The following is a 144,179-nucleotide window of genomic DNA, read 5'->3' as shown; positions in this document are numbered from 1 at the left end:
CCCCGGCCTTGACAGGTGTTTTACCGGCTACGCTGGTAAAATACCGGCTGGGTGGCAACCCTATTTGGGATGCCAACCCTTCCCTTATCTTTACATCGCAGGAGGGGGTTCAGGAAGCCCCATCACAAGCGCAGAGAGCTCAGTTGCACTCTCTGCACTAGAAGATCCAAAGTTCTGGTTTAATAACCAGAAATTCCTTTTTGTCTTCCCTTGTAAGTTGTTGTTCACAGCTGCCTGAGGCAAGGTTCTCACCTTGTCTCATGGCAGAAACACCTCTGACAGCTCTGTTTTTTTCCCCTTGGCTGGTGCTATTCCTAAAAGGAGCCATAGACAATACCGAGAATGGTCTCTGCTAAAACACACATAGGGACCTATTTATCATGCTGTATAAAAAGTGGAGTAAAGCATTACTGGTGATGTTGCCCAGAGCAACCAATCAGCAATTAGATTTCAACAGTTAGAAAACAAAAGCAAAGTTCTGATTGGTTGCTATGAGCAACATGACTGATAATGTTTCACTCCACTTATTACACAGCATGATAAATAGACCCCATAGTGTCTTAGCAAAGCCAAATATCACTATTGTCTATATTGTAGCAGTGACAAGTAGCTGCTACTAGTAGATCTGTGTGCCTTCACCCTTGGTAACAAAAAAAATCAATAATCTACTCCACTGATGTTCTCCCTGCAGGAAACCACCTATGATTGAACAGCTGGAGGTAGTGTACTTCTTTATATATTTACTTCTAAAGTTTGGTCTGGCAGGGCCATCCCCTTTCCCTGTCAACGTTATTAACATGATTAAGACGGTCCTTCTTCCTAAATTCTCATATAGGTTCCATAATTCTCCTCCACCCTGCCTTTCTAATAATACAGCATCTGTTGTGGAAGGAGGACGAGTTCCTCTGGTCTGGGAAGAGACCTGGACTGGACATGAAATCCTTACAGGTTCTTATTACTAGTGGAGATTTCACACTACCCATTTCTAAGCTACATTTTCTTCCCAGACAATTAGTATAGTTCTATGTACACTGTTGGGTGTCCTCTATTGCAATCACCCTTAGATATGTTGCCAGTCTCCCTTGAATCTGTTGTCAGCTTGTTGTATCCCCTCTTTACATAACCGTGTATTTGCCCTTTAATAACTCTTTAAATATAACTCACAATAATCAGCTAGTGTGGTCAAAATGGAACCCCCCCATAAGGGTAATAAAAATCTTTCACAATTAGGGTCTGAGCTTGAGGTCAACGCACGGGTGGGGGACAGGGGAAAAAAAAGCTTCGAACATTGCCTCTGATGGAGCTTGTTAACAAGAGGACACATTCAAGAATAGTTTCACTTCTTTACTTGAATGATCTTTAGATTCCTCCAATTGAAGCATGTTTTCATTTCTCCATTTTCCAAAAAGCCAACTGAGAAGTTATCACACAAAAGGGGTCATTTACAAGTGCAGTGTGTAAAGTGCATTTTCAGAAACAAATCGCAATGTTTTTGTTACCCACAATGTTTTTTCCCACTATTCCAGTTTCACTGTGGCCGTGTGCAGGGTCCCTTCTGCGGTTGTGTAGGAAGCCTCAAAACAGACGCAATACAAACTGGGAGCAAGTTTCATCTACCATTTCCAGGGTAAAGATTGCTTCACTTCCAGAGTGCACATTTATTAGTTTCCACAGTTTAAGTCTGCTGCACCTACCAGCAGTTTCAGGGTTGTATCTTTGGTTCCCTGTGGAGCAGTAGTGGAGCGAAGATATTCCAGAGACAGTTTTATATAAAAGGAGGCCCTGGATATGACAGCTGACAAAGTCCACTAGAGATATAATATGTTTAAATTCATTAACAGGGTATACCTCACCCCATATATACATATTTAAGGCGTTTCTGGTCTTTGCCCATAATTTCTCAGATTCAGAGGTTCTAGAGAGAGCTTTTGAAGTATACTTAAGATGTCCTTGTGTCTTCTGGGCATCATTGCAGTAAAGTCAGCACCACCTGAACAACAAACTGAGTTTTTGAAAGAAAAAACAAATGACTCCTTTATGATACCATATGTAATATCTGGTTGAACACTCAAGAACTGGCCTGGGACAAGGCTCTAATAACTAATGCCCCAGTTGCAAATTACTTCTCACCTTCCAACTTATTGCCAACTCTAACTCCTGTTTTCTCCTCTCTTTGTTTATTGAAAAATTCAGTAAACAATGATTGGATGACCTAGCAGGAGAGGTAGCATAAATCAATGGGAAGCACTGAGGGTGGTCCTGTGCCTTAAATTCCAACTGGACATACAAGGCAAATTTTTATGTTTATAATTGAGTTTTGTTGAAACTACCTGCAAGTATCAGATGCTTCAAGTAATGGTTATCCTTCCTACACAAGGTGCTGTCTTTCAGATTTACTTCCCAGTTGTCATACCAAATACAGCAGTTCCTACTGCCAAAGGTTGCTGGGTGGGGCTTTTAGAAGATTTTTATTGTGTGGACCAGGCCTTTCTGCATTGCCCCCTTATGCAGGTTGGCTAAAGCTGGTGTAACATAGATGGCGGTTGTTTCATTTAGAATTATTAGTTAGTGCCAGCTATAGTAGGGTTCATATTTAGCATGAATCCCACTGAGGAATAGATAAAATATTCATTAGGCAGCAGGCTATATTTTCTTAACATGCATGTAATTGAATCATTCGCTTTATCATCTGTTCTTGATTAAAATTAAATTATATATGTTAGGATTCATTGGAAGAAGGATTTGCTGGAAAAAAAGTTCATTAATGGCTTCTAAGCTTCTTGGAGTAGTGGGAAGGTTAGCGAGTAGGAGGGGCAAGCAGGCTGGCAGAAATACATTCCTACCCCCCCTGATATATATATATTTATATATACTTGCCCCTCCTCTTGTTACGCACAGAGCTTCCCTAGGGTCTGGAAACAGCTGGAATGATGTCATGTGAGGAATGCAGGGTATGGTAACTGTTTGACTGCCTGCCTTTCTTTATAGCCTGAGGTACAGCAAATTCTTAGATGTAGATTATCAAAGAATCTGTGCTACCATGTTAGCCAGTTAAAGATTAACACTTTTGAAATAAAATGATGTAAAGCTGTAGGGGGTAAATGATTGTAGGGGAAAATTATGAATATCCATCACAAAAATGGTCATAGACAGATATAGCACTCTGAATGTTTCCAAACCACAACTCCCAGTATGTTGGATCAGAAAAGCTGGTTGTAGTTCTGCTATATCAAGGCAGTAATTCCCTGTACTTGGGCTGTTGCAAATGTGCAACCAATAAATATGAGACCCTGGAACCCAGAAACCAAGAAAGACTGCAATAAGTCATTGAACCCATGTCCCAGGTGGCTTTTTATATTGAATATGGCACTGAAATCAATGCCGCAGAGTGATGACACAAGACAAGTGTGATGACAACAGTGCCTGCACAAGCACATTAATGTTGCAGGGTCTTACAATGTTGTGCTGTTTCATTTTTGCTGAGACTAAGAGACTAAGCATAGGCTATCCAAGGCATTCTGTAGCCTGAGGCAGAACTTTTTGGCCATAGTCTACGGTATAATGTGAACAAATGTCCAAAGTACATAATTTTGCAGTGATATGTATACAGAAAAGTCCATTGGCTGCCAGATTCACATAGCGTGACATTGTCATGAAGGAATGTGGTCTACAGTTCAGCAAACATTACTGTAAGGACTTACTGACTGTTTTGGATTAGGATGGATAAAAGGCTGATCGTCAGCCAAATGGATTTTTTAATATGTCTGAATCATGCAGATTCAGATTTGAATTCAGGTCACTTGGACCCCTGCATACAGACAGATGGCAGCCAGTTTGGGTGAAACTGAATTTTTCCATTGAAGAAAAAAGAACATTTTTTAAATGTTTTGCTGCTGATGCCTTTGAAATGCTTTCTGTGCTCTAGTTTTGAAAAGTCACATGAAATCTTTCAGTGACAAAGAATTTTGCAAGAATCTGCTTCATAATATTCTTTTTGGAGATGTAAATTGTAGCTTACAAAGCTCCCGCCACTTTAGCCAAAGGAATAGGCACTAGGTAAGCCAGGGTAAACATCAAACAACCATACACATGTTCACTGGGGTTCGAATACCTTAAAGGAGAACTAAAGCTTAACTAGAAGTAGGCTAGAAATGTTGATTATGTTTTGGGCTGCTGTACCAGCCCAAGGCAACCACAGCCCTTTAGCAGTAAAGATCTGTGTCTCCAAAGATGCCCCAATAGCTCCCCATCTTTTTTTCTGCTGATTCACTGCACATGCTCTTTGCTGCTGTCACTTACTGAGCTTAGGGACCAACAATATACAGTAGATATAGAATAGAAATGTCACAATATAAGGCTGATTAGTAATTAATACAGATAATTACTACATGGTAGCACAGAAACCAGTGTAATTAGCATCAGAATTTAATAATCAGTCCTGTAGCATCAGCTAATATTACAGTCCAACCTCATTTTCTGTTTGATAATTTGTGATTTTTGCAGTTTTGCAAGTTCTTGGGGAAGTGAAATGGGCTAGATTCGCCCATCGCTGCATACTAGCAACAGGGCAGCCACAGCAATTGGTAACATCTGCCCATATCTGTGCCATACTCAACAGAACTACAAAAAAATGTTTTCTGGGTTCCCACAATGCAGCATTTCTCCCAGAATTATGACATCATTGCAATCGCAAAGAGATGACGTTGTTGACACAATTGTGGGCACGGGCAATAGCGCTCACTGCACTGGTGATGCGCCCCCCCTAGACCTGCAACAACACTACAAGTTGAAAGCGTGGAGCAGCATCAGGGCAGCTGCAGCATCGGGGCTGCTGCAGCCCCTGAAACACTGCTGACTGCAGCAATTGACACAGAACACTGCAGAAACTCTGGGGCTATTGCCTGGTCCAGAAGTGGTGGTCGCTCCAGGTTTTCCCTACCTCAATAGTGTTCAATTGTAATGGATGACAGAAATGAGTGTCTGCCTTGTGCAATTATATGAAAGTGCAAGGAACACATTTTGACTCACGTACCTTTAATAAAAGATGATTTACCCACAACTGACTTCAGCAAATCACACTTGCAGATGTAGAGGAGCCCTCACCTTTTTCTAGAGGGGCACGGACATAAGCAATAGCAATATCAATATATGTAAAAAAATTCTTCAATGGACCCTAAAATGATGTTGCTCTGAAGCAATGTGTAGTTATGCAGAGAATCTGCCATTATTATTTTTAAAAGTTTATTTTTAATTTACGCTAACATACTGTGCAGCACTACAACATTACAATTACCTACAGATACAGAGAGCCTGATGGTTAGAACTTAACTTTACATTAACTTTTCCTGGTCATAATGGATGCTCATGATCATAACTCATATATATGGAGTAACTTTATGAAGTGTGAAGTTACATAGTTAAATCAGGATGAAAAAAACAAGTCCAACCCCTCCAAATGAAAACCCAGCATCCATACACACATCCCTCCATACTTTCACATAAATTATATATACCCATACCTATACTAACTATAGAGTTTAGTATCACAATGGCCTTTGATATTATGTCTGTCCAAAAAATCATCCAAGCCATTCTTAAAGGCATTAACACAAGTGACGGCTCTTTCTCCTCCATAGAATGATGTGCAACTGTAACAATTTGACCATGTTAAATTTGGCTCAGAAGCCTATAACCCCCTCTACTGGTAGAAAAGATAGGATAGACTTGTTGTTCAGTACAGTATTTGAGTGCACGGGATAAGCTGCAGTGAAAATATTAACGAGGGAATGGAATAAAATGGAGAAATATACACAATGCAAAAATGTATGCCACTGTGCAAACACATTCTCAAAAAATGTAACAGAGCTTTTGTGAACCTGGAAAATGTTTTGCGAACACTTCTGACAGTGGAAGTAAGGTTGCAAATGTTATCATTTGTGCCAGCGCGCCATGTTTTTAATAAAACTTCTTCTACTGTAAAAGTTATGTTTCCTCCAAAAGATTACACCACCTTCAAGCATGCCTTAAAGTACATAATGAACAACTACTATTTGTAATGCAATAACAGTCTAATGAAGAATATTACCTACATTGTAAAGTTCATTATTTTTGTTACAGATCTCCCTAAGTGATTGCTATTATGTGTCCTTTCCCTGAGCATGGGGTTCAGGCAACATACACTCATACAACATAGAAAGTGCTATTTGTGTGTGAACACAGAAACCTTAAAAGGGATTTTGTTCACCTTTGAGTCATCTTTTAGAATGATGTAGAGATTGATATTCTGAGACAATTTGCACATTTTATTAATTTAAAAAGAGAAAAGAAAAGTAAAACCTTGTATGTCTTTATATTCTAGAATCACTTAAAAGAGTTTACACTTCTGCCAATAATTAACTAAAAACCTCTAAATTGCCTGTGCTTATCTATATGAAGCTCACCAAAGTGCTATGTGCTAAATTATATTATACGGTCAAATTAATAAAACTGCAATTCATTAAACATTCTAATACATCAATTTTAATTAATAGTGATACTTTATAAAAAACACCAATTGAATTCAATTAATAAGACCAATAATAAATTATTACCTATGTGATTAATTCGGTTCTCCTATGGCCTGTTGTAATACAAGGTATTAAAGATAGAGACAACCTCTAAAGTGCATTAGTGCTAATTAATTAACCACCATAATTACCCCCAGGGGATTTAATTAACAAAAATAAATAATTGAATAAATTGTAAGTTGCTGAGAATATACAACCTTTTGACAATTTGCACATTGCAATTTCAGCAATCTGGTTGCTAGGTTCTAAATTACCCTAGCACCTGCCTAAAGAAAGAAGAAAAAGTAAGCTGATTTCTCCGTGGTGCTCACTGGAAGAACCCCCGAACCGGTGCAGTTTTCTCCTGATAGGAGCACTGGCCCAGGGTGTCAACTAAGTATATACAATCACTTGGGGTGCCTAAATTTTGGCACCCCAAAATAAATACCGCTTTTCCTTCTCCTTTCACTTATAATTTTAATGACAAACATTGTCCTTCATTATACTGCAAACAAAGCACTAAACTTAACTTGCAAAAGGCTGTATACATATATATGCAGGTATATAGTTTGCCCCTCTATTCAGGGATTGAGCTGTCCTTTGTAGTCACACATTAGCTCATAATCAAGTCTTAAAATACATGTATACATACATTTTCAGATACATAAAGATGTAGCTTTTTTCACAGAAGATGTATCTTGGATGCTGCATATTTAAAGCAGATATTTTCTGACTTTTTGGGTTCAAGCCCCCACTGTAATCCCATATTTGAAAAAGCCTCTCCTAAGCTCATCACAAGCTGGCAGCTATACGACAACCCATGCTTAATTGTCATCCTGCGATCATTCTGTAAATGATTCAAGACAGCAAAAAAGGAATTCGCCCAAAATATTTCCCTAATTTGCCTTCAGCCACATCTTCCCTAGGGAAGCCAGGCTGACAGTTTGGGAACACCAGCTTTAAAGGGGTACTTCCCCTTCCAAACACTGTTTTTTAGTTCTAATTTTTTCAAACAGTAAAGTGGAAATAATGACCTGTATTTTTATTTTTAACCTGTTTTCTAAGATTGAAGTTTAAACGTTCATCTTTTCATATTCCCCTGGGCAGTTCAGTGAGGGCTCTAAACTTTTAACGTACAGTAAATGTACAGTAAATTGGGTGATGCCAATATGTTAGCCCAACCCCCCATGTATTAATTTTTTTCCCAGGCCAGTGCTCCTGTGCAGAAAAAAACTGCATCAGTTTTAGCTATGTGACTTGTCACCATGCTATTAGTATGCTCCTTTGTGAAAATACAATTATATTAACATCAAAGAATGTTACTTGTTTGCAAGTTACACATTTGCAAGTCTATAGAATGTGCATGAGAATTTTTAATTCCAACTGAATTTCTGCTTATTTTAGTCTCCCTGTGTGATGTAAATTATTTTCAAATAATATATTTGAAATATAAATATATGAAATTTGTTCTTCAGCTCTGTGATAACCCAGTGCAGAGTGTTGTGGAACCAAAAGAATGCACACAGAAATGCCAGACTGCAGGGTAGAAGTCAGCTTTATTCCTGGCTGCTCTATCCACACTTTTTGCTCCTCCCCTTCACTTCCCCTTCCTGTGTCCATAACCTTTCTCATTACTCCACCCAGTGCTAAAATGCTAATTCAGATTAAAATTAACATTTAACATCTAGGGAATGGATGGAACAACATTACATCCCTCCCCATCTTACAGAAACAACAAAATAAACTGCAACAAACTAGATGTAAGTCCTCAGAGGCAGAATGGTTTTGAAAAGTTAGTATCAAGAGCTTTACTGAAAAAGTATTTTTAGCAGTCTTCAGTTTTTTCTATGTGAATAGCGCTAAGCTATACCAGGCTGTGAATCCTCTTGTACAGTTGGTGCTTGAGTTTTTGTAGGTACTGCAGAAGACATATCCCCAGGTGTGTTTGGAGTTCAACTGGTGCTCATTTCTTCATCATTGTCACCATAAGCCTTTTGGTCTGTTCCACCAGTGTGGCCTTGAAGTTTTCTTGAAGTGGGATATTTTTCTAGTTACTTGTCCATAGCAGTGACCATGGTACCCTTGACTTGGGTAACTTGATAGGGTTCAGGATAATATGGTGAGGAAAACTTGCTGCCAGGTCTTACTCTTGACAAGAACCCAGTCACCAACCTCCATTGTTTTTATTCTGTGTCGGCCACCCTGATCAGCATATCTTTTCATCCTCTCCTTTGCAGCAGCATCATTATGTGTAATGGGTGTACTGGCTGACGTTAGAGGGAGATTTGGCAGTTTGATATGCAAACGTCTATTAAAAAGTGCCGTTGTTTGTGGTGTGCCAGTGGAAGAGTGAGGTGTTGCTCTGTACTGTCAGAGGAATTTGCATAATTCTTGTTAAAAGTTCTATGGTAGCAATCCTGAGAGTTTTGTTGATGGATTGCATGAACTGTTCAACCCCACCATTGGCCTGAGGCAAGAAAGGAGTCATTTTCAGGTGGGTAAAGCCTAGGTAAGTGTCAAAAGACTGAACATCTGTACTACTAAAAGGAGGGCCATTGTCAGTCTTTACAGTTTCTGGTATACCATATTCAGAAAAGATCTTGTCTAATTTGGGTATGACAGCTCTGGCTGAGGTTGCCGAGACAGTTTAAAATACAGGAAATCTGGAAAAATTATCTATGACGTGGCATGGAGCAGAAGTAAAAACTAGGTTGGGGTGTCATTTGCAAGGGCGCATGCTTGTAGCTACGTGTTGTTGCCTGGCAAAGTATACAAGACTGGATACGTTCCTCCACTTTTGCATCAATTCCAGGAAACCATACCTTCTCTCGTAGGAGCTGTTTAGTTTTTACCATACCTTGATGAGCCTCATGAGCAAGATCAACTACTGTGTCCTGAAGCTTTACAGGGAGGACAAGGCAATTGTCACGCAAGATTAGACTAGAGTCAGATATGGAAAGTGAGTGTCGGGCATTGAAGAAAGCTTGCAGGTAAGCACTTTGTTCTGGCCATTGGAGACGAGCCTCATTATTGAATCATTGCAAGAACTCCAGTTTTTGGACCTAATGGTTTCCATGACTAACTGAAGGTCCGGATCAGCATCTACTGCAGGATTTCAACAATTGTCATCGCTTTGGGCACAACATGCACCACTACAAAATTCACATGTTCCTCTGCTAGGATGGTTGCTGGAGTGTTGTCCTTTGCAGACTATAGAGGTGAATGTCTGGAAAAATAGTCAGCAGGATTGCCACTTCCTGCTTCATAAGGCAAATGAAAATGGTAGTTTTGTAGTCTGAGTAGCCAGCATTCTATTCGTTTGGATGATTGTTTGTTGAAGATTGGAATCAGTGGCTTGTGGTCACTTACCACAGTAAATCTGCCACCAAAAATGTAAAGGTGAAAATGCACCCCCAAACAACTGCGAGAGCTTCCCTTTCTGTCTGTGAATATTGTTGCTCTGTCTCTGTTAGTGCCTTGTTTACATAAGATATTGTATACATCTGACCAGTTTTACAGATTTGAGTAAGAATTGCACAGGCCCACTGGACTGGCATCTTATACAAGCTCTGTAGATTTCAGTGGATCAAAAAAAGACATTACAGTGTTTTGTTGCAAAGGTTCTGACACAGTAGCAAGATCAGGTATGAAACGGTCACAATATGTTACAAGGCCAAGAAAACTGCAGACCTCAGTAATATTCTGAGGCTGACCAGCTGATTTTATGGCGTCTGCTTTCTGAGGATCTGCTGATATTCCATCTTCAGAAAAAATTTAGCCAAAGAAAGTCAGAGATTTTTTATTGTACTGACATTTTGAAGCATTTCGTGTCAGGTTGTAGTCTTGTAATTGTTAAAATAATCGTTCCAGTCGCCTATCATGTTTTTGTTGGGAGGTGCCATATACAAGGATGTCATCTCTTACATTGAGACCCACCTGTGTGCTAATAATTGTAATGTACCTGGTCAAGCTTTGAAAATACTTTGGCTCCATTTAGATCTGTGATGATGTCATCAATAGTAGATGTGATGTGTCTTTCTCTTTGAATAGCCCTGTTTGCATGTCACATATCTATGCATAACCTGATTTTACCAGGCTGCTTTGGTTTAGGTGCAACAACTGTTGGAGAAACCCAGGGAGTTGGGCCTTCCACTCTTTCAATAATGTCAAATGTTTGCAGTTGCTGTAACTCTTTCTCCACCAGCTTGCGAACATGAAAAGGAATGTGTCTGTGAGGCTGAACTGAAGGTGGTATTGACTGATCAATATGAAGTTTCACCTGTAGCCCCTTTAATTTGCCAATGCCATTAAAAAGTTTTGGAACATGGGATTCATTTACGCTGCTCACTAGTGTAACAAGACACTACATAGAAAGAGTCAGTTATTGAATTGTCTTTGAATGTCAGTTCTGACTGAAATTGACCACATATAGGCAAGGCATGTGAAGAGCCATAAGGAAATATTTTCAGCTCAATATTTTGTAATGCAGGTTTGCTTGTAAAGTTGTGGTAAGTGATTTGGCTTATGCCATTGACAGATGCCCCTGTATAAGAGCTTCCACAGGGTTGCCATTTATTAGAATTATCTGCTGTGGATTAGCGATTGCATGTACATAACAAGAATCCTTTTCAGTAACTGAGAATAAGTATGTGCTGCCTGTATGTTCAGCTCCCACTGGTGTCACTGTGCTTACTCTCTTTCCTAGAGATGTCTTAGCAGGTACAGGGAACAGTTTTTGGAGCTGATCTGCATACTTTTGCAAAATGATTATGTTTTCCACAGTTATGGCAGAATAACCCTTTTGCTGGACAGTTTTCCTGGTAGGTATAAGGTCCACCACAATTATAGCAGGTTGCAGCAGATTTATGGGCTCAATGTTGTTTTGGTGTGATATTAGCTAAAGAGAATGACTGATCTAGAACACTGTAATTTTGCTCAATTATTTTAGCTTGATTCTCTGCAGCATTGTTAATGCAGTCTCTACAGTCTCTAGTAATTTAGATAATGTCATAGTGGGGTTGTCTCAGTTGAGTTGATGTGCACACCTGTATAAGATGCATGCAAATTTCCTTTCCCACATCTGCAAATTCACATGAGACAGCAAGATGTCTTAAAATCACACGATACTCATCAGTGCTTTCATTTGGTGACTGTTTTGTCTAAACTTGAAAGTCTCAAAAACTGGATTTTTATGCTGAGAAAAGTAGTTTGTTAGGGCTGTTTTCCATAAATCATAATCACTATCACCTCCTGTGCCAGGCAAAGTTATAAAGATATCATATACCTGCTCCCGGCATAATGTAATCACATGGCTTTCTTTCTGGCACTGTCAGTAATGTTTATGGCTTGGAGAAATATTTCAAATGCTTTAGTCACTTATTCCAGAGTTTGCTTGGGACTGGTGCACCTCAAAACAGGGAATGTTAGGCAGGCTGGCCATGCTGTGTGCTAGAATGCTGATAGTACTGTGGATTGTGAGTTGTTTTACAGTGATACCTGCAGATGGTATGAATCTAAGCTTCAACATGGCAGAATTCTATTTCAAAGAAAACAATGCAAAATGTAAAGATCCTAACCACTGAATGCCCTACTCTTCAAAGAAACCAGTCTGGCTTCTCCCTTGATAATAGTACAATGTGCAGACACATGGGCCGCAGTGGGTAGAATGTGGAAATGCACCTGAGATCAGTTATGTTAGATTTAGTTTAGTTCAGAATAAGAATAATGAATCATTTAGAATGGAAAGCAGGCAGACAGAAATATTTTTTTCACCAGATTGCAAGGGCATCTGCAACACATCTTGCACCTGTTAAATGGTGTGCAAGGGAATCTTGCACACCATTTAACAGTCCTTTCTATTGCTACAAACCTACTAGGCCTGTTCCCAGACAGTCAGCTCTACACAAGCCTCTCTCTCTAGGATTAATAAATTACCTTCATAGTGTAACTATGCTAACAGGCACCAAAAAAAAATTCAGAACCTTTTCTTCCTGTTAGGCATTATTCATCATCATCTTGCATCTGACTGTACCAGGCCTGGAAATCAACTTCTGGTATTCATAAGGTTGGGGGAAATTCTAGAAATGAATCCACAACCAGAAACCTAATCCCAAACCACATTATAGTTACCTGTTAATTAACAGGGATGACCACTCTTCTTTTTAAACCACACCTACTTTAAACCACACCCATATTACCACAAGAACTTAAGATCACGTCCACATTAATGGTGGTAGCACACAAAAAAACCAAATGGTTGGTGCTTACTGCAGAGATATCACTCATCACTCATATGTGAAAACTTACCCAGAACAAACCCTATGACACACACAGGGTCGCCATCAGGGGGGAACAGGGGGTACGGTGTCCCGGGTCTGGGCCTGAAGGGGGGCCCAGCAGTGCTGCACTTTCGAAAGAGCCGGGCCCCCGTTGACAGCGCCGAAGCCTGCGGCCATTTAGTGCACAGTCACAATCCACCCTTCTGTCTCTGGTATGTCAAACAGAATTTAGAACTTATTAAAGGGGAATTTTGCCCAAAACCTGTTTTTTGTGTAACACTATAGTAAACCCAAGACTCCCAAAGCCCCAAGCTTTGCTTATAATTGCCCAGGATAAAATTCTCAGGTGTGAGCCCTGGTATATGGTGAAGGCCAGGGCCGCCATCAGGGGGGGCAGAGGGTACAAGTGTCCCAGGCCTGAAGGGGGGCCGGCAGTGCTGCACTTTTGAAAGAGCCGGGCCCCCGTTGACAGCGCCGAAGCCATGCAGCCATTTCCAAAGTCCCGAACAGCCGAAATGCAGAAGTGCCGAACAGCCGAAGTCCCGAAGCGGGGAAAAGACACTAAGTCACGAAAGAAGGAGAATTCTACTGAACACCAATTTGTGTTTTTTTAATTTTTTTTAATCCCCTGGCCACCAATGTATTATTTTAATATTCTATTGGCCCCTGCCACCAATGTTTTTTTAAACAATATTGTTTGGGGCCCCAATTTTTTTTTAACTTGTAGGAGGGCCCTGACCACCAATTTTTTAAAAACTTTTAAGGGGGACCCTGGCTTCAGTGCTAAAAAAGGTAACCCCCCACACACACAAGTTATAAAAAGCTATTGATGGTCAGGGTCCCCCTTAAAAGTTTTTTAAAAATTGGTGGTCAGGGCCCCCCTTTGTCAAGCATGAATTTTTCCTTGTATTGTACTGGGAGGGTGCCGATCCCTCCATCACCGTGCACCAGGCGATCGGGTTTGTAGGCCAGGGTGTGTGAGCGGTGCCTCCGTTCTCCTATGCTCCATGTATGCCATACTCTGTCTATCCTATGCTCCCTGTGTGCAGGGTTGCCATTAGAAATCATGGGGCCCCGTACAACACAATTTTTGGGGCCCCCCTGAGCCCCAAAATACAGGAGTAGGGAAACATTCCAATTGATGACCATGGGGAAGGTAAAGCATACATGATGTACGCAATGGGAATGGTCCCAAATGAGGTTGGTGCATGCAGAATGATGTACACAAGGAGTAAGATAGTACAAATATAGGATCCTTATCTGGAAACCCGTTATCCAGAAGCTCTAAATTACAGAAAGATCATCTCCCATAGACTCCATTTTAATGAAATAATTCACATTTTTAAAAATGGTTGCCTTTTTTCTATAATAATAAACAGTATATCCCAACTAAGATATAATTAATCCTTATTGGAGGCATTTAATGTTTCAATTGTTTCTTAGTAGACTTAATGTGTTAAGATTCAAATTACAGAAAGACCCATTATCCGGAAAACCCCAGATCCAAAGCATTTCGAATAACAGATCCCATACCTGTAGAAAGAATAATGAGAAATAGGGAGTAGGTAAGCTAAGGAAAGGATACACACATAGGGGTCACATAAGTTTACATAATGATGGAGCAGAGTGCAGGGGTGTATTCACAATGATGGATAAAAGAGAGTAAGGTTGCATATGAAATAATGAACACAATGGTGTAAGAAAGCATATATTAAACTGGACACAAGACAGGGTGACTATATAAATATATAAATATGTAAAAACTGGTTAGCATACACAATGGATGCTGACTTGCTGAGGATGCTGAAGATGGTAGGACAGCATACAAAATTATGGCTTAAATGGGGTAGGGGAACATATGAAATGATGGGTAAAAGGGAGGGGTGTGTAGAATGAAAGACAAATGCAAAATGTAATGCTAAAGAAGCAAAATAATTGACACTCTGTGATTACCATTATTTATTACCCGTTCTTTATATTTATATAGTGGAAAAACATTTATTCAACACTTGAATTATTATATAGCATTCACATCAGTCCCTCCCCCAGTGGAGCTTACTATCTAAGGTTCCTATGACATTTACACACACTATGGTCAATTTAATCAAGAACCTACGTGTATGTTTTTGGAGTTTTAAAAGAAACCAGAGTACCTGGAGGAAACACACAGAAAGAACATACAAATGGTACAGATGATTCCAAGACAGAAGCGCAATCCTTGGAGCCACCATGCTGCATAATTATGGCATGTATTTTATGCTGATTATTACATGCTTCTAACAAAGGGGTTATATTTATACCGCAACATTTATCCAATTGTTTGTGTATTTTTCAATTGAATGCATTTGTGTTAGGCAGATGTAGATATATATTTCAGTTCTGTAGTACTATTTGTGCTTGTGTGTGTCCTTATCTCTGTCTGTCAGGTTGTACAGGGACCGGCAATATCTCATGGCAGCCCTACTGTGAAGTGTTTCTCACATCTATGGTAATAGAGCATAATGACCCTAAATAAAGCATTGGCTAAGCCTCCAGAGCTGTGGTACAGTAGTTATTAATGTTCTACCATCTGCACTCTGTGGGTCCTAAAAATCAATGCTGAAAACTATTTCATAGATCATTTAGGCCACACTTCCCCTTGCCATTTTGAGCCTCAGGGTTGGAAATGGATTTTTGTAAGGAGGATCTCAGTGGATATTTCTGTTTTTATATCATAGCTTATCCTTCTGTGTAAAGGGAATACATTATAAATTTGGTTGCAACATTGATGATATTGTTAATGTTTAATGAAAAATCATTCTCCTGGGAATCTTAGACAAGTTGTTAATGAGGCTGTTTCCCCCAGAGCAATGAGAGCAAACTGCTAGCAATGAGTTACTCTGTGACCTTCTTACTATGACAAAGGAACATTTATTATTATGTTACTGGTGCTAAAAAAAAAAACGGACACCAGCACATTTATAATAAGTCACCGAGAAAGACTGCCTTTAGGGGAGAACAAAGAGGACATTTTCACTTGACCCTCAGCTTTACAGGGTGCAGGAAAAATTCTTGGTAAACAAACAAATCACATAATATCCAATCCCCTACATCAGGGAAGTCATGTTTTAGCTGCTTCAGCTTGCAGTGTCCATCAAAAGTCGACTGCACCTCAGTAATTAGCTTGAACGCCACACTGTCCCTTGATACTAACCCTTCAGCATTTGACATTTATCATGAAATTGTGATAGGTTTGATAAATGGCAACAGGACTATCTACTCTGGTTTGGACATGCATTGTTTCATAGTATATAATTTATTATAAGATGACCTCACCTAATGCAAGTGGATAGAATCCCCTGATCTATAGCTCTCCATCTATTAGGGCAAGGGCAAACAGGCAGATTCGGGGAGATTTAGTCACCTGGCGACTAATCGCCTTTTCTTCTGGGCGACATTCTCCCCAAACTCCCCCTGCCTTCCTTCTGCAAAAATGAAAAATCCCTGCGACAATGCACTCACGGCATTTCGATTTCCAAAGTCGCCCTAAGTTTCCTCGTGAGCCAACTTCGGGTGACATCGGAAATCGAAGCGCCGTGAGTGCCATTGTCATTATAGCAGTCGGAAGGCAGTTCGGGGAGATTGTCGCCCCGAAGAAGAGGTGGTTAGTTGCCAGGCGACTAAATCTCCCCGAATCTGCCTGTGTCCCTGCCCTAAATACAAGTACAAACATTATACTATCAATAGTTAACCAAAAGACTGTCTTTAAAGCATGCATATGAAATCCACTAACAAAAAGGGCCAATTTAAATTAATCTTCATTAGTCCCTGGTTGATTAGACGGCTGGCACATACAATCAGTTAAAGAAATACAGCCTTATTTGAACCCTCCCCAGATGTTGTTAGGCTGCATCTACTGGCATGCTTTAAGCCCTGATTATGTTGAATCCAGAGATTTAAGGGGACCTGAGGTTAAGAAACTGGGATTTAAATGGTTAACAAACATGGGATTTAAATGGTTAACAAACATGGGATTTAAATGGTTAACAAACATAGCTGAGTTTATTATATACTTAATATTTTTAATGGCATTTTTAAAAACCCAATAAAATGGCTTTACTAGAAATATTATCACAACCACCATCATAATTGTAAAATAATATAACAAAGCAATTTAAATCCATGGGCCACATTTAAATGGAACCCATAAACATGGTATAGCGTTACAAAATAGTAAATGTAGGGCAATTTGTGGCCCCAAAACAACACTCCTATTTTTAATATTAGATAGGATCTGGTTGAAAAGTCCTTGATAGTGGAATGATCTGCTTTTCTCTTGTAGCCGGTGATCATTTCTTTATAAAGCACCAGAAAGTTATGCAGCTCTTTACATTTATTTATAAGGAACAGGGGTCTTACAATAATTTACAGAGGGTTACAGAGTAAAAAATAGCAAGAGCATACAATCTACAGGGGATAAGTTAAAGCAATTGTCTGTTGATTTAAGTGGGCCCACGAATGAAGTAGTGTTGTGCTGCAGGCTAGCAGTCAAGCGGTTAAAGAGGAAATGTTCTGCACTGTGTTTTAGGCCACTAGCAAGGGTAAGGGATTTTAGAGGAATTCCCTGCAGGCTTTAATGGGAAAAATCAATGTAAAGATGCTGTGCAAATCTCTGTGAGCCCTGGGTGTTTTGCAGGATGGGAGGGTTAATTGGTAATGGTGTGCAAGTCTCTAGCTCAGAGAATATTAACCAACATTCAGTATCACTCCCTCCCACTTCTCCACTAACCCTCCCTTCCCTCTCCTCCCTCTTAGGCTGAGCTGGGGCACATATTCAGCTCACTGTGCTTTGCAAGGGGCGACATTGGGTGACATAGCTGTGTATCCACCTCAAGAGAAATAGAAGGAAGAGGGGCGACACTTATCATAAAACAGCTTTGGAGACATAGAAGGAGAAAGGGTGAGAGAAGGAGGAATGTCGCAGAGAGCGGAAGCATCCTGCACTGATTCAACTGTGTTACAGCATCAGCACCAGAGCAGGGGCGATGAGGCCTGAACTGTGTGTGTGTTCCCATCCACCTGAGGGGAGAGAGAGACAAATGCAGAACAGAGGGGATACAGGCCCTCTAACACCGGCATGGTGAAGGTAAGCAAATTGCAAAGGAGACTTAAGATATATAGGGATTGGAAGACTAAAAGAGATGCTAATTTAAGGAAACAGAAGGGAAACAAAAATAAAGTAGATAGATAAAAATCTATGAAAACAGTAGAAAAATGAGCTCACACAGAATCAGTGTAAAGTGGCAAATGGAAAGAGAAGAGGGAATAGGGAATAGAAAAGAACAGAAGCGATGGGGCAAATTAGTGGCTGGGGGAGGGGAAGAAATGCAAGCAATAGAGGGAGAGAGAAAGCATGGGAAGAGAACAACAAGACATGAGGATGGACTGGAAGAAACAGAGGAAATAGAAATGGAAGGCAGCACAGAATGAAATATAGGAAAGTACAACATTTGTAATAATGAAGAGGTAACTCACAATTTTAAATTTTTTTTTTCCTTTTTTCCTGCATGATGTCTGGATCCAGTAACGCAGGGGAGCAGCTGTTCTATCGGAGGCCTTGTGAGGAATAGCCATCCCTATCAGTGACATGATTGCATTTACCCTTGAGGGAAAAGAAAACCAGACAAGAAGAAATTAGTATGGTCAGCCAAATAAATATAAAGGGCTCAACTGCTATTATTGCCAGGTGAGGCAAAGGGGAGGTTACCACTGAAACTTGAACTACAAGAGTCAATGGGATTGAAAATGGGAGGGAGGCAATACATGGAGTGCAGTACACCCAACCCAAAGTACCAATAACTAGACATCTAGTCAAGCAGTAGAATAATCATCTGAGAAGAACTACAGGTATTTTATTTATTCTTTTTATTTTCTTATAGTGCGAACTGCTAATTATCTTTCTAAGAACCTAACTTTACTCTTCTCAGGGATGTGCTCCATTAACATATTAGGGATAAATTGGACTACTGCATAGTCAGACAGAATTACATTAAACCTGTATAGAAGAATGTAAGGTTGAATACAGCATGCATTTTTCTGTGCAGTTTTGCATGTGGTCTGTCAAGGAAAGCTACATAAGCAAAATAAGGAACATGAGGCTTCCTAAATTTTCAAATTAACCTAATATATACACAGATATTAAAACCTTTAGATACATCTACAGTTCCTTCATTTCACAGAAGAGTCCGTTCTGCTCCTCTGTGTTATTTCATATTAATACTCTGCTTAAACAACAGACTATATATATATATATATATATATATATATATATATATATATATATATATATATATATATATATTATATATATATATATATGAATTGTAAGCTCTGGGGAGCAATGTCTCTTTGCTGCAGTGGCCTGAATTCAACGCATCTAGAATGTATTTCATTCTCTCATATGTTATTTATTGAATTAACCCTTCTGCATGTCTGTTTAATTATATTAAGTTCCTCTATGCATATGGCACATATATAAACACACATAGATGCAGGTTCACATACCCTAAATTTCAGGTGCTTTGAGTCCCTGCCCCACAGAGCACTTAATCGATTTTGCAGTGACTGTCAAATAACTGATTTGCTTTTATTCATAAAACCTTACTTGCACACTTATCCTAAAACTCTGCACAGCATTTCCCTACCATTTTCCTAGCTGCTCTATTAAATATTCTCTTTGATAATTTAAATGTACTTACTAATATCTCAATATATATATGTATTTCTATACCAATGGTGCTATATATTCCTTTTGCCCTACCTATATTATGCTATACAAAATTAAATGAGTCCATGCTTTTATATAGAAAATGAACGGCTGGATAACGGAAGCAGAAGTATGTAGTCTAAAGAGCAAAGTGGAATAAGAGAATAATTTTCAATAATTAGTATATTAAAATCTTGTAGTTCTACTTTGGCCACCTAAAATGCTTGTTATGGCATGTCTATAGGCATATGTAGGTGTCTATGAGCTCTGCTTTTCTCAATTATTACTCTCTCCATTAAAATTGTGTTGCTCTTAGTCCATCTTTGCCCCCTCTTTATAAAAATGGTCCCATATAACTAACACATCTAACTAATTGTTATGGAGCCAGCCAGTAACCCAGAACCTTTGAGCAATGTATCCTTATAACTTAACCATATCTTGCTATTTCTATTGTTTGTCCACTACAACAACTTGAAGGCCAAACATGCCAGTTCTATTTAATGAGAAGTTGGATTGCTCACAATATACTATCAATAATTAGAGCATGCATAATCCAGTAACATAAAGGGCCAATTTAAGTTCATCTTTATTAGTCCCTGGTTGATCAGATGGGTGGTGCATACAATCAGTTAAAGAAATGCAGCATTATTTGAACCCTAAGCCTTGGGTCCCCAGATGATGTTGGCCTGCATCTACCAGCATGCTTTACACGATTATGTTGAATCCAGAAATATATGTGGGGACTTGAGGTTAAGAAATTGGGACTTAAATGGTTACCAAGCATAGCTGAGTTTATTATATACTTAATATGTTTAATGGCATTTTTAAATACAATAAATTACTAGAAAAAAATAAATATAAAGCATCTATTCAACACCTTATATTATTTAAGTTTTTAAAAGAAGTAAATTTTAGCTTAATTTTAATATACTGTATGAGTGGTCATTTTGCAAAATGTCTCATTCAATAGTGAGCCTGCATTTCTGATCTATTGGTCCTGTGCATGTTACATGACAACAAGGTGACATTGTGCAAGGCATGGCCAAGCTGTTTCCCTTCAGCTGCTGATGAATTACGTTGTACAACTCCCATAATGGCTACTGCAGGACACAGAGACTTTTCTTGTCTGGAAGCTACAGTATATGTACCCATTCTCTAGGTCTCATACCCAATTCCCTGGTTGGTATGATATCTGTGGCTTTATTCATACACACACATTACTATGGACACACCCATTAATAAGCATTTAAACTGTAGAGAAGGTGCTTTAACTCTCATCATACATGAGTGTCAGAACTGTAAAATTATATTTTTCTGATCTTATAATATAGAGAATAAAGTACTTTCATTTAAAATTCATAGAGGAGTTCCAGGACTCTATAAAGGTGCAAGGCCAAAGGCTGAGGGGACTTCTAATATCTTTATGTTTCACAACAGGAAATATCGTATTATTTTAAAAGTGAGGTGTGATTCAAATGACATCACCAACCACCGATTATAACTGATGACATCACATATTTACAGAATATTCATGTTTCTCATATATTATAAAAATTTTATTTACGGGACTTTTATTATTTTTTATGTATAGGTTGTAATCCACAAATAATCCAAGATCTACTTTCCTGCCAAACAAAGACTTTCTTCACATATACAATCCACCAAAGAGGCAGAGACTGTGAGATTTTATAAAAACTTTAAATCCCTCTTAAAGAGGGCTGGGACGAGTCGGCTGCAGCTGTGAACAGGGAGGGGGTACAGGGGCATAGGGGGTGCAGACGTTAAGATGCAGATCTCCCCCCAGTGGAGAGTCGCTGCAGAGGAGGCTGGAGGCCTCTCTCTGAATCATGTGCTCTCGGGGGGTGGGGAGGACAACGGAGCAGGGGATACGCATTGGCAGAGCTGGAGAGAGGGAGAGAATCCGAGGGAGAGTCCGTGCTGTCATTGGTCAGTTAGAAGGAATCTTACGGGATCTCAAGGAAGTTGCCAAAGAGCTGAAAGAGGTAAGAATCTGGTGCAAACCCCAGCAACTTGACTGGTCGGTTGTATATTTCATAGAAGCCGATGCTACAGGTCTGACTATGAATCGGTTCTGATGTGGAATGCACTGGGTTTTTGATATTGCTATGAATAACATGAATAGGAGATAATTACTTATCAGCCGTGTATTGTGAATTCTGTATTGTATATCTACTGTATATATTTTTGGTTCTGAAGGTCAGACAACTGATAGTGGCCCAGAACATGTGTTGTTAATCAGCAGAAAAGAAGATGGGGTCTACTAGGGTCACTTTTGGAGGCACAAATCTTAAGTTTAAAATCTGCATTGGCTTTGGACTGGTTCAAAGCCCAACCATTGTTGGGATTTGGTTCCAATTTAAAAAGCAAGTAAAGGTATTACTTCATCAGGCAGCAGTACCTGCAAAGTGGTGGCCACCTCCCCTTCAGTCCTCCCATAATAAATGCAGCTATGACGTAAAAACTGCCAGAAGTGTGTTCCAGTCACCATATTACTTATCATGCTTGCACCCACATTTACCATCTTAGATGTCATTTTTATACAATAGTAAAAAAAATTGAATCACAACTTCTTATTAATGCAATCTAAGTAACAGTTAGTAACTCTTAGACTGTCACTTAAAATTCTACTTTAAACTGTATTGTTTTATTTGCTACTGGTTATGCTTTTATTTTGTCACTCCTGACCCACAGGAGATGACATACACATTATTATTCCATTAATGCAAATGCCATCATTATTATTCCACTTGAAATCACCTTCATCACAGCTAGGTTCCAAGGAAATCACATAATTAGCAACATCATTTTATTATGTCATGCTTATAATATAAGCATCTGCATTCCAGGGAATGTCCAAACTCATTATCCTCATTTTCTCATTGGATGTTCTCATTATCTTCATGTTACTGACCCCATTAAATCCTCCCTATTGACCAAATCGTTATCATCTGGTCTTCCGATTCATTTTCATCCCACTTACCCTATTATTATAATGCCATTAGTTGCTCATATATAGTATTGTGACAGTGTCCCGATTCCAAGTCCTATATTTCTCATCCCATTTCATCCCATCTCACAAAGCTTATGTATGCATGTACATTATCATTTGTTCCTATAGAAGCACCATAAAACTATAAGCTCAGGTCCATTTATGGAGACTACAATCACATCAATTAAAATACAGTATGTGCAGAGACAGTGTCGGACTGGCCCACCTGGATACCAGAAAAACTCCAGGTCAGTGGGCCTCTTGCTTCTAACCATTTGGCCTATTTCATGGTCATTTCCTATTTCTTTATGGGAACAAAGATGTTTAATAATGGAATAGAGTATAGTATGTAGAGAAAAAAAAACTAGGAGAATAAAGAGGTTGAGTGAGGAGAAGAAGTATGATCATTTGGAAACTGGGCCCTCAGCCTAAGGTTTTCTGGTGGGCCCCTGGCATCCCAGTCCGACACTGTGCAGAGATGTTACTATGCTCGTTGAGTTTAGGTATGACATTTTTAAAATAAGCGACATGACTTCTTCCCATTGACATGTAGAGCTGTGCCAGTTTTGCAAATGGTAGCTTGAAATAAACCAAATATGGGGGAATAAAACTAATTATTTATTTTTATTTCTAGTATTTTCTAAATTTTTAGGATACAGCCTTTTAGAATAATACATCCTCTCATTTTTATAGAGAATTCTATAGAAGAACGGATACTTACATGTGTTTGTTGTAGGTTGTGGAGCAGATAGACAGACTTACCTCGGACTTTGAATTTGAGCTGGACACTGATGATTGGACCCCAGGAACTGTAAGCAGTACATCTAGCAGTGAAAAGGGTGGTCCTCTCTGTGACCTGGGACCTCTGGACTTTCTCAGCTCAGACAGCTGGGAATTCTGCTCCTTCCTGGAAGCTTCAACACCCTCAGATTCTGGGGATGGATCAGATCGTCCCCCTGACTTCAGACTGCTCAATGGAGGAGTCACCCCTAATGGGCCAGATTCTTCTAGTGAGGAGATTCCTATTGCACAACAGAAACCCCCACCATCAAAAAATTCAGGCTCCAGGGACAGAGTGAGGTTCAGTGACAAAGTTTTGTACCATGCACTCTGTTGTGATGACAGTGAAGATCCTCCTTATGGTCAGGAGACTCCACGGGATCCCCCTAGGGCAACTGCTCCTTGTGCTGTGATGAAAAGCAAGCCTGGAGGGCTTACTGGAGTCAGGAAGGGAACTAGAAACTGCAGTACCCAGACTGTGTGTGACAAGAGCACTCAAACTGTTCTTCCTTATGTGCCAAAAAAAGGGAAAGATAAACTCTAGCAGAAGTTAAGTTGGGACTGAACGAAGCATAAGGTGGAGAGAGAACAGGTGAAAAAAATTATGAAATTGAGAAATTAAGGGAGATAAATGTAAGGCGTGGGAATCAAAATGGAAAAAAAGAGTAACAGATAATTCAAAAATTAGGTTTTTGAATTGTGGGTGTGAATGATTCTAGAGGAGAGGATGAAGTGATAGAAAGATATGAAATGAGCTTTAGTTAGGCACTAGACATGACTACTTTACGGGCAATACATGGTGCACTTTTTAACCTTTCTAGTGAACTGCTGAGGGGATGGAAGAGTGGGACCAATATAACCCCACTGTGAACTAACATCCCAGCACCCTGCTGTGACCTCATAACCCCTGCTGAGACCTCACATGTTTTTGTCCCCATGCCAGCAAAATACTCACTGCACATCTATATTAGTAAAAGAAAAAAAATTAAAATGTAAATATTGTTCATAAATATTTATCTATCTATATACAGGATGGTCGAGTATCTTTACCTTTACTGTTGGAAAATTAATGGCCTCTGGTAACAAGCCCTTGCAGATCCTGGGTTCTCCGTTAATATAAATATATATAGGGTGCCTTTAGCGTAATATATTCTAAATAAACAAGTGAATATTATGGGGCAAAAATAAAATAAGGCTGCTGTTTGTATGCGGTGTTCTCTGATTAGAAACTGTATTTAAGGTGCTTTGACAATGGAATGTCATTTGTCAATTCATTATTATAGGGTATGATTAGAACGGGTTTGTATTGATGTTAAAGTCTACAAAATGGGAAACACTAAGGTAGATAAACATCACTGGCTAAACTAAAAACACTACTTTATTATAGGGCAAGATCTCACATAGACAGTAAATGAATCAGAAAAAGCCAGATCCACAGACATAAAACAACCAGCCTATTAGATACAAGTTAGACAATAACCTTTAGAAAATGGTTAATTAAAAGGATTTGTATCATTGTCCGCCTCTATATCAAGAGCTACAGTATGAGTTAATAGAGCCAGGTAACGAGCAACAAATTTGAGTGATAAGACCATCAGCCTGATAATGACAACCCATTAAAAGTCCACTGACATCTATATTAAAAAATATAATATGAATTGACAAAACATTTGTATTCTGTGCAAGTAAAAAAAAATACTGCTGCAGCATTTTGGTTTTATTGCAGAGTGCTTGCTATCAATTCTAATGTGTTCTCCCATAGCCTAAAAACAAAGCCCTGCAGAGGCTACAGTTTTATAAAGGATCTCTGCCCAATAACATGTATTTCTAAACAGCTTTCCAATAAACAGTGGTTTTAAAGTTATTTGTAAATGTAATTGCAAATGAAAGCAGTATTGGTGTATCCCTTTCTGTCATGTGATTCTAACTCCAAAGTCAGATTTCTTCCAGCTTTGGTAATCAACTGGATTATGCTACTTTGTTTGAGGAGTCAGAACCAGCAACTATAAAATCACTGACAAGCTGCTGACAATGATATTTTCTTGCAATAATCATGACGTTCCAGAAAGTCGAGAAATCAAGTTTTGGGGTTGTTGCTGCAAATGTAGTATGTCATTGTGAAGGGCTAGTTGGGACAGTGTTTTGAACTCTAGTCATTTGCTGAATTGATATTTTGTAAATTATAACTACAAAAAAAAAGGAATGCTATGTGTAAAGCTCATCATGTTCAATCTCCTGGGACGAAAAATATCCAATTTTACAGAGACAATGTGTCCTAGTATGATTCATACATTATTGATTGTACTGCTCCCTCATAATTAGTAAAAGAAGGAAGGAAAAGGGTAAAAATAAATAAATTAATATGAGATATAAAGCTGAAGGGAAAGAGATGTAAGAAAACTAATAAAATCAGAACCATCGGCCAAATGCTTCATTCCAAAATAGTGTATTCAGACCATGCAACCCTAGTTTTTAGATTTTTTTTAAAGTAAGTTAAACTCCCACATAACAGGTTAAACATCCCACACCAAGGCTTGGCCTCGACCAGTTAGGATTGAGAAACTAAGAAAATATAGAATGGCTATGTTTAAAATACACCAAAATATTCACAACATGAAAAGTGTCCAGACAAATTTTATAGCAAGATTTTACAGAGATAGGAGTTTACAGGTTTATAGTAATTTCTACACTGCTTTGAACCTTATAGTAATTTCTGCCATGAGGCAAACTGAGAAATGTACCTGAGCTGGCACTTAAGCAAAGGTTAAGCAAGGAATTTCCTTTTTATAACCAGAATGTCGGCTCTTCAGAAAGCACCCTAGTTTGCAGTGCCAGATTTACATATATTTAAAGGGGAACTAAAGTCGAAAATAGAATAAGGCTAGAAATGCTGTATTTTGTATACTAAATATAAACACGAACTTACTGCACCAGAAGCCTAATTAAACAAATGATTTATGTTTTCATAGTTGGCCGCAGGGGGCTGTCATCTTGTAACTTTGTTAAACATCTTTGCAAGACCAATGCTCAGTGTGGTCTGGGCGTCTGTTGGGAGGTTAAGCTTAGGGATCGTCATAAATGTTTAAAACAGCACAAGTCAAATAATATCTGCTATAGAAGCCTATACAGCAAGACTGATCAGTAATCAAAATATGCCGACTGCACTGGGTTTACGGATGCAAATCTCTACACAGTTGTCGGCTGCTTTATAGGAAAACAAACAAAGCTGCTCGATGTCAGGGAAGTAAGGTGGGGGGGGCTCCCCACTGCCACTGGAAAGTATGATCGTTTCCCTGCAAAGCAGTTAGGGACTGTCTGAAGTTTCCTATCTGCAGCTGTCAGAGCAAGTAAAACGAAGGAGGAATTTCACTGCATACAGTCCGGTTTCTTATAAAAGCAGTACACATTTTTTAATTAAAGTATATTGGAGATAGATTCCTTTTCATTAAAAAAAGTAAAAATGGAGTTTCATTTTTTGCCTTTACATCCTCTTTAAGATTGGCGCATGAGAAATTTGAAGAACTATTAAATCTCCTGTTTCCACAGTGCTTAGGATCCAATGTGGGTGTGGCTGGGCGGCATGCCGCCCCTAAAATCCTGCCGTCCTAGGCAGGATTCCCACAAATCAGAGCCTGCCAGTTTGTGTGTTCTCCCTGATATAAGTTTGTCTTTTGATACTTACATGGTTTGTTTATCTGAGAAAAGAATACTATATACACAAATAGTATTAGCCAGCTAAAATATTGTAAAGCTAAGCAATGGCAGTAGCCAGTCTGTAGCCCAGTGGTTATGGGTCCCATATAGACAGGGTCGCACTGAAACATTGGGGCCCATCAGAGTTGCAAAATGAAGGGCCCTCCTGGCAGTCCCCAGGGGCCCCCTCCCAACCTCCAAAATGGCACCATGGACACTGCACCGCATGCATGTGCGAAAGGCGTCAGCAGGTCAAAATGGTATTTGTCACTTAGCAGCTGAATAGCTGACTGGTACAGAAGGATGTGTGGAGTAGTGGGGATGACAATCATGTATTCTGTTGTGAAATCATTACTAGATGGGACTTGCAACGGTTTTCTTGTAAATCACAATGAAAGGATGATGATGGCTAGTTTGTTTGTAACCATTTGTGCAAATTATGAGAATTCAGCATGAGTCTTGCTATGCGGCTGCCTAGTTCAAGAATTGCAGTGGGTTATTGTTTTACAAGTAATCTGGGATGATGAAAGGGTATTATTTGAAACCTAGTCATTTCCTCTGTATTGAAAACATTGGGTCTCCCTAAAGACAAACTTGTTTTTGCAAGTAGGAAGGAGACTTTAACATCCATGGAACAAGTGTGTGACGTTTGACCTCCTTAGCTAGTTAGATACCAAGGCTCCATGTGTTTCAGTGGTGCCAGCTATCATTGTTGGATATGGTTAGTTTGCATTGTCTAATCTCATTAGATGCATATTAAGCAAAGGACAACAAGGACATGAGGTTTTTCAGCACCAATTTTAATATTTATTTTGCAATGTCAAGAAGTAGATCAGGAATTTTTAAAGGCTCCTCAAGAACATTAAACTGATGCTAATCTCTGTGTTCTTAGCAGGAATATTTAGTAATATTTTATGTCACTTGGCTAGCTTGGTCCAGAATATGTTTTTTAAGGTAGCCTGTCATTTCCTTTTATGTGATTTCAAGCAATTGGGCTCTTTTACAACCTCTGTGGAGTAAAATGAGTGCAGAATTCTGCTCATTAAAATATCATACACAGTGAACTTGTGTCTACATGAGCTCAGCTATACATTTTCTACATGTGCCTATTTTGGTGCATGAGGAGAGGGTTCAGATAGCAAAAGGGAGACTTGTCCTTATCTACTGCCTTGACCTGTATAGTAACAGTGCTCCCATGGGGGCAAATTTACTTACTTACCTTCGAAGTTGCGCCAGCGTTGGCTTCGCCACACTTCGCTAGGAGATGTTTCGCCAGGGCGCCGCTAATTCACTAAAATCCGAAGTTGCGCTCAGGGGGACTAAAGGTAGCAAAGTTGCGGTAGAGTTAATTCATCAAGCAAAGTGAAGTTACGATAGCAATGCCTAATTTGCATACGGCACCAAGTTAACGTACAATGGACGTATATGTAGCAGCAAATACATTACACTACACAAGTCTGGGAAAGCTTCATAAAATAAAATAGAGTTGTTATTTTGCCCTATACATGTGCCCACTGTATAGTTTAGGTGCCATATGTTAGGAAATGTAGGGGGGAAGGAGAGTATCCCCAAAAAAATTAAGATCTTTTTCAGCCTATCAGCCTTAAAAAAGTAAAAGACGCCAGCGTTTTTTGGGACTTAGAAAAAATTTAAACTTTTTTTGAAGCAAGCCCTATCTACTCTATCCCCCTATGACTACGTGTGGAGACACATGAAACACGTTGGGTGTTATCGATGTGAAATAAAGACTTTCTTTTTTATCTTACGGTGCGTCTGAGGGTTTTTTGGAGTGCGTGCCTATGGTGGAGTCGAGTGAAGTATTTCCCCCTAAGCTACGGGTTTGGGGCGCAGCACCCAGCGTCAGACGACAAGCGGTGAGTGCTTCTGATGTTTACAGACTGTACTTGATTGCGCGATGGGTTCGGGGTAGTGACACCCGAACCACAGCGCTGGCTTGGTGAGTGCTTGAGAAATAGTGTCTAAAAATAGCTGTAACTATAACAATATGTTGTAGCAACCGAGCCATTAATAAATCAATTGAATAAGCTTGTAGCACCTGTAGATTGTTAATTAGACTATCTACTCTATTGCACTTCGTCTGGTCTGATGTGGCGTCTGTGTAACGTTCAGTAAAATGCACAAATTAGTGAATTAGCGTAGTTACGTCCCTTTGTCATAGCGCAACTTCGTAAGGGTGCTAGAGTAGGTCCATTTCGCTAGCGAATTTACGCCAGTGCCCATTAGTAAATCGGCGAAGTAAATGACATCACGCTGGCGAATTTTCGCTAGCGTTAGCCACTTCACCTTTTAGTAAATTTGCCCCTTAGTGTATTGTACCTATAGGCTCTTCATGTTGTGCCAACTGAATCACATACAATTAAAGGGTGTGTAAGAGCATTTTCTACCTACCACCTTTTCACCCATTTGTGTACAAACCTCTGTGCCTCTGTTATCTGGTACAAAAGCGAATAATCAATTCCAAATTATTTTTGGCTTTTTAACATCTTGGCAATTTCTTGGCAGGGTATTTGTGATCCTTCACCACATATCACATATATTTACCTGAGCAATATGAAGACAAACACAGATTTTCTTATATTTGTTTGCTTGGTGAGAGTTTGGGTATTGATTTAGCCATAATTTAAGATATTTTGCAGGGGTTTTAGAGGGCAGGTTTAAATACAGTGTCAGTGCACTTCATTGTACCATTGTTCCTAGCATCAGCTTGTATAGGCATGAGAGAAGAATAAGGCCAATACTCCTGTACAGACCCAGTACAACTCTCATGCACAGAAAAGGCACTGCCAACCAGTGGGCTCCCTCTGTGCCCAATTAATGTGCACATTACTGCATCATACTACAGACCTAACAAGCAGAATGTAAAAAAGGAGGTTTATGTAAATGTAACTGGGATACAGTGGGAGAATACAGTGTTTTATTATCATTGGAAAGTTCTTGAGAGCTGACAGACCAGTATGTACATGGGTAATGTATCCTAGGAACAGATGTGCAATGCAAGTGAACAAGGACACTGGCACAGGCATTAATGAAAGTGCTTTGGCATATGCACTGTGGTTGTATGAGGGGGAAACCAACAATTGTGGAGTGGGGGCTGTGTATTATAATGTGCATATAATGAATGTTATTAGCAAACAATGCATCTATGGGATGCAGTTATTTTTTAACCACACATACAAGGCAGTGAGCTCTCCGAATGCATTCTCAAATGCAATGCTGTCTATAGTACTCAGCTCTGTGTGGAACTCCAAACTGTACTAAATGCGACAAAAAAGGGGTTAAAATAAACTAGTGTGAAAAACAGGTAATGAGCAGAATACAGAATCCATCCCCCACTGCAGCACATATATACTGTATAGTACTGTACATATATATGCAATTCCCACATAATGATTCTTTCCATTTTTCTAGTCACTTAGTCACTCGCTGCTAAACATAAAATTTTAATAACTTTAATCATTTTTAAATTTCTACCTTGCAAGGGACTTATCTTAACAACCGACCAGTGCTGATTTAATCATTGCGGAAAGTCCTCCTGAAAGTACAGTTCACATGGACATGCAGGCAGTGTGAAAACAAATGGAAGGTAAACTTGTGATCAGACAAAAATGATTGCAGAGGGGCTAACGTTACACAGGTTGAAGTTGTATAGAAGTGGGCTAAGTCTCACCACAGTTATTCTCATTGTTATAATTCTGAAATATTTATTGACAGTAAAATCCAATACATCTTATAGGGGGGCTTCCTTTCCTAGCAGATATATTCAAGCTCATTCAAATAACTGATACCATTACAAACAAAATCTAATAAAATAACTACCTTTTGCACAAATCCTGCATGTAGAAAGACATGATGTCTGGTGATTTTAATAGAGTGAGCTCTAATACATTTTCTAGGCAAAATGACCCCCCTATAAGATGCCCAACTGCTGCATGAAGAGAGAATGAAGAGAAACAGATGCAGAGAGGGATAGTGAAGATAAACTTGATTATTTCAGAAATGGTACAGAATATTTAATTGACTGTATTTGTCAATTAAATAAATTAATAAAACTTCTTATTTCAGTATGCTGAAACTTATATAGAATTTAAATTTTCACCTTAGTTCCCCTTTAAAAATGTAGGTTGCAGAAGAAACCTTTGTAAATGTATCTGTTTTCTCCAAAATGTCTAAATGTTTTTACATGTCCACCATCATTGCTCAAGGTACCCACTCTAGAAATGAGCCTAAGGAATATGTGCTGTCCCCTACATGCATTAAATAACTCTGTGTAGGAGCATAAAATGAATCGGTACTTCCAGGGAGACTTTTAGCATTTATTAATTTTGCTTTGGTTCCAGCCTTCCCTTCCAAAGGGCTTATTTATGACTGCATATATACTGATATGATATATATATGATATACTGCTGACATTTGATGAAACGTTATTCATTTTTTTGTACCGGTAATTCTTTATACAAATTTAATTACATTTAAAGGAAAACTATAACCCCAAAATTAACAATTAAGCTACAGATAGTTTACATCATATTAAGTGACATATTAAAGAATCTTACCAAATTGGTCTATATATTTAAGTAAATATTGTCCTTTTACAACTCTTGCCTTGAGCCTCCATTTTGTGATGGTCTGTGTGCTGCCTCAGAGATCACCTGACCAGAAATACTGCAGTTCTAACTGTAAGAGGAAGAAGTGTTGAAGCAAAAGACAGAACTCGGTCTGCTAATTGGCTCATGTGACCTAACAAGTTTGGTTTGTTGGTATGTTTGTGTGCACAGTGAATTGTACGATCCCAGGGGACGGCCCTTATTTTTTAAAATGTCAATCTTCTATTTATGATTACCCAATCGCATACTACTAGAAAAGTATACTATTATGAAAATGGTTTATTTACATGAAGAATGGTTTTGCATATGAGCTGTTTTATGCAATATCTTTTTTATAGAGACTTACATTGTTTGAGGGGTATAGTTTTCCTTTAAATATAGAAAAGAACAGAAAAAAAAGAGAAGAATAAAGACGTAGACATTGCGTATGTAGCTATAAAACAGCAGGAAAGGAAGAACCTTATCAAAGTACAGCTTATTCTGTTTAACATCAGTTTTAGTGAGAAATATCTTGAGAACAGATATGACTATTATATCAAAAGCAAGACAATTAGCCCTGGCATAACTACAGAGGAAGCTGACCCCGCAGCCATGGGGGTGTTTGGTTTGCTTGAGTCACCCAACATCTTTTAGCATTTTTTTTGCACACACCGGGGTCACTTGCGATTTCAAGCGAAATTTGCCAGGGGGCCCAGGCCACACTGACAACTAGTGTAAGTAGAATCATAGCAACCAGGTTATTAATTTCTGGTTGGTTTTAGTAGGCATTTCATTCTTAAAAATTGTTCTTGATTGGATATACTCATGTGGTGCTTCTCCCACAACTCACCTCACCTAAACTAGGAACTGTGCTAACTTATTGAAATAAGGATTCCAGAGACAGAATGGAATAGAAACACACTGGCACATGTAATGAATGATTGGCCTCATTGGAAGAGACAGAAGGGTGTATTATGTGTTCATTCTCCTTGATCTCTCTTCTGTATTCGATGGCCTAGATCATAAAATATGAATCAGGCATTTAAAAGAATTCGGATGACTAAAGGCAGAGTTCTTAATTGGCTAAAATTCTTCCTGGTTGACAGATCACAGAAAAAGCCATCAGTGATATAATCAAATATCCAGTGTCACAATCATGTGAAGTGACACAGAGTTCTATTTCATCTACCTTCTTAGCACCAATAATGATTCCACAAGATAATACAGTCAGAGAGTATGGTCTCAGCTACAATCCCAATGCAAATTACTAACTGAATGCTTTAATGAGTTGGTATTTTAATCATTTTAAGTACCAAAGGGGAGAGCCGGTGCAGACTGGCAGATCTGTAGATTCTGGCAAAAAACACAGGGGCTATTGTAAGATCCCATAGACAGACAGTATTTTTGGGCCTATGTGGGGTTATTTAGGCTTATGTGTACTTGAAATTTTGTAGTCTGTTAATGGGTAGATGGAAGCGATGACTTTGAAAGATAATGCACTGCACAGAATAACGGGGAGGGCAGAGATAACACTTAGGCAGGGAGTCTGCAAGGCTGTAATGGTAATGTTGGTATTAACAGAGATTCATGCATTATGTATATAAACAATGTTAAAGTGAAGTAGTTGAGCAAACTTCCTGATTTAAAATGTTTATTTTAAGGTTAATAATTTCCAGCTATTTAGAAACATACCTCAAGCAAATGGGAAAAGGGGAAGAAAAATAAAATGATATGAAGTGTAGGATCAGAATTCAGTTGATGTTTGGAATCTCTTAAACAATTCTGTCCAGCTTTTTCCAAGAACTTATAATAAGTATTTGCTAAGCCATATGTCCATTAGCCAGAATATATTCAGTATCATTTCATACAAAATAGTGAGTGAGGTGAGTGCAGGCTTCAACTGGGTTTGACTGGTTTCACAGAGTTACATTGCATCCCAGTCAAGGGCATTTGCATCAGCCCTTCCTTATTTTAAATTTTTTAAATGATTTTATTGGGTAATGTTCTTCATTTGCAAAGTCCTACCACACTGCAAAATGTGTACATCCTCTTTAATAAGGTAGCAGAGTGGCAACATCCTGCATTGAACTTCTAGTTTTGCACAGTTTAGTATCATTAGCAAAACGAAGACTGTACTTACAATGCCAACATCAAGGTCAAAGGACCAAGGACTGACAACTCCACTAACACTGGTCCAATTGAAAAATGTTTCATTTGCCACCACTTTATAAACTATCCTTCAACTAGTACAATTTTTATGTTCCAGGCCAATCAGTAACCGTCTGTGTGGTAGCAAAATCTAAGTAGATCACATTCACTGCTGCCCCTAATGTCTAGGTTGCTGTTCATCTCCTCAAAAAAGGTAATTAAAGGGGGAACCATCACCCTAACATACAATTCCAAATTCTATTTTATGATGTTAGTCAAGCAAAATAAACTTCACTTACATTGTATAAATTATTTCAATCTTGCTACTTTTAGTACTGGAAATCAGGAAGGCAGCAGACTTTTTGCGGACAGTTACTGTAAATCATGCCAACATCTTATATGCCAGAAAAGGGGACCTGATGTCCATGCCCATGCACTGGCTACACAATTAGATGTTGAAGACAGAGGGGGAATGTGAGGAGTGCAGTGACTTCTAGGAAGTGCAGAATGGAAAGTGAAAGTATTTGCTTGCCCTGATTCTATGCCTAATCCATAAAGGGAGGGGCAGACAATATGTGATTGACAGCAGAGAGTTTAAAACGAGTTTATAACTGTTAATAAAAACAGAATTTGGGTTTCATGTTTAATTTAAAAAGGACTTTAATTATACAACTTGTTATCTCTGGGTGACAGGTCCCCTTTAAATTAGTATGGCGAGAGCTACTGCACTTATAACGATGCAGGCACAAAAGGTATTATGATTTGTAATGTACACAAGTATATCATCCCTAATCACGAATGTCAAACTAACAGGCCTTCTGTTTTCAGGCTTAGAGTTGAATCCCCTTTTGAATAATTGCACATTAGCAATTTACCAATCTCTCAGCATTATACCAGACATCAATGAATTCTGAAAAATTAAGTAAAGTATTTTGGCAATCACTGAGCTGGGCTCATTTAGTACCCTGGGATGAAAACCATCCAGTCCTGAATCTTACTTTCACATGTTCTAGTCTCTTTTGAATTTCCTCCTGAGTCAAACAGCCATCAATGGTTAAATTATTTAGATTGGGTCTATTAAAAATTAAGTCTTAATTTGCTGGTTCCTCAAAGAATAACAGTTTGGAATATCTGCTTTTTCCCTGTTCTCATCAGCCAAATTACCTCCCTCGTATACAATTTTTTTTCTCCTAACCACCTCTACTGAGCTCAGTTTAACCATTACGTGCTCAACCACAGCAGAACTTTTTATTAAAGTGTGTAAACCTGCATTATGCATTGCATGAACTTTACAGCATGCATGTCTTGTTTGCAGATGTCAATGTTACTGATGATGTGTCAGAGGGAAAATGGCCACTGGGTGAAAGCTGCTATTTGTTTTAGGAAAATGTGATGGTGCTGGCAAATGGAGGGGGTAAATGCAGTACAAATGATGTGACTTGGGTGGGGAAGATATACCTAACTTGTATACATGGTAGAAAAAAGTCGCCTTTACATGTCCTTTAACTGATAGAAGCGGTCTCTGCATAGAGAACCAATATAAGACTTTGATTAGTTTTTAAACCAAAGTTATATAAAAGTTGCAGTGAAAGAAAACAGCAGGGACACAAGGCAAGACAACAAAATAATCAGAGGCTAGAATAAAAACAGCAATCTTCACACACAGCCACCCACAAGGTAAAGTATAGTATTTTAGAAGGTTAAACACATATAAATATCCCCCAGCAAAAGATGTATCATCGGACACATCAAATCATCACAAGAGTTACTCCCACTCTCCCCAGCACTCAGTATCCTATAATTTTAGGTTTTCAAGGTAGAAAAGAAACTGGAATTCCATAAAGACATATACATTTCAAGCAGATTCATCAAAATGTCAAATTAGGGTTTAACACAGGAAATTCCACCTACTTTCTATGGCTATGCATTCCTATTCTGATAAATACCAACAGAAAAGTACCTGGAACAGCCACTGCCTCCTCCGATTCATAAGTGGGCACATTATTATAACTGCTGTCACACATGTCCCATTTAAAGTAAATAAATGGGAGACAACAGTAGCAGACTTGGATACTACTGGACAATATAGCAGGTATCCACAGCCCTATGGCAAATCACATACATCATTTTCTTTGCTGGTATATATACTCCAAAAGGAAACCTGTTCTGCTTAGTAGCATAGTGTAGGCTGTGCAAAAAAAAACAGTACAAGTACAATACTCTCAGGACCTATGATTCTAATTTAGTTTTTGTGAATGTACAAGCGATGCAAACATAATGCTTGTTACACACTTGTTCCAATAGTGCTGGAAGGCACTGTAGAGCCTGTAATAGCACCCTTTCACAAAAATTTCCTTCAAGGATGATGAGCCCCAGGGATACACTTGACCAAAGTACCTTGAAAGTGTTAGTATCACTTTTAAAACATTTAAACGCCCTTATTAATTCACAAAAAGAATTATAGGAATACACGATTTTAGAAATAGTGGAGATCTAACCTTACACTTAGTGGTGGTATCAGCACTGCAATAAAACAATGGAAATAACTCAAGATAACAGTAAGCAACCACCAAACAATTACCAGCTCTGAAAAAAAAATAAACTCCACAGTATTAACCCCAAATCATGAGTCTTTCTTGCATAATTGATACAAGACGAATATTGCAAAGTCTGCCATACAACCAATGGAATATGTAATATGCAGCATATAATTTTTTTTTATTGTGGGCACTTGAAAGCATCTTAGTATGGATTATTTAACCATTTAATCCAAGAGCAAGCGTAATGGAATATCAATTATAGTGATAAACATTTCTGTCTCAAGCTCATTATGTCATTTTACCAGCCTTATTCAAGAATAGTACATATTACATGCAAACCTCAACAGCCTCACACCCTTATTATAATAAGGGTAGTTATAATAAATATATCATTGGTCCTGGTGCCTTTGCACTACCGAGCCCTCTTAATTGGTAACTTTGGGTATATAGCAATTTCTTAGTACATGTATACAGTAACGCGGTCAGTTTTTATTTCAAAGTTGCATAACATTTGGTGCTTCATAAATTTGTAGTAATAATAATATCTTAAATGTAGCCCACTACCAATGATTTATGGCATTTAGATGAACTGGGACTTATGCCTTTTGAATTTCTGTTTGAAGAACTGCAAGTTAGATTAAGAAGAGTTTTGGCACAAGATGAAAGTACTTTTCAACTTGCACAGAATTCGGGAAAATATACAATGTAAATCTGACATTTCAAAATACACGGGGCTGCTCCCTTTGTTGTGGCCTATTAAAATTTTTTAAGAAAACTGGCATATCCATATCAGTAAATATTGCCCATTTACACCTTTTACCTTGTGCCACCATTTTGCAATGCTGTGTGTTGCTCACTCAGATCACCTGACTGGATATAAAGGAAGTTCTAACTGTAACAAGAAGCACTATAGGTACACACAACTCTGTCCATACATTGGCTGATGAAACCTACATTATGGGGTCTATTTATCATGCTGTGTAAAAAGTGGAGTGAAACATTACGAGGCAGACTTTAGTACTTAAAGGCATTTTGTCATGATTTGTATGATGTTTTTATTTCTAAATTAAACTGTTTACACTGCAAATAATTCACTCTACAATATACATTTCATTCCTGAACCAGCAAGTGTAGTTTTTTTTTTTAAATTGTAATATTAGTGTGTAGGCAGCCATCTTAGGTCCTTTTACCTGGTCATGTTCTTTCAGAAAGAGCCTGCACTTTAGGATGGAACTGCTTTCTGGCAGGCTGCTTTTTCTCCTACTCAATGTAACTGAATGTGTCACAGTGGGACCTGGATTTTACTATTGAGTGCTGTTCTTAGATCTACCAGGAAGCTATTATCTTGTGTTAAGGAGCTGCTATCTCGTTACCTTCCCATTGTTGTTAGACTGCTGGGGGGGAGGGAGAAGGTGTTATCACTCCAACTTGCAGTACAACAGTAAATAGTGACTTTATCAGAGCCAAGTCATATGACTGGGAGCAGCTGGGAAACTGACAGTATCTCCAGCCCCATGTCAGATTTCAAAATGAAATGTAAAAAAAAATCAGCTCTTTTGAGAAACGGATTTCAGTGCAGAATTCTGCTAGAGCAGCACTATAGACTTGTGTGTTTTGAAAAACATTTTTTTTCCTATGACAGTATCCCTTTAAAATATCAGTTTTTTTACAAGGGACCATCCAATGGTAAATACTAGAAATGTATATTTTTATTCATATGTTTTAGAGGCCTGCAATGTGAAGGGGTATAGTTTCCCTTGAAGCCCTGCTGTTTTTAAAATGTATAAACAAAAAGTAAATGCATGGACAGACATCCAGAAATGTAGTAACTTTATAGTCAGGAGTGGTGGGGTCTCGGAGTCACTGCTACGTATCCAAGAGGCACGTTGCACACTTGCCCTTTTCCACTATATGGTTGCTCTGTGCTCTATTTTACTTGTAAAGTTGGTACCCATAACTGGTACACTCCCAGCAAGGCAACAGGGATGGGATAGGTCTTTGCCGCAAGGATTAGGCATATCTGTATAACTGTTACAATGAATAAAGGCAGCCTTAGCAGTTTACAATCCAGAGCACTGCAAGGCAGATTCAGAGAATCTCAGCTACACAATTAAACATTTCTCTGGAGGATGCTCTCGCTCTCACATACATAGCTTTCTTTCCCTCCCTTTAAGAACTAAACCATAAAAATGAATATGTCTAAATATGTCATATTTTATATACTTATTGCACCAGCCTAACATTTCAGCTTCTCAATAGCAGCAATGTGCTGTATATTCTTGAGTCGGTCACTAACCACAGTAACAGAAAGCAGCACAGAGCATGTGCAGAAAAGCAGCAGAAAAGAAGATGGGGAGCTACTGAGGCATATTTGGAAGTACAGATCTTTGCTGTTAAAGGGCTGGTTGCCTTTGGCTGGTGTAGAAGCCCCAAAGATAATTTACAAGATTTCTAGCCTAATTCTTTAGTCAAGCTTTCGTTCTCCTTTAAGTCTACAATGCCCCAGCATGTGGAAATGCACTGGCAGAGTTCATTAGCCATTGCCCCTGTGGTGTCCAGCATAGAGTGCATTAGCGTCTCCGAAACAGTTTCACTACAGCGCCTAACCTCACCCTGAACTCTCCCTAACTGGCACACGATCACCTGGTGCTCTTCCCCAAATACTCCTCGTCAGGACCACAGAGTGCTCTCAGTCCTAGAGTCAGACGTTACCGCAACTCCTATCTCACTTCTAAGCATTCAAGGTACAGCCTCCCATCCAGTCTGGCTTTGCAGATGCCCGTCTTCCCACTTGATATTCTTAGGCCAGTCATGCACTGTCTTATACAGATTCCTGCAGCGATATTACCCTAGGGTTGGTGTCTCCTGCTGGCTGAAGTGAACATTGCCCAACTATTTACATTGCAAAATAAAATAGATTCACCTCCCTACTTTTTTATTCTTCTGCTCTTTCTTGCCTTCTGTATTTTTCTTCTCCAGTCTCTACTATTAACCTACCAGCCCTTAAGAGACATGTGAACTGCATCCACAAGTCATGCGTTTTACCAGCTCAGATTGGGTACTCGCCTTAAAACCGGAGGCAACATCATTTGTGCTGAAAGAGAAGAAAGAAAGGGAGGGGAGGAATCTATTTTAAAACCTTAATAACCAAAAGTCTATTTCAGCTTGTACAGTGAGGTCTGTTACACAGAAAAATCTCCCATTTATTTACTGTTAAATGACATAATGTACAACCACTTCCAGCTACATGTATTACTGTAATAAAAAAAAAAAAAAACTTTTTAATTTCACATAACCACATTTTCTAAACTTTCTGTTTCCCTGCACTCCAGCTTGTATACAAGGAGCCATGGTTTATTTCTATTTTCTACTGTAGCTAATTGGCATGTGGTGATAGGAAGAAATGTTTTATCACCATTGCATATTCTAGATGTTTATCTCTCATTTATCTTACCATTTCGAAATGAGTCCTACTGTCTTTGTCCGTTAGCAGAGAAGTCTTCATTTTGGGAATACATTAGACATTTCTTCCTACCATATCAGATAAGAAAGCAACTTGCAGCCTGGATGGGTCTTGTAGTATAGGGGGGGTCTGGTCAGTCAGGAGTGGTGGGGTCAGAGGCACGTTGCACACTTACCCTTTTCTACTATGTGATTGCTCCATGTTCTATTTTGCTTGAAAAGTCCGGATAGCTACACCTATAACCGGTACATTCCCTGTACAGCAGGGATAAGTCTTTGCTGCAAGTATTAGGCATGTTATTACACACTGAACTTTCTTAAACAATTATCATGGATTGTATAACCTAGTGTCCGTCTTATACGAAACATTCTATGTCTTCAACATTGTCTATAAATAATAGTCCTGTATATAAACTATACCATTATAGTCCATCTCTGAACCAGACAGCTTTGGAGAATACCTGCTACATTAATTTGCACCACCAACTGGGTGAGGTTTTTATTTTTTGTTAACTTGTTTTTTACTTTCCTTTGGGGGTTTAAAAGTAACACCATGCATGCCTAGAGAACTAGCTGAATTAATTTTCTTTCAAGTATGATACTACTGTGTCCAATGAACTTCTACTAAAACAGTGCCAACAAAGAGTGAAGGGTATTGGATATGTGTAATCCCATTAGATGTCATGCAAGGACCAATCATGATTAGATTCATTTTCCAGTTTAGCTCAAGATTGTTTGTGATTACAGTAATAGGCAAACAGTAAATTTACCATAAAGCATATTCATTCCCTTCACATTGGGTTTACTTCCCCTTTAAATAATGTTTGTTTGTTTTTTTAAGCAGGTCAGCCTAACAGAGCATATACCATATACAAACACATACAAATGTAACATTGCAAACACATCTACCTGTATATTCAAGTATTCATGCACAATTTTAACAAAAGAATAACTCAATAAAACATTATCTGCAGCGCTTTTAATTACTTGCATTTGTCAGAAGGTAGCAGGGATCTATATAACAATGGCATACAGAGAGGGCGAGATGGCAGCTATGTGTTGCCTTTACCAGTGTAAATAGAGTCTGCAGCAAAATAAATAAAACATTAAAAAAAAAATTCTACTAACATGAATTGTATTTTGCACCATGGTTCTTGACAGGGCAGGTTATGGATTCTACAGATTAAGGCACAAATACATTTGTGAATTCCTCCTTGTTATCTGGCCAGCAGATTTTTAGAAGGAAATAATACAATCTTTACAGTCTCATTCTTTTATATAATTAGGTAGCACAAACATCCCCTGGCTGCATTCAAGGTACTGAGAAATCAGATCAGGTCAGTTCAGATCTGCTTCATGTGTTCCTCATCTTTCAGACATTTGGCAACATCAAAATGGCTCATATTCATCCAATGATCCGCAGTCAGAATGGAAGGGGGTTGCTGAACACCTTTAACTATGCACCATTCTGAATCATAAGCAATCAATAAAAATTGCTGAAATGTTACAACAATAAATCATAAAGGTCTTCTGGAAATAAAGAGGGCTGCCACCTTCCACACAGTTCTTGGCATTCCTTCTGATGGGAAGCAGTTGCCTGTACCATTTAGCACTTTCTCATAAAATGCTTTAAGATATGCTGCTCCAGAATGTGTTTCAGGTTCCTTTAAAAACAGAGGGTACATTTACTCTGCAAATCCCCTCCTTTAAAAACAATTACATTCTTATAAAAAGCGTTAAATAAAAAAAAATACTGTAATAAATTGATTGAGAAGGTATAAAAGCAGGACACATCAGGCAGCATCCTTTGATGTAGAAAACGAGTTCAGTGAAGATCTTCAGTGAAAAACCTAAACGGTTTCCAGTGTGTTGTAGTTTTGAGCCCTTTCGTCATTTTTGAGTAATGCACATACAATAATGCCTGCAACTTCACGTTGCCTTATTCTAAATCTGGTGCATCATCATCATCATCTGAAAGACAGGGGAAAAAGTTAGACTTATCAAGTATCAGTTTCCACTGCCCATTGACATTGGATTACACCACTTTCATGTAAGGCTTTAGAACTTACTAAAAGTCATTTCAGTACAGTGACAGTACAGGAGGGCTGACAAAGTCAATTATCAATGTGGCCAGAGACTAAGGGGCATATTTATCAAAACATTCCTATGGGATTTTTAGAATTGCATTCGTTCATTGTTAAATATGCTTCTAAAAATCCCACAGAAATGAATAGAAAGTGGGGGAATTTTTTTACAGTACACTCTAATCTCACGTTTTTCTAAATCTGCCCCTAAATGAGCACGTTGGCAGTTATAGGCTCCATTATCTGAAAACCCACTATCCAGAAAGTTAAGAAATACGGTAAGGCCATCTCCCATAGAATCCATCTTAATCAAATAATTGATTCTCTCTGTAATAATAAAACATTACATTGTACTTAATTATAACGGAGATATAAATAATCGTTATTGGAGGAGAAACAATTATATTGGGAAAACCCCAGGTCCAAACAGACTGGATAAAAGGATAAGTTGTGGATCTACATGGTCCCCAGTGTAATCCACTTGTAGGCTAAAGGTGGCCATAGATGCATAGATAATATCGTACAAATGAATTTTCGTACGATATTCAGTGTGTGTATGGTGGGAAAAGAGCCGACCAATATCGGCAGAAGACTTGGATATCTGTCAGCTCGTCGATCAGGCTGGACGGAAAATTTTGACCGGGTGCCTTGACGGCACCCAAACATCGGCCATTGTTAGTGCTGAATCGTCAGATACAGGTAGAATTCTATTGTTTCTACCTGTATATCTTGACGATTCAGCTCTACACTTGTGTATTGAAACTAACTAAGAAAGATCATAATTGTTACATTTATGACAGGTAAATTTATGAGAGGTAAACAAGTTAGGGACCACTGTGTGGGTTTTACCTTGATGTGGTATGGTGGCTTATCAACTTTATGATTATAACTGTGTAACTAAAAAAAAACCCTGTCTTTGTGAACACATGCACTTGCATATATACTGAATTACTTGGACAGGGGCCCAGGGAATGTGCACTGACCAATTTGGCTATGTCGGTAGCACTTCCCCAATACTTAAATACATTTTTACTTAGCATGGGAGTGCTCCCACAACCCCCCTTTGCATTTGAAGGCACCCAAAGATCAGCCATTGTTACTGCTGAATCATTAGATACAGGTACAATTCTATTGTTTCTACCTGTATCTGACAATTCAGCTCTACACGTGTGTATTGAAACGAACAATCTTTCTTGGAAAGAACTTTTCCAAGAAATAAGCATAGATATACAAGCTCCAAAAAAGAAGCCTACAGGCAATCTTATATTAGGTTAAATGGGGCAAATTATGATAAACAAGTCTGAGATATGTGTAGCAGCACTGAAGCCAGGTGTTTTTTTTTTATACCTACACCTTCAATATGACATTGTCTTAGGGATCTTACAAAATATGGCAGAAAAACAGGAAAATATTTGGATAAGTGTGACCGAAAAGAATGAAGTAAAAGCCTCTTTTCATTAGATCTTGACTTTGTTTCTAAAGAATACTGTATAATAATTCATGTGGTGCTTATAGATCTTTGTCTAGTTTAAACCTGCCATTAGTCTTTGTTTAACATTGTGTAACAATGAAATTTAATGACGAATGTCTTGCCTAGAGGGTTTGGCACAACCGGATATTACTAAAAGCAATGCAAAAACAGAATGTAGAATGCAGGCACCAGTCATAGGAATGACAAGGCTCTAAAAAGCAAACGTTGTAAACCAAAAACTACATTTGTCAGTACTAAACACATTTGTCAGTACTAAACAAAAATTAAACAAAATATTTGAAGTTAGAATGACTGAAATGTTATGCTAGTGCTCAGTATATTTTGACTAGATTATTTTACCATAAAAAAGCAATTGTTTTATAAGCATCACAGTCTTAACATGACAGCTTTAAAGCACACATCTGCATCCTGTAACATGATCTGTGAACCTTTATAATGGAGATACTTGTTTATATAAAACACTGTGCCACAGGAAAAAGACAAAGCATGGACAGGAAGTGTTGAGGAAGTAGCCTTACCCTCTCCAGCTGAAGTCACTTTGAGAGGCTGCATGGCTGGAAAACAAGAGAACAAGGATTGGAAAGAGAATATATTAGAAGGATAGGGATCCATATAGGAAAAATAAAAATCCCCTAATTGTATAGGAAACAAAGAATACTGTATGGTGCTGGCTTTATTTAGGGTTAAAAAATATAATCTTTAAAAATGTCCCCTTCAACGGAGCTCCCTATAGATCTGCTACGGTCACTGCACGGGTTTCTATGAAGGGTCACTACCAGAAGCACAGTAGGAGGGGGAGAGACAATCAAACACACAAACAAAGTCAGGCTTCGTTTTCCTAACAGGTCCGCCTAGCTGCTGATTCCGATTCTTGTTTTTCCACACAATATGTCTCATTTAAATGGTCAACCAAGTAGGATTGCAAACTTAAGAAAGTCTAAAGCTAGCCATAGACGCAACGATCCGATGTATTGACGATCGTACGATTTTCAGTGGGAGACTGTCACAAGCTTTGTCAGACATAACTATCGTACGATTGCTGTCAGGGGCAGGACATTGGCGGATCTGTTCTTTTACTACTTTATTTGATTGGAATGGTAAGACTTTGATCTGAATGGTTAGTGGTGGGTCAGGAGATGGGAAAGTCCGATCGTACGTTGATTCGTACGATCGGATCATTGCGTCTATGGCCAGCTTAAAGCTAGGGCACATGCATACATCTTGATGTGTTAAACAGAGGTTATTTGATTAGCCTGGGCCCTTTTTGTAAAAAAAAAAAAGAAAAACAGGATGAAAATAGAGGCAGGGGGCTACTTGCATAGCTTAACACTGTAGGAAAATGTTGCCTCAGTTGCTGTGATTAAATCACCACAGTGGAAAAATAAATGTAAAGAAATGGTGCAGATGAAAAAATAGATATAAAGATTTTCAGGAAAAAGAAGCAATATATTTTTGGATACTATAGCATGGCTTTTACCCGTTTTGAGTTCTCCATTTTCCTCATGTTCTTCATTTCCTGTATGAAACAAGAGAATTTTACAAAAATGTCACAATATCTGCCACAAATCACCCAATGATTCTCTCATGTTACATCCCCAGGAGCATTGTAATATCCTCACTAGAAAAAAATGAATTACAATGCCAGCTTTATACAAGAATAACAGATGAGAGCATAGTACCTGCATCCTCCTGTTCTTCCTCACATGTTTGTTTCAGGTGTTTTCTGCATACACAAGTCAGAGCAACCAGCAGACATAGCAAACAAATAGATAGCCCCACGGTCACCCAAAGAACCACTGGAGGGAATGAAAGGTGCTGACCTTTGAAAGAAATAGGCAATTATAATACATGGCTTCCACTGTAACAAACACTTGAAAATGTGACAAAATATAGATATCCTTGCAACACAATGCTTTACAGCAGCAGGGTTCAATGGGCAAGGGTACTCTGGATAATAGGTCTGTTACAAACTTACCAGTGACAGTAAGGGATGCATGTGTCACCTCTTGTAAGACAGGATTAAATACAAGGCAGGTGTAAGTATCACTTGTCTCCAGAATGACACTTAAAGAACTCTGGACATGGAACAGACCTTTCTCATTAGCCACCTGTGAAGTTGTGACATTTTCGGTCATGTTTTGTCCATCACCATTTTGCCAGAGTATATTGGCTTCTGGGTATCCATCATAGGTATGGCACGTCACGGTCATTTGATCACCAGGTTTCAGTGCTTCACTGGGTTCCAAATGCAAAGTAGGCTTGGTGAAAGGAGCTGCATTTTGGAGGAGGAAGAACAGAGAGACCACACTAGTGCATATGTGACAATGGTTGCTGAAATATAACTGTCACAAATTCTGCTAATGGAAAAATGCTGAAAATCAGTGTAATTTACATTATATGTCTGGACAATCACACAATCCAGTTAAGTCATGTTTCCTTTGCTTAACTAAACCAAAATAACAGTTATGATGTAGAAGTCAAATTAGTCTCTGGAGTGTGAGAGCAGTGTGACAGCATCTTATTTAATTAAGCATAGCCTAGGTTCAATGACTTGGCTGACAAATGTCACTGCATGATCAAATATCTGCTTTACAAACAGTGTGTAAGTAGTCTCATTAAGTAAGGGAGAAAATACATATTACAATTCTTATACTCACCCCCAACCAGTAGGCTCACAGAAGCAGAGCTTGAATTCTGGACATTAACAAAGCAGATATAGATGCCTTCATCAGTCAGTCGGACTCGTTGGAGCAGCAGAGACATGTTGCCCTTGGACAGTTCTTCATGGAAGAGGCCAATTCGGTCCTTATATTGTGGGGATTGGTTTTCTTGTAGATCTTCTCCCAAAACAAAGCCATAGTCCTGCTGCTGGTTTGGCAACTTCCAAAACACACTAAGATTCTTGGTGGAGAAGCCTTCTGAAGGAGTGAATCCACAGGGTAAAATGACATCTTTATCCAGCAGCCCTATGACCGGTAACTCTGGTACACGCAGGTCAATGGCCTCTGAAGTAAGTTGAAATAAAAGTGACGGTTATAGGAATTTATCAGTAGCAAACACTTGCAAATTGCAACTATTAAGATCAGTTAGTGAACATACACTGTATTTTGCTGGAATAGTCTTGGTCTACTGCGTAGTAACATCAAGTGGCATGCACAGAGATGGAGCAGAGCTTAAAGGACCAGTAACATAAAAAAATTCGCAAAGCTTTTATTAAGAAATTACTTACCGAATCTCTGCATGCGCTCCTCTTCAGAACGGCGACAGGGCGACGATCCATTGTGCGGCGCTCGATTTCTCCTTCCTGGCTATCTCCTATAGAAGGCAGGGAGGAGAAATCGAGCGCTGCACAATGGAAAAAAACAAATTCTTTTAAAAAAAAAAAAATTATGTTACTGGTCTTTTAATGAAGTATCAGTCACAGCATGCCACAATGTATATACCATAGGAGCAATTGCTATTCCATGGTCACGGACTGGGGATGTCTGCTTCTACCAGGGAGTACAGGGGGTGAAATATGAAGTGGTTGTGCCTCTGCCTATACAGATTTCTGGCTGTTCATCTCACAGACTGGTATTTAATATGCCACCAAAATCCTTTAAGCAGTGCCACGATAGTTTGCCTATTTACACTTTTTATACATCTTATGGGCACATTTTACAACAGAATTCATTCAGAAACTTTCAGTACACTGTGCCACATCTTAGGCGATTAATAATAGGCCAAATTTTGGGAGAGTGCATGGTCCTGTTCTGAATATTATGCATCACTGCAACACTATACCAAATGTCTAGGAAACACATGTGCCACCCATAATGATTGTAAATTAGGAGTATTAAAATGCTTGAAAATTAGCTAGTGGGGGAAAAGCAAACAACTGTGTACAGGGGTGGTTCTCCTTTAAATTAAAATTTAATATAAGCTACATCTTGCTGAAATAAGAGATTTCTAAATATAATCAATTATTCTGTAACATAAAAGTTACCATTCACTATCCCCCTCTGAGCAACCTGTCTCTCTTCATTGTCTTCATGCAGTAGGTGGAGTCAGTTTTTGATTGACAGTTAGGTCTAATATATCCTTTTGGATGTTCATTTTTTTTTGGAGTTTGTTTTTTTTTTTAAGCTTTTTATTTGCCTTCCTTATCTACATCTTTCCAGCTTTGAAATGGGGGTCACTGACCCCAGCAGCCAGAACAATTGCTCTGTGAGTTTACAATTTTCTTATTGAGCCTTTTAATTCCTTATCTTTCTAAACAGTACATCTCCTATTGATATTCCAGTTCAGTTTCTCATTCAAACCACTGCCTGGTTGCTAAGGTAAACAAGACTCTAGCAACCAGATAGATGTGGAACAAAAAGCGAAATAACTAGGGATGCACCAAATCCACTATTTTGGAATCGGCCTTCGCAAAAGATTCGGCAGAATACCAAACCCTAATTTGCATATGCAAATGTGTATATGCAAATTAGGGGTGGGAGGGGAAAACATTTTTTTCTTCCTTGTTTTGTGACAAAAAGTCACACAATTTCCATCCCTGTCCCTAATTTGCATATGCAAATTAGATCCGTCTGAATCCTTCATCCAGGCCGAACAGAATCCTAATTTGTCCTGCTGAAAAAGGCCGAATACTGTCCGAATCCAGAATTCGATGCATCCCTAGAAATAACTGAAAAACCACGAAAAATAATAAATGAAAACATTTGCAAATTGTCACAGAATATGAATGTATGTCACAATGAAAAATAATTTGAAGGTGAACAACCCCTTTAAAAAAAAATTCTGTCTGCCGTGGGAAAAAAAAAAAAGACAAGAAATTTAGCTTGTATTGCACTTTCAGTTCCTTTGTAGTCTTTCTGGACACAATTTGTTCCTTTCAGGTGTTTCCTATCATTTCTAGTTACGCCACTGAACCCTAGCAGCCTATTTGTTGTTATGGATAACATTTGCCAATTTTGCTACATAATCATTGTTAAAAATAATATGAATAAGACACCATTACTAATTTAGCCAAGGCAGATTCATATTAACCATAATCATGCAAACTTTCATTTACCATTTCAGACAGTCTTCACTATGCTAAAAGCACTTAAAGCAGTACGAATTTGCTGCTTTTGGGTTCCTGCACTGGTGATCATATTTAAACTTTATTTATATAGCAGCAACATATTCCGCCGTGCTTTGCAGAGATCAGGACCTCGGCTTACAGCCTAGGATCCATCACATTCACTATAATTATTTTTATTACAATCTTATTAATCTACATGTATGTTTTATTGTATGTTTGGGGAGATTAACATTTGTTAAAAATTTATTTTTACATCAAAACTTTCCTGATAAAAGTGAGACTTACCAGACAAAGAGAGGAGTAGTAGCAAGCACAGTGCAGCCATGTCCTGGTATTTCTAGGATCAGGAACTGGGGAAATAAGTGATAAGTAACATCAGAAACTTGTAATTCAAGAGAAAACAGGTGGTAAAGGTGCCAACAATAATCCAGAAATGTAGAATCTATGCTACTGGCATTCAGGAAAAAACACACAAGATAGCAAAAAGCTAAAGGGTTGACATTAAATGGTTGATTCCCCTTTAAGTTAATTTTAGTATGTTATAAAATGGCTAACTCTAAGCAACTTTTCCTTTGTCCTTTCTTTTTTTTTTTTTTTTTATAGTTTTTTAACAATTTGCCTTCTTCTTCTGACTCTTTCCAGCTTTCAGAAGTGGGTGACTGACCCCCATCTAAAAGGACAAATGCTCTGTAAGGCTATAAATGTATCATTATTGCTACTTTTTATTACTCATCTCTCTATTAAAGGACCAGTAACATCAAATTTTTTTAAAAAAAAATTCGTTAGAAAACAACGAAAAAAACACCAAGACAAATTAAAATTTCAAAATTGCAAAGCCTTTATTAAGAAATAACTTACTGAAACTCCACTTCCTGTCCTCTTCTGAAACGGGGATATGGCGACCATCCATAGTGCGGTGCTGGATTTGTCCTCCCTGGCTAGCTCCCATAGGCTTCTGACAGCAGGAAGACGGTGCTGGAAAGCAGATAGCTGGATGAAGAGCTGAAGTGCCCGGTGTGTTCCCGGAACATCCTTGTGCAGAGCAGCGCGCCTCTGGGGAGATCTTGCACGGACTCAGCCTCCTACTAATCCAGCCCTGCAGCAGCAGGCAATTCTTAGCGAGTGCCCCAGGCGGGTGGCAGGGCACACAGACATCGCAGACATCCCCTCTGGGACGCATCTATCAGCACAGGAGCGTTACATCGCAGGAGCGTTACAAGCGGTGTGCGGCTGGTGCCGGCCGGTGTCTGTGTGAGGCGCAAGAGTAAGCGCACACTGACAGCCTCTATCGCTCCGACTTGGAACCGGTACAATGCCAGCAGCCTCTCTCCAGAGCGGTACTAAGGAGGCTTCCGAGCAGCGGCGCGATGCAATCCGTGCATGAGAATGGCCGAGTGCTGCTGCTGCCTGTCAAAAAAGTGTGCGGCTGTCAGTGTGCGCTCACTCTTGCGCCTCACACAGACACCGGCCCGGCACCAGCCGCACACCGCTTGTAACGCTCCTGCGATGTAATGCTCCTGTGTTGATAGATGCGTCCCAGAGGGGATGTCTGCGATGTCTGTGTGCCCTGCCACCCGCATGGGGCACTCGCTAAGAATCGCCTGCTGCTGCAGGGCCGGGTTAGTAGGAGGCTGAGTCCGTGCAAGATCTCCCCAGAGGCGCGCTGCTCTGCACAAGGATGTTCCGGGAACACACTGGACACTTCAGCTCTTCATCCAGCCGTCTGCTTTCCAGCACCGTCTTCCTGCTGTCAGAAGCCTATGGGAGCTAGCCAGGGAGGACAAATCCAGCACCGCACTATGGATGGTCGCCATATCGCCGTTTCAGAAGAGAACAGGAAGTGGAGTTTCAGTAAGTTATTTCTTAATAAAGGCTTTGCAATTTTGAAATTTTAATTTGTCTTGGTGTTTTTTTTCGTTGTTTTCTAACGAATTTTTAAAAAATTTTTTTTGATGTTACTGGTCCTTTAAGGTCCTCTCTATTCATATTCCAGTTTCTCATTGAAATCAATGCATGGTTGCTATGGTAAATTGGGCCCTAGCAACCAGGTTGCTGAAATTGAAAAAGCTGCTGAATAAATAACCTAAAAACTGCAAATAATAAAAAATGAAAACCAATTGCAAATTGTTTCAGAATATCACTCGCTACATCATACTAAAAGTCAATCTAAAGGTGAACAACCCCCTTAAAGAGATACTGACATCAGAAAATAACCTTTTTTTATTATTTTATTTTTTTATTAACATAACATTGTCTTTGAATGCTATTTATAATGTTGCCATAAAAGTATTTGCCTGATGCTTTTAAATTACCTTTCTTACCCCCATGTTCCTCTATGTGGGGCTGCCATATTTGTGCAGCAGGAGTCTGTTAGCATTAGAAACTCTAACTGACAGGTTAAGAAGGGACAGTCAGGTTTAGGACCTTTAAGTGACAATTACTTACAAAAGCAGAACTATCACTGAAAAAAGATCAACATGACCTATAGGAAACTTTTAATGTAGATTAAAAATGTCAAATCAGTATCACTTTAACATCATGTCCGCCCTGGTAATCTGGGAGTTCTGGCAAATGGTAGAGGGGATGCTGTAAGAAGCCGTAGACAGTCACTATTTATTGGGCTGTTTGGGCCTCTATGCACTAGGGCCTATTTCAGGTCTGGACTGAGAGTGAAAATAAGCCCTGGCATTCCAAGTATACAGAGGCCCAAACAGCCCAATAAATACTGATTTTTAAGGCATCTTAAGGGCTCTTACTGACGCGCGTTTTTACCTGCATTCGGCGCCTACATGTGCCTGTGTGAGTAAAGCCCCATTTGAAATAATGAAATGTGTCTATTCCTGCACTCCCCTGCGGCTGAACGCCGAAAAATGGAACGCAGGGGAGCGCAGGTAAAAACGCGCGTGAGTAAGAGCCCTAAAGCAGCCCCTCTGCTTTTGCCAGGACTCCCAGATTGCCGGTCCGGGCCTAGCCTATTTTTGACTCCCAGTCCAGACCTGTTTAAGACTACTCATCATATATTAGACAATAGACATGCATATGGCAGTCGTGGGGTAAAGATAACGGATTAATGAATCCACATTTTTGATATTAAAGATGACACTTTTTCCTCAGAAGTTGGGAATTCCCTGCCATGCTACATTTGTGCCTGCCTAAGCATGCTTCTCTGGGTGTCCCAGTGTGGGTGTAACAGTGCTGGTATATAAAGTGTCCCAGTGTGGGTGTAAGGGTGCTGGTATATAAAGTGTCCCAGTGTGGGTGTAACGGTGCTGGTATATAAAGTGTCCCAGTGTGGGTGTAACGGTGCTGGTATATAAAGTGTCTCAGACTCCCAGTGTGGGTGTAACGGTGCTGGTATATAAAGTGTCTCAGACTCCCAGTGTGGGTGTAACGGGGCTGGTATATAAAGTGTCCCAGTGTGGGTGTAACGGGGCTGGTATATAAAGTGTCCCAGTGTGGGTGTAACGGGGCTGGTATATAAAGTGTCCCAGTGTGGGTGTAACGGGGCTGGTATATAAAGTGTCCCAGTGTGGGTGTAACGGGGCTGGTATATAAAGTGTCCCAGTGTGGGTGTAACGGGGCTGGTATATAAAGTGTCCCAGACTCCCAGTGTGGGTGTAACGGGGCTGGTATATAAAGTGTCCCAGACTCCCAGTGTGGGTGTAACGGGGCTGGTATATTTTGTACATCTGCTGCCACAACCACAAACCCACTTTTTTCCCTCTCCTTCCTCTGAATCACTGGGCCACAGAGCAAATGATTAGGTGTATAAGGACAACAGTGATAATGAATCAGCGAATGAGATGCTATACACAGAATAAATGTGATGGTTCCAATAGCTGTTCGGGGCCTGGGAGATTATTTTTATTTGAGAGAAGTTTGTACTATTGTTCGAACACTCCCATATTAAGTGCCCCGGGCACAAGCCACACACCCTGGCGGCACAACAAAGAAACGCTACACAAATAGCCCCAAACAAGATCCCCTCCCATTCACCCTATACAACCATCTGACGACGTTTCTTGATAAAAAAACATACCTGGCAGGTCTGTGGGATCAAAGCGGTAACCAGCCAATACAACAGCAACTGAGCCCCATATACTGTAACTGTTCTGCAGCAGTGGCTCCCTTCCCGTCCTGCTTCTCTAATGCTTACCAGAAAATGCCTGAGTGATCCACTGCTACCAGACAGATCCTGAAGCACAGGAAACTCTCACTTCCTCCCACTCAGAGGGGACTCCATGATCGCTCTTCCCCCTCCTGTACATAGAACTGCCACTGAACACAGGCACACGGGCACTCAATTCCCATTGGCTGCTGGGAGCTGACAAAGACCAGTCAGCCTGAGTCAGTGTAGTCTGGGAAACTGGCAATTTACCCGCTGCCGCCCACGGGCAGATTGAACCGACGGCTTCCCAAACCAACAGGGTCAAACTTCTTTTAAAGCGCTAATTTATAACAACGTTACGTATCACAAAATGGTCAGCGCTAGGAACTGCACTTTTTTCCACAGAGAACGAGAGGAGGGAGAAGGGGGCGGGAACTAGTGGAAGAGAGCCTGTTAGGAAAATCAAACTCAGGACTGCACAGATATGAGTAATACATATTTTACCACATGTTGAAAGGGCAATTGGCTCTGCATTTAATGCACTGTTGTGGCCGGGGCATGATTCCTCATGTTTATACTGCATTTGTTTTACTTACATGAATTTGTGTGCCGTTTTACAATTCAAAAACAAAGTAGAATATTGCTATAATTAGCCTCCACAAACCTAAAAATCATCCTCCATCAGGACTGGACTGAGACAGACTCAAAATAGGCCAAGGCATTTGAGGTACATAGAGGCTCAAGCAGCCCACACAGAAGCCCAAACAGCTCCTCACCAGCCCAATAAATAGTAATTGTCTGTGGCAACTTACAGTAGCCCCTCTGGCATTTGCCAGAACCTACAGATTACCGACATCTATAAAAGTACAGCACACAATCAAAATTTTTTTATGTTATGCTTTGCTACTGCTGTCTCACTACTGTTATTGTATAAAGCAGTCTAAAACAGGATTGTGGGGTGGGTGAGCCAAAAAACACGAACATTTGTGAGCCAATAGCTGCAGGCAAGGAAATCAAGGTCCTGAAATGGGAACCCTACTTTTGACTTGTGCTAAATGTTATGTTTTGGGTAGCTGAGGATGAGGAGAGTATAACAGTGCTTTATTAGCAGAGTCATGCAGGCATTACACAACAGTAAGCTTTCACTTTTAAGCTACCAGGAAGTATGCACAGTATAAGTATGAGCACAGTGATTTCTACAGGCCATTTGTATAAACACCACATTTTCCCCCTATAGGAAAGAATTTTGGCAAATGTACTAAACAACAACAATGCATCTTAAAGCAATAATATACATTATTCACATCACATAGTCCTGGGTCCATGCAGGTAGTTTTCTGATTCTCTCAGTACGCCTTATAGGTTCACTTTCTGCAGGCCTATTGCAGTTGACATCAGGAGTAGGAAAATCTCCTTCATCAAATGGAGCTTCTCCAAAGTCATATCTAACAGGAGCAAGACGACTTGCATTCCATATGCGTCCATCAGACAGTTCATATGTTTATGGTCCTCGCTGGCGTCTCACTTCAAGTGGTGTAGTAAATTTAGATTGTCCTTGTCAGTATTCCTGGTTTCTTACTGCTGACTAAAGATCCAGGTTGAAAGTGTACTTCTCTTGCACCACGTTTTCTGTCAGTATAAGCCTTACATTTGGCTTGTTGACGTTTCACAATGTGGGCAGTAGATAATTTTGTAGGCACAGTATTTTGTGGAAGTTTGATGTCTGCAACATGCAAAGCTGGCCATAGATGCAAAGATCCGATCGTACGAATCATCGTACGATCGGACTTTCCCATCTCCCGACCCGCCACTAACCATTCAGATCAAAGTCTTACCAGTCAGATTAGTTAAAGAACAGATCAGCAATGTTCTGCCCCTGACAGCAATCGTACGATATCTATGTCCAACCAAAGCTAGTGACAGTCTCCCACTGAAAATCATACGATCGGCAATACACGCAGAGATATTATCGGCAGCCGACAGAAATTTTCTAACCTGTCCGATCGACCAAACGACCAATCTCCGCCGGACGAAAAATGTCGGAACTCTCCACACACGTTCCGAAAATCGTACGAATCCTCGATTCGTACGATCAGATCTTTGCGTCTATGGCCAGCTTAACTTAGTGCGCATCTGTCTGTCATGTAATAATTAAGCAGGAGATGATTGGGTTGTTGCATGGCACGTTGTGCTGTAGTTATGTAGGAACTCTGTTGTAAATACTTTCCAAGATTTCCCAGTAAGATTTTCTGTCTGTAGTGCTTCTTTCAGACTGTTGAATCGCTCAATTTCTCCATTTGCTTGTGGGTAATACACTGAAGATTTCCTATGCACAATATTCCTCTCTCCCAGAAAGAATTCAAACTCACATGAGACAAACTGTAGTCTGTTGTCTGATATTAACTCCTTTGGATTACCTTCTCTGCTGAAGATTGTAGACAGAAATGTTATTACTGTAGTTTATGTTATATGAGAAACAAATGCAATTTCAGTCCATTTACTGTAATAGTCTAGCAAGATTATAGCAAACCTACAGTCTAAAGGTGCATCTCCAAAAGGACCGACAATATCAATAGCAAGTTTTTCCAATGCTGAATCAGGAAATAGTACTGTGTTTACATCTGGTCTCAACTTAAAGGACATGTCAACCCCCCAAATGAAAATCTTATCAGTGAAAGGTCTCACTGCATTCTTGAAATACTTGCCATTCCGGTCGCTGAAGAGTAAACAGGGAAGCTGCTTCGTTTCCTTGTTCTCTCTGCATATCAGCAGCTCGCTCAAGTCCCTCTCCCCCCTCCCTTCAGAATTCTCCTTGGCGCTTGGCGTGGGGAGAATGCGCAGTTTGAGTACAGCAGACGAAAGATATGTCTGCTTAGAGAGATTATCTGATAAAGGGTCCAGTTGGGCCCGAAACGTTGCTCTTGTGTGTGTATGTATGGGCTAATAAAACACTGAAGATTTTTTCAACACTACTGGTGTGCTACTGGATTTTTTCCATTGGATGTGAAACTTGACCCAGCTTGCAGGCAAAGGTCCTCCAGTTTAGCACCTGGACCTACACAGGTGAATATAAGAGGGTAGAGCACTCCTAAATACTTGTTGCTTAGAGAGATTAGACGGGAGGAGCTATGCACACATGCGCATTAAGAAAAGGGAGAAGGAAAAAGATGACGTCAGGTCAGGGAAATGGCCACTGGGTGGAACTCTTAACGTAGTGATGAAGAAGACAGCAGTACAGGACATAGGAGTGGAATTGGGGCACGAAAATAATGCGGTTTAGGTGGGACTAAGGCACCCTTTGCTGACACCATGTAAGATGAAATAGGGTTGACATTTCCTTTAACTTTGTGTACAAAGTTCTTTGCATAGGTAGCTCCCACTAAAGTTATATGTTTTGGACTTTAATCAGATGAGGTACACAGAGGCCCAAAAAGCCCCCACAGGTCAACTACATAGTCACTGTCTATGGCAGGCCTGGATTGGTAATCTTTGAGTTCTTGCAAATGGCAGAGGGGCTGCTGAAAGATGCCATAGACAGTCACTATCTGTTGGGCCTCTGGGGGCTGTTTTGACATCCGTGTGTTTGAAATCCCAGGGCCTATTTTGAATCCCAGTCCAGACCTGGTCTATGGCATCTTACATCATCCCCTCTGGTATTTGCAGAATTCACAGATTGCCAGTCTGGGCCTGCCCTTATTGAAAGCCAAGAATAATCAGTACTGGATTACCTTAAAATCCCTCTGAGCAGTCAACCAATATATTTAATTGTTTAGGTAGCACAACTCCAAATTAGGGTTGGGAATGGTGTCCAGGGAGGACATGTTCATATGGCCAAATCCCAGGACCAAATTTGCTCAATTCACCCTGGGTAAAATACATATAAAGAAAAACTATAGTATTTATTGTATGGTTAATTTATATATTAAGTTTAAAAAAAATAAAAAAAACTTGACCCATAAAAACACATGGCCTGTGTTGGGGAGAGGCAAACATGCTGAACCCTGAAGTTAGACTCAAATCACATAGTCAAATATCTGTATAACATAACAATATATAAGCAATATCTAGTATAGGTAAATCTAAAAACAACTGGAGTTGCTGAGTAATCATTGAAGACGTTTCACTACTCGTCCGAGCAGCTTCTTCAGTTCAACTGACTGATGTGGGAAGTTTTCGGCATATAAACTCTTCCACTAATCACAATGGCACATTGTAACTCTTCAAAGAGGTGACATCTGAAAATTCACAGAGGTGTTGATTGTGTCATGCAACTTCTAGAAACAGGTGTTCCTTGTGAGAGTTGCATGAATGGATGTGTGAAGTGTTCTGAAATCGCCGGGGTACAGATGTCAGAACAGCATTGTATGTAGCAGACAGGTGGTGTCGAAGGCCCCCATCTCTGTTCAGGTATGGTTTCTCCACCTTGACATGAATCACCTCTTTCACGCCTCGTTCAAACCAGCGGTCTTCTTTATCCAAGATTTGGACCTTGCTATCTTCAAAGCAAGTACCAGTAGAGAGTGAAATGTTAAATAGGTGGGTAAGTGCAGGAGAGAGTGTATCAGAGATTGGATAGAGGAGGCGAGAGGGTATGGGATCAAGGGAGCAGGTTGTGGGTTTTGAGCAGGTTAGAAGTTTGCTAACTTCATCTAGTGTTGCAGGGGTGAAGGAATGCAAAGTGGATGTGAGTGGACTGCACGTTAGTCTGAGATTGTTGTCAGATGGTATGCTTAGCTTAATAAGATCGATTTTTTCATTAAAGAAATGAGCAAGATCTTGGGTAGTTACATTAATGGATGGAGGGGGGCATAGGAGTGAGTTAAAGGTGGCAAACAGTCACTGCTATTTACCCAGTTACTACATTTCTTTCAAGATTACATATGCCAAAAACTAAGGACATACTTTAATATGTCTTGGATATGTTTTATAATTTTACATAACCTACTACATTGAGTCTTAAAATGTGCTCTTTCCTACTCCCTTTTGGGAGTGTTCTGTGGTTTGCACAAGACTGATCACAGATGCCAGGGTCAGACTGTAGCAATGGGGGCCCACTGGGACTGCCACATGAAGGGCCCTACAGGCAGTCACCGGGACCTCCCTCCCGGCTTCCCTCTGCGCACACCTCTTGAATGCCGCACATCTGTCGATTCACATGCACATGGTGCATCGGTGCAAGAATTTTTTGTCCTGCTGGCCCAGTCTGACACTGATAGATGCACTAGGTTTTCAGAGGACCAAGGAATTTCCCAGTAACCGAAACTGCGTCAGACCAGAAAACCTTAGATCTTAGACCCACTCTCCAAATATTTTAACTCCTCTTCTTATTCAAACTCTTTATTTCAAAAGTCTTTTTTTTTAATCAGTCCTTCCATTTGTCTATGTTCTTACAGAAATAGGAAATGACCATCAAATAGGCCAGATAGGAGCAGGAGGGCCTACTGACACCTGGCCCCACTGGGAGTTTTCCTGATGTCCTGGTGGGCCGGTCTGACATTTGGCACCGATTTATGATTTCTCAAGCCTTCCAGTTTGAGCAAATCATAAAAGCTTGAGCAATCACATATTGGCCTCTTGGTCAGGGACATATTTACCATATAGACACTCAAGGGCCTGTCTAGAGCAGCAGCTTTAAGGTGGTGGCCCTCTGATGCCTATATGGTAAATAAAATTTTACTGAAAAAAAAACTTCCCCCTGCTGCCAGATGCTTTCCTATCAAATCTGGAAGCAGAGGTGGGGGATAGGGTGTCCCTCTAGTGGTGCTCAGCTGAAATGACATCGCATGCATGCGCATTGCACCATGAGAAGGGTGCTCACAGTTCCGGTGCCTAGTGCAGCATTTACTTATGAGAGCAGAGAGTCCAACCAGTGGGTAGGGTTTTAATCTGACAAGTAGTAAAACTGCCTAGCCAGTAAATCACCAGCTAAGGCCCCGGCTGGTGTTACAAACTTACCAGCAATGTACTTGCCAGTAAATGCATTATGCCCTGCCTTTCCACCCCCTGGCCACACTCGTAGGTCACATGAGAAAATCTATCCTTTTATTGAAGAAAGACTAACATTTTGTCAGGCTCAGCCTTAAACTACCAAATGTGTAACAATCACATCCCTTAAAAACAAAAGATGGTGGGAAAACACAAGGATAACCTACACGTGAAGTGATGTCATAATACGTGGACAAATAAACTACAACAAATATAAAAAAAAACTAGCCAAAGATGCAAAAGTGGTAAACATATACTTAGTTCTATATTGGTACTAATTAACAAATGTATAACTTAATGAAAACACAGAAAAACATTTAAACAAAAACACAAATATAATTAAACCCTTAGATTATATTGTGCTACTCAGAGTACCTTCCATTGGGCCATAGTGAATTATTCATTATTCAGTACTAGAGTGGCCATTTATATTTGATAAACTAATGGTCTGTCACTGCCAGATCAGATTCCCCTTATCTCACTATTCAGCTTTAAGTTACAAAAGGCAGTCGTGTGTTTGGTGAGCTATGCTCTGGACTCAGCATTAAATTTCCATTTTTGAAGAATATTATCACTATATTAAAGGGGTTGTTCACCTTTAAATTAACTTTAATATTATGAAGAGAGTGATATTCTGATGAAATTTGCAATTGGTTTTCATTTTTTATTATTGTGGTTTTTGAGTTATTTCGGTTTTTTTTGTTAACTTATATTTTTATTGTTGGTTATAAAAGGCAATAAACATTGCAAATGGAACACTCAACATTGCATAATGTCAGAATTACAAAAATTGCTGTCTCGTGGGCGTTCTGCAATCAATATGATGATGAGTGGGCTAAATTATATAAAAAAGAAACAGAGTATTAGGCAGTTGGCAGCTGGGTATTACAAATCTAGCTACAGTCATACGGTCAGACAATGCATCTCCCATAGGTCCCATATGTCCTTGTATTGCTCCAATCTATTGTGAAGAGGGGCAATGCCATGTTAGTGTTTACCTTTTAATTATTTTCGCAAGGGTAGGTGCAAGTGCAGTTTTCCATTTGCTTGCAATGGCTAATCGTGTTGATGTAAGTATCTGGTTAACCAAGCTTTGGCCACTTTTAGAGAGATTTTCCAGAGGTTTCCCCAAAAGAAATGTATCAAGGTCCAGTGGAATCTGTCGAGAAAAATTGGCTAATTGATTCCATAGGGGCTAGATAATCGGGCAGTCCCAAAAGATATGTACCAGTGTTTCTTGTGTTCCACAACCTCTCCAGCAGGTCGAGGAGTTATTTCGTTTTTATCCAGCAGCTATTCAGTGTGCAATTTTAGCAATCTGGTTGCTTGGGTCCAAAGTATTTATTGAGTTAAATTAGGGTTAGGATTGATTAAGGAAAAGAAAAGACAATCATCTCAATGTCTATTCAATTTACTTCTCATTGGAGAATAAACTTCATATTCCCAGAACCTATATGCCTTAAAAAGGTGTAGTTGATCTACAACATTGGAGAAAAATGACACCTCTCAAGATCTCTTCAATTTACTCCTCTACAAAACATGTACTAGTGCAATTTGTTGTGTTATTGCACTTATAATTACTATTTCCACCTCCTAGAATCTGTAGTGCCAAGTGCTACAGGTGAAGCTATTTTTGTGTAAATAAAAAAGGCACAAAAAATCTTTACCTATTCAGAATTATCTATTCAAATCCCAAAACCCAGATACCTTGCTATGGTATAATTGAACTATAACAAAATTGAAGAAAACAAACAAACAAACCTATCATAGTCTCCTCACTTTAGGTCTTTGAAAAAATATGCTAATGCAGAATCCACCAATGTTTATTGATTATACAACTCCAATATCATTAAATATGTTAAAGTGTAGACTGTATCTGCTGAGTTGGTTTGGTTCAATAGCCATTTGTTCGTTTGTGAGGTTTAAGTCTATTAGGTATATTAGCTCCTGTTTATTAGGTACTTCAGTGGATTTCCAGTATCTTGGAATTAGGAGTCTAGCTGCTGTAAGAACATGGAATATAAGGTGCTCGAATGTCTTTGGGTAACTGTTTAGGTTGTAATTAAATAATTATCCTCTGCCTTATCAGCCAATTTGGTTAGCCCCAGCAACAGCACTGCCACTCAAGTGGTGGATGGAAACAAAAAAATTTCGTCAGCCTGCGCCCCTTCACCAGTCAGAATGGGTAGTAATGGCGGTCAAGACGTAATGCAGATGTGCATCAGCGGAGATTGCCAGATCATCCAATTGGAAAGACCTGAAGATTTATTTCCCCACAACCATATGGGACTTAACCTCTATATGCAAATACACAATACAAGATATCCAGGACCATAGAGATTATATTAAAAAGCAATATTTATTGTCACCATGCCAAATATCTAAAATCATTTAAAATAAGCAGCGCTGCTTAGGGGGTGGGGATCCCATTTATCCTATTTTGCATATGTTATACAATACAGCACAATGTAAGAAACTGCGTGCACGCTATAGATCAAGACCTCCAATGTATATGGATTGCAACCAACTGGATAAATCCGTAATTGAGTGTTCATAGGATGAGGAGAGCGACAGTCGTCGCGGCTGTAGTATAGGTAACCATTAAAGTGCTCAATTTGATGGTAGAAAAAGTACTTGTTGGAATCAGTTATGGGATATCTGATTTAAAACGGCATGTGAGGGCGAAGCCGGTGTGGGGTTAATTCTTTAGTGCCCAGAATGATGCAGTCTTGAATGGTATAAATGTAGGCACTAGAAGAGGGAATATCCTCTATACATATCCAATGGACATTCAGATCCCGGTACTCTGGTGGTATGGCAATCGCTATATGATGGTATTTATCCCACCACTCCGCAGCAAGCCACTGTTCAAGATAGAGAAATTACTGACCGTGATGGATCACCTCGACAGCTGTTTCGCCGCTACCTGCGGCTTTGTCAAGAGACCGACAAACCGGAAATGACATCCTTTTGAGGGTAAAGTCACATGACTCCAATGGTCATAATTGCCACAACATTGTTGCATAAAGCTTTCAAATGTCACTAGTATCGATGTGATAACATCGTTAGCGTAATATACAATCTAAGGATATATTACGCTAACGATGTTATCACATCGATACTAGTGACATTTGAAAGCTTTATGCAACAATGTTGTGGCAATTATGACCATTGGAGTCATGTGACTTTACCCTCAAAAGGATGTCATTTCCGGTTTGTCGGTCTCTTGACAAAGCCGCAGGTAGCGGCGAAACAGCTGTCGAGGCACAGCGCTGCGAGGGGATTTGCGGTTTCCTGTTCTCCGTCTTGAGGATGATGCGCATCAGAAGCTCAAGTGATTGCGGGAGTCGGATGTGAGTATGGAGCGATGAGCAGCCGGTGTGAGAGGTGATCCATCACGGTCAGTAATTTCTCTATCTTGAACAGTGGCTTGCTGCGGAGTGGTGGGATAAATACCATCATATAGCGATTGCCATACCACCAGAGTACCGGGATCTGAATGTCCATGGATATGTATAGAGGATATTCCCTCTTCTAGTGCCTACATTTATACCATTCAAGACTGCATCATTCTGGGCACTAAAGAATTAACCCCACACCGGCTTCGCCCTCACATGCCGTTTTAAATCAGATATCCCATAACTGATTCCAACAAGTACTTTTTCTACCATCAAATTGAGCACTTTAATGGTTACCTATACTACAGCCGCGACGACTGTCGCTCTCCTCATCCTATGAACACTCAATTACGGATTTATCCAGTTGGTTGCAATCCATATACATTGGAGGTCTTGATCTATAGCGTGCACGCAGTTTCTTACATTGTGCTGTATTGTATAACATATGCAAAATAGGATAAATGGGATCCCCACCCCCTAAGCAGCGCTGCTTATTTTAAATGATTTTAGATATTTGGCATGGTGACAATAAATATTGCTTTTTAATATAATCTGTATGGTCCTGGATATCTTGTATTGTGTATTTGCATATAGAGGTTAAGTCCCATATGGTTGTGGGGAAATACGTCAATAATAAGTAAATGTGGACACCTCTTCTTATGCGGGCCTTAATTGGCTGCTATTAACTGTGTGCACCTTGCTTGGGTCATATGGATACTTAAGACCTGAAGATTGTTGACTTTTCAACACCTCCTTTTCAACAACCTTGGTCAGGTCGGACAATGTAACTTCGGTCAAATATTTAAACAAGTAAGGTGGGACAAGATCTAGGAGCTTGTTAGACTTGACCATCCTTATTTTCTCATGGGCTGATGGTATTGAAAGCAAAGCACATCCCAGGAATACAGTACACCGTGGCAGACAAGTTTTAAAAAATTCATTAGTATACATTAAAAAAAACCACCAAGACAAATTAAACTTTAAAATCGCAAAGTCTTTATTAAGAAATAACTTACCGAAACTCTGCTTCCGCTCCTCTTCAGAAAAGGCGACACAGTGACGATCCATGGTGCAGCACTCAATTTCTCCTCCTTGGCTATCTCCTATAAGGAAGGCAGGGAGGAGAAATCGAGTGCTGCATGATGGATCGCCCAATCGCTTTCTGAAGAGGAGCGCAAGCAGAGTTTTGGAAGTTATTTCTTAACAAAGACTTTGTGATTTTAAAGTTTCATTTGTCTTTGTGTTTTTTTAATGTATACTAACAATTTTTTTTAAAGATTTTTTGATGTTACTGGTCTTTTGAATGCATCAGAGGTCCAGATTGGATAGTTTTTACAAAAAGGGGTCAATTTTAAACTTAGTATATCCACTCTCAAAGGGCATGTAATTTCTCATTTTTAAAAACTTACTTGGGCACACAAACCTCTCATTAGGTGATTTTTTTCCAGGGATTTTTTCCAGACCACAGGTACCTCCCTGGGATCTAAGTCTGGGTTTCAATGCACCAGCAAACCATTTGAACCTATAGCTAAAATTCCAATTAAGATGCTGCTTCTTATTGGCAATTACTTAAGCAAGAAGAGTGGGTGAACTTCAGGCTCTATCTATCAGAAGGAAAACCCACCTTCTTGCAAGATATAGTCTTCTTGAAAATAGCTGACAAATTCATTCCGAAAGTGGTGTCAGACCTCCATATGGCACAGGACTTTGTTTTACCATCCTTCTTTTCAAATCCAAAGACAACAGAAGACCACAGGCCAAATCCAAAAACCACAGAAGTGATATATGTTGGACGTGGTCAGATGTCTTACTTAGGGGTAAAAGGGTAAAATCCTTCAGAAAATCAGACTTTCTCTTGGTGATTCCAGACAGTGCCGGGCCATGCTGGGCAGGCGCCCTAGGCAGGCCCGGCACTCGCGGCGCCTGTATAGTGTGTGCGCGCATTTGCGCTCGCGTGCGCATGCGCGCATTTGCGAGAAAAGTCGGTAAGAGAAGGGAACCGGACTTGGGGTAGGCGACAGAGGAGGTAGGTGCCTGGCGCCCTCCCAGCTTTGCGCCCTAGGCACTTGCCTACTCTGCCTACCCCTAGTTCCGGCCCTGATTCCAGAAGGAAATAAAGCTGGAGCTCAGCAGCCAAAATCTACGACAGTAAAATGGATAAAGGATTGCATGCAGCAGTGCCAAATAGGCTGGGCGCCCTAGGCAACCCAGCCTATTATGTTGCTCCCCTCCACATGCGTGTGCACGAACAATTGCGTAAGCACGAACAAGCATGTGCGCATGTGCGGTACCAGCACACACACCAAAGACGTGTACATGCGCATGAGAGGATAGAGTGAGCGGCCACAGTGCTGGAATTGCTGCCGCAGGTGTAGGCACAAGGGTTCGAACTAGGGGGAATCTGGCAGAAGAGGTACTGTGCCTGGTGCCCCTCCAACTTTGCGCCCTAGGCACGTGCCTCTTCTGCCTGGTTTCAGCCCTGGCATGCAGACAGCCTACACTTCAAAATCCAGCATAGTACCCTCTCATATTAAAGCACACTACTAGAGGCGTAGTGGAGTCTTGGGCATTCCAGTTCAGGGCATCTGAAGAGATTTGCAAAGCTGCTGTGCGTTCTTTGGTCCATACAATTGTCAATCATTATAAATTTGATGTGTTTGCGAGAAAATATACAGCCGTGGAAACTGAATATTGCAATCGGTGTTGGGTTTTGATGAAAATTCCCTCCCTTGCGTTTGTGTGTTGGTGCTTTTGTACATCCTGTTGTTGCCCACTGCCATGTGAAGAAAACAGGGAAAGCAAAAATCATATTATACTTACTGAGATTTGGCTTTTCCGGACTGTAACATAGCAGTGGGCATAGCTTCCCATCCTCGTTGGTGGAAGACTCCAGGAGTTCAAAGATGGAGGCCGGGGTCCCATTTGAATCCCAGGTGGGTTTACCTTGTTGTTGCCCACATATACATATACTTACTGAGGAAAATCTCAGTAAGTATATGATTTTCGCTTTTACCTCAGCATGTGCCATCTTTTTAAGCTGATTTTTGCTGTTTGAAGTAAGAACCAAGAGTGCAGAGACAAAGTGCTGCTTTTAATAACAATTAACTGCAATGCTACTAAACATTGTTTATTGAATGTTTTATATATATATATATATATATATATATATATATATATATATATATATATATATAAATATAAAGCCGTTTGGAATTACATATTTCTATTATCCAAAAAAAACAAGTGCAAAATTAACATTGGTGACGTTTTCCTTGCATTGGTAAAGTAGACCATGACAACACTAAGAGGCAGATTTATCAAGGGTCCAATTTCGAAGTGTAAAATACTTCAAAATTCGACCATCGAATTAAAATACTTCTTATTCGAATATCGAAGTCGAAGTATTTTTCACCGAATTTGGCCATCGAACAATCGAAGTAAAATCATTCGATTGAACGATTAAAGGAGCAGTAACACCAAAAAATGTAAGCATTTTAGAGTAATGAAAATATCATGTACTGTTGCCCTGCACTGGTAAAACTGATCTGTTTGCTTTAGAAACACTACTATAGTTCATATAAACAAGTTGCTGTGGAGCAATGGCGGAAATTGAAAAACGGCTATATGGCACAGGTTAACTAATGGATAACAGATAACACCATTAGCCAGACAGAGCTTATTTGCTATCTGCTGTGTAACATGGGCCTTTTCTCTTTTGAATGGCTGCCCCCATTGCTACACAGCAGCTTATTTATATAAACAATAGTAGTGTTTCTTAAGCAAACACAGCAGTTTTACCAGTGCAGGGCAACACTGCATTATATTTTCATTACTTTAAAACAATTTTATTTTTTGAAGTTACTGTTCCTTTAAATCGTTTAAATCGAACGTTTCAAACGATTTTAGCGTGCGATTGAACTATTTTACTTCGATGTGTAAAGACTTAGAAAATGGTTGTAGAAGGTCCCCAAAGGCTAACATAGCACTTCAGCAGGTTTAATTTGGCAAAGTATTGAAGTCGAAGTTTTTTTAAAGAGACAGTACTTTCGATTATCGAATGGTCGAATATTCAAACTATTTTTACTTTGAATAGAATTCGAATGAAAATTCGAAGTCGTAGTATCCTACTCAATGGTCGAAGTATCCAAAAAATTACTCGAATTTCGAATTTTTTACTTCGAAAATTCCCTCGAATTCACTTCGACCCTTAGTAGATCTGCCCCTAAGTGTTATTTATACAGTTTGTAATTATGAAGAGCTGATTGAACGTTTGAGCCCTGACATGTATTCTCAATTTAAAGACATGCACGTAGCCATTTTACTACTTCTTCCATGCGCCTAATGTGTGTTATTACATAAAGGCTCCCATACATTATGTTCAAAGCAGTGTAGGACCTCGCACACCCTGCAGAACGAAAGAGATGCCTGGTGCACAAGGGTAGAGGCTCGGCCACCTCACGTTTGGGTACAACACAACGAAATCCGATAGCACACAGGACTGAAGGAATTCTTCCAAATTTTATTTCAAAGCGGAATGCAAATGCAACGTTTCGGGGAATAAAACCCCTTTGTCAAGCATACGAATTCAGAAAAAAAAGTGCACATATATAGACAGATAAATTATTCATTTAGTGTGTCATAATTACTTGTCCAATCAAATCCAGTGAAACAACAACATGGAAAACCCACTTTTTTTAAAAACACCTTTTTTTTTTATAAAAAATTGTATAAATTACTAAAAAAATACAAAGTGTAATATGGTAATACAATAAATATCAATGCTGTGTAAGACAGTGCAATAAATTACATTAATTACACAAATTTATACAAATAAAGGAAACATATGTATATTCCCATACCCCAACTCCTAAAAATGTTTAAATTCAGTGATAAATCTACAAATTAATTAACAAGATCCATAAAGGGTAGTTATATAAATTTAATCTTACCCTATAGAGGGAAAAAAAGAGCAAGGAGTAGCTGACCCTAATATAAAAAAAAACCCACACGGTGAACATGTAGTGATCATCTGTAAAAGAAAAAAATAGAAATATTTTTGATAAAAACATCCTATCAAAAATTTCTACAAAAAGCAAGACATGTTAAAATCTTCATTAAGACCCTTCGGATCGCGGGTCTGAAGAAGCCAGATCCAATAACACTCTCTTTGGAGTAACAGCCTTTTAATGTCCAGTCCTTGCCTAGCAGTTACTTTCTCTAATATCTGCCATCTGACTTGTGACACCTGATGTCCTTGAATAAAAAAATGTTTCGCTAGCAATGTCTCTTTTTTTGTTTTGCCCTTTTCCTTAGCCTCGACCACTTTCTCTGGTTTGAAATTACGTATCACCGATTTATGTTCATTTAGACGAATTTTAATCGGTCTTGTGGTTTGGCCAACATAGGATTTACCACACGGGCATTTGATACAATATATAACATTCTGACTGTCACAAGTGCAAAAACAGTTAATCTGATGTTTGGTCCCTTGTGATGGATGCACCACCACATCTCCAGCAATAATGCCATTACAATGTCCGCATTGTCTACAGGGAAAGGTGCCCTTAGTATTGGTAGTTAAATATAGATCTACCTTTTGAGTAGGTCTTGGTTTAATAAGGTCCCCAATGTTTCTACCTCGTCGATACGAAAATACTGGGGGAAGATGAAATAAATGACCAATTTAAAACCCAGTGTTTTAAAATGAGTCTCTTACAATCAGCAGAATTCATATTAAAGGTAGAAATAAAAGGGACTCTTGTGCTGTTGGCTCCTACCTTAGAGGCTTCAAGATCAAACAACTCATCATCAGAAGTGATACGTCTTACCCTTAATAGTTGGCTATTGGGAAGACCCCTAAACACCCTGGGCGGATGATAACTAGTTGGAAGAACCAGATTATTCTTATCCGTTGGTTTGGTATATACTGATGTAACAAACCTATTGCCGTATTTTTGTATCGACGAGGTAGAAACTTTGGGGACCTTATTAAACCAAGACCTACTCAAAAGGTAGATCTACATTTAACAACCAATACTAAGGGCACCTTTCCCTGTAGACAATGCGGACATTGTAATGGCATTATTGCTGGAGATGTGGTGGTGCATCCATCACAAGGGACCAAACATCAGATTAACTGACTGCTTTTCCACATATGACAGTCAGAATGTTATATATTGTATCAAATGCCCGTGTGGTAACCACAAGACTGATTAAAATTCGTCTAAATGAACATAAATCGGTAATACTAATGTCAAACCAGAGAAAGTGGTCGAGGCTAAGGAAAAGGGCAAAACAAAAAAAGAGACATTGCTAGCGAAACATTTTTTTATTCAAGGACATCAGGTGTCACAAGTTAGATGGCAGATATTAGAGAATGTAACTGCTAGGCAAGGACAGGACATTAAAAGGTTGTTACTCCAAAGAGAGTGTTATTGGATCTGGCTTCTTCAGACCCGCGATCCGAAGGGTCTTAATGAAGATTTTAACATGTCTTGCTTTTTGTAGAGATTTTTGATAGGATGTTTTTATCAAAAATATTTCTATTGTTTTCTTTTACAGATGATCACTACATGTTCACCGTGTGGGTTTTTTTTTATATTAGGGTCAGCTACTCCTTGCTCCTTTTTTCCCTCCATAGGGTAAGATTAAATTTATATAACTACCCTTTATAGATCTTGTTAATTAGGTTGTAGATTTATCACTGAATTTAAACATTTTTAGGAGTTGGGGTATGGGAATATACCTGTTTCCTTTATTTGTATAAATTTGTGTAATTAATGTCATTTTGTCTTACACAGCATTGATATTTATTGTATTACCATATTACACTTTGTATTTTTTAACTAATTTATACAATTTTTTATAAAAAAAAAGGTGTTTTTTTTTTTAAAAAAAGTGGGTTTTCCATGTTGTTGTTTCACTGGATTTGATTGGACAAGTAATTACGACACACTAATTGAATAATTTATCTGTCTATATATGTGCACTTTTTTTCTGAATTCGTATGCTTGACAAAGGGGTTTTATTCCCTGAAACGTTGCATTTGCATTCTACTTTGAAATAAAATTTGGAAGAATTCCTTCAGTCCTGTGTGCCATGATCGGATTTCGTTGTGTTGTCCCATACATTATGCTCATTAGCTACACACAAAGAATTCTCTTTCAAGAATACGGGTGAACGTGCCCCACTAGCGAACAAGGACGAAGCACTAACGGCCGCTTCCGGCGGACACGCGCAATGGCTCCCCCTTGAGTTTTGCTAATCCCGCTGCTGCTGCAAGTGACTCTCGCGAGTTTGAGTGCTGCTTGAGGGCGGAGACGAGGAGGAGGAGCGGCGGTGGACACCGGACTCCAGGCCAGAGAGACTAGTTATTGAGGCTCGTTGGTTGGGTCTGACTCTCCGTGCGCATATGGCCCGCTCAGAGCAACCTCCCCTGTCCGCCATCCTCTTCTTGGGGCTGCTCTTGGTTTACTGCGGCCTTTTCCCGGCACCGGCTTATGCCCAGAACGGTAATGTGGGCGTGTGATGTTTGTGTTGCTTCAGGACTGTCACAAATGGCTATTGCTGCGGGAATATGCGGGGTTCCTCAGTGTAGGGAGGGTGCGCCCCGGAATACAACGATACATTGTAGTCCCTGAATTGTTGCGGAGCTGTCGCTGTGAGCTGCTCTGTGTAGTGAATGTGATGAGCGCTGAACGTTGTGTGTCCTTGTTGAAGTGCAGGTGCTAGTGAAGGAGCAGTAAGCAAGGGGCGCACATAGCTGTCACATACACACGGGACATTAGCCGCCCGCTTGGTTGGGGCTGTACATGGGCATAATGCTGAGGGAGCGAGGAGAAATGTAGTAGTGACTCCCGTTCATCCATGTTGTGTGAGATCCTTGTTTGCTTTATGCTACATTTGTGTAGGGGTTTCATGTCAGTGTTTGATGGCAGTACGTGTGTGTATATACAATGTGTGTGTGTCGTTGTACATGTTCCCTACAGACCAGCAACAAGAAGCGAGTGTGCAACTAAATGTCACAATGATGTGTTCTACAATGTTACCCGTATGTGCTGGGATGGCTGTGCTAGCTGTGTGTGTGTGTGTGTGTGTGTGTGTGTGCACTAGCCAATGTGTGCACGGGGCTCTTTTACTGCAAACATAGCAGCCTTGCTAGCTCAATTATCTTCTCTATTAATAACATCCACATTAAGGGTCATTTTTAGCAACTGGGCCAGGTGGCAACCCTGTGTGCTTCCTACTTATACACACTGAGCTGGTTTCTGTCCTTAACCATCTGCCTCCTGCGACTATAAGGGAAACAAGCTCTGTTTAATGGCTTTCACCAATCGACCGGCAGTGTTCACTTTTGGTTTGTTCAAGTGCTCTTGTGCAAATCTCTATATGTGTCTGTGAGATATTCGGATTTATTGGGATTTGGATCTCCTGCAGAGGTCAGGAGCATCTTGTTTTACCAGGCAGTTTATCTGCAGAGAAGAGTTGGTGCAGAGCAGCTCACATATCCAGAACATTGACTTTATTTTTTAGGGTATCATCCTCATTGGTAAAAAAACCATTATACAAGAAAAATCATATAAGAAAGGTTGGCTGTTAATCCATATGTGTGTATATTAGGCAGGCACCAAATCCCCTATTTGGGATTCAGTCGAATCCTTGGTGAAAGATTCGGCCAAATACCAAATCTGAATCCTAATGTGAATATGCAAATTAGGGGCAGGAAAGGAAAAAGTAGAAGAAAATCTTCTTTTGTGACGAAACGTCATGTGATCCCTACCTGCCCCTAACTTACATATGCCAATTTGGTTCAGCCAGGCACAAGGATTTGGCCGAATCTGAATCCTGCTGAAAGGCCAAATCCTGTGTGTATATGTATATATATATTGTTGTATATATGAAAAAGCAGGATCAGCACACTATGCATTGTGATGAAAAAGTGACTATATATTTAATAGGCATTTTATCTGATCTTTCGGTCCCTTCTGCTTTTATATATATATATATATATATATATATATATATATATATATATATATATATATATATATATATATATATTACTGACTGTTGCTCTTTCTATGTCAATGTTTTTGTAAATGTAAAAAAACAACAAAGTTTCAGTAAATCGACAACTGGATAGGTGCAAATAGACCAATGTCCTGCCTATGTGTTTTATATAGTGTTATTACAGGAATTCACTGAATGTGTTTTTAGTTTTGTTACGGTTGACATTTTGTATTTTAGCACGCCAGCACGTTCTATTTGGTGGCATGTTTGTTTAATGTAGGTCCCAAGCAACATGACTAAAATATTAATGTGTTTGAAAACTTGATGCTAACCAGTAATTATTTATGAAACCCATACGCCTCCTCTTTATAAGATAAAGGTGAAACCTAGATTCCCAGTAGAGAGCCAAGTGTAAGCAGAGGGGCCCTTAATTAGCATCTGTAATGGAAAAAATGACTAAGAAATTTATTACTTGCAGAAGCTGAGCTGTTAACCATTAACAGCAATCTAGTTGCTATAAACATGCTGGTAGAAAAAAACACCAATCTGCGCCATGTTACTGCAACACATAACCTGTCATCAGTGCCGGGCCTAAAGTTGCGGTTGTCCATGGCAAGCCCCCGCCTCTTTTCCTCTCGCCTCCACCCCAAAGCGTGCTAGACTTGGACAGAAGCAACAGGGGCCAAAACTAGAGGCAGGCAGAAGAGGCACAGACACTCCTTTGTTATTGTGCACACTAAGTAGATATTGTCCTGGAAGACACACACGGCAGGTGTCATACTAACTATAGCTTCAGCAACTGCACAGTATGGTCGTGTTGTGAGCAGGAAAGGATTTTTCTGGCCTGGCTTTTTTTTTTTTTTAAATTTGTGATAATGATATTGACATAGTACACTAAACAATTGCTTTGTCCAGGGACAAAGGGTGTCACAAAAACCCAACTTAAGGTGACCATGATATGAACACACACACACACACACACCACCCCTTTGCTATAAGAAGAATAATTATAAAATTCCACAGTAAAGAGGGCACACACTGACCCAAAACCTAATCACCTGGGTGTTGTGTATAGTTCTAGCATATGTGCCACAGAAACTTCCAGCACTCGTTCATCATGTTGTGTGTGTCATCTTGATAAAGGTCTGAGTGGAGACCGAATTATTGTCGATTTACCAATAAAACCTTTTTTTGTTGCTTTTTCAAAAATTCTGCGACTACTGGAATTCTCTGTGGAGCATAATTATAAAATTCTGTATTTTACAGCTTCCTAAACTCTACTGGAGTGTTCTCTCTTTCTATTTTTTTGCAGGCTGTACATGCAAAAATAGAATTGAAAAAATGAACAGTCATAGCTTGGTGATAAAGAATTAGGGCTACAGCACACAGTGATTCCTGCAGAGCTGTGGAGTCAGAAGCAATTTTGGGTACCTGGAGTCGGGAGTCGTCAAAAATGTTTACACTCCTAATAAATTTAAATACAAGCACTGAAAATAATTAGATTTAAAAGCTTCTATGAAGGAGGATAAGGCAGAAGCAATTTGGTTTCTAAGAACAATACTTTAGTTAATTTTGGCTTGTATTTAGCAGCTATTCTACAGCTACATGCCAGGTTCAGTTCATAAATAAGTTGTTTTAGGTTTTCCAATTGTTTTTGGTTTATGTAGTTTAACTTTGACTTTGGTTTAGAATTACCAAAGGATGTGGTTTTATATTTTTGAGCTTTGGCAGTGATACAATGCCTTCTATGTTGTGTACTTAACTTCTTTCTATTATAAAATTAGTATACATTAGTATATTAAAGGACCAAAAAATTAAATTGTTTTAAAGTAATTCACACAGCTTTAAGAAGGGGTTGGATAGCTTTTTAGCAAGTGAGGGAATACAGGGTTATGGGAGATAGCTCATAGTACAAGTTGATCCAGGGACTATTCCGATTGCCATTTTGGAGTCAGGAAGGAATTCCCCCCCCCCCTTTTCCCCCTCTGAGGCAAATTGGAGAGGCTTCAGATGGTTTTTTTTGCCTTCCTCTGGATCAACTGGCAGTAAGGTTGAACTTGACGGATGTGTGTCTTTTTTCAACCTTACTAACTATGTTACATATTATATATTGTTAGCATGCACTGGTGAAAGTTGTGTGTTTGCTTCAGAAACACTACTATAATTTATTTAAATAAGCTGTTATGTAGCCATGGGGGCATTTTTAACAGTGGACAGCAACAGTACATAATATTTTAATTACTTTTATACACTGTTTTTGTGGTTACTTTTACTTTAAAAACAGTACCATAAACTGAGGAGTCGAAGGATTTGCATACCGTCTCCACAGCCCTGCATTACTGGCACTTTATCACCAAATTTATATCCGTAGCATACTCCTGGGTCTCCGGATGCACTCACTGGTCAGGTGATTTTTGCTCGGATATGCTGACTGCTGCTTTTTCAAATTACAGTTGCCTGACCCAGGAGTACCCTGTAGATTCAGGCAATTGACATGGAAATCAATTGTGGCAAAATGGATGGAATCATCATAGGCTTTACATACCATGGGTAACCATTATCAAAAATAAATGGTGCCACTTCAACTGTTGCTGTCAATATGGCTTTTCTCTTACCAAGCAATGTGCTGATTTGGGGGTTTAGTCTTGTAACAGATGGTGAACTCTCTATTAATATAATTCTTCAAGCATTGTCTGTTTTTTTTGTGCTTGCAAGCTTTTGTCAGATGCAAATGGTAGTCTGCTTTCTATGCAGTGAGCAATGGTCATTTAAGGAGCCATAAACAAGTATTTTTTGACCTCCCACTGTCTTCAGAAAACGCCATCTGTCTAAATGTCCTTTCTACCTCTTACTGATTCATAAGTAAATGCGGGGAAACCCTGGTCCAAATGCACACATAGTGGTGACAGACAAGCATCTGTTCCAAAATGCTTGTGCAAAATGTTTGCCTTAATTAACATAAGTTATGATCCATCCCCCACTGTTCTAAAGAAAAATATCAAGGTGCAGAAGGTTTGGAAATATTTATAAAGGTGTGTAAAGTCAGGGCTGCAGTTGGGGGTGGAGTGACAGGTGGGGGTCCTGTCTTGAAGCCTATTCTGACTGGAGAACTCGGATGAATACTTCCCGATAGCCTGGATTTATGGATTATGAAACTGGAAGATCTGCCCCGACATATGGGGCAGAACGGGGTCAGTCTTGATCATAATGAGGCGTCTTATTTCAAATATAGGGCACACTATAGCCTTATGCATTACTTTTAGTGAAAACCAGTGAATATAAACCCACACCCCACCAATGAGGTAAGTGCAGGTGCGCTGTTGCTATGAACTTTCCGAACTATTAATGTGGCCCCAACTTGACCCACTCTGCCACATGAAAACTGGGCAAGGGAAGGTGGCACTTAGTGCCCAATCGGGTAACAGGAGGGGATAATAAGAACAATCGGTTAATTTACTACAGTGCCTATTTTTTATGCTTTGGAAAACATTGGAGTAAACCATCACTGGTGATGTTGCTCATAACAACCAATCAGCAATTAGATTTCAATAGTCACCTACAAGTTAGAAAAGAAAAGGAAATAATTGACAAGTGATGTTTTTCTCTACTGTTTTACACAGCATGATAAATAGGCCTCTGTGTTTAAAAAAGACATACCGTATCTCAAAATCACACAATGATTCATAATAGTGAGATACACCAAAATCACAATTTAGACCCATTGTTTGTCTAGAGCCGTGATCCCCAACCAGTAGCTCGTGAGCAACATGTTGCTCTCCAACCCCTTGGATGTTGCTCCCAGTAGCCTCAAAGCAGGTGCTTATTTTTGAATTCCAGACTTGGGGGCAAGTTTTGGTTGCTTAAAAAACAACTGTACTGCTAAACAGAGCCTTAATTTTGGTTGACAATCCACATAGGGGCTACAAAATGGTGCTTATTTGGCAGTCCAAGAACATTTTTCATGCATGTGTTGCTCCCCAACTCCTTTTACTACTGAATGTTGCTTGAGGATTCAAAAGGTTGGGGATCCCTGGTCTAGAGAAGCCAAAATTTTGCTTCATTCTTAAGCATAGTTAAGACGACTCTACACTGCAGCATGATTCACTGTGTACCCGTTAAGGTCCCCATAGACGCGACGATTCTTCTTTGGTGAACGACCAATTTCAGTGCAGTCCGACCAATCTGTCAAATTATCGTGCGGTTAGTGGGATTCGAACGATCGTACATCTTACGATTTGTTGGCCGACACCGAAAATTGATCGGCCAGGTTAAAAAATCTTTATCGGTCCCAGTGCAATCTATCTATGTTTGCAGGGCCAAGCAGGCAGCTACTCTTCAGTTTGCTAGTTGGCAATATCGCCTGAATTGGACTTTTTAGTTGATGGACACATCGTACATTTAAACGATCATTTCAAGATAATCGTGGTCTCACGATAACGATTGGATCTTTTAAAAATCTTTACATCTATGGCCAGCTTTACAGATAGAAAGTCAACATTTCTATCTGTAAGGAATGTTTTGACACACTTCTTTTTTTTTCAACGTGTGTTTTGAACTTATAACTTTATACACCAAAAAATATAGGTTTCTTTGAAAATATATTTCAAGAAAACAGCTCAAAACCCTGCTTCATGTAAATCATTTTCATAAAATATACTGTTTTTTTGGTAGTAGTGGTGTAAATACCTATACAGTTTTTTATTTTTTTTATGAGGCAATCTCAATTTAAGCCACTGTTTAGTAGTATGTGACATTGGGTAATAGAAAATTGTAATTTTAAGTACTAAGTGCTGCCCCTGGGATCGTTTGATTCATGATGCACACAAACAAACCAGGGGACACATAAATGTAAGGTCACATGCACCAATTAAAGCTGGCCATAGACGCAAAGATCCGATTTTCGGACAGTGTGTGTAGAGACCCGACATTTTTCATCTGGTGATTGGTCGTTGGTCGATCGAACAGGTTAAAAGATTTCTGTCGGCTGCCGATATCTCTGCATGTATTGCCGATCATACGATTTTCAGTGGGAGACTGTCACCAGCTTTGTCGGACATAACTTTCCTACAATTGCAGTCAGGGGCAGAACATCAGCTGATCTGTTCTTTTATACTTTATTTGATCTGAATGGTTAGTGGCAGGTCGGGAGATGGGGATGTCCGATTGTTCGAGGAACGATCAGATCTTTGCATCTATCGCCAGTTAATGGACAACCTTCTGTCAGACGTTCGCAAAAATGGTAGCTGAAGATAAAAGATGTAAAAGGCCAATAATTATATTCCAGTTTGGTAAGATACGTTACTATGCCACTTGATAAAAACCTTTTCTGTTTATTAATTATTCATTCTCTGTGTATCGTTTTCCTGTAAAGAATCCATTCTTTAAACCTTCTAGAAATCTAACCTACATTCTGTTAACCAAAGTTAGTACAGTGTACATGTTAATAGGCAAATTAGATTAGTGTTACAATTCATGTAGAAGGGTGAGGGTGTAGAGGAGGTAGGTTTTTCACTGCTAAATAAGAAAGTAAAATAGTTTTTTTTACTTAAATGATAGATAACGAATGAGTTTAAATTCTGATTTTATCTTGGTGGGGTGAGGGTTTATATTCCTTGTGTTTGTCGTTTTCATTTAACCTATACCATACACAGGCCAATACAAGCTACTGGCAGACTGTCGGGCAGTGTATGGGACCCTCTGTCAGGCTTCCCCCGATCGATATCTATGTCGATTGGCCAGATTTAAAAATCCCATTGGATCGAGGACCGCATCGATTCGTAATTTTTTAGTGTCAGTATCACTTTAATTAGCAGGACTCCTCCACCAGTGGGCACAAAGCAGATAGTGGGCTAATAGCACAGGCCACCTTGGGAGGGCTTAGTGCTTCTAATAGCAGCCCATTGTAAAATGATTAATGCTAAAAAAAGGTGTTAAAGGAATTTATAATGTTGCTTGCACTATTTCTAAAGGTGTGTATTTTATTTTCTGACTTAAAAAGTAGTGTAAAAATACTGTGGCGTGTAATGGTAATTTTTTTTATGTACCTTATTATTTTCAATCTTAACACCTTCTTTTACACCATACATTTACACTCCACTACAAATGTGGGTATAAATATTACACATCTTTATAAATTCACATGCTTTTACACAATAGTATTAAACTGAAAGTATTTGATGTAAGTTTTTTCCAATAGAGCTTACAATCTAATATCCCTGTTACATTTACACAGAAGACAATTAACCTGCCTTTATGTTTTTTGAGTGGAGGAGGAAAATGGAGAACCAGGAGCAAAAGCGCACACGGGGAGAGCATACAAACTCCTTAAGCTTTTTATCTAGGGCTGCAGTTTAAAGTGATGTTTTTGTTCCTTCGGGTGGCTTTGGGTGGAAAGTTGTGTTAGAATGTGAACATAAATTTAGTGCCAACAGTCTTCCAAAGTGAAATTTGAAGATGGTCATATAACTTCTTTCCATTGTCTTAGTGATGTCACAATTCCAGCAGGTGTTTTTTGTCACCAGTGGTGTTGGCCACATCAGAATAATCTGTTTGTTTAGTTTGAAAAAAGACGCACGTCCATCAAGTTCAACCTTTTAACTCTATTTTAACCTGCCTAACTGCTAGTAGACACGTGGCTGAGGGTGTTCCGAGTTGGCCTCTAATATCAGTCCACTTGTTTCCAGCTTTAAAATACAATCTTATTGCTCTCTGGTAATTCATGGGACATGTCTGGTTGATAGTTTGCTTAGCAACTGGATATCATTATCAGTGTAAAACCGTGAAGTCATGTGTATGTAAAACAACAACTGTAAATAGATAATAGAAGAACGAAAAATGGTTAATCCTGTATGTGTCATATTTTGTGTGTAAAGTTCATGAAATTATTCCCCCCCCCTCCTATTTTAATGCAGGCAGCCTGTTCTGGCTGCTGTCATGGCAACTTGTTCTCCTTATTGAACTCCAGTTGCTACAGAAATATATGAAAAGGGAAGCGTACGTTTATCACATGGATGTTTACAATGCTAGTGTGCAGGGCTCATGGTGTTACTAGGAGAAGACATGGTTTTCTTTAAAATGGCAAGTGGAAGAAATGGTTATGGTTCTTAAAGGAATTGTTCAGTGGAAAAAAAACTTGGTAAATAGTCTGTGCAAAATAAAAATTTTTTTCAATATAGTTAGCCAAAAATGTAATAAATATATATAAAAGAATGGAGTGACCTGATGTCTAATATAATAGCTAGAACACTACCTTCTTCTTTGCAGCTCTCTTGGTTTACACTGATTGGTTACCCTGGTTACCAGGCAGTAACCAGTCAGTGACTTGAGGGGGGCATATGAGTCATAACTGTTGTTATTGAATCTGAGCTAAATGCTAAGGATCAATTGCAAACTCACTGAACAAATTATGTCCCATGTGACCCCCCCCCTTAAAGTCACTGACTGACTCAGAGTTCTAAAGCTGCAAAGCAGGAAGTAGTGTTCTGGCTATTATGTGAGACGTCCAGTCACTCCAGCCTTTATACATTACATTTTTGGCTAACTAACTATATTTGCACATACTATCTATTTACCCAGTTTTTATTTTAACACTGAACTAAGGGCAAAGGTGGACTGGCAGAATACTTTTTTGTGCAGTCTCCTGCTGGTGATAAAGCACCCCTCCGCATCCATTACAAATGTTGAATATTAAACCCTTCACATGCAGAGTGACTCTAATGCATCCATTAGGGAAGGTATTTTCAGGGAGCTTTGACGCCTGGGGAAGGAGAGATTTCCCATGGGTGACAAAACCACCCTGCCTGTCTTTGCCCCATAGCACAGTGTTTTATATTTGTTAAATATTTGTTAAATGCTCTAAACAGGTTTAAATGTTTCTAATCTGCATGCATAGTTTTTACCTTGTTCGTAAAATATGCAAACTGTCTTTAGTGTAAAATCATTAGTCAGAATGGCTCCTTTCAAAAATCAATGAATATATTGACCAGTCTCTGTATTGACCATTGGTCTTTTGGTTAGAAACAAAGGGCCAGCCAATACGTAGCTAAGAAATCCAGCTTCTCACATTGTATGACACTGTTGTGTGAGACTTCAGCAATGACATCCATTGAGTGCTGGACCACTCAGCAGCTAATTCTGGGATATCTCCATCTGGGCGAACCAGGTCTCAGATGGTTGTATGTCTTCATTAATGCAGCACACACACACACACACACACACACACACACACACACACACCATTGTCTGTATATTTAAAAGGACCACATTGTCTGTATATTTAAAAGGACCACATTGTCTGTATATTTAAAAGGACCACATTGTCTGTATATTTAAAAGGACCACATTGTCTGTATATTTAAAAGGACCACATTGTCTGTATATTTAAAAGGACCAGGTTTTTGGTGATGCACCGGAACTGTAGCAAAATCAAGTGTGTGGGAGCTCTGGAAACACTCTCTAAACCAAATATATAAGATGTGCTTTTAGCCCCACAGGAATACCAAAATCAGGGTTGGGAAGGGAAAAAAGTGCCGCTAAAACATTTTTTGCTTCCTTGTTTTGTGACAAAAAGGTCACATGACTTTAAGGATTCAGATTTGGTTTGGCTGAAAAAAGCAGAATACTTGCCGAATACTGAACTGAGTCCTGGATTCTGTGCATCCCTACATAAAAGGCATTAAGTTTGTCCAGGAGTAGTAACCCATAGCAATCAGCAGGTAGCATTTACTGGTCACTTGTTAAAAGCAAACCTTTTATTGAATAGTCTTTGTTACTGCTATTGGGCAAAGTTGGTGCCTATTATTACATTTGGGGGTATCTGTTTTAGAGGGCCCTTTCCCTGCAGTTTTGCTAAATATAAGCCTATAATAAATACTTTCAAAACAAATCTTCTATGGGAATATTCTAGATATGCCACCAGCCGAAAGTGTATAATTTGTGGTTGGTCATGTGACATTCACTAGTCAGAAATTTCTGTTCTCAAACCTTAATTACTGAAAGGTTGATGAAGAACCATATGGTTGCTCACAATGCTGCCAGGCCTTATTTCAACATTTTACAGTCTATTGATTGGCTTTATAGTGTTTTATTATGCCTTTTCCCCAGAGCACTGGTCACACATCCATCATTTTTTTCTTCATCTCTAAGGAATCCATTTTGCAACAGTTATTTACTGCCAGTATTGCTCATGTTTGGAGCAAATGACAACTAGAAAACTTATGGTTGAAAAGAACTTAAATACATTTAAATAGTATTTTATGTAAATACCCGCAAATTACAAAAGAAGGCATGTCAATTGTTTGAAAGGGTGTCTTGTCAAAACTGCTTTCTCAGAGTCATACTTGAGTGATGTTACTGCTGGTTTGGCTAAATTTGTTTCTTAAAGCTTATGTAGTATGGGCCAGCTGAAAAGCACCTGTGGTCTCCTCCAGTGGTTCCCATTCACATAGATGAAAAGCACCAGGAAGTGATTTTCAGCCTGAATATGCAAGCATTTTTCGACAGAAAAGCAATTATAACTGCTTTTCCCTGGGTTTCCAATTCAAGTTAAAGGGAACCATCATGGGTGCTTTCCAGCCTGTTAAATGCAACCTGTGATATTAGTCTGCGATGTGCACGTTTTACATTTTCATTGCATATCAATATTAAAAGGGGCAAGGCATATCTTACTGGCAGAAGGTGAAATTAAATCAAATGTTGGATTTTCAGATTATTCAGCAATAAGCATATATTATAGATCTACCCTTTCTAGTCCCCTTCCCCCCTCGCTTCAAGGACAAACAAGGTGCCCACCCACTGTTCATCTGGCCCAGATTCAGAATTTTGTAAGTAAACTACAGCATTAATGTGATTATACAGCTGCTGCCAGGAATCTAACATTTTATGTTTATTGTACAATTTGTAAGACATGATTTTTCAGCAGTCCACAAAGCAAACAAAATATACATGCACTTGAATTGGATCTGGATGTCAAGCTTTCGCAGTCTTCCAATATAACTCAAGATCATAGATTCCTGGCAGCAGATAGAGGATCATGCTAATGCTTTATTTCACTTTCTAAAATCTGAATCTGGGCCAATACCTTGGATACGGTCTAGGTCTCTGTGGAACATCAGTGTGCTTTGCTTGAATAGAATTTTCTTGTCTATAAATACCTGCTGCTGCTGTGCTTCTTGATATTCTATTATTGCACCTAGGGATTTTTACATTTAGATGGAGTGTGACAATAACTTCAAATCTTTTTTTAAAAAAATTTTTTGGGGGGAGGGGGGGAAAGGGAAGTACCATAGCAGGATCACCTGTCTGATGAGGTTTCCCCAAGTTATTTTCACCTCTAAATGAAAAAATGGGAGTCGAAGAATGTGTGATCCTGTGCACCTACCCATACCAGTATTCTAGAGCATGTTGGAATTCTGAATATGTCAAAAGTAAGCGTGGGATGTAAATTTTCATTAAAAAATAACCTTAATGTCCTTTACTGTATTGATATGTGCGAATTCAGAGGATTTCTTTTTGATCTGTGTGTTAAGTGATTAACTTTTAGGCCACGCATGAAGACAAGGGCTTTGTTCCCTCTCACATGGTGAATCAGAATGGAACAGCTATTTCTCACTCATAATAATGGCTTCTGCCAAACTTATGCCAGGGTGGTATTGCATATAATTTGCTTTGGCAGGTACAGCCTAATAGAAAGGGGGAAAACTTCCTTAGAGAGCAGCTATAATCATGCAAACAGCCCACATTTTTTAAACTCAAAATGAATATATTTTTTCTGTTGCACTGAAATTGAAAAGCTACTATTTTAAGCTCTAAAATCCCTTTTCCGACATGAAAAGTTGCCAATGCTCGCACCCAAATCCAGGATACTAGTATATCAGCCATTGATGCCAAGGGACATGGGTAGGTATTTTATGTCCCATGCTTTTGTTCCCTTGGATGCTCATTGCTCTGCACTCTTTGCAACACTGTGGATTATAGGTTAACATCAAGCTGGGGAAGTCTTTTTCTCTTGGCGTTAATGCAAAATAATGGCGGTGCAGTTTAACGTGACAAGCTTCTAAGAAGGGTTGAAGATTAACAGTAGCTGGAAGGCAATAGCTTTGGCATATCTGAAAGCTTTGGTAGCAGATGGTCACCAGTCCATGCCTTATTGGCTGCTAAGATGTTTTAGTTGGAAACACAAGGGTGAAAGAAGGCTTGAGAGATTAAACTAAAACGTTTGGCTATATATGCTTCTACATACCAGGTGGCAGATATATTTTCCTATGCTAAGCATTTTTTCAGCAGTGAAATTTCATGCCATTGTATATTCAATGATGTGCTTCTCACCTTCTCGAAAATGTGGGAAACCGGGTTTTCACAATCACTTTTTATAGTCATTAGCAGAGATTCCAGTTACTTAATTGTAAATAGCAGAATCATTGAAGAATTTTTACTCCACATATACACAACAGAAAATGTAACAATTAGGCAAAACCGATACTTAAAACGGTTGCTGTAGCAACCTGGCATTTTGACACGATGATCATCTTTCATGCAGCCCACAGAAAGTTGCTAAAAATACCCCATTGCAAACAAAAAAATTAAACAGGTATGGAGGAGAAAATAATGAGGCAAAGGGCATCCATTTCTGCCGCAGTACTTTTCATGCTTTTAGGTTAATCGTAATGAACTGCTTTTTAAGGTAGCATTTTATCCATTTGCTAGCAGTTTTGTGAGATGAAAGGCGTAAATGAATTATGCTGGTGATTGTAGCTGCTGCATAGTATGTCGTTCACAATACGTTTTCCTACACCACAGCTGCCCTTTGCCAAATTTCTGCATAATGTTCCTGTCTCGTAGTTTTGCCGTTTGTGTAATTGCTGTTTTTGTTTGCAAAGGGATTTGTGCTCAGTCTAATGAATGTCTTGTACAATCACTCTCACTCTGCCACCCACTCATTAGCTGATTACTGCTCTGCAATCAAGGTGTCAGTCTATAGGAGATGAAGGCACAGAATGTATTCGCCATTTGTAGGAGATGCTGCATTGCAGCATGAACAAAGTAAAAGAAATGTGTCAGGGGAGGGACTATGATGTAGGCATCAGGGTTTAGATATACATTTGCAGAATAAAAATGCAGGAAGAGCATAGGCCAAACCTGATGCCAATACTAAATGTACTGCACTACAGCTAACAATGAGAAACTCGGATAGATCTGTATTCTCAGAGAAGTGCCACATATCGATTACTATATAGCAATTATGGTGCCGATAAATTATATATGACTATATTATGTGGACTATTCAGCTGCCTGCTTACATACAGTATAATGGTTTCCAGGGATATTATGAACTTGCACTACATTTCCCAGCATATATTGCCAAGAAGCCCCAGAAACCGAATAAAGCACACCTTATCGGCATGGAAAAAGAAAATATTATGAGCTTGATGTGCCACCTCCCAAATCCAGTTAGCGGCTGATGCAGTATCACTGTCCTTTCTGTGTCCTTGTAAAGGGTTATTTATGGAGGTTGGCACATCTTTCAGGTCTTCACATTGTTTTCACGTTGCAGAACTTCCGAAGATGAATTTGTGCATATATCACTAGGGTTTATTTAAACAAACTACTTGTACAATGACAGTGAGCCATGTTGATAACATTGTAAAGGGTTCCTGCAATTTTTTGAAGAGGTGCTATGCTTGCTTTTAGTTGTTAACACTAATTTCTTGCTGAAAAATAAAACTCTAGATAGAATTGTTCTTTTATTTAATCTTTTCTGCTATCTCCATTCTTATTTGATTTTCTTTTTCTTCCTACACCCTATTCTTTTCTTTTTTTTCCCCCCTTGCCTCTGGCTTGTAACTGCTTCTTTGCTGCCCCTACTAAACATAGCTGGGTTTGTCAAGTCACCTATGTCAGAAACTAAACTAACGGGTGATGCCTTTGAGCTGTACTGTGAAGTGGTCGGATATCCTACCCCTGAGATCCAGTGGTGGTATGCTGAAGTGAATCGGGCTGAATCTTTCAAACAGCAGTGGGATGGTACCAGAAAACGTCGGGTCACCATTAACACAGCCTATGGAGCAAATGGGGTGAGTGTGCTGAGAATAACACGACTGACTCTGGAGGATTCTGGAACATATGAGTGCCGGGCAAGCAACGATCCTCGGCGCAACGACCTGAGACAAAATCCAGCCATGACATGGATCCGAGCCCAGGCCACCGTAAGCGTCCTTCAGAGTGAGTCCTTCATTCTCCAGTATCGTAGTGGAATTGTAGTAACTAGATGAGCTCTGGTGAACCTGTGTGTGCCCCATCTCCCTCACAATCCAAAACCTGAGATCCTTGATAAACCATCCTGTTGTCTTGTTATTTTGACCCTTCGGTTATTCCACCATGCGTAGGCTCTAGAAGCTTCCTTCCACCGCTTTATTCTTTTGTCTAGGAAATGCAGAAGTAGAGGGTTTGGCCAATAACACACAAGCTCCCTCTGTTTGTGTGTGCATTTTGTGTCTTCTACAGGTTCCATTCTCCCCTGGTTTAATTCCTAATGTTTGTATTTTTGTCTTGACGTTTTGTTGATCTGACTTGTTTCTGGATCTAACCCATTTCTTTTCATCTTGAGATGCAGTTCTACCTGAGATTCTACAGTGCTGTAATCAAGCATCAACTTTCCATGTCTTGTGTTTGTAAGTGAGCAGAGTCTTTGCAGTAGTCAGGCTGCTGTTTGTCATTGTAAAAATGGTTCAGCTTCCCATTGTTAAACTGAGCTTTGTGTTAGTTTTCAAATTTTGTCTTGCTAATTTGTAGCAATCTTATTTATTCTGCCTACACCATCAGATCACTATAGGAAAAAGGGTTTTTAGATGATAGTTTACATTTTAAGGAGGCTTGTTTTGAGAATCTGTTAAACTGCTGTGTTGTGGACTTTGTTTCAAGGGTATATACACTTGTGCTAAACCTAATTACCTGCAATATATATTTGGGAGACTTTTCAAGTTAATTAATAACTTTCTTTGTGGGATTCATAGTTATGCTGGTGCTTTAATACTGAAACTGATACTGAAAAAGCACATTTTGCATGTTGAGAAGAAGGAGAGTGGCACAATAAGTCACTATATTTTTTGGCATCTCTGTGCAAGCTTGATGGCTTTTTGAAAATGTTGATTTTGTTTTTCTTTCCCCAAGTGAATTACTCAAAATGTTTTTTTTTTGCCCTCTTCATTGCATTACCCCTGGCATGTGCTGTAGAGCATCAGCCATCAAGAACATAGACAAGAATCGTCGTGTTCATATTGGAAGCTGAATGCACGTGCACCTTTCACTATGGTGTACATTAGTAACATGTCTTATACCACAGCCCAAAACCCTACTGGCCTACTTTGTCATTTATTCTTGTTATTCAAAATTACTTTAGTGGTAAAGCAGATAACGTTTGGATTCTGAAACAGAAATAACTGGATAAAACTGAAATGAGTTTTAAAATCTATTTTGTATTTAGTTGTGTCTTCTAAATGGACAACGTTTATTAAGCTAAGAATTTATCTAGAGCCTGATGTGCACTATAATGGGTCAGAAAATGCAGCAAAATAAGACAAACCATTGATCAACATTGGTCGGAAGCTATTGGAAATGGATCTTGAATCAGAGTCAAAGTACAAAGTGTTACATGCTTGCTGAAGAGATGTTACGTGACTGCAGAAGAGGATGATTGTTACATGCGTCCGAAGAGATGGGGGGATGACTGGTGGCAAATAAGATTATAGTGAAAGATGGAAGTACTGACCTTTCTTGAAGTGCACTTGAAAGTGTTGTCATCTACAAGAACGTTGGAATGAAGCAAAAGGAACACCATATAGAAGCATACAGTAAACATACAGTAAATTGCAAAGACTGGCATCCCACACTGGAAGAAGATCCAGTTTTTTCTCTGCTTCAGTAAATTAAATTTAAAATATTTTTTTCACAATTCAAAAGCAAGGGATCACAAAGTGAAAATTTAATCTAGCCTTGCTCACAACAGTAACAACATTGTGGAGTCCTGCTGTGCTTTAAAACAAAAAGCAGAATACTAATTCTGAAGGACAGCTCAATGCTTTATCTGTGTTATTAGTTCTGAATAGTTAGAAAGTTGAACTGTAGTGTATAAAACATTAAAATTGCCATTGTAGCTTCAATCCCTACATCTAGAGTCTGCTACATATTTGAGTTTTGTGACATTTGGCATTCAGCACTTTCTTACCCATGTTTTTATTATGAGTGACTGTTAGAGGTCCAGAAAATCGATCATTAGAATCTGCTTAATAAAAGTTGCAGAACTCTTATTGGCGTACTCATCGGTATTCATCCAACATTACTTGATGACCAAGTTGAGGGAAGGGTCTTTAGGTATAATTAGGCCCACCAATTTAATTTCATGTGCTAAAATACTAAAACCCTTTGATTTACTTTCTATATCCTTCCCTTCTGTATCAGGCTTTCATGTTGCTGTCTGTTGTGCATTATTTGTTCATTCCAGTTGTGTAGTTTTTCATTTTGTGTTCCTTGAAACATTTGTTTAGTGTTCACCAAAGCCTAATAATCTTTTACAATTCTCTCACCCTCTTCCAACTTATAAGAACAACAGAGGAAACGGTGATTTGTTCATAGCACTTGTAAACAAAATCTTCAAAATATTTTTAGAAGTATCAAGGTGGAATTATCGAAGCTTTTTTTTTTGTTTTGTTTTTCATTTCTGTGAGTTTTTTTTAAATTTTTTAATGGCATCTTGATTGTAAGACGCATGTAGACATGCTGCCACTGCTCTTTCTAAGACAAAGAGAGACAATATGCCTAGAATTGTCAGCAATTAAGATATCTGTGTTTAGAGTGTAACCATAATATATTAAAGGCACAATGCCTAGTAGGTTACTACACACATTTTGGGGAAAGTTTCCAGTTCAGTAGATTTCTATATAGATTGGTACAAGACAATTCCAGGCATTTTGTTAGCTATCCATATCAGCAGACTGTTGTAAAATCCTGCCAAAATGACTGGATTGCACACAATTTGCCCACACAGGCTTGTTAAAACAGCTCAAAATATCTGAATATTCGTGTCTGAAGAATCATATCAATGGGAAATGGTGAAGTTGTAAGGCTGTTGTCACTTTTTCTTAATCCGGTGATTTACATAGTTACTTCCCACATGTTTCTGTGAAGGTCATGGGCTAACAATGTTCAGTGACTCAAATGATGATCACAACATTTGTGTGGGGTTCCAGCAACGCTGCACAGGATCAGTATTATACTTTGACAAGAGTAGCGCAGGCCACAAAACAATAGACCATTTTTTTGGGCAAAGGTACATCGACTGCAGAGAGCCACTTTACACTGGCTTGTGGGCTTATGGTTGAATAATTTGGCAGTCCATTGCAATTTATTTTCTGCATTGATGGACTAGCAATATGTTCAGTCCTGTTACTAAAATGTTTTCTATTAGAATTAAATTGGCAAGAAGCCTTCACTCATTTCCCTGTACTTTTATCATTCTTCTTATCGCTTGCTGATTTTTCTCATTGCTTTATACATTTCCCTCCAATGTTATAGCTTATTTTATTCTTGCTCGCTTTTTCGTTCATGCATTTCCAGAATTACATTTCCTTTTCTTCTTCAATAGAATTCTTTGTGCCAAAAGTAAAGAAAGTTGCAGATATTTTGTGTAAGAAAGAAAGCAATGCAATCTTTGATGCCCCTTAACTGGGAAGCATTACTAACAGAAATGTTGTAGTATACAGATTACAATGTTGTTTTTCCCATGACTATTCTCTTGCAGCAGCTATGGATGATACTGACCCGGTATACAAATACCACCAGTCCTGTCAGCAGGTTCAGTATGTTTCAGCCACGAGGGCCAATAACATACTATAACCCGACTCTTGTGTTGTGCTTTTCCTTTTAGTAATGTTTTTTTGTCTACCATACATTCATTTTCATCCTTTTAAATTGTTTTATGATATGAATATTTTCTTTCATTAGTATTTATGTATATTGCCTACCTTTGCGTAATATTTGCTAGCATGAAGTGCTAAACAATGAAGTTTACAAACCCTGTAACATTCATGAAGAAAATCTTAGGCCTGCATCACATAGTTCCCAGCCTGGGTAAAAATGTGCATAAGATCTACCTGTCACTGTGTGACATTTACCTTCTCCGCTTTATTCATGCTAGTACAATAATCCTAAAACACCAATTTTAATCGGCAGACAGGTTTTCTATAGGGGAGCAGTACGGGGGGGGGGGGAGAGAGAATTGCCCACCGGGTTTGCGCGTGTGTGTGTGGTGGCAAGTTGAAATTAAAAAAAATAAAAATAAATAAATATATATATATATATATATATATATATATATATATATATATATATATATATATATATATATAGACACACACACACACACACACACACATAAATACAGATTTCTTGCGGAGTCATAATTAATTATCTGTTTGCTGCATGTCATTGGCACAGTAATAGAATCAGCTTATTTGGAGACATTTTGTTAGCTATGTGATTAAGCTGTAATGGACCTCTTAATTTCCACCTTTTAGTAAATCAACACAATTGTGTCCATTCCATCAGAGAGTAAGGCTGAATGGTGGAGAACTCAATGCTGACTATTGAAACGGGACAATGTTTTAACAATTCTCATATTTATAATACAGTATATATAATTTGTTTTTTCAGAGCCCAAGATCACTGCCACTGAGGAAATTACCATTAAAAAAGAGACCTCGCCAACACCTATTTTCTTGCAGTGTAACCTCACTACAACTCCTAACCATGTTGAACCAGATAGTGGCTTCTGGACAAAAAATGGCTTGGAGCTTCAAGACACACGCAAGACACCTTCTGACAATATCTTGGAGCTGAAGTAAGAGGCTGTTGGGTATATTGCCATACTATATACGATTGATGGCCATCCCATTTGCTAACAAATATGGTTCTGTAGCTGCAATGTTGTCCTAATTATAATCAGGATATATACAACATTTTCAAATAAATATTGTTCTAGTTAAAATCAATCCCAAAGAGTAGTAAAATTCCTAGAGCCCTTATAGTAGTACATAGGTTTTCTCTGCTTCATAATAGGTATTACTTTACTAAAGAATGTACCATCTTGTAAGAAGAACAAACATTACACTATTAGATTATCTGCTATTTGTGATTCCTTTTAAAAATGTATTGAGGTTAAAAATATATATGTGTACCCCTAACATTAGATGGCAAACAAAGGCTGAGGTACAAGAGGGGCAAATTGTAAGGTTAAAAACTAAACAACCCTGCATTAGGTATTTCATATGTGGGAAAACTTTGTATTTTCTGTTTTGTTGCATACCCTATTTATTTGGCTCATGCTAAATATTGATCTATATGATTTTATTAACCTCTTGAATCCTGTTCTTAAAAGGGTTGAAGCGTTGAAATTTACTTTTTATTATGTATATAGTAAAAAAGAAATAAAAATAAAAACACAAAAATTGAATGAAGACTAATTGGATATTGACATAGCGTTCTACTATCTACATCAGGTGAACTGCCTTTAACTTTAAGTTGATTAGATTTCTCCTTAATCATAGTCACATCACACTTATTATTTTGCTAACATAAAATTCTGTTTTCTCAAAGGATTGCAAAGCCAAAGGCAGATGACTCTGGAGAGTATATGTGTGTCTTCATCTTAAAAAATTCCCCACCAGCCAATGCTACTATTGAAGTGAAAGGTATATTAATTAAAATCAAAAGCTGTATTATGTTGCTCTAACTAATAAATGCATTGGGTGGGCCATTGTTTTGGCCTATATACTGGTAAAAAGCTGGCAAGATGGTATAGCAGCTAGTGTTGACCCAAAAATTTGGGACAGTAGCGTGTTTTCCACTGTGTTGCATCACTTCCTCTTAAGAAACTCTATAAATGTTTGGAACCGAGATGTTGTCCCCTGATTGCCTGATATAGAATTTCTGCTTAAAGAAGATGGAAAGGCTGAGTTTACTTGGGGGTGCCAAAGGTTAGGCACCCGAAGTGATTGTATATGCTTACCTGACACCCAGGGCTGGTGCCCATATCAGCAGAAAACTACACCGGTCTGGAGGTTATTTCAGCAAGCACCACGGAGTGATCGCTTCTTCTTTCTTCGCACTGGTGTGCAGTGAATCGAAAAGCCGACCTTTAACGAAAAAGTCGGCTATTTAGTTCTTCTATCTTTGCATCTACCCCCTGAAATTGGAAGAAAGAAGAAGCAACTAGCTCCATGGTGCTCAATGGAAGAACCCCCAGACAGGTGTCGTTTTCTCCTTATAGGAGCACGGGGCCAGAGTTTTCAGAAGCATTTCTGGGTCCATGCAGTGATTTCCAGAATCCTTTCTGTTTTTAAAGTACTAACCTCTTAAGAGCCTAAAGTTCATAGCCATCCAATATGAGCTAGTTGGCCTTGTCCTTCCTCTGGATTCTCTGCATCTTTAAAGCATGTGTAAACCCCGACAAAAATGTCTGTGAGCGTCTTTAAAGGAGAAGGAAAGCTCCAAGACGGTTTATTGTCAACACATTAGCCTCAATACTGCAAGCTAGAATGCTATATTTATTCTGCAGAATGCTTTACCATACCTGAGTTAACAGCTCTAGACCCTGTCTCTGTTTGTTTAGGATAGAAGCTGCCATTTAAACTTGGTGTGACATCACTTCCTGCCTGAGTCTCTTGTCACTTGTCACTTACAGCTCTGAGCTCAGATTACAGCAGGGATGGGAGGAGGGAGGGGGAGAGGAGCAAACTGAGCATGCTCAAGCCCTGCCTTGGAGGTTTATGCTGAAAACAGGAAGTCTTGATACAGAAGCCCATGTGTACACAATAAAAGGAAAGAAATGCTGTGTTTCTTTTGGCAGAGGACTCAAGAGCAACATTACTTTGAGGGTTTACTGGTGTATTTATATAGACCTTTCTGATAAAGCTTACTTAATTTTAGCCTTCTCCTTTAAATCTTTAAATGCCTGCCCCTCCAGTTATTCAAAGGTTAACAGTAAGGCAGCATTCACTTAATCACTCAAGATTTATTCTCTTCTAACCCACTTAGCCTTTGCGAATTTACTTTGGCTGTTGTGTTGGCTACTGAGCATGCTCATATATATATATATATATATATATATGTGAAAAATGGCGGCATTCACAAGATTTTCAGGCAAAATAAAGAAAAACTTTTTATTTAACTTTTTATTGAGTTAAATAAAAAGTTTTTCTTTATTTTGCCTGAAAATCCTGTGAGTGCTGCCATTCTTCACCTATACATTTACCCTGCTGGCTCGGGCACCCAGGTACTCTATCCTGTAAATGGTGTGCACCTTTGGGACTGGATATATGTCGGACTGGCCCACAGGGATACCAGGAAAAGTCCCGGTGGGCCCTCATGCTGCTAAAAATTTGGCCTATTTCATGGTCATTTCAATGAGAACTAAGTGGCTTAATAGATGGAATAATAGATTATAGTATTATATAGTATGTAAAGAAAAGAGACTAGGAGAATAGAAGTTGAGTGAGGAGAGGAAGAATAATAGTAGTGAGAGTGGGCCCGTGGCCTAAGGTTACTTGGTGGGCCCCTGGTCAAAGGTTTTTGGGTGGGACCGAAAGTCATGTTGGCTTAGCTCTTACTTTGATGTCAGGTAAGGGAATGGAAATAACTCACTGGGAGGATTACAAATAAGTTTAGCCAAGTAAAGACAAGGAGAAATGTCAAAGGTTAAAGGAAAACTATACCCCCGAACAATGTAGGTCTCTATAGAAAGATATTGCATAAAACAGCTCATATGTAAAATCCTGCTTCATGTAAATAAACCATTTTCATAATAATATACTTTTCTAGTAGTATGTGCCATTGGGTAATCATAAATAGAAAATTGCCATTTTAAAAAATAAGGGCCGCCCCCTGGGATCGTAGGATTCACTGTACTCACAAACATACCAACAAACCATACATGTTAGGTCACATGAGCCAATTAACAGACAGAGTTGTGTCTTTTGCTTCCACACTTCTTCCTGTTACAGTTAGAGTTTAAGTATTTCTGGTCAGGTGATCTCTGAGACAGCACAGAGACCATCACAAAATGGTGGCTCAAGGCAAGAGATGTAAAAGGGCAATATTTACTTAAATATAAATTCCAGTTTGGTAAGATTCTTTAATATGCCACTTAATATGATATGAACTATCTGTTGCTTAAGTGATCATTTTGGGGGTATAGTTTTCCTTTAAGTTCTGTTTAGCTTTCAGAGCCATCTGTTAATACCTGAGGCAAGTGACAGAAAAAAAAAAAAATAGATGTCTGCTCACGTGTTATAGAAGACAGGCTGCTCTTTTGAAATGTGTATATATAAGCACTAGGGAGAGAGGAATTTTTTCTCCTTGTTTCGCCTGCAGAAATGACACCCATAGACTTGTATGGCATCGTGCGCCAAAAAACAGACACGCGTCAAATTTTTTTGACGCCCATATACTTTTGATGGGCATCCACGACATTTCGGCGGCGGCGAATTATCGCCCATCCCTAATAAGCTCAAGTTGTTTTTATATAGGTGATGGAACTCTGAGGTTACTTCTAATATCCTCATATTTTACAACAAGGGGTACTTTATTTATATATTTACACAAGATTATATATATATATATATATATATATATATATATATATATATATATATATATATATATATATATATATATATATATATATATAATGTAATATCTATCTATCTAATATGTAATATTCAACAATGTCATTGAGCTGTTTTATTTGTAGAAAATGCGGAAAAATATGTTTACTATTTTGTACACCTTTACAAATGCTGTCGATGAAGTAATACAAATGTATCGAGTTCGGTCTGAACATGGAGCCAACTCAAATCAAAAACAGATCTATCTATCTATATATATATATATATATATATATATATATATATATATATATATATTATATATATATATATATATATATATATATATATATGTATATATGTATATATGTATGTATATATGTATATATGTATATCTATATATCTATATCTCCTACGTTCCCAGACCTACAAAAATCCATTTAAATCACTTTAGTCTTTGGAAACATGTTTTACTATTGCACATGCACACCGATAGCCTGAACCTTCTACCAATTCGGAGGTGCTGTTTTATGTTGTTAACACTAGTTTCCAAGGTTGGTGACTTGGCTCTAGCAGCATAGGTGAGATAATTGACAGGCTTGTACAGGTACGGGATCCATTATCCGTATACCCGTTATTCCAGAAAGCTTCGAATTACGGGAAGGCCATCTACCATAGACTTAGTTTTAAACAAATAATTCCGATTTTTAAAAATGATTCCCATTTTCTCTGTAGTAATAAAACGGTACTTTGTACTTGATCCCAGCTAAGATATATAACCCTTATTGGGGCAGAATAATCCCATTAGTTTTATTTAATGCTTATACAAATTTTTAGTAGTATGGAGATACTTTCTGAATTACAGGAAGATCCATTTTCGGGAAAGCCCCAGGTCCCGCTCATTCTGGATAACCGGTCCAATGCCTGTATATGTGCTTTTCAAAGCCCTTTATTATCAAATTGGAGCAAAAGATAAAAATCTATTGAAAAAATGCTTATATATTTGGGTAAAATACATATAAAAATCCTAAAGGTTAATCACCCTAACTCTGAATAAAATTAAACCCTGACATAGTTACGTATATACAAAATATTATAAGCACACAGTGAAATTTGAAAAATTAATTATTATGTTTTGCAAACTTATGTATAGCAGTGAATTGTGTGGAGCAAGTATGGCAAACTGATATTTAATAAACCACCCTGACACTTTTTGTTGCTCCCAGTTCAGACTACAAAACAGGTAGGAAATTACATTCGCAGCAAGAATGAGAAATGCAAATGACAGATTTTTTTTTTTTTTTAAATAGCTGTTCCAGAAATTAGTGGTCATAAAAAAAGTGAAAACAAGAATGAAGGACAAGAGGCTGTGATGTACTGCAAATGTGTTGGATACCCACCACCAGATTGGATGTGGTATAAGATAATTGATGGAGGTCTAATGGTAAGCATACAGTAAATATTTTAGATATTTTTATTTTCTTCAGGGGTACCTAATAATTATTGCAAATACTTTTACATTGGTCTCTGCTCTCCCCTCTGGCAGGGGGATCAGTGACACCACTCAGTGTAAGACATGCAAGAAGCTAAACAAGGAAGTTCAGAACTCTTTCCTCTCCTGCATCATTTGCATATCTTTTATATGATTGGCTGAATCTTGCATTTTAGTGAATATTGCTCTCAGCCTTGAATGCAGTCAGTTTAATCTCATAGTATCATGTAAAGCTATAAAACGTGAAGTCCTGTTCATTAGAGCCTGAAAAAGACCAGTTCTATGCTTTGCAGGTCGTCTTCTAACCCATTTGTTGTCCCCCCCCCCAAATATTTCCAAGTTATCATTGATGTGAGGTTTTAACTCCGCAATAGACATAATGAAAATCAGTTTTGTCTTTGAACTTAACAAGATACTGTGTTGCTTAGTTAAAATTGTTGAGGTCCTACTACAATATGCAACTTTACACAAGAGGAGCCAATAGTAGTCTCATCAAAACTAAAAGGTGGTTGGTTACTATAGGCAACTGCACTGGTGCAGTTTAGCACCTAGCTTTGTAACATAGTAAATAAGGTTGAAAAAATATACTCGTCAATCATGTTCAACCTTTTAGTTTTGCCTAACTGCTAGTTGATCCAGAGAAAGGCAAAAAAACCCATCTGAAGCCTCTACAATTTGCCTCAGAGGGGGAAAAGAATCCTTCCTGACTCCAAAATGGCAAATGGACTAGTCCCTGGATCAACTTGTACTATCAGCTATTACCTATAACCCTGTATTCCCTCACTTGCTAAAAAGTCATCCAACCCCTTCTTAAAGCTATCTAATGTATCAGCCTGTACAACTGATTCAGGGAGAGAATTCCACAACTGATTCAGGGAGAGAATTCCACATCTTCACAGCTCTCACTGTAAAAAAAACCCTTCCGAATATTTAGGCGGAACCTCTTTTCTTCTAATCGGAATGGGTGACCTTGTGTCAGCTGGAAAGACCTACTGGTAAATAAAGCATTAGAGAGATTATTATATGATCCCCTTATATATTTATACATAGTTATCACATCACCCCTTAAGTGCCTCTTCTCCAGCATGAACATCCCCAATTTCACCAGTCTTTCCTCATAGCTAAGATTTTCCATACCTTTTACCATATTAGTTGCCCTTCTCTGTACCCTCTCTAATACAATAATGTCCTGTTTGAGTGATGGAGACCAAAACTGTACGGCATTTGTAAATCAGCCCAGCACTTGGACCTAAGGGAAGCAGCAAACAGGGACATTTTGGAGCATTTTATTGTTTCATGGGTAGGGAAAAGTTCTCACTGTGGTCCCACATTCACTTAGATTGGAAATTGACTGCATCATCTGAATTCCGTTATATTTAGGTCATTATCACTTGAAATAGCTTACTGAAAAAATGCTGATAAATACTATATTTTATGGTTAAATAAAATTAACCCCAACTTTAGAATCCATAAGATTTCCCTTTTGTTCATAGGCTTTTTTGACAGATGTAAAGATGTTGCTGATTTGGTTAGGGTGCTTATTTTTCTCCTTTTATTATATTATTCTACAGGAGATTAACAATGCAACTGGACGCTTTTTTATCACAAACAAAGATAACTATACCGAGCTGAAAATCATTAACCTGGATATCAATAATGACCCCGGCACTTACCTTTGCAATGCCTCCAACACTGTTGGCTCAGACAACAGCACCACCATCTTGCGTGTACGCAGTAATTTAGCACCTCTCTGGCCCTTCTTGGGCATTGTTGCAGAGATTGTTATCCTGGCTGTTGTTATTGTGGTGTATGAAAAGCGCAAGAGGCCGGACGAGGTGCCAGACGGTAAGAGCTGGGGAAATGGGTTTATTTTTAGTTTCTAAAACTGGAAAAATCACTTGGGGTAAAGAGAATGGTCAAATGAAAACCATTGGAAGCATGGATATTCTGAGTAAAGGAACCAGCTTACCGCTTTCCACGGTGGGTCCGGGTCCTCATGCCCCAGACCTTCAGCAAAGGGAAGCAACACACAGAAACTTCGAATAGCAGGCAGGCACCACTCCGGAACACCGAAAGTGAATCAATCAGTAGAGTCCAGGAGTCCAAATTATTAGAAGTAGTACAAAAGTCTTTATTTACATTATGTTTAACAGATAAAAGCCTGATGCGTTTCATGTGCCCCAAGGACATTTAATCATATGATCGTAAGTGGTCCCCTGATAAAATTAAGACAACTTAACTGAGTACATAAACTGCCTAGATCTTCAAAAAATTAGGAAATTAAGGTAGACAGCTTGCAGATACCTGTATTAACAATAAAAGAAAATTACAATGAAGAAATTATTCACTGCTTCCAACACAAAATATGACACACACCCATGGCTACTTTTTTTCAGAATTTTCAGATGGGTTTCTATTCCCTCATGTCTGAATGCATTCCTCTGTCCTGCCGTTTTCAGACCCCCAAAACATAAGTTACATAGTTAAGTCGGGTTGAAAAAAGACAAAGTCCATCAAGTTCAACCCCTCCAAATGAAAACCCAGCATCCATACACACTGACCCCTCCATACTTTCACATAAATTCTATATACCCATACCTATACTAACTATAGAGTTTAGTATCACAATAGCCTTTGATATTATGTCTGTCCAAAAAATCATCCAAGCCATTCTTAAAGGCATTAACTGAATCAGCCATCACAACATAGTTTTGAGGCTGAGAACGGGATCCTTTTTTCAACAGAGGCATCACATTAGCAATTCTCTAAGTTGCTGCAAGTTGTTTGCATAGAGTATCTTTAGCTAAACAGTACTGTGCTGTGTATGTGTGTTTTTAAAAATTCCAAAACAGTCCTTATGGCAAACAAGTACAGTTGTGATAAAACCAAAATTGATCAACCAAAATAGGGATAATAGAGGACCGTATTTGGCAAACTGTAAATGTAAACATCACCCAAAACTTGTACCTGTTATAATTACTGTGGATGTGCTTTCACTCATGTGTGGACATTTAAGTGTTAGAGGGAATTGATTTGTATAACAAGCATTTACATACAGGTAGCTTTATTTCACTGAATTATTACTCTAAACCGAATTCCATCCTTCCTGTGTTATGATGTGGCACAGGGGTGTTACACAAGAGGGAGGGAGGGAAGGGGTGCTATCACTCCAGTCACTTTGTACTGCTGTACTGGAAGTTGAAGTTTATCAGAGCACAAGTCACATGACTGGGGGCTCCTGGGAAACAGACAATATGTCTAGCCCCATGTCAGATTTCAAAAATAATATTAAAAAATCAGTTTGCTCTTTTGAGAAATGGATTTCAGTGCAGAATTCTTCTAGAGTAGCACTATTAACTGGTGCATTTTGAAAGAAAGACCATATCCCTTTTAAGTTTTGCCATTTACCCCCAGATAGAGGAAAGCCTGTTAATTATACTACAGTTTTTTTCCACTGATCTTAGTGTGCTGGGTACAGGGCTAAATATTTACACAGTCAGCTACCTCGATTTTGTTTTTCTAAACTGCACTGTAATCTGATTGATCTGAAAAAAAAACCAAATTGTATGTTCTGTGAAAGTAAGAGCTAAATTTACAAGTAGTCTTTTGTAGACCATTTCTGTTTTAACGCAAGCAATACATTGTTTGTTGGGCTTAACACATCCCTCTCAAGTTTCTTCCCTTCCTGTGTATGTCGGGTAAGTGCCAGTCCTGAATGCTCCGCTTCTCGATAATATTGTGTCCGGGAGTATCGTCGCCCAGATGTTCATGTTTTCATGCTTTTGTTTCTAACCACTAGGCCTGTGTACAATCCCATTTAGTCTGATATATGAATGCCGCCTTGCTGTTGGCATGGAACACACTGCTGAAATGTCTGCCTGTGTTCTCATTATAGATAAATATTATACCTTTTAACCATTTTGGATTTTCAGTTAAAATATAACAAACTACATCTGCATTATAATGAAATACAGGTATTCATATACTTTTGTCTGTGAACACTACTCATTTTGAAGGATTAGCAAAACACTTTGGAATATGAGGGTTCTCGTCAAATTCCTCCGCCAATTGAGCCTTACTAATGGCAGTAGGGTTAATCTTTTAAGTATAGTTCTTCAGAATCCTTCAGTACAGCAGTGTATTTCAAGCCAACCAGCATGACTAAGGTTTGTTCCTGCTGGCTATGACTTGCTGCTTCTCTAGTTACCCTATGCATTTTTAATAGGTTTTTGTTGACATGCAACCCATTTCTTTCAATTTAAGATGCTTTATTTGGAAAAGCATTGCTGTTAGCCAAAAACCTTGACCTTAAGGTGCAGCGAACACTGCCGATTCAAGTGACTCCACATGGCTTTACAGCAGCCAGTTGTACCGAGTGCACGGCTCACTAAAAGCATGCGAACGGCAGATGTTCTTACCGCTACAAATATGGTTTCTGTTGCTATAGTGGTACTGGGTAAATACATTCCAAGAGAACGATTCACTTGGGATGACTTTAGAGAGATCCCGTTTCTCAAATGTTGTTTGTTAAGTAATGGTACGAAGGTAGTTAACCTCTGTGGTGTGCGTTGAGCATGAAGCTGTGAAGGTCTGGCTTAAATCTCATCCCATCTGTTTGAATACAAGGGCTTTCTTTAATATGGCAATGCATTATAGCACATGGGATTGCAAGGTAATTTATTTCAATTTATATCGTTTTACATAAAGTAACAGTGTGGTCAAATTTATTTAATTTATGTTTCCTGATGTTAACATATTTTGCTTCTTCTTTTTTTTCCACACCAACCGGCAGTCCTGCCATATGGAAGATGTATGTGTGTGCTTGTTGGAAATCCTCCAAAATGACATGTAGTTAGTTTTGAACAGGATTCAATACACCACTCACTGACAATAGAAAGGTTCCTAAGCGTTAGGCATTGTCTATCCTGCTATTTAGAATTAGCATTGCCACTGTATTCTGCTCTTCCTTGCACCATTTTCTCCTCTTCTCCTCACATTTTGCTTGTCTCCTTTCTCAGCAGCTCAGATTGGATCACTTTGCCTGCTTCTTTCCTCCCAAGGGTTTTGTTTTCTTGTCTTTGAATTTTGTTTTTAGGGAGGGGGGATCCAGGGCAGCATCTTTTCTAATGATATTTGTCGGTTACTGTGACTTTTTTTGTTTTGTTTTTTTTTTTCCCCTTCGATTGCATCAATCCCTAAATATTATGGTGGTAAGTGCGAGTTATGCATGCGTTTCCAGTTTGTCTAATCTCGCTTCCATTGTTGGGGTTGCGCAAGCCCATGATGTTAACACTCGGAAATTTCCCTCATCAAAATTTCACAACTAATTTTTAGTCTTCTATTTTTTTTCCTGCCTCTTATAAATCAAATTTGTTTCTTTAGCAATGTTCTTCTGACCCTTTCACCCTGCTTCCTCTATCTTATCATTTCTTTTCAAGTAACGCAGGATCTTGGCCTTTATAGTGCTATGCTACTGTTATGGTACCTAACAATAATAGGTTTAGGGTTGACATAGAGATATTAGATATGTACAGAAGTAGTTCAAATTAATATTGCTCTAGGTTAGAAGAATTCCAGCCACTGTAGGTACATATAAATCATTTTTATACATACTTGCACCTGCCTGTTTCCTAAAACTTTGCATTGTTTATATTAATTACGGGTCATTGGTGCATGCTAATGTATTTAACATTTGTTCCAAAAGGGTTGTTGTGAAATAATTAATTTTCTTTATTAATATCTACAAACCTACAAGCTTCCAATAAATTCCCATGTAAAAAAAAAAAAAAAGAAACCATCTCCAATGAATTATTAGAATAATTTGGAATAATTGAGCATTGCTGCTACTATGGCATACAGTGTATTCCATGGCTACCGTTTCTGGAACAAACTGTAATAATCCTTATAGATCTGGGAGGAATTAGTAAACTGTGTTATCTGAAAGGAGCAAACACCAGATTTTTTTTATCCAGATTTGCATTTCAATTTTGTCCTTTGTTGCTACAAATCCTTTACTAAAAGTGTATGATACATGGGCAAAACACATTTGCTGCTGCATACAATTTTTTTTCTTTTTTGTGATAATGCAGATTGCTTCATTCCCTATTTAACATAAACTATTGCTGAATACAGTTATTCATTCATCATGCTTCAAGCAATGAAGACTTCAGAGCCATCCAAATGTGGATGTGCTGGTCACAGTGAAAGGCAAATCATCTGAAGTGCAGAATACAAGAGTTCACCACAAGAAATCAACACACATCTTGAGCAGTCATAATGGGGCTAAAGACAATTTACAATGAAACCAATATATCCCTGTGTCCAGGTTTGCAGTGCCTGAATATAAACCGTTTTAGAGCCAAAGTCGACTTAAATCATCATAAATACATAATAAAGTCTCCAAACTTAGCCTGGGATGGTAAAAAGGGGAAGGGCTAAGGGTAGTTCACTTTAAAATTAAGGTTGAATATGATGCCTACATCTGCTAAAACTGATTCCATTCAGTAGGAGTTTACATGAAAATGAATTGCATAATTCATAATGTGTTTAAACCGTTAGTCAGTCAGTCTTTTTGGTTACTCTGTTCAGTGACCCTGGCAGCCAGATAAGATGCAGGCTGGACCTAAGCATCATAGGAACACTAATTAAAAAAACATTTAAAATAAAGAGAGAAGCTGAAAAGCTGTTTAGCTTAAGTCCATTGATAGCCTTCTATAAATTAATATAAAGGCAAACTTGGTTACCTTGTAGACTGTTAACATATACATTATACAGCCACAGATCTTAAGCCTTAATCTGGACCACCACTTGTATCCTAGGATTACTGTTTTTAAAGTACATGACGAAAAGCAGTAGGTTTTTATTTAGCCACATTAACTGCAAAGGTCCATGCAGAGGCATAACAAACAGTCCTTTCTGGTTGCGTTCTTGTGTTTTGCACTTTAGATCTGATTTTCCCCAATGATATTTATAATGCAGTACCAGGCACACTCGCCCTTATTTTCTATGGGAAGGATTAGCACTCTGTCTGTATATAGTTTGCAGCATAGAATGAGCTAGGCATTACCTTTCTGAGCATACATTGTGCCTCTTACAATATGTATTCCCTTTTAAAATGAGCTTGCAGAGTGCCAGTAATCGTGCCTTTTCCATGTACTTTTTGTACCTGCATAAACCGAGCAGCTATATTGCTCTAGGAGGCAAACATACTTCCTGTTTACCTGTGGTTGTTTTATTTTATCTTTGTTATATGCCTTCAAATTCTAAATCAGGGTCCAACTGTGGCAACGCCACCACACCTTCTAAGGCTAGTAAGCATATAAATAAATACTGTATAGGCAATTGTGGCTCATCATTTCAGAGGGAAAATTTGTTTTAAGAATCAACAGGATATCTACTCCTTTCCAAACTGTACTGTATTGCTTCAGTTTAGAAACATAGAGGGGAAGCAACAGATTTTATAGGAATAGTGGTGTGCTAGTTAGGCCAATGAGATCTCTGTAATCCATTTGCTGGTATTACAGTACCAATGGCAAGCTATCCTGTCATCTGTGTGTAAGCTCCGACTCTGTGCAAACTCTTAACACCTTCCAGCAGTGATGTTTTCCTGCCAGTGAATGGTTTGGATTTTGCCTGTTTGTGTGCGTGTGTATGTGTGTACAGGGAACTGGTTGTTGACATTCAGGCCCTGTGTGTACCTGTAATTTTCCTTTGCATCAATAATACAGCACGCAGACGCCACCTACTGCATCCTCAGTCTGATTTTTCTGTCCCATTTCAAAATGCATTCTGCCAGCTGTGGAGAACAGTTGATATTTTGTGAATCTTTTCTTAAATGTTTTCTAGTTTTTATTTTGTTTGTTTTCTGAAGAGACTGTATTCTTGTTGCCTACCTGTTGGCTTTGCCTATGCGTTGTCAGCAGGTAGAGAGGAGTAATAGAGATCCTGTGATCATATTACTCCATGTTTGTGCTCATGCGGGTGCTAATAATTGTTTCAGAGACTGTTACTTCTTTCCATCTTTTTGCTTCATGTGCACTAGTCTTCTTGTGGAATCCTGCTGTACGTTTCTTCAAGACTTCAGTGAAAATTAGAACATAAATAGCTGCAAAAAGAAAAAAAAACAGCAGCCAGGAGGGGATGTACATTTAGAATACAGCTAAGACATAATGCTTAAAGGGGATCTATCGCTAAAAAAATTGAATAAGCTTCAGCATACTGAAACTTTCTAAAAATAATCAATTAAAAATTCTGTACCGTTTCTGAAATAATCAAGTTTATATTCACTATCCCTCTCTCAGCATCTGTTTCTCTTCATTCTCTCTTCATGCAGCAGTTGGGTGTCAGATATTCATTGACAGTTAGATCCAATATATCTTACGGATGGGCTCCTTTTGCCTAGAAGATGTATTAGAGCTCACTCTATTATAATCCCCAGAAATCCTGTCTCTCAACATGCAGAATCTATGCAAAAAATGTAGTTAGATTGTGTTTGTAGTGGAATCAGTTATTTGAATGAGCTCTAATACATTTGCTAGGAAAGGAAACCCTCCTATAAGATATATTGGATGTAACTGTCAATGAATATCAGACACCCAACTGCTGCATGAAGAGAGAATGAAGAGAAACAGATGCTGAGAGAGGAATAGTGAAGATAAACATTTTTTTACGATAGTTCCCCTTTAAAGTATTGCCAGTCAGATGCAGTCAGCTGATATAACATGAATGCCATAAATCAGTGATTTCCAGCCTTCTCATTACCTAAAATGTTTGCGTCCAGTTGGCTAGCACTGCCGTAAGTTATGAATTCTGATGCCCTGTTCTTAAGTAGCTGAAGTCTGACGGGGAAGTGCTTGTGGCATGCTTCATTTCAGTAGTACCTATCACATATACTTACCCATCTGAAGGTGGTATTTTAGTAGCCAAATAATGCTTTTTCCTAGAGAAGTTTAGTTATCTGCTCTGTAACTATAGATTGCAGGATTAGAAATACATAAGGGCATATTCCACTGTCGCTATAACCCCACTCCAAGAAACCAGCCAGCAGGATTTTACAACTGAAATGTTGGGTTTGTCTTGTCATTAATCTTTTGAGAGTGAACCACTGGAACTAGGGGACATGATGGTTTAAATAAACCAATGCAGTCTGTCCGCTACAGTTGCAGTCCTTCATGGCCGATACAACTGAAAAGCTTCATTTTGAGTGATATAAACAGCCATTTAATAAGGTTCTCTCCGCTCTTTGGGACTGTGACGCCTCTATGATTTACTCTGAGTGCGTTCCAGTTGTCCCATTATAAGCCTTTCTGTAATCATGCGAGTACTGACACTCTTGTTTTTTTCCCTCCTGTTTTCTGTCTCTTGGATTGATTGGTTGGCTGCAGATGATGAACCAGCTGGACCAATGTAAGTAACTCATTCTTGCTCTTGCGTTTTGCACTTTATATCCATTTCTGTACACTTAGTTTATTTAAAAGGTAAGTAGCATGATCAAAAGGAGGTCTTTTATGTTTGTGTAAATATAATATACTCCTGGGCTTAAATGACGCCAGAATATATGTTGTAGTATTGCTTGTCTCTGAAATAAGGATGTTTGTGTTCTTTATAGATTAAGAAATCATGCATCATCCTTACTCCCATCTCATTTGTGTTCTTATTTTCTGTAATGTTCTATATTCCCATATGCCATTTTGTTTCCTCTGGATATCCATATTCTCCTTAAGCCAATGTTCACCTGTAATTCATCATCCATTCACCTCTAGCAAGTGGCGTCCCCGCTAACGCACATGCAAACCGTATTCTCCTTGGTTTTTGTCTAGCACCATGTGACAGTCATGTCCGTGCATCCATGTACAGTTCTCCGGCACAAGGAGGGAATGGCAATAGTGTTATTGATGGGGGTGCTGTACTGTATGCCTGTTGGTACAACATATCTGTATAGCACACTAAGTGCAGATGAGTTTTGTACACTTTTTTTTACAATTCTTACACACTGCCATGTGTTTAAGGCTTGTCTGTCTGGATGATGAAAGAAACATATTTTGAAGAATTATTCTTGGTTTTATTTGGCAATTTGTAAGTACTAAATAATTATCTTTCCACTTAAGGAAGAGCAACTCTACAAATAACCACAAAGACAAGAACCTGAGGCAAAGGAACACAAATTAGACAACCCTGTAAGTAAACTTTTAGTCTATAACCTTCTAAGCAATTCTCTTATTTTAACATCCATAAGAAGCCGTCACAATCTAATCAATATATAGTGTTGGTGGGCAAAGGTTGAGGTAGCTTAGGTCCTGTATAGGTTCTGGTATTTGGCTTTCACACTGTAATCATCTGACTGATATTCTATGTGATCCCATAGCCCAAAATGATGACCTTATTTGCAAACAAGAATTGCTCTTTGGAATATAGTGACATCATTGAATAATACAGCTCTGTTCCTATGTAATTCTAACAAGAGACTTTAAGGCCTCAAAGTTACATTTTTAACTGAATGTTCTATGGGCAGCCTAAATTATTGGAACTGCAGGAACTGAAGAGGATCTGTTACAACTGCAGGTTTTGATATAAAAAGGTTTTTCGTAGTTATTGTATCAAAACCAGGAAGAAGCTCAGTTATTGATGAACCAACAACCCCACAGGCTGCTACAGACTTCTTTACTGGCATCTTTAAAAAGATCATAACACTTTGCTGCTAATAGCACTTGAATGCTAATTAATTAGAAGTTGTGTGTAAGGAGAATATGGAATGGTTACAGGTAGACCTCAACACAACACTCATTCACTTGAGTATTTTTGAGCAGAGGTCTGATTTGCAGACTCAGTGCTTCAGTGCTTCTCATTCAGTAGCAGTGCTGATAGACAATGGCATTTTGACTAAGATGTACTACTCAGCTCCACCTTCTCTTGTTTAGCATTGAGCTTCCTTACTAGTTGACAGCAAGCAGTGTGGGGATTGGTTCTTTTATTAAGCTAGTCCCTGCAGTTTGGTATTTTATGATGGTAGGGATTTGTAAGAATGAAAAACTAGAGCTGTACAATGGTGAGTGAACTTCTGCCAAGTTTGTTTTTAGCTTGTTCAGTACATATCTTGGCAGTGGTGATGATATCTTCTGTGTATATGTATATGTGTAGTGCATGTTGTTCCAAGGATGTAACTTCAGTAAGCTTATCTAACTGTTTTTTGGGTTTTTAGAGGAGCACCATCAGATTTTAATCTTCACCTACTGTGTTCTTTGATCCCATGAAACAAGAGAGGGATTTAATGACTACTTCAAACAGTCTGTGGAGGTTTCTGTATTAATGTGCCTGGGTTCGCTAAAAGAAGAACATTGCTCTACAATTTAATTTGCTTGTTCCTATATGGTTCTGCTCCTTTAATGCTGCTTCCCCCCTACTATTCAGAGCATTATGGATTTGGCCAGACTACAACTGAACATCCATCTGACGAGTTGATTCTGAAGTCAGACTTCAGTTTCCTCAGTATCCCTTTTTGTATATGTTGTATCGCAACTGAAGTTACCAAACCATTTCTTAAGCATGCCTTATACCGCCTCTGAGATGACTGAATGGGTGAAGCTTTGAAGATCTGCAGTTTAAGATTGTGTATTCAGCTCTGTGCTGAATCTAAATATTCTACTTCAACTTGATAGACCTATATGAGCCTTCCAAACATGTGGGGACAACTGAAATGTTTTGCATGCAGCATTAGTTATGTTTGTATGATTTTGTCTGCATTTTAATGTTCTTAATGTAGTTGTGCTAAATTTCCAAAATTCTTAATGTATACTGATGCTTTATCCCAATTGCCCATTTCAATGCACAAATTCCTCAACTACATGTACAGATTGTACTTCTTGCAGCTTTTACTACTGATAGATTAAATTTTATTTATCTAGTTTAGCTCCTATTGCTCCATGTATGTGGCACCAAATAGAACCACATGCTTTTTAGTAGTTTACATTTAAGTTATGAATGATATTTTAGTATCACACTACCCTTTTCCAGATTTCTAGCACTTTTGCACAGCAAGGGATTCACAAACCGCACCCTTTCTGAGGGCCTAAGCTTTTGCTCCCAAGCTGCAGGTTGCAGTTACCCAGCATCTTTGGCTAGTATTTCTAGGCAGGTGAAACCATTCCTTATATTCTGGTTTAGTCAACAGCTTTTGCTTATTTTGTTGGCGTTCATAACATAATTCCCTCAGCTAGTTAAGAAGAGTCAGCGACTATATTAGGCAGGATGCTTTAGATTTGGTCTTATAGTTGAATCATGTATATTCTGAAATCCTTTTTGCACTGTTATGCCCAACATGTACATTCATGCAGAAGAACTTTTTATAATTTATATATATATTTTTCTTCTTAACAGGGTTTGTGTTTTAATTTGGATTGTTTAAGATTGTTTTGCTTTTTTTGGCCATAGCATGTTTATATTCTATGCAACTAGATTTATATATGTGTGTGTATATCAAAGTTGTAATATCTTTTAAGGGGCAGAGGGTACTCTTCTAGTTGCATGATCCCCAGTGGATTAATCTGTAATTGCAGTGTGATAATGTGTGCAGTAAATACACCTGTTAAACATTAATAAAACCAAACTAAACAATAATTTGCCTCTTATTCTTCTCTGACTGTATGTGCTATCAGTTTTCTGCCACTTTGTGCAGCTCTTTTTCTACAGACTCAACAAATGCAGGAAAGTGCTGGTCCAAAAGGCACAGTTTGATGAACATCCCTAACTCGTCTGAGCCCAAGACCGGATTCTCTGAAGTGTCCAGCTCCTTTCTCTGTTGGTTCATTACAGACTGGAAATGAAAAGAGCAACATTTAGGAATGATTTGCATATAATGCTTACATTACCCAATATTAACTACTTTTAGCCATAAAGCTCGCATACCAAGTACAGGCAAACTAAACACAAGAAGGATCAAAGCCAAGCTGTAATCATAAGTAATTGCAATACAAGTCAGCATGAGTAAAAGTGGTTCTTTGAATTTTTAAATTATGCTGTGGGGAAGAAAATTCTGCTAGGACCCAGTCCTGCACAATGAAATCACACTGAGCGTAACCCCAACTTGAACATCTCACATCCTTATAATGAGAGGTGGCCCATAGGATCAACTTCCAAAATGTAATTATAAAAATGCTTACCAAGAACAGATTGAAATGGACACCTCTTAAAGGAGAAGGAAAGGCAAAAAAAAAACTTAAGCTCTAAGCATTGCCAATGTATGGTACATATAGTTTCCAGCAAGCATTCCTCTATTACTTTTTCCATCAATATTTTTGCTCCAATTGATTTTTAAAAAAGTAAAGACAAGTATGAAAAAGATTACCTTTCTTTCTGTAAGAAATCAGTTCAAGTAGGGCATGCGCAATAGCTTTAATCTGTGCCCTGTGCATGCGCACAAGACTTATTTTTTCTTCCTCTTGCTGCGATGATGATGCGGTCACGTCTAATATCCAATAGCTGCCTGGAAACCAGGGGAAGCTTTGAAGCTCCTGCGCTCTGATATTAATTTACAATCTGTCAGTGAGCGAGCGCAGCAGCTGAGGAGCAATAAAAAAAGGCAGTCAAGGATCAGATTTGTCTGACTGAGGCCTGTACTAAGGCATAAAGTAAAATATAGATTGTATTTTGACTAATTAGATTGAATCTACAGGCATCGAAAATCGGGGGGTCAGTGGGGTCACGAATGCGGCACATGCGCATTGACGACGGAGCGCAGGCGGAAGAGAAGCTCGAATTTGAAAATGGCGGCGCTAAACTTATATAATGGGCGAAACTTCCAAGCACTTGTGCACAGATTGAGCATGGATTTAAACGTTTTTACTGCTGCGTTTCAGGAGGGGGGTGGATGGAGAACAAAGTGAAGGTAGTTTTGTTTTTTGGCTTTCCTTCTCCTTTAAGAGTGAATGCATCACATTTGGAGGATACCTGTTAGACCAGGATTGCTCATACTTTACTAATGTGAGGTCTACTTTTAATGATGTTGTCCCATCATGATCTACATTCATAAAAGAATTGTTAGCATTCTGTCCCATGGAAAATATTACTTAAATATATTGATTTATAAGAGAATTAATATTGCTATATTTTAACAAAACACTATTTCTTATGTAACCTTAACATAATAAATAACTTGTCTAAATCACCCTCCTATTTCATGCTTTTCATTCAGCTGTTTGTTGACAGTGTCTTGAGATCTACTGATCACCAGAGATCTACTGGTAGATCCCTATCTACCTTTTGGGCACCCCTGTGTTAGACTATAGAATATATCCAAGTCTCTGTACATATTCAACCCAGATTACTAAATTGTGTGCTAAGGATACCGTATACACTAAAAGGTTTATTGAGAACAGAACCAAATCTGATAACATATCAGGTGGGTAGCAATACAGAAGAAAAAGATTGCTTCATATCGAAAATACTGTAGACCGAGAACCCGAACAGTGTAGCTGATCCAATTAGCCAGTTCTCAGAGGTTATTCTATGACTCTGCACTAGCTGATATAACGCCTTCCATTGCAATGAGAGAATTCAGGGAAATACCCAGTGTAGGGGTAGCAGCCATAATGCAGGACTGGAGCAATTCTCTAGAAGCTCAGGTAGTGTAGCTGATCACATGATTACATTCAGCTGAGGCTACTCAGGTTTACATCCAATTAGCCAGTTCTCAGAGGTTATTATATGACTCTGCACTAGCTCATATAACACAATGCAGAAGTGCAATACCCAGTGTGTCTGCAAGGAACCATAACACAGGACTGGTGTCATACCCTGTAAGTTCAGCTAGAGACAGGGGAGAACCGGACCCATAGCTGAATACCTAATTACATTCAGCTGAAGCTGCCCTGGCATGTAACTAGGGTTTCCACCTTTTCCTATATATATTCTTTTATCTTTTTTCCCTATTAATAACATTGGGATCAACCATCATTTTTACAGCCAGGCTGGTAAAATACCGGCCAGGTGCAACCCTATATGCAACAACCAACCAGGCAACTTACCTCTCTGTACTGCACCACATCAGCCCAAACTTAAGACTCTGGGGTGGGGGTGCCAGGCCCATTTTTTTTCCTCCTTTAATACGTCTTAATACTCAGCCTTAGGAAAGACTTTGTGAGGGAGGCAGTTGGCTCAGAATTCTGATGCCATTTAAAGAATATGTCCCCACACAGGGGAACCAAACAAAATGGAGACTCAGACACAGGCCACTAACTAAATGTTTACTGAAGACTGCCAACCTTCCACTTTCCTCCCCCATCTGCAAAAATAGAAAAGGAGCAGGGCCACACACTATTGCCACTTGAGGGTACACAGATGGGGGGAGGGGGGCAAGCACTTGCCACTGGATGCCATCAAGACAGCCAGGAAGGCACATGGGACCAAGCATTCTGTAACAGAGTTGTCCTACCTTTTCCAGCTGAACAGCAAGATGTGAATTAATGTGCGGGGGAAAAGATTTCAAAAAACCCCAGTCCCTAGGTGCCATTTCCGTTCACTGAATGCTTTCTCAAGGTTAAAGCAAATATGTTGCTTCCAATGGAGCAAGGGAAAGCAGAAGGTAAAACAATGCTGTGGTGGCTTTTAAAGCTTTGGGGAGGTTCCTTCTCATGGAGCATGGGGTGGGGAGGTGAGGGCAGGAAAAAAAACCTTTACACTTCATCAGCAATTGTTTACTTATTGGTCTTCAGCGTTGCGGCAATTGTGCATGTGCAGCACAGTAATCTTGGTTGGTTTACTCTACTGTGCATGCATGAAAAATAATCTTCAGTAGAGACACCTAGGAACCTGGGAAAAGTTTAGCAAAATGATAGCACAGCACCTAGATTTTTTTTTTGGCAGTGCATTTGTTTTCAAACAGGAGCACCAGGCCAAGTTTAAACCTTGGGTTTTTATTTCACTGGGGGGGGGCTAACATTCTGGCACTCACAGAAATACCCTTTATATGTCCTTATTATTTTTAACATTGCCCATTTGTATTAATCAAAACATTAATACTGGCTTAAGCGATCAATTTACTAAAACTTCTGGGTAGATCGAATCACTGAGAATCAGGCTTCAGTCTTATAACTTGATAAATCATGACTACAGAATATTTTTCAGAGACATACCTACGGTACTTGCCTTTACCTGTGCTATTTCGTTGATTGGCATCCTCCCTTCTGTATATCTTTCTGATGATTCCATTAAAGAACTATTCTGTAGGAAAGGAAATTATTACATAGCAGGAATGTATCCATACCATTTTAAAAGAAAACAAAGTTGGTCAGTGAGGATGTGGTTTAATAAATTAGCCACGAATAGGAATTAGCCAGAATTTACTTCATGCCTTTTGTTTTAATTACAAAATGTCTGTTTTTGGTACTAAAATGGGAGACAAACAAACTGAAGCTTGGTCATTGTGAGGTAGATAGTTTATTAGTAAACACCTACCTTCCCCCTTTGTTGTGACTGTTTTGCATACAGATAAGCAGGATATCCAAGTCACTTTGGAGATCTAACCTTTGATCAGGGCCCTCTAAAGATAGCCATAGATGTAACAATTGCGATCTTTCCAGGAAAGTTTGTTTGTTTCAATACACACGTAGAGCTGAATCGTCAGATATACAGGTACAAACAATCGAATTCTACCTGACAATTCAGCACTAACAATGGTCGATGTTCTGGTGCCTTCAAAGGTGCCCGATAATATTTTCCAGCCATCTCAATCGACGAGCCAACCGATATCCAAGTCTTCTGCCGATATTGGTTGGCTCGTCTCCCATCATACATGCACCGAATATTGTACGGAAATTAGTTTTGTACGATATTATATGTGCGTCTATGGCCACCATAAGGCTAGTGCCAGACTAGGTGGATCTCGGCCTATGGAGAAACACAGGCTGAAAATCCATTCATCTGCTGCTGCTGTCCTGATTGATGTGCCTGAACCCGGAAGCATTGTCTCTGCCCAGGTGCAGGAAGATGAATAGGACTTATGCAGTCGGATCGCTTAGGCTTTTTTGAAGTTGCCCGAGGTTTCCTCGTGAGGCAACTTCAGACGGCTTCGGAAAACTAAGCTCTCTGATGCCATTCCGCCAGCGATTTAGATTCTAGCTAGCTGGAAGGGAATTCATAATTAGAGCAAGCAGACAGGAGCCATTTTGTGGACACTGTTATTAAGGCAAGCATTGCATCATGTCAGAATCTTGTTTGTGCCCCAGAATTGGGGACCTGATGCCCCTCCCCATGTACTGGCTACACAATTAAATGGTAAAGAGAGGGGGAATGTGAGAAGAGCAGTGACATCTAATAAGTGCTGAATGGAAAGTGAAAGTAATTTGATTGACAGCTGTTTTCAATGAGTTTACAACAGCTATGAATGCTTTAATAAAAAAAGAATTTGGATTCATAGTTAATGCTTTTTGTGTCTGGGTGACGGGTCCGCTTTATGAGGACCTGCGTCTGTTCTTCACTTTGTCATCTGCCAATGTACAATGCACTGGCCAACATGGTGCTTTGACAGTTTACTATTTCAACCATCGAAATGGCTACTTCGTCTACAACTTCGAATCGAACGGTTCGAACTAAAAATCGTTCGACCATTCGATAGTCAAAGTACTGTCTCTTTAAAAAAAACTTCGACCACCTACTTCGCCACCTAAAACCTACTGAGCATCAATGTTAGCCTATGGTGAAGGTCCCCATAGGCTTTCTAGCCAATGTGGGATCGAAGGAAAATCGTTCGATAGAACGAATAGTGCTAAATCCTTTGACTTCGATATTCGAAATCGAAGGATTTAACTTCGAGGTTCTAATATTCGATATTTGACCATTAGTAAATGTGCACCATGGTATATAAATACCAATCAGGATCTTCTGCTCAATTGACACATACTTAAATCATATGAAAATTTTTTATAGGAATGTGAATGCCCGCTTTATTATATGCAACACTTAGATGGAAGGCATTCCAAAAGATCACTACAAACTCAGCCATCTAAAAACAAAAATGTTTATTGGGAAAAAAGGCACCAGCTTGGCCTTTTGCGTTTTGTGCTGTGTCTAACCCTTATTCATTGATGAGCTCAAATGAAAGTGCAAAAGCTTATAAGCATGCCTTAACCAATAGTCATACAGCACACAGCAGGATGGCTAGAGCTACATTATTCTGTATAAGGTAACAGCACATTTATACAGAATTTCTAACACATTTTGATTGTTGTTTACCTGAACATCCACGTACATCTGTAACTTCTGTATGCAGCTATGACAATTTTCCATGGATTTTTCCTTTGATTCCCCACTAAACTGGACTTTGAACATACGGCATTTTTGCAGCTGTCAGGGCAAGGAAAGAACAGGACACAGTTTAAAGACAGACACACAGCTGTTATTTAGCAGCTACAAAATTATAGCTGCTATGGCATTATTATGAAAGCATTAATGCAAGCTGACTGCTGTGTTTCCAAGTGACAATCCCCTTACAACCCATTGCAATAGCCCTTTCTGCCATAGGAAGAAATGAGGGCAATATGGTGCTGTCCCCAAGATATTAAAAATCACACACCAGTTCTCAGAGTTTTTTTTACCTCCTTCCTGGGCTTTGGTGCTCTTTTGTTTTAATCTTTCTGGTGTAATTTTACATAGTTACATCTGTAATTTGAGTTGATAAATTCAACATTCATCAAGTTCGACCCTTCAGTGTGATTCCTCTGCATCATAGACTAGTGACATCACTATTGACCATCCCCACACAAATTAGAGGGAGGCCTAATAAAACGTCAGGCTTTAGCTTGTCATGCCTTTCAAGATTTAGCCTGGTTGACAAATGAGAGGATCCCCAATTAACATGGCTACCCACATAACGTGACAATTTTCCATCCTTTTCAGTATCTTAATAAACCTGATATATTGGTGGGAAGTCCATCTTGTCCATTTGGGCTGTCCGTTTGGTCAAGAAAAGACAAAAGAATTACAGTCCTGCCCCTATGGGAACATTTTGGGCTGGTCACACAAGGGGCATTTCCTTTTATGTTGGACCTAACCATATCTGTTACATAAAGCTACTTGTAATTAAAAAAGGAAAAACAGTCTTTATCAATTTACACAGAGTTCACCTCTCAGAGAGGGGGAGGGATAAATTACTGATATTGGTTAAGTATTAATGAAGGAAAGTAGTAAAACCCCCACAGTCTGCTGTATATAATTCTGCTATATACTGTATGAATCTGATACGAGTCTTGCCATGGATCTGCACCTGCCCATCACCTCCATATGCAGCACCAGCAAGGTTCAGCTTTAGCTGGTAATGGTACCTTCATCATTCAACTGGATAGGACTAAACATTTTTAAAACTTAAGCTATAGTAGTTACAAGTGGTTTTATATTAAAGAAGGAAAGTAGTAAACCCCCCCACACTCTCTAACACAATCTGATGTGAATGAATTGCAATAATGTACATATTGTGAACCAATCAATACAATGTACAATAAAAGAACATTCAATTTATTTGTGTGGTTCCTTTTGTATTACAGAAATTGACTATTCAAAGTAGCGTGATGAATAATAATTGAATAAAGTGCCAGTGCTTAATTTAAATTATGAATCTGTATTGCTACAAAAATGAATTAATTAAATACTTTTAAAATACAATAAATTAATTCATTAAAAAGTTTGTAGCGTCCACCAATGAGTTAATGGAATAATAAATATAAAGTGCTGTTTCCGAACTAGTTGCAGTCTCAGACTGCCAATAACGCCCAACTCTGAATTAATTATAAAAGTGCTTATTCTCATCCATTGAGAGAATTTATCTGGCAGCCATCAATAAATGAAAATACTTATAATATTATAAAGTGCTGGCGCTCAACTAGTTGATTCTAAGTGCTGGTGCTAAATAAATATTTAGAGAAGTGAATTCATTAATTAATTAAAGTTAGTAAATGACGGTTTTGGAGATATTTTTTTTACTTTAATTAAGTAATCAATTCACTTCTCTAAATATCTATTTAGCACCAGCACTTAGAATCAATTTTTGAACTCGAATTACCTAGCAGTCTGAGACTGCAAGTAGTTGAGCGCCAGCACTTTATAATATTATAAGTATTTTCATTTATTGATGGTTGCCAGATAAATTCTCTCAATGGATGAGCATAAGCACTTTTATAATTAATTCAGAGTTGGGCGTTATTGGCAGTCTGAGCCTGCAACTAGTTCGGAAAGAGCACTTTATATTTATTATTCCATTAACTCATTGGTGGACACTACAAACTTTCTTAATGAATTAATTGATTGTATTATAAAAGTATTTAATTCATTAATACATTTTTGTAGCAATAGAGATTTAGAATTAAGAACTGGGACTTTATTCAATTATTTTTTATCACGCTAATTTGAATAATCAATTTCTGTAATACAAAAGGAACCACGGAAATAAATTGAGTGTTCTTTTATTGTACATTGTATTAATTGGTTCACAATAATTACGTTATTGCAATTAATTCACATCAGATTGTGTTAGAGAGTGTGGGGGTTTTACTACTTTCCTTCCTTAATATAAAACCACTTGTAACTACTATAGCTTAAGTTTTAAAAATGTTTAGTCCTATCCAGTTGAATGATGAAGGTACCATTACCAGCTAAAGCTGAATCTTGCTGGTGCTGCAAATGGAGGTGATGGGCAGGTGCAGATCCATGGTAAGACTCGTATCAGACTCATACAGTATATAGCAGAATTATATACAGCAGGCTGTATTATAATTTTAGCAGACATTAAAAGCAGGTACTCTACTTGGTAAATATTTCCTTCCAATAAAATCCAGCAATCAAAAAATAAGCTAATTTCTTCTTCAGAAAACCACTGAGAATGTCTGCTGCACAGTTAATTCAGCTGTATGTAAGTGCAGATATTGTATAGTCCACTAGATGGACCTCTCTACACATATATTTTGTATAGTTTGCTTATATTTAATTTATTCAAAATGATTAAAGCACACCATGACTTCTTAGTACCGGCATAGTGTTTCTATTACCAGCTCTTTTATTTTTTTTTCCCCAGGAAACCACTAGAGTAACAGAAAGCCTGTAATTGGGTACATTACTGTGTATCTGACATATTGTAAGCATCCTTTGTCAATCATATTTCTAATCACCAGCAAAAAGGCTTAGTATAGTAATACATTAGCTAGTAATCAGCTAGTATCTGTGTCACATTCCCAGTGACCCAAGGCCTCTCAGTGGTGTGGAATGTCACACAAATGCTGAAAAGGAACCCAGATTGTCTTGAACCTGCTCACTGTCAGCATCACTTGCATCCATTTGGCTGGCATATTAGGCAAAGGTTATAAGAGGGCTTTAAAAAAATGTTAATGGAATTCTTAATCCTTTATATCAGTAATGGAAGTCGTCATTTGTTATATCACTGTGTTCTGGGACAGAAAGTTCCCTTTATAAAGCAGAGATTAACCTCCCCGGTGAACTTGTCATGCTGTCAGCCATATATACATAATTATATTATCACATGAAACCACAGAGCAGGATAGCCCTCTCCCTTATGTTGCAATTTTAACTACTAATCCTTAAATAAAGGGACAGTTCTACCAATAACACAATTTTGTTAGAAGTACCATCAGTAGAGATAAATCATACCAAAAGTAACGAATTCTACTAATTCGGTGTATGCTCCAACAAAATTGATACCAGTACCCTTAAGGCAACTAAACAATTGCTTGTTAACTGTAATACCATCCATATCCCGATAAAATACATACAATGTGTATCTATGTGTGAGGGGCAGTATGCAAAGTGCAATTTTGGGATGCAAATTTCCTCCTCTACAATTCCAACATTTTTCCCAGAATTCCCGTCGTGTTCATGGGCAAAGTTGTATACACCACAATTGCACTAGAAGTGGGTAAAAAAAACACCATTGCATGTGTGTGTTTTCATTACCCCACAGCAAGTTTCACGATGGGGATTGTGTCACCACCAGCTAATTGCATTAGTATCCAATTAACTGGGTGCAAGTCTGTAGATCTTATTAACACAACCCACTAGTGATGTGTGGGCCGGCTCCTGCACAACATCTTTAGGTGGGTCTGGGTTGAGATCTTCTCCTGCTCTCCCCTCCCGACCTAGCACTGCTGGCGTCCGCCTCCTAAATAGAGGGAGAACAGCTCACCGCCCCGAGTGCGGGTTGGGAGGGGGCATGTTAGTGTCAATGATGGTCAAGAATTTGTCAATCCGTACGCCACTACAACCCACTGTGGGAAGCCTGAAATTACTATTATGTCCAGAGTGGTGGTAATTCCAGGGTTCTCCATGAATGGACACGCTTTCACATGGTTCCTCAGAAGAAGCAGATACAGATGCATTGGTAGTTAGAACCACTGTTTGGACACAAGGAGCCTGTTTTAATGCAAATGCTTTTGCTTTGCATCCATCTTGCACTTGTCTTTAATTTTTTTGAATTTGTTAAAGGTTGGATAAAGGGGTCAAAATTCTGGAGATAATAAAGCAGATCTAATTAGAAGTGCTAACAAGTCTATAGTTAAAAGTGGGGGGGGGGGACAACCCTGTCTCATGCTTTAGTATAGGGATAGTGTCACTATCTTTTTCGTTCTGGTTCTTTTTCTATATGTGTTCTATGTATCCTTCTACTAACGTAGGTGTGCTTCTTAGATATATTAGCTAGTAGGGGGATTTAAACAGGATTTAAGTATGTTTTGGGGTACTGAGGGTGGCACTGAGATTTGCACATACACATTGTTGTGACAATAGATTTTACTTTGTAGAGGTGTGCAGTATATTGGTTACTGTTTAGCCCCTTGCACCAGATTATTGTAGCATCGGAAGCCTCAATTATAGTTTTTTCAATAATGAACATTTTCATTAGCCAGATTATATTAAAATGATGGTGTCACTCTCATTTTCTTTTCCTCTCTAACATCATACCCTATCTATTCAGGTAGTATACTCCCATTATTCACAATATATAATGTAAACAGCATGTATTTCTGCTGCCTTGTTGAAAATGATTCATAAATAAAAAGTTTTTTATTAAATGATGATGCCATATTTGGACACCCTGACAAAGAAAAGTATTATTCATTTCTAATATTTCTAATTTGATAATACTGACGATGTATGTTAGCCTTCTATACTATTGATTGAAGTATTTTATAGTAAATTAAAACATACCTTTGCATTTGACCCAAACAGAAGCCAATCAGATTTCCTTAACACCTTTAGCCATGTTTGTGCTGAGATTAAGGAAAAGCCTTCCTGGAAGAAAGACATTGTCTGCATTAGAAACAGAAACAACTTAAAACAAAAGCATGGGGGATTTATTTGATTCTTATGGATCTACTTGTTGAGAGCTTAAGGGTCTGGCCACACGGGCAGATTCGGGGAGATTAGTCGCCAGGCGACAAATCTCCTCTTCTTTGCGGCGACTAATCTCCCTGATCTGCCTTCCGCCAACTAAAATGTAAATAGCCTGGGGGCAGGCACATGGAGCGCTTCATTTTCCGAAGTTGCCCAAAGTTTCCTCATGAGGCAATTACTGGCGACTTCAGAAAATGAATCGCTCCATGTGCCTGCCCCCAGGCGATTTTCATTTTAGCCAGCAGAAGGCAGGAAAAGGCAGATCAGGGAGATTAGTCACCATGAAGATGAGGAGATTTGTCGCCTGGCGACTAATTTCCCTGAATCTGCCCGTGTGGCCAGACCCTAAAGGAACAGTAACACCAAAAAATGAGTGTTTTAAAGTAATTAAAATATAATGTATTGTTGCTCCCACTGGTAAAACTTGTGTGTTTGATTCAGAAACTCTACTATAGTTTATATAAACAAGCTGCTGTGTAGCCATGGGGGCAGCCATTCTAAGCTTAAAAAGGAGAAAAGGTACAGGATAAACAGCAGATAATGGATAAGCTCTTTAGTATACAATGGGATTTTTCAGAGCTTATCTGATATCTACTGTGTATCCTGTGCTTGAGTGGCTGTCCCCATGGCTACACAGCAGCTTGTTTATATAAACTATAGTAGAGTTTCTGAAGCAAAAAGACCAGATTTACCAATTCAGAGCAACATTACATTAATTTTTTTGGTGTAACTGTACCTTTAAGTAGGGCTCCTAAAGGACCCAGACTGGCAATCTGTGGGTTCTGGCAAATGACAGAGGGGCTGTAAGATGCATTGACTACTTGCTATTTATTGGGCTGGTGGGGGGCTGTTTGGGCCTCCTTGTACTTGGAATGCCAGGGCCTATTTTGACTCCCAGTCCGGACCTGGCTCCTAATGTTCACTTAGGGGCCGATTCACTAAATTCGAGGGAAGGATTCGAAGTAAAAAAACTTCGAATTTCAAAGTATTTTTTGGGCTACTTCGACCATCAAATGGGTTACTTCAACCTTCGACTACGACTAGGACTTCGAATCGAAGGATTCGAACTAAAAATCGTTCGACTATTCGATCATTCGATAGTCGAAGTACTGTCTCTTTAAAAAAAACTTCGACCCCCTACTTCGGCAGCTAAAAGCTACCGAAGTCGATGTTAGCCTATGGGGAAGGTCCCCATAGGCTTGCCTAACTTTTTTTGATCGAAGGATATTCCTTCGATCGTTGGATTTATATCCTTCGAATCGTTCGATTCGAAGGATTTAATCGTTCGATCGAAGGAATAATCCTTCAATCGTACGATCGTAGCATTTGCGCTAAATCCTTCGACTTCGATATTCGAAGTCGAAGGATTTCAATTCCTAGTCGAATATCGAGGGTTAATTAACCCTCGATATTCGACCCATAGTGAATCAGCCCCTTAATCTGCTCCACTGAAATGTATCACCATAATTGTGTCATGAGCTGGTGTAGCAGAACTAGAAGAATTCACACATGGATGCCAGGCTGCAGGGTACAATGGAACTTCATTCCTGGCTGCTCTCCCCACTCTATCGGCTCCTCCCCTTCACTTTCCATTTCTGGGTCCACTGTTCTTAAAAAAAAAGTACAGAAAGGGATGGAACACCATTACAATTAGAAATCATGGTGTTGGTAGTATTTCTGTTAGGGCTTTTTAGGGGCAGTTAAATACACCTACAGGTTACTGAGCCCCTGATAAAATTGACCATAGTGTGTGTGTAAATGTGATAAGGACCTGGGATTGTAAGCTCCACTGGGGCAGAGACAGAAATGTGTCGCCACTATATAAAAGCATAATAATGATGCAGCATCTAGGTCTGCAATAAACAAAATGTACAAATAAACGATGGTGTGACACAGCAGAGCTGATAAAAGCAAACTGCTATTTATAAAAAAAAAAGACGTATCCTTTTAATGTCTCAGAATATAGCTGAAAGTGTTTTGTTTTGTGACTCTACGATTGCACTGTTTCCACTGTCCGTCCTGGCATTACTGTCTGTCGTTCCATCTTGTGATGACAAATTGTGTATTAAAAGGGCATGCACACATTCATTCTTTATTATATTGTCTGTGGGTTTTCGTTATATGTTCACCTTACCATCAATATATATTTATTTTCATTTGATTTGTGTCTCAAAAGATTCTGTGGACTTACTGCTGGCTCAGCCTTCAGTTATGGGGCACACAGGCGTTTTGTCTGCCACTGCCATCTGGCAGAATGCTGCAGCAAAATTAAAAAAAACAGGCCACAGTCTGTCATTGCTCCTAAGGCCTGGAAAGTGCTACATATGTAATAAACAACCAACAGAGACAGGCAGATCTTAGCACCAAAACACTCATTTCATTCGCTAGTATGTAAATTGCCAATAGGAAAACATGCATCATTTTGGCTTTCCGAAGTTGAATTCTTAGAGATTTCGTTCCAAAGGGGACCTAATCAGTGATAAAGCCAATGCAATTTAATGTCCTCTGTGATGAGGTAGTGCTAGAAAACCATTGTAGTTTGCAATTCCCATATATTAGACAATACTTATGCTATTCACATAGAACACAATACAGACTACGTATATGATGTTACGATCCACGGATATCATGGTGTACCCCTCCAAGAAGGTCTTAGGCTATATGCTTCCTAGAAGGAACTTTTTCATACAGAAATAATAACCATGTTCCCAAGTTGGCTTGTATTGACCAACGTGGAAGGCCTTTATGGTGCATTTTAGATAGGAGTTTCATTAGTGACATACAACCTGCAAATCACTACTTTTGAATAACAAACATAATGAATGATACTATTCTGTATGAAGATAAAATGTGCCTAGAAATGAGAAAGACCTCTGTCTTTATAAAGACAGTTGGGCTTGTAGTCTTTATGGAGACCTACGGTTTGTTATATTAGGAAATATAATTGTGTGAAATAGTATCAGCTGAGGTTCGGTGGAGAAGTCTTGTATTGAGAGGAAAAAAATCAGCCAGTGCTATATTTAAAAGAAATGGAAAATTAATAATGTTTGTTAAAATGCACGTATGTTAAGGAAACTAAATAATAAGCATCTTAAAGCATTGTGCCTTATTGCAAGTCTGGTTATTTCTGAGTTGATAGTGCAGTTGTAGGCATCTGGAATGTCCTAGCATTTTTTAACTAATTCTGCAGATCAGGCTTGTTATCTTGAACTAGTTCTCAGCGATTGTTGCTGGCTGGAAATTATCTGTAATGAAGTGTTGTTGACAGTCAACGTTTAGGGTAAGGCCACACTGGGCGTTTTGGGGAGATTTGGTCGCCTTCCCTCACTCTGCGCCGGCTAAAAATGAAAAACCGATGGTGCTAATCACACACGGCGATTTTCCGAAGTCGCCCAAAGTTTCCTCGTGAGGCAGGCAGGCAACCAAATCTCCCCAAAATGCCCAGTGTGGCCTTACCCTTAGGAAGTGAAATAGGATTGCATGGATTATAATAATTTCAGAACTCTCTGTGGCTCTACAAGACATATAATATAGAGCCATTATGCTTGAGGTTTGCATGGCCATTGACCTTCTGAATCCTATTCCATCAGTATCATACACTGAGATTAGTACTTAGATTATTTTCAGAGTGATCATGTCTAGACCAGCTTTTCCTTAGCATCCTGTGTGAATTCCTCAACTGGGACTCCAAAGGGAAACTAAGGTTTGGCAGCTGCTGTCAATGAAATGATTGTAATTATCACCTTTTAAAAGGCACAAGTTAGCAACAGCCTTATGAGCTTAAAGCAAAGCTATCCAATCAGAAAGTAAAGAAGCAAAAGTAATAATTAATGTTTATAATAGCTGGTTGCATTAAATTCTGCATTGAAGCCACATACTAGTTTGTATGTTAAAGTTCTATTTCTGTTCTACATAGCAGATTGAATACAATACTCTACAATTTAAGACTTTGTCTGTACCAGATACACATATGAATTCAAGGCTTCCATTGCAACACAAAATAATAATGTCAAATTATGGCATGCCGCATTAGTTTCTTTCTTTAGGATATCTTCTATTGATATCTTCTATTGATTTGGCCAGCATATTTATTTTTTGCATGTTGTAAGGAAAATAGCGTGTTTAGTATTGCAATATTGTATATTATTTAATATTATAGTGTTTATTTGTAGCCAAGGAGACAGAACAGGAACCTAGTATAATATAAGAGCAGGTTACCTTGACAGGGAATGAAGTAACAAAAGCAGTTGGAATGTAATATGTTGCCATTTCAAACAGATTTAAAAAGAAGCAGCAGTTACAGTCATATAGGTGAAGTTTTTACATGAATATATATATATATCAGGGATGCACTGAATCCAGGATTTGTTCGGGGATTTGGCCAAGATTCTGCCCTCTTTAGCAGGATTCGAATTTGGCCAAACCGAATCTGAATCCAAAAAATCACACCACTTTTCATCATACAAACAAGGAATTCAAAAATGTTGTACCTGTGTGCTGTGTGCGCAAATATATATAATAAATATGATTGGTTGATATGGGATACTACACTGGGTACATACGCCCTAAAAAACAGGTAAAGCAAGTGGAATTCCAATAGAGAATTTCAGAACATAAAAATGTAAATATTTCTGAAACCTCGAAAAATAAAAAATGCAGAATATTTTAGAATACTAATGCCTGCATCATACTACCACCATTAAAGGAATAGTAACACCCAACATATTAGAGTGTTCTAAAGGAGTGACAATATAATGTATTGTTGTTCTGCACTGGTAAAACTGATGTGTTTGCTTCAGAAACACCACTATAGTTTATATAAACAAGCTGCTGTTAAGCTGTGGGGGCAGCCATTCAAGCACAGAATACACAGTAGATACAAGATACATTCTAAAGAATTCCATTGTATACCACAGAGCTTTTCTGTTATTTAATGTGTATCCTGTGCCTTTTCTCCTTTTTCAACTTTGAATGGCTGCCCCCGTGGCTACACAACTGCTTGTTGATATAAACTATAGTAGAGTTTCTGAAGCAAACACACCGATGTACCAGTGTAGTGTAATTGGCACATTATGTTTTCTTAAATTTATAAGCTTTCATTTTTGGTGTTACTGTTCCTTTAAGGTCAACCACAGCAGGAACACATTTCAGGTGATTCCTTACATTATTGTATATATATATTATATTGTTTGTAGTAAACTTGGAAATCACTTTGGGTTGTGATAGGTTTAAAAGGCTATTATTTACTAAGGGGAGTTAGGTTGTTCATTCATCATGGTAGTGTGGTTGCCTACAGGGTTATTTCTCATTGTTGTAAATGGAGACCAAAATTGCAATCATTTCACTTTTGAAGTTACTCACAGCAACAGGCAGTAACATAGTAACATAGTAAGTTAGGTTGAAAAAACACACGCATCCATCAAGTTCAACCTTAAGTATATACAGTATAACCTGCCTAACTGCTAGTTGATCCAGAGGAAGGTGACAATCCCCATTTGAAGCCTCTCCGATTTGCCTCAGTGGGGAAAAAATTCATTTCTGACTCCAAGATGGCAATTGGGCCAGTCCCTGGATCAACTTGTACTATAAGCTATCTTCCATTACCCTGTATTGCCTTGCTAAAAAAAAAAGGCATTTTTAAAGTTATCTAATGTATCAGCCAGAATTCAACATCTTCACAGCTCTCACTGTAAAAATCAGCTTCTGAATATTTAGACAGAACTTCCTTTCTTCTACTGGGAATGGGTGCTCTCTTGTCAGCTGGAAGGACCTAATTAAAGCATTAGAGAGGTTATTGTACAATCCCCTTATATATTTATACATAGTCATCATATCACCCATTAAGTGCCTCTTCTCCAGCATGAACATCCCCAATTTGGCCTGTCTTTCCTCATAGCTAAGATTTTCCATACCTTTTACCAGCTTAGTTGCCCTTCTCTGTACCCTCTCTAATACAATAATGTCCTGTTTGAGTGATGGAGACCAAAACTGTACGGCATATTCTAGATGGGGCCTTACCAGTGCTCTATAAAGTGGAAGAATGACCCCCTCCTCCCTTGACTCTATGCCCCTTTTAATACAGCTCAAGACCTTATTTGCTACAGCCAAGTTTATTATCTACAAGGACTCCAAGGTCCTTTTCCAAGGTATTTGTCTAGTGCAGTCCCTTTTAGGGTGTAAGTTGCTTGCAAGTTTTTGGGAAAGGGGGTATTGCACATCATTTTACCATTACCTGATGCCTTGAAAAAAATATCATGTAGTGGTAGTTAAGTGCTAATATTTCCCATTTTCTTGTTTGATTATGCTGCTGCTGAAACAATGGTACTCGGGTTTCAACAAAGCAGCTTTGTAATTAATTAAATATTGTAACTGCAATTAAATATCATCAGATGTTGCTGTTTAATTTCCTTTGCAAGCTGAATAATAATTTGGGATTCCTTTGTTTGCTTGGAAAAAAGGTTAATAGTTTGACACAGAATCTCAGAGCTAAAGTAAAACATGGGGTGCAATAAGGGTGTGATCACATAATATATACAAAGAATAAATGATGATCTTCACTGAGCAGCATCAATATATTAAATGACATTAGGACATTCTGTGCTTACTTAAGAACACACTCCTTTTTAAACACAACAGGGATTGCTTGTACAGTACATGTATTGCAATATATAAATATATCAAGCTACATCAAGGTCATCTCTGGTCTGTTCCGTCCTACACTAGGGATGCTCTGAATCAAGAATTTCACATTTAGTTGATGATACTCCATATTTGGACCTTGCAAGGTAATTAGTAGAATGAAAACAGTATGTGAATTCCATTACTAATAAGCGTATATGCAGAGAGGTAGTGCTGACCTCCTGCAGCAGTCACCTGTAGTGGAGCATAAACCGAACCTGTCTCTTCTTTTTTAAACTAATATCTATTAGGGTTGCAGGAACTTGCAAAGCAAACTGGCAGTTACCAGAAGGAATCAGGAAAGAGCTTTTAGCAGAACAAACCATGAGGAGTAGAGAGATGGTTCTTAGCCTGAAAAACACAACAGTCTCAAAATTGACTCTATAGAAAATTAACTTTTCCTATTTCAAATCTTTCTGGACAATAAGTTTCTGTATAAAAAACTCCATACCTGCATTATCAGAGCTCACTATCCTTTACATTTAGATCTAGAGTCAGGAGAAGGGGGGTCCTAGTATAAAGTGAAGTGAAGTATGATATTAAAATACGAGTCTGTTAAAAAAATATTATTTTTGGTGCCCAATAACTTTGTGAAAGATCATCCCCAACACACACCATTAATACCCATAACACAGTTTACCATATACTGTATGAGGACCTTGAGCTTTAGTGTAAGGGACTTGTATCTAAAGGTGGCCATGCACGGAGAGATCCGCTCGTTTGGCAATGTCGCGAAACGAGCAGATCTCTTCCCGATATGCCCACCTTGAGGTGGGCAATATCGGGCTGATCCGATCATGGGCCCTAGGGCCCAACGATCGGATCCTAACGATGGCTAACGGGCGGTCGGATCGCGGGACCGCATCAACGAACAGATGCAGCCGCGATCCGACACGATTTTTAGTCCCATCCGATCGACATCTGGCCGACTCTCGGCCAGATATCGATCGGGGAAGCCCGTCAGAGGGCCCCATACACGGGCCAATAAGCTGCCAACTCGGTCTGTCGGCAGCTTTTATCGGCCCGTTTATGGCCACCTTGAGCCATTTCCTGTCTGTGATTAGCCAACATGTAGGATGAAGAGTGTTACAGAGTTCTACAACCTTGATTTTTGTGGGTGTGGTTTTGGGTAACCTCATTGTGTGTTCTAGAAGGTTTCCCCCCACTGGTTAATTCAGCTACCAACCTTTGCATTTTTTTCTCTTGTACAATGAATTCTTGTTTTTTGACATTTTAATTTTCGTAACTGTACACCGATTTAAAATTTCAATTATTTTGTGTGCAGTCTTCCCATCTTTTTTCACATGATGAATCATATTTTTTTATCAGTCAGGGGTGCACAAAATACATAATTTATTGCTTTGACTGAATACTAAATCCTTCACAAAAGATTTATAATAATATCAACATCTGGTATTATATGCAAAAAAACAATTTGCCACTACTTCTTATCCAGGACATTAAAATCACATGACATTAAAGTATTGGGATTTGGTTCACCCAACCATGAAGCTTGAAATGCTGGCATTTGGTACAACCCTAGTATGAACTGCCTGAAGTTAAATGAAATAATAATGTATGCTTCTTACCAGCATAGTGTGCTCCTGAGAAATGAAAAAATGTCCGGTGTTTAAGATTGTCACAGTGAGTCTACCAGATTCCTCACTGGGCTCAAAGATCTAAAATAAAATTAAAACATAAATATATACATTAAGATCAATAAAAGCTCAATAATATTATAATGAAACATTACTGTGTTCCTTGAACCATACATTTCTATTTTGTTGCCCTTGTATGATTACAGAAAGAGTCAGAAATATATTTTATATAGTCTAGTGATGAGCGAATTTATTCGACAGCCATGGAATTGCAATGACTTTCCGAATTCCGCCTTGTGCGAATTTTGTTTGCGAAATTGCAGTGAAAATTTGCAGCAAAAAAACAAAAAAGTTGCCATAAGAATAAACGCCCATTGACTTTAATGCATTTGGAGAAAAAAAGTTGCCATAAGAAAAAATACCCATTGAATTTAATGCATTAGGACAAAAAAGTCGCCATAAGAATAAACACCCATTGACTTTAATGCATTTCGAGAAAAAAAGTTGCCATAAGAAAAAATACCCATTGAATTTAATGCATTAGGACAAAAAAGTCGCCATAAGAATAAACGTCCATTGACTTTAATGCATTAGGGCAAAAAAGTCACCATAAGAAAAAAGCCCATTGACTTTAATGCATTGGGACAAAAAAGTCGCCATAAGAAATAATGCTCATTGGCTTTAATGCATTTGGAGCGAGTAAAATGGTCTCAATGCATTTTGCAGTTTCGCAAATTTTTTCAGTTTTGCAAAATTTTCAGCGAAACGGGACAGATTCGCTCATCACTAAAAGTGACTGAAATGCTTGAAATAGTGTGATACAAAGAGGGGTAAAGTATACCTCCCAATTTCTGAATTATCAAATACAGGATAAACTACAACATGTACTGCCTGACCATTCCCAGTTATGCCATGGTACACCTCATATGCCCAAGACCATGACTATTTTCCAAGATACATCGTCTCTTTTTAGGTCCATGATTCTGTATTATTCATTTAAAAGCATGTCCGTTGGGAGGTATTGTTATACTGCTTTACATGGGATCTATAGCCAGTAAAATGTGAGCTGGCTTTGCAAAAAAAAAACGCTTTGCACTGTACTAAACTAAACTAAAACCACTGGTTTTCTAATCTATAATCTGTTTCCTGTCCCCCAAACCCAGCATTGCTTTTGGTTCACCACCGGCATATGATTTATCTAGCCTACATGAGTGAGTAAGGGGGTGCTCTGGGGAAACAAGGCCATAGTTTAGAATATTTATGTAATGCCAAGTGCATAATGCATAGTGACTGATTCTTGTTCTGCGTATCTGGTGAATTCTTGTTCTTGAATATGTAATATGTATATTTGACTGAATGCTCCTACTACATTGTATGTAATGTGTCTGGCTGAAAGCGGAAGTTATACAGCATGAATAATCTGCATGGTGGAGGGATCTCTCTAGTTAACACCAGTCAAATAATAGTTAAGAGACTAGATCAACTGCAGTAGCATTTTAACAGGTGCTCTTTATACATTTTGTTTGATGTTTACTTAAAATACACAATTTTGTGTTTTAAAGAAATCCGTTTTGTCCAAGATGTTTGTAAGAGTGTCTGAGGTGCTAAAGCCTACCTGAGTATCGAAGGTTTAATAGAACATCCTGATTTCCCTGGAGCTTGTGCAGAACCAAAATGCTGTCACTATCTGAGAAAAGATATGCTGTACATAAAAATTGGAAAGTGTTTATATGATAACAGACTACAGCCTAGTTCACTCACTTACCCTATTATGTCCACATATTTTTCTTGTAGTTTGCAGATTATCTAATCTACTACATACTTGTGGACTTGATTATATTTGGTAGTGGTTTGAATTGAAAGATAGTAGGCAACTATAGGATCATAAAGCTCAGTGGAGCACCTAGCTAAACAATTCTTCATTGGCTCATAGCTAATGTCCATTATTCTGTGGCCAGTTGGGCAAGGAGGTTCCTGGAGAATTGTCACAATTAAAGTCATCATTAGAGTGACACTTGCTAAATAAAAAACATAGCTCCAATGGACACATTTCTCGTCCTGAGAGAGGACCGTACTGATCAAAAATGCCCATATTCCAGTTCCATAACTATGTTAAACAAAAGTTAACTGCTCCATGGGATCTTGGACTTGTGACGTATAGAGACATGTTTCCGTTTATCAATGTAATTAGAGCTGCTGATGTCAATCCAAATTCTACATTCTAATGTTGGCTTCAGGTTGGTTTTAGACCCTCCAAATTCAGGTTGAATACACATAACTCCTCAAATTCTCCTACCAATTGTGAACAATGATTACTGTCTGTCTTGGCAGAAACTAGTACCCATAATAATGTTCTTCTGTCCTTTGCTCTCTATTAACAAAACTTGTTTTAGTTAAATTTGCTATTTAAGTTTTCATTATAGACACTAAGCATCTGAAATTTAAAGGATCTACAAAGCCACCAGGCATGGGTACATAAATCCCACTCTTTTTGTTGCCAAGAGAATTTAATTTGAATACTGACAGATCAGAGATCACAGATTATCAAATCCTAAAGGGATTAGTTTTGCACAAAATGTATTTTAGTTTTAGCTACATTATAAAAGCTGAGCAATGCAATAATCTGGTATTTGTGTGAAGCAGATCTTCTCAGAGCAGCCATTGGGGGGTGAAGTATCGAAAGTGGAGGCGGGGGGCTGTTGTGCACTTTTTTAGACCATGGTTCTGATGGTAACATACAGTGTGTTTGAATAATTCATTACTTTATTAATATTGCCTGCTTTTTGCAGGGGGAAAATGCTTTTATTGACCCATAACCCTCCTAGTTTGTCTCTTAGTTTCAGAGTAAGAGCCAGGGACAATGCCCTTCTGCCCTTTATTATTTTAACCATAGGCCTATACTATTTAAATATCATATACATGCTTTCAGGAAGGTTGTTTCCGTTAGAGCAAATAACAGGCTACATGGCCAAATTCAGGGATTTCTCAGCAGGCTGAAAAACACTGACAGAGAATATACCACATGCTCCATTATCCTCAATAAATATGCTCTCACCCACCTCAGCTGAAAAAACTCTCCCCAAAGTATTAAAATGCAAAGCACACCTAATAACAAGTATGAGCCTAAAAAGGGCTTCCAGTTTCTGACTTAGGAGTGTCTGCTTCCCAAGATCTCAAACATACACTCTTTGAGACAGAGTGCTAAAGATCTAGAGGCATTCACCAAGAAAGAATTCTAACCCTTCTGTTCATACAGACCTTGTAAAAGATTACTTTTCACTTGGCCTTCTTTAATGGTTGATTCTAGGGATTTGCCAAATTCTGTATTCGGTTTGGGATTCAGCTAAATCAGAGTCTTGATCAGCCCATAACTTCCCATCAGCATATACCGGTATAGGATCTGTTATCCGGAAACATGTTATACAGGAAGGTCCAAATTAAGGGAAGACCATCTCCCATAGATTCCATTATAATCAAATAATTCTAATTTTTTAAAAAAATATTTCCTTTTCTCTCTCTCTCTGTAATAATAAAACAGTACCTTGTATTTGATCCCAGCTGAGATAATTAATCCTCACTGGAGGTAAAACAATCCAATTGGGTTTAATTAATATTTAAATGATATTTTATCGTAGACTTAAGGTATGGTGATCCCAAATTCCGGAAAGATTCCTTATCCGGAAAACCCAAGGTCACAAGCAATCTGGATAACAGGTCCCATACCTGTATATTATACATTTCTAGAAAAGTACATGTTGTTCTATACAACATCTGATCCTTTGCTGTCTCACTAATATCTCCCACCTCTGGCTGCCCACACAAGGACCCCACCAGGCCTGGACTGGCAATATGTGGGTTCTGGCAAATGCCAGAGGGGCTGCTGTATGATGCCATAGAAAGTCACTATTTAGTGGGCTGCTTGAGGGCTGTTTCGGCCTATGTACTTGAAATTGCAGGGCCTATTCTGACTCCCAGTCCAGACCTGGCGCACACAACATTTTTCAGGGTGTTCAGACATTATGCTGTGTCAGCTTTTCCTCTGTTCTCTGTAACTTAATAATTCTGCAGTTGAGGTAAAAAAAAAAACACAACAAGAATTAGAACATACAGGCCCACCAAGACAGCATAAATGCCATGTCTAATCCCATTCTATGGAAAACAAACTGCATTTATGGGCTGAATGAATTCTCTCACTTTCCAAGATGCAGTCTCTTCACTCTGTCCTGCTCCCTTGAGTCTCCCATATTGCTTTAACTCCCACTCTCCTCCATTTAGGACATTGTTTTCCTTCCCAACCTGCACAGTTTGTACCTCAGCCATGATAAATGCTGAGGGGACTGCCTGTTAGAAGGAATGTCACCGTCATGTGACCAACAAATAGGTGGGAAAGTGTGATGTCACATGGGGGAGTGTTCTGCCAAGAATCTGCTCACATCGCAGAATCATGTGACAAGGAGCTGCGGCCATTTCATGAAAGGGAGCGGGAAATCTGTAAAATTGTGATGGTGGTAAAATAGCAGAGAAAATGCAGCACAAGCAAAGGAAGGGATTGAAATCAAAATTGCTGTGATGTAGGCTATACTGTCTCACTTATATTACTTCTGTTTTCATGCGGGCTTCAAGCATCAGTTTTGCCAATTATAGAGGCCAGATGCCTGTCTACAATGATTCTGCTTCAGCAAGAGTTCAGATTAAAGGTGCAGAAACCACACCGTTCAAACAAGGCTCTGTATATTTACCAAAAAATGGGCCACAAGGCCACTTCACCACTAAGAACTTACTTTAAACACTTTTTTTTTTTAAATCACAATCTTTTTGTCATCTTCTTGTAGGGCAGAAAAAAAGAAAAAAATAGGATTTTCTAGCTTTTGTACTCAGTGGGCTTATTTTTCTCATAAACCTTTGAAAACATACACTAGCACATCATTTGTTAGTTGGAAATCAGTTCACGTCATGAATTAGGTTCAAGGCCTGTACTATAGGGAAAAAAAAGGAGCATAGAGAAGACATCAAGAACTATAAACCAAACACCTACACAGATACCCCGGTTTCACATCATTTCGACCAATGCAGACATAATATGTCACAATTAAAATGGTTAGTACTGGAAGTGATACAAGTACCACAAAGAGGGGGCAATAAAAAGAGAATGCTCTTAAAAAAAGAGTCTCTATGGATAAAAAATGTTGTGTGCTTTGGAACCACTACGTTTAAATGATCAATGGAGTGTGGTAAGCTTTCTATAAAAATATATACTAATATTGGTTCTTTCTTTAACAGGTAGCGCTACCTTTGAACTTTGAAACCATCAGTATGGTAAGCTACATCTAGCAATATAATTTGTTACATAATTGTTACAATGTAGGTGGGCAGCAACTTGTTAGTCATAGGAACTATATTGGCTAGAATGTAACAAAATCTTTTAAGTGAAGCTTTTGGCTAGTTTATAAATATTGCACAACAGGTTTCGGCTACAATTGGCTCAAGCAGGCCCAAGGAGAGCAGTGCAGGGGTTTAAGTGTTTCATGGACATATTTTTGACTTTTTATAGCTCACATACTTAGAACCCAGGAATCCTGGGAAAAGAATCTTGCACACATGGGATCTTGCACACATGGGATCTTGCACGCATGGAATGGAGAATATTGGACTTTTCTTTTTCACTTGAACCTTTAAATGAACTGTTGTTCTGCTAGGCTGTAAATTCTCCCAGCAATTGCCATAAACCAATTAAAATGAAGGTGGGAGGGGTTGGAAGGTATTTAATGTCTGTGTCACTATGTATGGTATTACACTTGAAAAAGAGCTGCAAAGCTCGAAGACATGTCGTGTGTTGGTGAATAAAGGCACTTTTTGCAGCAGAACTCTGTGCTTTATGGTTATCTATACCCATACTTTTGGATTTACTGAACTTGTGCTTTGGATGGAAGCAAGGGTCTAAATACCGAATTTACATTTAAAGGGTAAATATTACCCTGTACTATTAGAGGCACAGTGTTCATGTGTGACGCTGACCATCACATGCAAGATCAACACATGCTTCTTACAATATAACCTTCACATTTTTTTTTTCAAAACAGTTAATGATCCAATTACTCAGCCTGCAGCTGATGCCTGTTTGCCAAGTCTGTGAAGTTTCAGACACGTTTGAAAACAGTGTCACTTTTTTTCTATCACTTCCTTTTATCCCTTTGGAATCATTTTAATTAGAGACAGCACGCATAAACTTGACAAGAAAGAGGTGTAATTATAAAGTTGGCTGGTTGATAGGAGCTGTTTGGGTGCGGGGGAAGCAGTGCTGTTAAATATTCATGCCGTTGCCATTCCCTACACACTCAGAGCACCCGCACCAATTCTGCACTTTCCACACTTACCTTTGGAATAATCCCCTTTTTTTCTTCTTTAAAAGAGAGTGGGCAGGGGTTAGATATGAGAACTGCTACTCTGTCAATTAAATCATTAGGGCAGGTCGTTAATATAGCATATATACCATTCTTTTTATCCACCACCCATACAACATTTGTGGCTTTTAAACTCACAGAACTACCTTGGTGCTAATATATATACTTCTGAAGGGATACTGTCATGGGAAAAAAAAATTTTTTCAAAATGAATCAGTTAATAGTGCTGCACCAGCAGAATTCTGCACTGAAATCCATTTCTCAAAAGAGCAAACAGATTTTTTTATATTCAATTTTGAAATCTGACATGGGGCTAGACATATTGTCAATTTCCCAGCTGCCCCAAGTCATGTGACTTGTGCTCTGATAAACTTCAATCACTCTTTACTGCTGTACTGCAAGTTAGAGTGATATCTACCCCTCCCTTTTTCCCCCCCAGCAGCCAAACAAAAGAACAATGGGAAGGTAACCAGATAACAGCTCCCTAACACAAGATAACAGCTGCCTGGTAGATCTGAGAACAGCACTCAATAGTAAAAACCCATGTCCCACTGAGACACATTCAGTTACATTGAGAAAGGAAAAACAGCAGCCTGCCAGAAAGCATTTCTCTCCTAAAGTGCAGGCACACGTCACATGACTGGGGGCAGCTGGGAAATTGACAAAATGTCTAGCCCCATGTCAGATTTCAAAATTGAATATACAAAAAATCTGTTTGCTCTTTTGAGAAATGGATTTCAGTGCAGAATTCTGCTGGAGTAGCACTATAAACTGATGCGTCTTGAAAAAAACATGTTTTCTGATGACAGGATCCCTTTCTGAGACTACCACTTCCAAACCCTCTAATTTTCAGCAAAAAACCTAAGAGGACACTGGAGTTTGGGGTCTCTAATTATTGCCCGCATTAACCCCACTTGCGCCGTTATATGGTCAAATATATGTGGCCATATATGAACGCACTAATAGCTTAGAGATATAAGCGTGGTGCCATATTCTGGTTTAACTATCCACAAATGACATATAGTGACCCACATTTTCATCCGGTCCGTCAAGGCCGCTTATACAGCGGTTAACCAGTATCCTGCTGTATGTGAGAATATAGGAATACAACAGGTGTGATTGTTAACACCAATTCACTAGACTTTCTCAGTCTACAGTTACCGTTCCTGAAGCTGCTGACTCAGTGTCGATTCAGCTTGTGTACCTAACCTTGTTTTAAATATTTTACTATACACTCTTTTGTTTCATATCAATTTTATGTGGTTAAGTAATAAAAGTTAAGTTTTACTTATATCTTTTGGGACCTCAGATTAAAAAGTGGGTAGGTGCAACACTATGGGTCGTACTTTTTCTTTTTCTCCTTTTGTTTAGCCATATATATCTTATGACCCTGCACACCACTGAAGGTTATTAATCTCAATCAACGGAAGGTGCTACCTACTTTTCTTTTCAGCAAAAAACCTATAGCTTTTCTTTCTATACTCTTCTTACCCAGTTTGCCTCTCACTACAAAATGGACCCAGTGAGTAAATACAGCCAAGACTTTATAACAAGCTTAGGAAATAGCGTATAAAATGTATAATAGCACACAAATATTTCAGCTTCCAACTAAAATATAATATATAAACTTTACTTTTTTGTGTGTTTTGTTTCAGAGCGATTTAAGTTTTTTATTAATTGTACAGTCAATGAGAGATAGCTTCAGAAGGAAAATCGAGAAGTAATCTGATGTTGCTTTGCTCAAGAAGGAGATGGAAAAAGAACATCTAGGGGGTTTGATCTCTTTCCTTAGCAGAGTAACACCAGAAACCTTCTTTTTCACATTTTTATCCTTTCAAATAATTTTGGCACAGGACCACAATATCTGTATACTACTGGTACTGTTTTTCACGCCTAAGAAGAAACTCCACAAAAAACGCTCATTGACCTCATTGCATGTTGCATGAAGAAAATGCTACAAAAATGCTCATTGGCATCAATGCATTTTGCATGAAATAATCACAGCGAAAATATTCTATTGACTTCAATCCTTCTGACTTTCGATGTTCCGCAAATTTTTCCATGGTTTCGTGAATTTTTTAGCAATGAGTTACAGGACAGATTTGCATATCATGATTTACATTCATACCAGTAGATGCCACACTGAAATCCATTTTTCTTAAGTCCCAATCTTGACATTCAAAATGACAATACATGTATCAGTTGGCAACTGATCATGGAATAACATATGAAAAGTGAAACAAAAACATATGAAAAGATAGATGCTTCCAGCTAAACACAATACAGTTAGATGTTAAATTTAATTGGATTATTTTTTAGTGTTTTTGAGTATATTGAGTCATTTTGAATAGTTTTGGAGTATTTTTGAGTTTAGTTAAAGAATGTCCAAAATCGAGAATCTCAAATGTGTTCTTATTTATTTAAAAACTTGAAAGACTGAAATTCAGTCACATGAAAATGTACCAAAAAATAAAACAAACTAAAACAAAGTAAAATCACATTCTACACTTCATTTTCAATAGGTCTGTCAAATTTCAAATTTATCTTTAAAATTCTAATTGAAAAATAGCTTGAGTTTTGAAATTTAAACTTTTCGAATTGTTGGTGTTTAATAAATCTTGAAAATCCAACTTTCATAAAAACCTGAAATTATGGTAAAAAAATCGAATTTTAATGCTGGAACATTTCAATAAATTTGTTGTTCATCTAAATAGATGGTTTTAGTGAAATGAAATATTCAGCTGAGTGGAGTGTTAAGTTATATTGACTTTTCTTGTAAATTAAATTTTTAATGAACTATAATGTCAAAATAAACACATGCTATAATTCAGTGGAATGCTTAACAAAATGGAATGCTTATTTCTTCAGTATGTTTAATTTAACGCATTGTTTAGCTTAATTAAATATAATTTAAAAAATAGAGGTTTAGGTGAATCTAATATTTTTCTGAAATGCAATGTTTAGCTACATTGATTAATAAAATGTAATGTTCAGGGAAATTGGATTTTAATGTAAGTGAAATGTTTATAAATAGGGTAAATTGTGAAAATGCAAATTTCAAGTAACCAATATGCATTTCCAGAATTGAGGTGCAACCAGAAAGTGTTGGTAGGTGAGGCTTATTATAACAGTGGTTGTGGCTTATAGTTGTGGGAGGGGGCACACATGGCATCCCTCCCCTTTTTTTACCCCAATGCAAGCACTGTCTATATGTTCAGTAAAACAGAAAGTACCAACTTTTATTCACCTTAATGGAATTTCAAAATAGAATGCTGTGTTAAATGGTATTCACACGTAGACCAATTGTTTTTTAAAATGCAATGTTCAGCTACAAGGCACGATTTAGAGAAATGACATGCCCATGTACAGCTAAATACAATATTTAATAAAACATTTTTACAGGATGTGTACGAAATGGAATTTGACCTAAATGGAATGTAATCTGAAATGAATGTTTAGCAAGAAAATAGTTGGAATGGAATGGTCAGCTTAATGGAATGGTTTCTAAAATGGAATGTTCTATTTAAACAGAATGTTTGATAAAATGAAATATTTAGCCTAAATAAATGTTTAATGAAATGGAACGCTGAGAATAACTCTTGTTAAAAAAGAATCTTTAGCAAATTAAATGTATGCAGAAATGGGATGGTCAGGCGCAAAGAATGATTCCCAAAACTGAAAGTAAAGCTAAATAAAATATATTGTGAAATAAAGTAGTAACAGTGTAGTTTAGGTTGAAAAAAAAACAGCATTTTTGTTCAAATGAAACCTGCCTGCAAGTTGATCCAGAAAAAGGCAAAACGACCCATCTGAAGCTTCTGCAATTTTACCCCTAGAGGAGTCCAAAATTTCCTTCCTGACTGCAAGATGGCAGTTGCACCAGTCCCTATATCAATGGGGATGCTAGCATAGAATGCTACAAATGCATGTGCTGATATGGTCTGATGCAAGAAACAGGGACCAAGACAGAATAACGGCTTACTTGGCCTTTTTTGTAAGTTCAAACACTATGGAGGTTATTTACTAAAACTCAAATCAATCTAATTTTTTTATTTAAGCAAAGTTGACCTAACTCCCATCCATGAATTTAACTTATTTATCAACAATACTTCTTGAAAAAGTTGAACTGAAAAAACATTGCAACAAGATCTAGCATCAATTTGAATTGTATTATTGACCCTCTGAAAACTCGACTTTATCATATTGTCGCTGCAAAAACGAGATTTTATCAGATTTTCGGAGAAACCCCATCTTTATCGGATTATCCAGAGCAGATCACAATGTCAAGAAACAACTCCAGGGACATCTGCCATTGACTTGTACATGACCTTGACAGGTTTGAGATGGAGTATTTTTGTATTCAGATTATTAGCAGCTTTGGGTTATAATAAATCTCTAAAAATTGAAGTTAAATAATCTCAGGAGAAATTTATTGGATCACGCATAGATAATTCTACCAAGCTCCCTGAGGTTAAGACAGGAAGCAAGTAGGGTCAAGAGAGGCCAGTGAGGTTTAAGCCAAGTGAGGTACCAAGCTAATATAGAGTTATGGTCCGGTGGTTCCAAGGTTGAGGCGGACAGAGCAAGTTCAACATGGTTAGACATGCCAGAGATCATGATAGGCCACTAAAGGTTAAAAAAATCATTGTTGTGCAGGGCCAAACAAAAATAAACATTGATAGCAGGGGCCCCTTTAAAGGTATGTAAAGGCAAAAAAAAATAAAATCCCATTTTTACTTTTTTTAATGAAAAAGAAATCTATCTCCAAAATACTTTGTACCGTAACGTTTATATAATAAACCTGATTGTATGCAGTGAAATTCCCCCTTCGTTTTACTTGCTCACAGCTGCGGATAGAAAACTTCAGACGGCCCCTAAATGCTCTGCATGGAAACAATCATACTTTCAAACGGCAGGGGGGAGCCCCCCACCTTACTTCCCTGACTTTGAGCAGCTTTGTTTGTTTCCCTGTAGAGCAGCCAGCCACTGTGTAGAGATTTGTATCTGCAGACCCAGAGCAGTCTGAATATTCTGATTATTAATCAGTCTTGCTGCATCGGCTTCTATGGCATATATTATTTGATTGTGCTGTTTTGATAATTTATGACGATCCCTAAGCTTAACCTCTCAACTGAAGCCCAGATCATACTGAGCATGTGCGTAGTCTTGGTCTTGCAAAGATGTTTAGCAAAGTTACAAGATGACAGCCCCCGGCCAACTTTAAAAACAAATCATTTGTTTTATTAGGCTTGTGGTGCAGTAAGTTCATGTTCATGTTTAGTATCCAAAATACAGCATTTCTAGCATTATTCTATTTTAGACTTTAGTTCCCCTTTAAGGTTATAAAATCAGTGGCCAGGGGCCCATATGCCTAAAATCATTGGCTTCCTTCCTTCCTCAGTGAGCAGTTCCTTCAGACTCCTTCCTTGGAGTGCAACTCCTGATTACATCCTGCTCCGATGAAAGAGTTAAAGCCAGTGCACCTTTTGTGTGTTGTGTCTACACATACAACTGTCTTGCACCTAATGAGTCAAACATTAACACCATTACCTGCACAGTCAGGGGCACATTTACTAAGCTCGAGTGAAGGATTCGAACTAAAAAAATTTATTTTGAAGTATTTTTTTTGGGTACTATTGACCGTCGAATAGGCTACTATGACCTTCGACTACGACTTCGATTCGAACGATTCGAATTAAAAATTGTTCGACTATTTGACCATTCAATAGTCGAAGTACTGTTTCTTTAAAAAAAAAAACTTTGACTACATACTTCGGCAGTTTAAACCTACAAAGGTATAATGTTACCCTATGGAGACCTTCCCCATTACTTTTCTAAGGTTTTTTTGATCAAAGGAAAATCCTTCGATCGATGGATTATAATCCTTCGAAACGCTTGATTCGAAGGATTTCATTGTTCGATCGAATGATTTTTCCTTCGATCATAGGATTTGCGGTAAATCCTACGAATTCGATATTCAAATTTGTAGGATTTTACCTCGAGGGTCGAATTCGAGGGTTTATTAACCCTCGATATTCGACCCTTAGTAAATGTGCCCCTCAGTGTCCATGCATCAGAAATTATACAATTCACACACATTGATGCCAGATATAAACTAGGCACTTCAGTTTTGTTAAAAACCCTGCTCTCTTGTTAAAAATACATTTGGGGGAATGTAATAAAAGTCACAAATAGCAAAACAATTAGCACAAATAAGAATAAAAAGTCTGATTTCGCAGTGTAATACTTAAATTGTTATTACATTGCGAATTTTAATTGCGCGTTGCGAATTTTAATTGCGCATTGCCCACTTTTAAGAAGAGCTTGAAGGTGTCATAATCTTTTGGAGCAAACATATCAACTTTTTCATTAAGAAGTTTTATTACATTCACTGCACACTGGTACTAACTATAAAATTCACAAACCTTCTTCCACTGTCGGAAGTGGTCGCTAAACATTTTCCGGGTTCGAAAAAGCTATATTAAATTCGCACAAAGGCAAATTTGTTCACACAGAGGAATAACTTTTCGTATTGCGAATATTTTTTCTATTACTGACTTTTATTACATTCCCCCAATTGTGTTTTGCGTGTTTTTGCACTTAGTACAATACACTTTTTTTCAAAAATGATCCCTTTTATATTTAATGAGAAAAGGCATTCAATAAATCATGCTGCTGGATTTGTATTTTCAGGCTTTATTTAAATTGATTACAATATTTTTCTAGTAATTTCTTATACGGTACTTGCATCTCAGCATCTTTTAGTTGGTGAGATTTGTAGTTTTTTTATTATTATTATTTTTTTTACAATTTTGCTTTGAAAAAATTAGAGATTGCAATTATCAGCAACGATTTTCATAAATCACTGTGAAGCAACATTAATAAATGAGACCCTCAGTATTCTCATTAGAGATTCTAACTATGCCTCCAGAATTGCTGGTTTCATAAATAGATACAGCCTAACGTTTCTTGAGGTCCCAGCCAGGATAAATAAAAACATAAGCAATAAGTATTTGACTCAAACCATGTTCATACAGGCTATTCTTTCCATGTACTTAGTTAAATTTATAGTTCTATTTTTAGTGAAAGGAATTAGGTACAGCTATAGGATCCATTAACCAGAAACCCATTATCCAGAAAACTCCAAATTATTGGAAGGCCATCTTCCATAGACTCAATTGTAAACAAATAATTACAATTTTTAAAAATGATGTCCCCTTTTCCCTGTCATAATAAAACAGAACCTTGTACTTTATCCCGACAAAGATACAATTAATCCTTACTAGTGGTTAAACAATCCTATGCCCCTGACATGGCCATCCAGTTGTCCCCACACCCCCAGTCTGATGCTGCTCAGGTTCCAAGCATTCTGGATAACAGATCCCATACGTGTACCCAGCTTTCTGGAGAAGCTTGTAAAGTGAATATGCAAAACAGAGAATGTAAATTAATGTCTGCTATTGATTAACTTGCTATCGTAGATGGTACAAATTCATTAGATTCAGTATTTTCTATCTAATTACTGTTTTAAACTGGAACTGGAAAATGAAAACATGTATGTGAGCCAGTTATGCCATAAACCAGTGATTCTTAAAGGGATACTGTCATGGGAAAAAAAACATTTTTCAAAATGAATCAGTTAATAGTGCTGCTCCAGCAGAATTCTGCACTGAAATCCATTTCTCAAAAGAGCAAACAGATTTTTTTATATTTAGTTTTCAAATCTGACATGGGGCTAGACATATTGTCAATTTCCCAGCTGCCCCAAGTCATGTGACTTGTGCTCTGATAAACTTCAATCACTCTTTACTGCTGTACTGCAAGTTAACGTGGCCAGTATCGGGCTGATCAGATGGTGGGCCCTAGGGCCCAACGATCAGATCCTAATGAATGGGAACGGGCGGTCGGATCGCGGGACCGCATCAACGAACAGATGCGGCCGCGATCCGACGGGATTTTTTGTCCCATCCGATCGAGATCTGGCCGACTTTCGGCCAGATCTCGATTGGGGAAGCCCGTCGGGGGGCCCCATACACGGGCCAATAAGCTGCTGGCTCGGTCTGTCGACAGCTTTTATCGGCCCGTGTATAGCCACCTTTAGGGCTATTCCACACGGGGAGATAGCCACGCGTTTGCGGTCGCGGCGACAAAGCCTGGCGAGGCATTTTCAGGCGACTGTTGAAAAGCGCATCGCCTCGTGTGGTTAGCACAGGCGTTTTTACATAGGCGCCCACACAAAACTGTCGCCTGCGCCGGTCGCGGCGACTGGCGCGGCGCTTTGTCGCCGCGACCGCAAACGCGTGGCTATCTCCCCGTGTGGACTAGCCCTTAGAGTGATATCACCCCCTCCCTTTTTCCCCCAGCAGCCAAACAAAAGAACAATGGGAAAGTAACCAGATAGCAGATCCCTAACACAAGATAACAGCTGCCTGGTAGATCTAAGAACAACACTCAATAGTAAAAACCCATGTCTTACTGAGACACATTCAGTTACATTGAGAAGGAAAAACAGCAGCCTGCCAGAAAGCATTTCTCTCCTAAAGTGCAGGCACAAGTCACATGACTGGGGGCAGCTGGGAAATTGACAAAATGTCTAGCCCCATGTCAGATTTCAAAATTTAATATAAAAAAATCTGTTTGCTCTTTTGAGAAATGGATTTCAGTGCAGAATTCTGCTGGAGTAGCACTATTAACTGATGCGTTTTGAAAAAAACATATTATATTTTCCGATGACAGGATCCCTTTAACCAATAGATCAGGAACCAAAATTTAATCCCCATGCAGTTTAGGGAGGGATACCATAACCCCCTTAATAAAATGACATAATTTGCTACAATAAACAACTGTAATTAAAATAAGTTACCCAATGAATTTGAAATCAGTTTTATTGGGTCCCAAAGCAGATCCTGCCCTAAGTGGAACTTTGCATACCTGTGCCATAGCTATACCACACAGTAATCAGCTCTGTTGTTTTACTTGCAAAATTCATAAATAAACTGACTTTTCAATATGTTTGATATTTATGAGCATCTCAGGATTTTTTTTTTATTCAGAAATTCTCTGTCTGCTTTTCCGGTACCTCAGGGTGAAATTAGAATAGAGAGCTGTGATGTTGTTACATTTTATCACCACCTCACAAGTCTCAAACTGCTCATATGGCTCTTGAGGATCTTGCTCTCAGTACCTTGAATTGTTTTAATGAATGCATATTCTCTAAAGCTTGATAAAAAAACAGCCTGACTTTTCCTTGGCTCATGGGGAGTCAATGTGATAATGCAGAAATATCACACTCTATATTACTTGCTTCTCAAGTTGTGATAGGTTGTAACGGAACCCCCATTTTGGAAACGTATATGAACATGAAAGGTTTTGGCATAACAGCCCTTAAAGAGACACTAACATCAACAGTTTGTATTTATACATAAAAACAATGTGTAAAATTGATTAAATGCAAAAAATGTCACAATTGCAAAAATGCAAATCTGAACACTCGTAGGTACAACCAAGCAGTATAAATAATACATGGATGGGTTTCAAGTGCTAGGACTGCCAAGATTTTAAGTGGCTTTAAAATGCAGTTCCTGAAACTGTCCCCAATAGACTGACACTGAAATTGTGCATTTAAGTATTTTTAGGCAGTAAGCTCTGGCGCAATCCATGATTAGACACTTTGTGCCTTGTTTTTGGGATACTTAAAAACACAGCCCTGCATTTCATTACCCTAGTTAAGTCTAATGAAATGGATGTCTTCCTTATGAAGAAACCGTTTTGTGATGCATTAGAGAGATATTTAGTATCTTTATAATTGGGCATTCAGACAACAGCGGTATATTATTCTTTCTAAAATTCATTGTTTTTTTCATCCCTTAAAAGCATTATCCTAAACAAAAAAACAGTCTGCCAGTGGCAAGCAACCTAAGGAGGGTATTGAGTGGATCGATTGCCACTACAAAGAGTATCACATAGGCCATGTAATAATATATTAATTAATTAATATAGAGGTAATATCTACAATTATATATTCAAATACTATTTAATATGGGTTTGCGTTAAGACCTTGTGATGTAATCAATGAGTTTATTTTTGTGATGTAATCAATGAGTTTATTTTGCGATCCTGCTGTCTATGACAAATATAACCAGACATTCTGCTAATATTTTAATGATTTCTGAATCTCTGGGCTGGTCCAGTAAGTTCAATATATAAAATACACATTTTATGAATATATTTATGAATATATGTTTTAAATTAAGAAGTAGAAGTACCTCCGGAAGCCTGTTATACAGAGAGCTCCAAATTTCGGCAAGGCTATCTCAAATATTTACATTTTTAAAATCGATTTCGTTTTCCTCTGTAATAAAAACACAGTGCCTTGCACTTGATCTCAACTGAGATTTAATTATCAAAGGCAAAACAATCATATTGGGTTTATTTAATGTTTAAATTATTTTTTAGTAGACTTACAGTAAGGTATAGGGATCCAAATTACAGGAATATCTGAAAACCCCCTGAGCATTCTGGATAACAGGTTTCATACCTGTACATAAAAATGAAACAGAAATATTTTAAAAAGGAAAACATTTGAAATTATAGTATAGATAATATATAATATATTTACTGGTATAAGGATTCCTTTTTTGGCGGGTTCAGACCATGGTCTGAGCCCCCCCAGAAAGCTTTCGACACTGTCAAAATTATTCAGAAGCACATTGATTTAATTACCTGCTTTTCATATAAAAGTGAGGGCCTATTTTTCAACAGTCTCATTTTAGTGGTTTTTGAAACCTTGGCTAAAGTCACAAACTCTAACGAATGTCGTGAGTTTTATTCAAAAATCCAAAATAAAAAACGATGAACTGAAAATTACGCTGAACTCTGCTCTAAAAAATACAAATACATCGAAAGCCTCTGAAAATTCAAGTTTTCCAGACAATTCCTAGTGAAAAAAATACAAAAACCTTTAAAAATCCAAATTGATTTGAGTGGCTTGAAAATATCAGCACAGCTCCCATTGACTTTTATAGGACCTCAACAACTTTTACCTGGAGAATGTTTGTATTTGTGGTTTTTGTGGTTTTTACACTTAGGGGCAGATTTATCAAGGGTCAAATTTCGATGATAAAAATACTTTGAAATTCGACCATCGAATTGAAATACTTCGACTTCGAATATCGAAGTCAAAGTTTTTTTGATCAAATTTGGGTATGCTGCGGTCGAAGTAAAATCGTTCAATCGAACAATTAAATCCTTCGAATCGAACAATTTGAAGGATTTCAGCTAATGATCAAACGATTTTACTTCGACTTCCAAAAACTTAGAAAAATGCTCTAGAAGGTCGCCATAGGCTAACATAGCACTTCGGCAGGTTTAATTTGGCGAAGTATTGAAGTCAAAGTTTTTTTAAAGAGACAGTACTTCGATTATCCAATATTCGAACTATTGTACTTTGGATCGAATTCGAAGTCGAAGTCGTCGTATCCTATTCGATGGTCAAAGTATCCAAAAAATGACTTTGAATTTCGAATTTTTTTACTTCGAAAATCCCCTCGAATTCACTTCGACCCTTGATAAATCTGCCCCTTAATAAATATTGCATTTTTAGCGCTTTTTAAAAAAAATGAGAAAACCACGGTTTTTTGAGATTTATGGAAAAGTTTGAAATTCCATTGTTAGTAAATGATCCACTAAGTATTTTAATATCTTGCCCACACTGGGTCAAGTGCCAGTAGGAAACTGCTACAGTGTTGGGGAAGGGGATATTTGAAGAAATGCTTTATCATATTTAAGGGCTATCTTAGGGTACTTATATTTTCTCTCTAAGGTTTTCTGTTTCTCAAAATTTATATGGGGTGTTTTGTATAAATTAGAATAATTGAGATTTTTGCTGTATGTTGTGTTTTTCTTGAAACTTCAGTGAGATGTAGACAACAGAAGTGGTCTTTATTTTGTACTTTGAACTAAATAATTGTATTCCTAATATGTTCTTAGGTGGCCTTATACTGAGGATATGATTATTACACACTGTACAA

The 144,179-nt window shown here is 38.6% G+C and overlaps 4 protein-coding genes and 1 long non-coding RNA gene across 13 annotated transcripts; 3 read left to right on the top strand and 2 right to left on the bottom strand.

The window, feature by feature from the left end:
• Positions 1 to 17,575: 17,575 nt before the first annotated feature.
• insyn1.L (inhibitory synaptic factor 1 L homeolog) lies at positions 17,576 to 25,624 on the top strand. 3 transcript variants are annotated; one of them, XM_018251168.2, is made up of 4 exons: positions 17,576 to 17,948; positions 18,387 to 18,548; positions 21,160 to 21,571; positions 23,315 to 25,218. In XM_018251168.2, exons 3-4 carry the CDS (start codon positions 21,416 to 21,418, stop codon positions 23,900 to 23,902), a joined length of 744 nt encoding a protein of 247 aa, XP_018106657.1. In that variant the 5' UTR covers positions 17,576 to 17,948; positions 18,387 to 18,548; positions 21,160 to 21,415; the 3' UTR covers positions 23,903 to 25,218. The 3 variants fall into 3 exon arrangements, with proteins under 3 accessions (XP_018106657.1, XP_018106659.1, NP_001088740.1); XM_018251170.2 differs by lacking the exons at positions 17,576 to 17,948; positions 18,387 to 18,548 and adding an exon at positions 18,576 to 18,709; NM_001095271.1 differs by lacking the exons at positions 17,576 to 17,948; positions 18,387 to 18,548 and having other exon boundaries at positions 21,356 to 21,571; positions 23,315 to 25,624.
• Positions 25,625 to 40,318: 14,694 nt separating this feature from the next.
• LOC121401540 lies at positions 40,319 to 41,614 on the top strand. Its single transcript, XR_005966332.1, has 2 exons — positions 40,319 to 40,457; positions 40,496 to 41,614. It is a non-coding gene; the product is annotated as an uncharacterized LOC121401540 (long non-coding RNA).
• On the bottom strand, positions 40,770 to 52,935 carry cd276.L (CD276 molecule L homeolog). 4 transcript variants are annotated; one of them, XM_041586679.1, is made up of 8 exons: positions 52,489 to 52,935; positions 48,735 to 48,799; positions 46,039 to 46,386; positions 45,474 to 45,653; positions 45,061 to 45,201; positions 44,859 to 44,897; positions 43,900 to 43,935; positions 40,770 to 41,776 (listed from the first exon to the last, which is right to left on the bottom strand). In XM_041586679.1, the coding sequence occupies exons 2-8, from the start codon at positions 48,772 to 48,774 to the stop codon at positions 41,745 to 41,747; spliced, it is 816 nt and encodes a 271-aa protein (XP_041442613.1). In that variant the 5' UTR covers positions 48,775 to 48,799; positions 52,489 to 52,935; the 3' UTR covers positions 40,770 to 41,744. The 4 variants fall into 4 exon arrangements, with proteins under 4 accessions (XP_041442613.1, XP_041442612.1, XP_018108393.1 ...); XM_041586678.1 differs by having other exon boundaries at positions 40,770 to 41,773; positions 45,357 to 45,653; positions 52,489 to 52,930; XM_018252904.2 differs by having other exon boundaries at positions 45,357 to 45,653; positions 52,489 to 52,927.
• A 16,191-nt stretch (positions 52,936 to 69,126) lies between these two features.
• nptn.L (neuroplastin L homeolog) lies at positions 69,127 to 106,706 on the top strand. 4 transcript variants are annotated; one of them, XM_041585005.1, is made up of 9 exons: positions 69,157 to 69,451; positions 83,820 to 84,167; positions 88,653 to 88,839; positions 89,595 to 89,689; positions 93,913 to 94,046; positions 95,666 to 95,939; positions 103,490 to 103,499; positions 104,201 to 104,269; positions 105,292 to 106,706. In XM_041585005.1, the coding sequence occupies exons 1-8, from the start codon at positions 69,352 to 69,354 to the stop codon at positions 104,259 to 104,261; spliced, it is 1,209 nt and encodes a 402-aa protein (XP_041440939.1). In that variant the 5' UTR covers positions 69,157 to 69,351; the 3' UTR covers positions 104,262 to 104,269; positions 105,292 to 106,706.
• On the bottom strand, positions 105,682 to 130,103 carry LOC121401539 (meiotic recombination protein REC114-like). Its single transcript, XM_041586677.1, has 6 exons — positions 129,944 to 130,103; positions 125,741 to 125,830; positions 117,288 to 117,371; positions 112,317 to 112,427; positions 110,238 to 110,306; positions 105,682 to 106,902 (listed from the first exon to the last, which is right to left on the bottom strand). Exons 1-6 carry the CDS (start codon positions 130,067 to 130,069, stop codon positions 106,741 to 106,743), a joined length of 642 nt encoding a protein of 213 aa, XP_041442611.1. The 5' UTR covers positions 130,070 to 130,103; the 3' UTR covers positions 105,682 to 106,740.
• Between the last annotated feature and the right edge of the window lie 14,076 nt (positions 130,104 to 144,179).

This window comes from Xenopus laevis, chromosome 3L (assembly GCF_017654675.1).
Source record: "Xenopus laevis strain J_2021 chromosome 3L, Xenopus_laevis_v10.1, whole genome shotgun sequence".
Classification (NCBI taxonomy): Eukaryota; Metazoa; Chordata; class Amphibia; order Anura; family Pipidae; genus Xenopus; species Xenopus laevis.
Note: the sequence above shows the minus strand (reverse complement) of the source record. Positions and strands in the feature narration are given on the sequence as shown.

What these genes read in the sequence shown, in the direction of transcription:
- insyn1.L (NM_001095271.1), top strand. Translation starts at nt 21,416, where the DNA reads ATGTGCTCTCGGGGGGTGGGGAGGACAACGGAGCAGGGGATACGCATT. An exon ending in TTGCCAAAGAGCTGAAAGAG is followed by an intron (nt 21,572 to 23,314) that starts GTAAGAATCTGG and finishes TGTTTGTTGTAG; the next exon opens with GTTGTGGAGCAGATAGACAG.
- cd276.L (XM_018252904.2), bottom strand. Translation starts at nt 48,774, where the DNA reads ATGGCTGCACTGTGCTTGCTACTACTCCTCTCTTTGTCTG. An exon ending in TGCATCCCTTACTGTCACTG is followed by an intron (nt 45,202 to 45,356) that starts GTAAGTTTGTAA and finishes TTTCTTTCAAAG; the next exon opens with GTCAGCACCTTTCATTCCCT. An exon ending in GGAAGAACAGGAGGATGCAG is followed by an intron (nt 44,898 to 45,060) that starts GTACTATGCTCT and finishes TGTTTCATACAG; the next exon opens with GAAATGAAGAACATGAGGAA.
- nptn.L (XM_041585004.1), top strand. Translation starts at nt 69,352, where the DNA reads ATGGCCCGCTCAGAGCAACCTCCCCTGTCCGCCATCCTCTTCTTGGGG. An exon ending in CACCGTAAGCGTCCTTCAGA is followed by an intron (nt 84,168 to 88,652) that starts GTGAGTCCTTCA and finishes TTGTTTTTTCAG; the next exon opens with AGCCCAAGATCACTGCCACT. An exon ending in TAATTGATGGAGGTCTAATG is followed by an intron (nt 94,047 to 95,665) that starts GTAAGCATACAG and finishes ATTATTCTACAG; the next exon opens with GAGATTAACAATGCAACTGG.
- LOC121401539 (XM_041586677.1), bottom strand. Translation starts at nt 130,069, where the DNA reads ATGGCTGAGGTACAAACTGTGCAGGTTGGGAAGGAAAACAATGTCCTA. An exon ending in AGATGTACGTGGATGTTCAG is followed by an intron (nt 110,307 to 112,316) that starts GTAAACAACAAT and finishes CCTTTCCTACAG; the next exon opens with AATAGTTCTTTAATGGAATC. An exon ending in CAATCAACGAAATAGCACAG is followed by an intron (nt 106,903 to 110,237) that starts GTAAAGGCAAGT and finishes TTTCATTTCCAG; the next exon opens with TCTGTAATGAACCAACAGAG.